This window comes from Schistocerca americana, chromosome X (assembly GCF_021461395.2).
Source record: "Schistocerca americana isolate TAMUIC-IGC-003095 chromosome X, iqSchAmer2.1, whole genome shotgun sequence".
In the NCBI taxonomy this organism is placed as follows: Eukaryota; Metazoa; Arthropoda; class Insecta; order Orthoptera; family Acrididae; genus Schistocerca; species Schistocerca americana.
The window spans coordinates 370,855,205-370,999,383 of record NC_060130.1 but is presented as its reverse complement, the minus strand read 5'-3'; the positions used below and the strand labels follow the sequence as shown (position 1 = coordinate 370,999,383).

At 42.0% G+C, this 144,179-nt stretch overlaps 1 protein-coding gene across 1 annotated transcript; it reads left to right on the top strand.

The window, feature by feature from the left end:
* The first annotated feature begins 33,768 nt into the window (after positions 1-33,768).
* On the top strand, positions 33,769-138,760 carry LOC124555374 (RNA-binding protein 12-like). The gene is made up of 5 exons (XM_047129263.1): positions 33,769-33,814; positions 97,364-97,482; positions 121,887-122,030; positions 127,568-127,790; positions 136,386-138,760. Exons 3-5 carry the CDS (start codon positions 121,898-121,900, stop codon positions 136,750-136,752), a joined length of 723 nt encoding a protein of 240 aa, XP_046985219.1. The 5' UTR covers positions 33,769-33,814; positions 97,364-97,482; positions 121,887-121,897; the 3' UTR covers positions 136,753-138,760.
* Positions 138,761-144,179: the final 5,419 nt, after the last annotated feature.

The window sequence follows — 144,179 nt, the reverse complement described above, 5'->3', positions numbered from 1 at the left end:
GTATTTTTGGAGTAAACAAACACATAATAAATGATTAAAAACTATGCTTTTATTGAAAACAATATTTGGCTATATTGCAGCTAGTATAATTTTGGTGCAGATTTGATGAAGTGCAGGGGCAAATCTTCCTTCTGAACTCTTATCTTCTCCACCACATCTGCTCAAGTACCTGTCGAAAATGTTCATACTCTGATGAAGCTCTTGCATTGATCTCCTTATGGCCAACCAATACTGATTGTATGTGCATCCGTTTTGGGATCCTTGAATGTGTGCGATTGTCATGTGTGTAAAGTTTTCATCGTTCAAGAACAAATAGGGAGTGAAGCACTCAGAAATTACATGTTTTTTGAAAAAGGAAGTTTGTTCTGTAAACGAGTCAAGCTCTGTACCTTTTGTTTGTATAGCTGTCGACAATGCAGCACCTCTGCCTTTCAGTGAGCCATCTCCTTTATTCCTAAATAATTCGTAATTCTCAACTAGAACTTTCCATACATTATTTTCTTTTGGGGGACTACACATTATTTTATCCACTGAACCTACATTTCATATCCCGACACTCAACCAATAGATAATTTCCACCCAGACTAGACCTTGGGCTAGGCTACTCGGCCACAGTTCATTCTGTTACCTGTTACTCCTCATGAGATTTAGTTTTTAACGTCAGTTGATATACTATACCAACATAAGAAATGCCTAAGTGCAATATACAGGGGTTGGGCAAAAATATGGAAACCACATGAGAAATGCATGCTTCAACATAAATTTAGATGCTAGCCGAGCCTGCAGGTTGCGCTGTTGTATTTGACCACAAAAGGCACCTGTGCCTGGCCTCAATACATCGGAAGTGGCAGTCATGGTCAGAGCAGTGTTTTGTGTAATTGTGTGTGCATTAAGTTGGAGCTAAGTGAATTCGAAGATGGGCAAATTATTGGTGCTCATATGGTGGGTGCTTCCATAACCAAGGAAGCCAAAGTGTTTGATGTTTCAAGAGACACCATAGCAGAGAGTTATACCGCATGCAGGGAAAGCACAAAAGGTCATTCACTATATCACATTATTGACAGAAGTGTGTGTGACTGATAGGACAGACTGTTATTGAAGGGGATTGTGAAGAAAAATAAAAGGACGACAGCTGCAAAAGTCACTGCAGAAATGAACATGGCACTTGCGAACCCTGTCGGCACCAAAACAAAGTGACCTCTATGAGCAAAGAATTGAGGGGCAAGGTGGAATTTCAGAACCACTCATCAGTGATGAAAGTTCTTTTAACAAGAAAATGTGGTGCTGAAGTCATAAAACCTTTACACTGGAGCAATGGAGAAAAGTAATTTGGTCAGATGACTTCTGGCCAATGTATCCGTCACTGCCAAATGTAGATGTTGAGGTGGGTCTTGGGCCCCCTATGCCGTTCAACGATTGTCCACCTCTACTAACTCCACTTCTCCATCCTCCATGCTGCTTATTTCCACCCCTTCCTCTATTTCTCGATGACTGGGTACATTGCCTCTGCACATGTCCCGTAGGACCACACTCATATCATTTTATACCCGCTGTAAACAGTTGTCACGTCTATTTCCTCACATTGGATTGCCAGCTGAATGGCCGAATACAAATCTTTCGGAGTCCCTTCATGCACTTTCTGCACCATATGCGCCGGTAACCTCCTCAAAAATACAAGTGCCTCTTGCTCGGCCTTCTGCAACAGAACACCATTTGCTTCATCGCTCTTACCCAACTCTTAAGTATACTCATTACTTTCTCTTATTCTGTCCGCAAATTTCTCTACCATCTCCCTCTGTCTCTTCGTCATTGTACTCAACCTCTCCCTAAAGTACCGAGCACTATTCTCTTTCTTGTACCTCTGTAAACGCACCTCCTTCCTTAAGGCTGAGAACACCTTACATATGTCTTCCCTTCACCCGTTAATCTAATCTTGGCTACATGTAACAACCGTTCATCAGACCAACCATTCATCACAGCTGAAGTTCCCAAGTCCTCCACAAACGAACGCACATGCTCAGATGCCTTGCCAGAAAACGGAATAATCAAACTCGCGGCAGCTGGATCAATTTCCTGCTGTGGCAGCCTAGGCTACAACGACTGATTAGATACAGTTTCCCACTCACTCCTAGATGTTAATTCACTTCTCAACTGCGTATTGTCTGCTATTAATTGTGCTACCTTTTCCAACAAATTCCGTACTGCTTCTGGCTCTGACACACCTTGCGTCTTTGACTCTGCCATTGTGTTGCTTTCGTTCCCAGTTAGTCCCATTTCAACCTATAAACTCCCACAAAAACAAAACACTCAAAAAATAAACTGACTTCCTACAGCTCAGTATCTCATCTTACGTTTTAGGAGGAGATAAATAAAAGATAGTTCTCAACCCAATACAAATGTAATTAAACACCACGAAAGGAAAAAATCTTACTGCTCCAAACACACTAACAATTACTCTGACAACACAAAGAAAGAAAACATCCAACACTCAAAAAGAAAAATTGGTCAACACTCACCACATTTTGTGACTGTAATGCAGGCGGTGGGCTCAAACGTCACACTGTACAGATGACGCCCGCTATTCTGACACCAAATGTAGCCATCACTGCCAAATGTAGATGTTGGCATGCGGTGGAGGAATGTTTGACATGGATGGAAACTGTCAGGATGTGCCGTATTCAAACTCAGCTGTGGTCTTCAAGTGTTTTATTATTCCCAGCTACAGTGCCGTGTTCCTCTCTGTCTGCGTCACAGGGTCCCGCGATGCTGAGGATGCCACTTTGCTGTCTGCAAAACAGCTTGGCGCGGAAGGGCTACCTCAGCGACCCATGCAACGTACTGCAGTGTGCCGGCCATTTACAGTGGCGTTGTTTTGACGATGTCAGGATGCGCCAGCAGCTGACTCAGTGGCTTTCGCCTTGGGATACCTCTGGTGTGTGTTGGGAGCCAACAAGATTGCTCGCAGTAGCGAGCTGTCGAGTGGCCAGTAGCTGGCTGGCTACAGAGTGTCGAACGAGCGACTCGCTGTGGACTGGAATGCTGGCGCCCCATCTGCTGCTGAATGTAGCCGGTAGTGTGACACGTCCCACTGTCCAGGAGAGCTGCCACTCTTGAATCCCCCTCGTTAGAAAAACGGCACCTATTTATACGGGGCTGTGCACCTCTGTTTTGCTAAAGCACCACTCCGAGTCATGTACTCATATCACCACTTCTGCGTGTAACTTGCGCCGTGCAGGTCAAGTGTCTTGATGTAATATTTTAGTATCTCCTTTTGTTAACTGTGAATGGTTATCTTCTCCAGACAAACACAGAGTCATGACTTTTCATGCTTTCCCAGAGTCATTAATAATCATGCCTCTGCCAAAACTCAAAGAATATTCTGCTGTACTGTACTATGGACTGTCTATGCATTGCTCTCGTTCATGGCATAAAATAGATGTTGGCAATGATTGTGCTTCTCAAGTTGGTGGCAGCCAATAATGAGCTGTTAGCTCAAAAATAAGAATTCCAATATGTGAACATCTCTTTGAAATAGCAATTTGGCTGCATGTTAACATTTTGAGATGATCTACATACATACTCCGCAAGCCACAGTATGGTGTGCGGCGGAGGGCACCCTGTACCATTACAAGTCCTTTCCTTTCCTTTTCTTTTCCACTCACAAATAGAGCAAGGTAAAAAGGACACTCTATATGCCTTATCTTATGTCCTTATCTTATCCCCATGGTCCGCACATGAAATGTGCATTGGCAGCAGTAGAATTGTTCTGCAGTCAGCCGCACTTTAAATTTCCTCAATGGTGCTCCTCGAAATGAATGTTGCCTTCCCTCCAGCAGTCCCCATTTGTGTTTCGGAAGCATCTCCATAATACTTGCATATTGTTCAAACCTACTGTTAACAAATCTAGCGGCATGCCTCTGTATTGCTTCAATGTCTCCTTTTAATCTGATATGGTGCAGATCCCAAACACTTGAATGTTACTCAACAATGGGTCACACTGGTGCGCTATATGAGGTCTCCTTTACAGATGAGCAACAGTTTCCTGAAATTCTCCCAATAAACTGAAGCATACCATTTGCTCTCTCTACTACAGTCCTTACATTATCATTCCATTTCATATTGCTTTGCAACATTATGCCAAGATATTTAATCAATGCATCTACTAACAGTGTATTTGATCATTATGGGTTTGTTTTCACTACTTATCTACATTAACTTACATTTTTCTATATTTAGATCTAGCTGCCATTCATCACACCAACTAAAAATTTTGTATCCTGCAACAGTCATTCAATGACGATACCTCCCAATACACCACAACATCATTAACAAACAGCTGAATTCTGCTGCTTACCCTGTTTGTCAGATCATTGATGTATACAGAAAATAACAGCGGCCCTATCACACATCCCTGGGGAAATCCTGACAATACCCTTGATTCTGATGGTGATTTTGTCTGGGTTTTTTGGTAGTTAAATGTCTATAGCACTTTCATAATTTTGTATTCAAACAGATATTAATGAATATGTCTAAACTACATAATATTTGTAGTGGTGACAGACTGATACAAATTAGTTTGTAGAAAATGCAGAACTTTTTTTGCATGAATTAAGTTTCGTGGATGTCCCCTTTGGCTTTTTCTATCATTACAGCATGTTGATGTTTCTATTGTTGTGTGTGTGTGTGTGTGTGTGTGTGTGTGTGTGGGGGGGGGGGGGGGGGGTGTATATGTGTGTGCTGTAACAGTTTGAGATGTCTTGACCATAATTTGCCATATTGGAATTGTATGTCTCCATGAGACATACTGGAATAAAAATTGTGGTCAAGATATATCACAGCGCTTTAACGCAAGTTATAGCTTATACTATGCCTATTCGGACCCTCAGATGTCAATGAATTATACAAGTTAAAACAAGGTATCGTGAACAACAGTAGAAGAATGTACTTCAATAAAACATGTTTATCCCATCGATTTACTCCAAAATGTGCAAGATTAAAAACCTTCAAGAGCTCCACGACAGTATCCAAGAAGGTGCATTGGTACAAAGTGAAATAAAAAATGCATATAGATTAAGAGACATTTACAGGAGAGAACTTCTCCATGTAGAAACATTTCTAAGAACAATTGCATGTATTCCAGTGTGCTATGTTTTTAAAGCTAAGTGCCTTATGAATAGCAATGTATTTCTCATAGGCATGAAAAGCAAATTTCAGAGCTGACCAAGCACTTTATGTTGGAAATAACACTGCAGCCAGCCATGTTTTGTGAATAGGGTATCTAATTTGAGTAATATTGGTTTAAATAGTGAAGAACTAAGTCTGTGGCATAATGGTTTAAAATATAACATTCCACCAAAAGCTGGTAATAAACTATCAAAACTATATACAGGGTGTTTGGAACCTTTTGAGTCAAATTGAAACAGATGATAGTGCATCCGTGACCAATTATATTGAGACAGGGAATCAATGATCAGAAATGCATATGTATAGTGTTATGGATGTATACAGTGTACACTGCATAACAACAATGTAGCTGATAGTAATTGTTCAAAGTGATGACTGCCAGTCTCTATGCATGCATGGTAACAGCGTATGAAGTTCTGCTGCACTGTTCCAAAGATCCATGATGTCTGTTGTATCAGGAGAGAGGTTGCTTGGACCCTAGCTAGCAGGTCTTAATTGTTGTCTACCGAGGTTGTAAACTAACATCTTTACGTAACCCCAGAGGAAGAAGTCCAGAGGTGTGAGATCTGGCAATTGCTCTGGTCGTGGGACAGGACCTCCCTTTCCAATATAACGTTGTTCAAGTGCTAGTGGACATTGATATCAAAGTGGGCTGATGCACTGTTGTGTTAAAACCACATGCTTTCATGGACAAGGGATAGAGTATCCAAGAACTGTGTCAACATATCTCAGATGAACACCAGGGAACATTGACCTGTCAGAGAGGCAGCAAACAAGAGTCTGTTAGGTGACCCTGGACAGTGCCCACCCATACAGTGACAGAATTGTTGCTGGTGGCCACTGATGTGGGTGGTGTCGGGATTGCCTTCACTCCAGACATGGGTATTGCAGCTGTTGAAAACACTGTCACAGGTGAATGAGATGTCATCTGTGAAGAATACAAATGGTATGATGTTTGGCACTGCACTGCAGTGGATAATCCATCGATAGAAGTGACTGTGGGGCTCAAAATCTGTTAGCCCCAAGAGCTTGCACGTGTTCTGTATGATAAGGGTGTAATGCCAGTTCCACCAGTACTCCCCACACTGTATCCTTCGAAGTATGCATTTCACAGGCAAGTTGATGGGTGCTTATTGTTGGTTTTCCAGCCACACGATCCAACACCATCTCCTCAAAGTGTTTTGGATACGTTTTTAATGGGGATCTTGGAGATAAACTTCTTCCAATTAGGAAAACACATGTTGGGAAAGCATTTTCTGTACATTTGTGCTGCTTTATGGGCATTATATCCTGCTGGCTTCTTTGCCAACTCTCATGACGAGTAATGTTCAAATGTTGACCATGTGGCATGCACTGTACACAGTAACATACCTCACCATGGACAGATCACAAGCTGTTTGATGCAATGGACAAATGACAAGAGGGATAGTGGTGTGCACACAGCACAGGTTAATGTACCAGTGCGATACATGCGACTGTAACATGGCTCACGTGCTCCGATCCAAGTAGCGTACAGTATGTCTGTCTTGTGGTCAGGGCTGTATACTGTTTATCACCTGCTGCCTGTTCCAGTGTACAACAGTGTTGCAATACACGCATTGAGACTTGTGGTTTCCGCTTTGAACAATTACTATGATCTACATTGTTGTTATCCAGTGTACACTGTGTATGTCCATAACACAACAAAAGCGCATTTCCGACCATTGGTTCCCATCTCAATGTAATCGGTCATGGACCCACTATCACCTGCTTAAATTTGACCCAGAAGGTTTGAGACACTCTGTGGAAGTCAACAGGCAGATATTGCCATTAGTCTAAACAGGGCAATAGGAAAAACCAAACAAGACCCACAAAAAATGCCATTACTCCTAAAAACTATAAAACAATCGAATAAAAACTTGTATTATAAAGTTGTGCTGAAAAAGCAGGCGAAAGAATTTTGATTCAGATTACATCAACAAAACTATGGAATTTTTTTGTAAGTAGTGGTACTACCAAAATTGAAATGTAACGCAGTGCAGAAGTTTAACGCACCTTTATAACAAAATTAAAGTCATATTTTTTTCCGTGTCCAATCTACAGAAATAGGAGAATAACAGTAATGAATATGGACACCTGTGTTCAAATCACAGATGAAGCTGCAGGAGGAGTCGCATCCGTTTCATCCAACAGTACAGAGTCGGGCTGCGCTTACGTATTAGTTGAATAGGGATCTCAATAAAGAACTTAAAGAAGCTTAGACTTTGGAAAAATCTTTTTCCTTCAGGAGCTCATACCACTTTTTAGACAAGACAAGTAATTTAATCTTACCAGACAGAACCACTGACATTAGTCCTAATTTATTAAAACATAACATGATTTGCAAGGGTGAGATCATAGAATTAGTCGACATGTTAGAGGTCCCTTTATCTTTTGACTATTTTTCCATTAATGGTGAGCTCTATCATCAGCCAGAAGGCTTAGCTATGTGAAATAATTTATTGGGCAAAATTGCTGAGCTTTTCATGAATTACTTGGAAAACAGTTTTTTACCAAATACCTAGATATTGGGAATAATTGTACATATAACAGAAACGTATATGACATTTTCATTGTAATAAAAGACAGTGATGAAATAACTGATGATGTTATTGAGAAATTTGATAGTATTAATCCTAACATTAAATTTACAGTTAAACACACTATAAAATATAACAGATTCTTTGATATTTTCAGAAAGCCAAGATTTACAGAAGCCATTATAGCAGCAGATTAATGTCATATAAAGTACACAAATGGGTTTACTTTCGGTCTATGTTACACGTGTTAGTACAGCTACCCTTAAATGAGAGCAATGACGAAAAAGAACTGAATATTTAGAACATATAGCAAGGTCCAATGAATACAACAGTAAAACAAATTAGACGCCTTTACAGTAAACTTATATATAGTAGAAATACCTAGCAACCAAAAAAGCAACAAAAAATAATGAGCCTGACACAATGAAGCTTTCATTGAATGTGAAACAAACAAATTTAGAAAACATAATATTGGTTTGGGATTAAAAAGTAATGGTAAACTGTGAAAAAATTACAGTACTGAATTGAGATGAAGCATGACAAATATGAGGACACAGGTGTTCAAACTCAAATGTGGTGACTGCCACAAATTTTATGTGGGGACAGACTGGCAGATCTCTTAACATGTTGACTGTCCCCATGCACTCTTGACCGAATTGTATATCAGGAGGCCAAGAAGAAAGAGGTTCTTTTGCATCCTGTATGGGTGGTGGTGGTGGTGATTGCTACAGCTATGAAGATGTGATGCTCTTTAGTGACACTATATGTAGGCCCTGTGACATGGCAGTGTATGGAATATAGTTTATTTAGTTGATGAATTTGTCAGGAAATTGATTGTGGTGTATGAAATATTGTTTAAACAATTTAGACAATATGTGTAATATTGTTTATTTAAACAATTTAGGAGATTCAATGCGATGTATGGAATATAATTTATTTAACGAGTTTTTCAGGAAATCGATCACCCCCCCCCTCCTGCCACTCCACACACCCCTCTCCCCCCTCTCCCCCTTCCCTCCTCCACCTGGAAATTGGCGGCTCTGTGGTGCAGAGGAAGGATCTCATGAAGGGAAATTCAAGGATATACTGGTTTTCTATAAAAAAATTTAGTTTGCGGGGGGTTGGATGTCTCTTGTTCATCATTCTCTGCTGTTTGCAAAGATGCAGGTCTTGTAGGAAGTAATTAAATCAATCACCTTTTTTTCCGATCACACAAGAATACTGTCACGAAACACACATGAGAAGTAATTACACAGTTAAAAATCTTTCGACTGCGAAGCAAGCACCTGTCTACTGGACCACACACAACACCACTGCACACGCTGCCAAGAGTTGGGGTGCACCAGAGGCCCCCACAAAATAAAGACACATCCATCAGCTGCCGAGACATGTGCAGGTGTCCATTCAGGTCCTGCAAGCATGAGGCAGCAACCTATTCATACATTACACCTGAGAAATTCCAGTTGAAATACGGGTTCACCTAGACACCACTGCTGGTGCGATGACACATAGCCTTTGTACCTGCGGTCCAGCAAGAGATGTTCGGATAGTGGCTCACCCTCAGCAACAAGTTTCCATAGTGGCTCACCCTTGCAGGCGCTGCTGAAAGGTTGTCAGTGTTACACTGACCTCACATGTCTACGTAAATAACAGCCAAGTCTCCCTCTGGACGCAGTAGAGAAATCTTTTGCAATGCTCCCATGAATAACATAGGATGCATTCTTCCTAGCAATCCTAATGGGACAGCCTGTCCATTACATATGAACCCTACCCGGAAATTGTAAAATTTCGCAGAAATAGTTAATGATTGTTGTTGTAGGAGCAGTCATGGTGTCTCATCCTGTCTGCATAGAAATTCTTGCTCTAACAGGACCTGTTTACGAATAAAGCCTGGAATAACACCGAATGCATTCTTCCTGATGGTCTTAACGGGGCATTCCTTGCTACCCTTCCTGGAAATCGCAATGTCCTGCTTTCAACATATGTCTCAGAAACGGTCAATGTTCTCACCGCTAAAAGCCTGCATCATGTATGTGCACACTTGTGAAAACACCGTTAATCATAAAAGCACACTTGTTATTTGGAAAGAGAGCTCTGTCTAAGCACAGACGTGAAAATCAGAACAATTACGCAAACGGAATTTAAAGCACTATCATGCAGAAGAGAAGAATGGCTGGAATTTTCCGTGTCCTACAGCTGCTGGTCTGGAGATGTCCTAATGCCACAATGGTGAATGAGGGACAGCATATCGCCATAGATACCTTGCCCTTATCCTGTTAGAAGCAGTCCGTAGAGGCTCCTGAATGGTCAAAATACGGTCCTGTCGCACTAACTCAGATCATTCTGTTACTACACGCATTGCAGAAGTTGGTAGATATAGCTCTCTCCATCTTCTGCTCAGTTCCAACTTAAATTGGAACGATCACCTGCATAAAGCTACAATAATGGCAGCAGTTGCAAGAGGCACAGGGACTGCCTGAAAAGCCACGTTGGAATTTTACTCTAACAAAAAAGTTCGAAAAAGATGACACGTTTCGAGATATGAGAGTGCCACGATTATGATTCACTATCTGTAATCATTAAAGGACTTCTCCATAGGATCCAACGCAGGTATGTGGTTGATTGGAAGACAACATTTCTACCGGAGAGTGGAACACCAGAGATCTGAAAAGCTAGTGTACATTTATTATTACCTCAATGAACATACCATCCACTGTTTGTGATCCATCTCAATCAACCATCACCTATAATCCAGTGGCTATTCACAGAACCTCTGACATGGCAACGAGACAGAATGTATTACAAATACTGGAGAAATATCTGGCGGTGGCACGAGGGAGTTGCAAATACTGGCTTCATATCACATTCAATAGCCAAATCACTTTCTAAATTCGGTGATTTTATCACGAGCTTAAACCCATTGGTGGCGTGTAACTGCACTGTTGGCCTGATAATACACACTCCGGCGATCACCGTCTATATTCAGTGTCGTGGTATTTGTCTGTAAAAACCATTTCATTCAGAGGTAATGCCATATCTCGATTTATAGGACTTATATAGTTTTTAACACGGATTTCATTAGCAATACTTGTGAGCACCTGTAGAAGCAAGACCAATTATGATAGTAACATGGTCGTCGCCATCGTGTTTTTATCATCTGGAGGTTTGTAAGAAGATTACGCCTCTCTTTCTAAGACACAGTAGTGTCACTCGCAGGAAAAAGTTATGAAACATGTCCACACATCGCTGATTTTCACTAAATATTGTTTCGTATAGCCAGCAATCAGTTATTGGCGAAGTATTATACTTATTAGTAGGGGATGGATGTGTGATAGGATCACCTTGAGTATATGGCTTATGAAGTATGTGTGTGTGACTCGACATGTGCAAAGAAAATGTCCATGTCCAGTGGTCAGGAACGTATGGATTTGTTGTGGAATACTGCGATATAAAAGGGAATGGAAGATTTTTTTTTTTACTTGGAAAAGTATTTCAAGTCATAAGAATGGTACAGGTATTTCTATTTCCAGAGCCACAGCCATCAGCAGAGGGTATTTCCAATACTTCATTTGTTGTCGAATGTTGTCCAATTGAGACCACAATCGTAATATTTAATTGTACTTGGAGCGATCAAATATAAATGTAACCGGTTACCTAGGACGATTTGTCTAGGGTGCTTGGTGTGCGTCACGTAGTGGCAGTGGCCTGTGACAGGAATGGTTCATGTTTCTGGCTAACAGCAGGATCTATCCAAATGTGAAGACCTGATGGAGTGCAGGAATGTAGCTGACCTAACTGTGTCGTCGTCTAGATGGCTGAATAGTGAACTAATACTAAGTATGTGTTGGACAGCTTTTGTGATCATGTGTGTTCCGTATGGAAATTTGAAAAGATACAATATGGACGTGTGTTTTTGCGCTCGACCATTATTCCCTCCCATGTAAATTGTCCGATTGACTGCTTCTGCAGATTTCCCGCCTTTATTTTGTTGAGAGAACGTCGATTGTGGTGTGTGTATCTAGCAGGTGAAAGACAGGTGGAAAAGACGTTTGCTGGTTCTCTAGACATGAGAAGCACCTTAGTGACTTTGCAAATTATAGTGATGATTTGGAATCTGTTATATCACCAACATTGGTATTCACGACTGCAAATGTGAGTTTCCTCTATTTTTTTTCGAGTTTTCACATAAAGGTCTACACAGACTGGATAAGTTTCTAGTTACACAGTGGTTTAAAGCACGCTGCACCTCGTTAAAGTTTCGGGTTTCTGGAGAAATAATTTCCAATCTATACCTTCGCAATTATACTGTGCAAGCGATACTGCTAAGCAAGATATTGCTATGTGGTTGATATTGAGAAGTATCGCGTAAATGGTATAATATTCTTGCAAACTGTGTGAAAATACATGTGTTCTTGTGATCCCAGAGTCTGGAGATGGGTGTAGAGAGCAAGCAAGGAAGCAAGCAGTTCGTGACCAGAAACAGTGACGCCTTTGTGTTGAGAGGAACTGACTCAGCCTTTGTACAACAGTCTTCGCGGTATATGAACGAGTGTCTGGTGGTCACTAGCGATATGCAGGACGCAGAAGAAATGATTCTTTGTGGCTTAGGATACGAACTGCATGTTTACTACATCGATACTGTATTTGGTGATACATAGTCGGGTTGGAGATCAGTTTCACGCTTAAATATTCAAGCTTCCATTGTCATTGGCAGAGCAGTGTAATTGAGAACGTGTCTTCCCATATTTGACGACCTGCAGACCACTTCTGCCATGTTTAACTGTCGGTTCAATAAGGCGATCAGTACAAAATAGTTTTGCCACTGAAAGTCTCGTCTGCAGAAAAAGAAAGGTGGACAGTGTTCCCACACTGGCAGCATCAGTAATTTGGCAGGAAAATTCAGTAAGAGCTCATCAGAATGCTCCATTCATTCATATGACACCCTTTGTGCTGAGGCATAGGAGCCTCTATGGACTGCTTCTAACAAGATGGAGGCAAGGTATCTATGGCGATATGCTGTCCCTCGTTGACCATTGTGGCACTGGGACATCTCCAGACCAGCAGCTGTAGGACACCGAAAATTCGAGCCATTTTTCTCTTCTGCAGGATAATGCTTTGGATTCTGTTTGCATAATTGTTCTGATTTTCCCGCCTGTGCTTGACAGTACTCTCTTTCCAAACAACAAGTGTGCTTTTATGATTAACAATGTTTTCGCAAGTATGCACATACATGTTGTAGGCTTTTAGCGGTGAGAACATTTACCATTTCTGAGACATATGTTGAAAGCAGGACGTCGCGATTTCTAGGAAGGGTAGCAAGGGATGCCTCGTTAGGGCCATCAGGAAGAATGCATTCGGTGTTATTCCAGGCTATTTTCTTAAACAGGTCCTTTTAGAGCAAGAATTTCCATGCAGAGAAGCTGAGACATCACGAATGCTCCTACAACAATAATAAAGGCAATCGTTAACTATTTCTGTGACATTTTACGATTTCCGGGAAGGGTCGACATGTAATGGATGGGCTGTCCCATTAGGATTGCTAGGAAGAATGCATCCTATGTTATTCATGGGAGCATTGCAAAATTTCTCTAATGCGTCCAGAGGGAGACTTGGCTGTTCTTTACATAGACATGTGAGGTCAGTGTACCACTGACAACTTTCAGCTGCACCTGCGAGGGAGAGACGCTATTTACATAGACATGTGAGGTCAGTGTAACACTGACAACCTTTCAGCTGCACCTGCGAGGGTGAGACGCCATGCGAACTTGTTGCTGAGGGTGAGCCACTGTGCGAACATCTCTTGCTGGACCGCAGGTACAAAGGCTATGTGTCATCGCGCCAGCAATGGTGTCTAGGTGAACCCGTGTTTCAACTGGAATTTCTCAGGTGTCAAGTATGAATAGTTTGCTGCCTGACCTGAACGGACACCTGCGCATGTCTCAGCAGCTGATGGATGTGTCTTTATTTCGTGGGGGCCACTTGTGCATCCCAACTCCTGGCAGCGTGTGCAGTAGCTTTCTGTGTGGTCCAGTGGACAGGGGCGGTGAGCGGTGCCTGTTCTGTGATCGAAAGATTTTTAACTGTGTAATTATGTGTGACGTGTGTTTCATGACTGTATTCCTTGTGTGATCGGAATAAAAAGATCGGTGATCGATTTAATTACTTCCTATAAGACCTGCATCTTTGCAAACAGCAGAAAATGATGAGCAAGATCAATCCAACCCCCACAGACTGAATTTCCCTTTGTGAGATCCTTCCTCTGCACCACAGAGCCACCAATTTCTATGTAGAGGAGGGAAGGGAAAGAGGTGGGAGAGGGATGTGTGGGGTGCAGGAGGGGTGTGATAGATTTCCTGAAAAATTCTTTAAATAAATAAATAAATTATATTCCACACATCGCCTTGAATACCCTAAATTGTTTATATAAACAATATTACACATTGTCTAAATTGTTTAAACAATATTCCATACACTGCAGTCGAATTCCCTCCACAAGACCGTTCAACTGAGTCTTTTTCCCGCCAGTTTCCGGAAGGGGGGGAGAGGAGGCCATTTACCAGAGGGTTAGAGGTTAATTAATTGATCCATTTAATTAAGTAGTCAATCAAACTGATAGGAGTGAGAGGGGCTATTCCAGTAACTTAGACCTGAAAGTGGACCTGTACCAGCGAGGGGAAGCGTGTTGGTTGGAGGTTTCCTGAGAGGTTGGGGAAGGGTGCAGGGGAACAATCGGTTAAGGACCTGTTAATCAAAAGGAAGGATCCTTTTAGTAGAAAAATGGTTTAAGATCCTGTCAATAAAAGAAGAACATTAGTTTAATGACCTGTCAATCAAAAGAGAACAATAGGTTTGCCCCTGAGTGCATATCTGCCCCTTATGTTGACAACCTGAACTAACAAATTGCGACAGCAGCGCTGGTGCCCTACTACTGCCCTCAGGTGCAGACCTCTATACCCACTCCCCTAGTGGTTTGAGGGCCCCATCCCACTGTTTCCCTTGCACTCACTTTCGGACTGCGAACTTCCCACCCCCTGGATATGTCGATCTCCAACACTCAGAGAGGCAACACCCTCTTGCAGATCCCTCACAGGAAGGGGTGCCTCGGGATGCTTCCTTCCCAGGATGCTGGTGATATGCAACCAGATACCAGTCATTGGCTGAAGGAGCCACATGTCGCTGGTTGTGAGGCTTTGCATGCCTCTTCTGTCCCTGAAACTAGGGCAGACAAGCCATCGAAACCATACAGGGAGAAGGAGGACGAGAAGATCTCATCAAAGACAGAGGCGGCTCCATTGGTCCCCATGCCACTGGACCACACATTTTGTGACTCTGTACCCGAGGCAGAATTCCTGATTGCCCCTAAGACACCACATCCCCTCACGTGACCTGCTTCTTAACTGGTGTGTATTGGTGCCATATCCTCATGACTGGTGACAGCAGGTGTCTCTGGGGCATGACCTACCTCTTTTCTCTTCATGCCACCACAGGATACCGATAATGGCATCCTCCAGTGGAACTGTAGCAGTTTTTTCCAACACCTGGCTGAGCTACATTGTACCTTATGCATTGCCTCTGCTTCCTGCATTGTCCACCAGGAAATTTGCCAACCAGCATTGCAAACCCTTACTTTTCACAGCTATCAGAGCTATTTTAAGAACTGACCTGACTGTTACAGAACGTTGGGTGGCGCTTGTACATTCTCAATCTTTTTCTAGAATGAACATGTGTCACTCGATACAAATTTAGAAGCTGTGGCTGTTTGTGTGAGGATGTCTCTGGATTTTACCATCTGTAACGTGTATCTCCTTCCTGATGATGAAGTTCCTCATAACAAGTTGTCTGCAATGATTTCTCAGCTCTCCCCACATTTCCTCATTTTGGGCGACTTCAGTGCTCACAACCCTGAGTGGGGTGGCACTATGACCATTGTAACAATTCATCATTTTCCATTTGTCCTGTCCATTCCCCCACATCACTCGTCTGGGCCTCCATGTAGATGGGCTCTCAACAACACTGATGGGGACACTTTCGCCTCTGCCGTCTACCTAAGCACCAAGCCACATGGAGGTATCAGTGCAGCTGTGAAGAGCACACTGCAGCTGTTCTACCAGCAGCAGACTTAGCTGTCCTCTATTCCTAGAGATCCCTCCATCAGAAGACAATACCTTGGTGGACTTGTGAAATCCCTGCAGATACTCTCCAATGCCAATAATGGCATCCATCGATGAAACTAGTAATTATCTTTAACGTTTCCATGCCTAGGTCTGACACTTAATGAAACAACAGAAATAAGAATGCTGGGAACATTATGTTACAAATGTTAGACTGCATACCCCTCCTTCACAGGTTGGGCGAATATTTGATGCCACTGTAGACCCCAGTCCCCCACAGGTGTACTGCTGCCTCCCTGAATGCTGTTTGCTATGTTGACCCAGATGCTGTCACCAACATTTTGCTCTGCATTATGCTCGAACCACTACATTTGAGAATTATCAGCCTGCATTTTGTGTCCTCAGACAGTGGGTGGCACCAATCCATTTAACTTCCTCTACATGTCACCTGGAGTCATACAATACTTCATTCAGTAAATGGGAATTCCTCGGTGTCCTAGCCCTTAGCCCTGACATGGCCCCGGGGCCAGACTACATCCACAGCAAAATGCTGTAACACTCATAAGTGAATTTCCAACATCACATCCTTGCCATTTTCAGCCTTATCTGGAGTGAGGGTGAGTTCCTGTCTCAGTGGCAAGAAAGTGTGATCGTCCCGATACTGAAATCCCTTTGAGATGGACTGCTGTGTTGGTATATTGAGTTTCAAGATCTTTTGGCTCCATCCGAGGGCGGTTTTCGCCAAGGCTGTTCTACTGCTGACAACTTGGTCTGCCTGGAATCTGCTATTCTGTCATCATTTCCCTTGTGTCAACATATTATCACTGTCTTCTTAGACTTGTATATGGCTTATAACACCACATGATGTCACCTCATCCTTGTTACCCTCCATGAATTGGATCACCAGGGCAAACTCCTGATATTTGTCTGAAACTTCTTGTCTCACAATACTTCCTGCATTCAAGTTGATGCTTCCTGTGGTACTCTTCACATACAGGAGAATGAGGTCCCACAGTGCTCTGTATTGAGTGTGACCCTTTTTCTAGTGTCTATCAATGGTCTTACTGCAACTGTGGGGTCTAGTGACACCTTCCCTGTATGCTGACGACATTTGCATCTACTATTACCACTCAACTGTGAGTGTTGCTGAATGCCAACTGAAGGGTGTCATACAAAAGGTACAGTCCTGGGCTCTCACCAATGGCAGTTTTCTGCCACTAAGACGTGTCACACACTTCTGTCGCCATCGTACTGTCCATCCTCAACCAGAACTCTACCCTGATGACTACATGCTCGATCTTATCGTTTTTTGAGATTGGTCTTTGATGCCTGGTTGACGTGGCTTCCCCAGCTTCCCCAAATTAAGCAAATGCGCTGGTCACACCTTAATAGTCTTTGCTGCCTCAGGACACCAGCCAGGAGCGCTGACATCTCTACCCTTTTGCAGCTCTGACTATGTCCCATTGTGATTATGGCTTGGCATTACCTTCACCTTTTCAAATACACCATTGTGGGGTCCAACTTGCAACAGGTGCATTTCGGACCAGCTCTGTGACCAGCGTACTCATAGAGGCTGGCGTTCTTCCACTACAGATGAGGCGCCAACACCTGCTGCTCAGCTATGCGATACCCATTCCCTGTTCCCCTAAGCATCCAAATTACCTTGTCCTTTTTCCGATTATGGAGATCCACCCGCCACAACAATCCCCAAGAACTGGAGTCACGATCGCAATTAGTATACAGTCTCCACTCTGATCTCCAACTTCGCCACTGTCGCCTCTTGTCAGGGAGAATTCGTGTATGCCTCCAAAGTGTGTACCCCCTCCTGGGATCTGTTTCCACCTGTTCTTTGGATTGAAAGGCTGCATTGACTCCATGATTTTTCGCTACCTGTTCCTTGTCGTCCTCGATGCAGTTCAGAAGTGGTATACATTGTTAGTTCCATGTTCGACGTACGAACCGGCTTTGCCCACTTATGTGCAAGGTGTAGTAAACTACGCTCCCTACTGAGTACTTGCAGTTGACTACAGAACTGGTGGTCACGATCGTTGTTGCTCCGGCGAGATGTTCTTTATTGACAGTAATCCAACATCTACGTTATATCATACTCGGCAAGCCACCATACGTTGCGTGGCGGAGAATACCTTGTACCGCTACTGTTCATTTGCTTTCCTCTTCCAATCGCAAATAGAGCGAGGGAAAAAAGACTATCTATATATCTCTCTATGAACCCTAATTTCCTGTATCTTACATTTGTGCTTGTGATCCAAAATGTATTTTAGCGGTAGTAGAAAGGCTCTGCAGTCAGTTTCAACCTATCGTTCTCTAAATTTTCTCAGTTGCGTTCCTCGAAAAGAACGTCGTCTTCCCTCCAGGGATTCCCATTTCAGCTCCCAAAGCATCTTTGTAACACTCGTATGTTTTTTGAATCTACCGATAACAAATCTAGCAGCCCGCCTCTGAATTGCTTCGATGCTTTCCTTTAATGTGACCCGGCACGGATCCTAAACACTTCAACAGTACTCGAGAATAGGGTTCACCAGCGTCTTATGTGAGGTCTCCTTTACAGATGAAATACACTTCCCCAAAATTATCCATATAAACTGAGGTCTACCTTTCGTCGTCCCTATCACCACCCTCACACGCTCATTCCATTTCATATCGCTTTTCAGTGTTACACCTAGATATTTAAACAATGTAACTGTGTCAAGCGGGACACTAAAAATGCTTCATTTGAACATTACGGGTTTTCATCTGCATTAACTTACATTTTTCTGCTTTCAGAGCTTGGTGCCATTCATCACATCAATTAGAAACTTTGTCTAAGTCATCTTGTATCCTCCTACAATCATTCAATGACGACACGTTCCCATACACTACAGCATCATCATCAAACAACCACAGGTTGCTGCCCTCTAAGTCTGCAAAATCATTTGCGTATATAGAAAATAATAGCGGTCCTATCACAATTCTCTGACGCACTGCTGACGATACTCTTGTCTCTGTTGACCATCCACTGTCGAGGACAGTGTACTGTGTTCTCTTAAGAAGTATTCAAGCGATTCACATAGCTGGAAACGTATTCCATATGCTCGTACCTTTGTTGTGTCTGTAGAGGAGCACAATGTCATATGATATTCGGAAATCTAGGAAATCTGTTGCCCTTCATCCATAGTTCATAGTACACCATGTGAGAAAAGGGCAAGCTAAGATTTGCATGAGCGATGCTTTCTAGGCCGGCCGAAGTGGCCGTGCGGTTAAAGGCGCTGCAGTCTGGAACCGCAAGACCGCTACGGTCGCAGGTTCGAATCCTGCCTCGGGCATGGATGTTTGTGATGTCCTTGGGTTAGTTAGGTTTAACTAGTTCTAAGTTCTAGGGGACTAATGACCTCAGCAGTTGAGTCCCATAGTGCTCAGAGCCATTTCAACCATTTTTTTTATGCTTTCTTAAATCTTCCGTCTCAAGGGAATTTATTATACTCAAACTGAGAATATGCTCAAGAATTCGGCTGCAAACTGGTGTTGAGGATATTCATCTTTAATTTCCAAGCTAGGAAGGAGGCCAATGCCGTACCAAGCATACTCTTAGTAAAACTGAACTGGATTTCCCTAGGGACGTGCCGTCTTATTTGTTTTTAACTGTTTCAGTTGTTTCTGTATTCCAGGGATGCCTCTTACTACGTCACCAATATGGGAGTCTGCTCAATGGTCAAACGACGGTATGTTTGTATGATATTCCTACAAGTATTAAATGCGAAATTTAAAACTCTGGCTTTCCTCTTGCTATCTTGTACTGCCACACCATACTGGTCACCGATTGACAGTATGGAAGCGTTAGACTTGCTTAGAGATTTTACATAGGACCAGAATTTTCTCGGTTTCTCTGCCAGATCTTTTACTGAGATATGACGGCTGTTGTCTGCTTCGCGCATAGATCTTTCTAAAGACGAACGAATCTCTACTAACCTTTGCCTGTCGCCATTTGCGCGTTCTCTGTTGAACCGAGAATGCAACACCCTTCATTCCTAAGCATTTGTCAAATTCGTTATTAAACCACAGTGGATCTTTTCTGTACTTAATCCGCTTACTTGGCACATACTTCTGCAGGGCACAAACTGAGCGAGGTGGCGCAGTGGTTAGCACGCTGGACTCGCACTCAGGGTGACGACGGTTCAAAACCCTGTCCGGCCATCCAGATATAGGTTTTCCGTGATTTTCCTGAATCGCTGCAGGCAAATGCCTTTGAAAGTGCATGGCCGATTTTCTTCCCCCTCCTTCCCTAATCCGAACTTTGGCTCCGTCTCGAATGACTTTTTTTGTCGATGGGATGTTAAACTCTAATCTCTTCCTCCTCCTTCAGAGCGTGATTTAAATATGTTTAAGCTTTGCTTTTCATTCCTCTACTCCCATCTTACTGGAACTAAATGATGTCAATTCATTCTCTAAGTGAGGTGCTAACAACTGCAGATAAGCAGTTGAGGAGTTATTATCTATACTAACCATAGTCACTATGATATCATCACCACTAATTTTCATCTCTATACTGATGTCGCCAATAAGGTGAGGCCTGTTCGTAGCTAGAAGGACTAAAATACTTCCATTGCATGTACGCTGACGAACTAACTGCTCAAGATAATTTTTGGGAAAGTCTTCGCAAGACTGTAACCCCTAGTCGCGTCTAACTAGTATTGCTTGATCTGGATACTTACGCACTACTGACCGTAGACTTTCCTTGAATGACTCTAAAACCGTCACGGCGGAATCAGGTGGCCAGTAAAAACATCCAAAATTGACTAGAATTTTACTTAGATCTATTGCAACTGACGAGACAACTTCACTGTCACACCCAATTTCGACGTCAAGTTGCAATGGACACTCCCATTCCTATGGCGTCTAATCTACCTTTTCGATATAAGTTACATGACTCGCTAAATAACTCAAAGATTTCTATTTTGGGTTTTAGCCAGCTGTTAATCCCAAGAATAATTTAAGCATGATACCTTTGCTGCAGGGTAGCAAATTCGGGAACTGTGATCGACAATTTACTGACAAAATTTTGACAGTCGTAGTGTCTTTACTTTTAACATTGCCTAATTTCGCTATCTGTGTACTGAGTGGCGAGTGTTCATCAGAGTACCTCAAACTACCACACTAGCCTAAAAAGGCCCCTTGTGCACTTCACAAGTACTCTGCTACCTAAGTAGATGCTTCCTTTGTGTTGTGCACCCTTGGCATATCAAGGGGAGTCCTACATTTCCCCACACAATAACGCAGATCCAGAAATCTGCAGCCAAGACTGTCATAGAGTCGACGAAGCATTTGGGTAAGGCCGTCCACTCAGCTCCAAACCAAAGGGCCTCGATCAACTCGTGGTACAATGCTGCAGATTGCGAGCTCTGCTTGCGTCTCACATGTGAGGCCTGCAACCTTCACCACTTCTGCCACCTGCCTATGTGAACTGGGGATGGCCTCAGAACAAATGCGACAGGTGTCGCTGGTGCGGACGTGAGGCACAACTTGCAAATGATTGCACCCTGCAGGCTCGATAGCCACAGGCAATGCCGTCTTCACGTCTTGGATGAGGCCCACTGGCAGACGTACTTTCTTCCAGCCCTTTACACCATCTCCCTCAGTGGATCCATAATGCGCCCAATGTTAGAGCTACCAGTAACTAGTAAACCCCTGCACACGTGAGCCTGCTCGGACCCTGCTGAAGGAACAGCCACTTGTTGACTCATAGGGTGAGTAGGCGAGGCCAGATGGCCAGTGTCCACACTGGCTCTCCACCGCGAGAGGACAGATCGGGTACTCTAGGAGATGCCTTGGCAGCAGAGCCTCTGGACGAAACAAACGACTCTTGAGGTGCCACAAGTGATGTACCAGATTCTCTGCCACTGCTACATTCCGAGGCAGCAGCCTGAAGACAACTGACCGTAGCCAAAACCGCATTCAGCTGTTCGCTATCTGTGACCAGCTCTTCCACCGTCTGCACACACCGTGCACACATCCCACCCTCACTAGCAAGACTAAGTGAAGAAATAAACAATAAAAGCAGACAGAAATCTGGATATAGAACTTGCTGCCCTCCTGAAATGTGACGAATGAACGCCGATTTTAAAAAGAAATGAAAACTGCTCTACAGATTTCCTGAATTTACACTTACAGTTGCAGGGTGTATACGCCCCGGGAAATCAGATAAAAACTCGAGAATTTTTTATAATTCCGGGAATTTTTCATACTCGCTCAAAGACAGTGGCACGCAAAGTGCCCTCATTTGACTTTACCCCGCTGCTGCAGAATAATACTGTGGCAATGAAACATAAAAGAGAAAATAACACCAAAATAAAACTTCAGTTGCAAGGAAAATGCGCCATTTACGACAGAAAAACAAAGGGCACACACAGCCGTCCGCAGACAGCAAAACGTGTCACAAGGTTTAGGACGAAGGCTATGCAACACTTCGTAATAAATTGCTCTCGATGCGCGTGACGTCACAACTGTTTACGTTTCTAACATGTCGTGGGAAAATATTGCGAATGGTGGTCTGCGAAGCGGTACTTTTAAAGTAAACATCCTTTCACGAAAGATGAATTATGAATTATGTTATGTGTGAGAATGTGTGATAAATTTCTTTAAATCACCGCGTGTTTGAGTCTCCTTCAAAACCTAACGCTTTGACGAACACCCAAAAAATGGTTCAAATGGTTCTGAGCACTATGGGACTTGACATCTGTGGTCATCAGTCCCCTAGAACTTAGAACTACTTAAACCTAACTAACCTAAGGACATCACACACATCCATACCCGAGGCAGGATTCGAACCTGCGACCGTAGCAGTCGCGCGGTTCCGGACTGCGCGCCTAGAACCGCTAGACCACCGCGGCCGGCTGACGAACAGCCACTTAGAAAAATTTCGGGTCCAGAAGACCAGCCATTTGTGCCACTAACACACACATTTGTGCCACTAACACACACATTTGTGCCACTAACACACACACACACACACACACACACACACACACACACACACTAATTGTAGTTATACTGTATTTATACTAATTTAAACCAACAACTTTTTGTGTTCATGTGTTTGCACTACTTAACAGTGATGTTATTATTGGCTAACATCATCACATATCTTATGCTCTGAATATCTGCATGGGGTTCACTAGCTGGAAAAATCATGTGACGTGAGCTATGACTGGCTGGTAAAAGTGCATCACAGTCTCGATTTCAGTACTTCGGAACGTACCATGCTGCATTTGGTAGAATTCGTATTCATGCTTCCGTTACTCGAAATCTGCAGTGTACATATCGCCATCCAACAAAGATATTCCCAAAATGCGTGGTTTTTTGGTGAATTTCGTTTCTGAAAGGTTTTGTTTGTCTGTGTATAAGCATAGATGCTTGTAAGACAGTGCAATCCCCGTGTACACATTTGCGTGACAGGTGTGCTGTTTACTTGTATATGCATATACACAGACATGCAGAAAACAGAGCAAAGGCTCTCCAAATGTGGAGGTGACTGGATACAGTCGAGTACAGTGCCATATTACACCTCCCGTTCGGTGCATTTAGGCTAGGTGTTGGCAGCTGTGCTACATTTACAAGCAATTTTAGAACACGGAACGCGAGGTTTTGTCATGATCGCATGGATAGATCTGACATAAAATCGATAGAACTGCGCCGGCCGGGGTGGCCAAGCGGTTCTAGGCGCTACAGTCTGGAACCGCGCGACCGCTACGGCCGCAGGTTCGAATCCTGCCTCGGGCATGGATGTGTGTGATGTCCTTACGTTAGTTAGGTTTAAGTAGTTCTAAGTTCTAGGGGACTGATGACCTCAGAAGTTAAGTCCCATAGTGCTCAGAGCCATTTTGATAAAATTGCGAAAAACGACGAGGGAATAGGTATACATTGACTGAATATACATCGAAATGTAGGGAAATTGAGAAAGTACTTGCGTATCTTCTGGTTCGCGCCGAACAACTTGTACATGAACAAGTATGCGGCAGCAAGAGGAATCCGAGAAAACGTCGACATCGAAACGAAGGGAATCAGGGAGGCAGTCAATTTTTCTCCGTCGAAGCAGCATTATACTGTATGTCCATTGAGGTACCAGTGATATCCGTGGGTTGACTACTGTATTTGATGCTTTTCAGGAAGACAGAGAACCATCCGCCTCTAAACTTACTTGCATCTGCGTTAAAGGATAACAGAAAGTGGACGGGGTGATCGATCGAGATGAAGCTGTAACGAGGTATGATTTAATGGTTGACTGATGATGCATTCTAGAGAAGGAGAAGTTGCTGGAAGTCTATTTTTCCACTGTTCTGTCAGGATGCATCAGTTGTGTGACATAGCCTGCGTTCTACTTGTATACAGCCACGTCTTCTGTATGTGGTTTAAAGCACTGTCTACTTGCGATCGTTAACGGTAAACCTGTCGGTCATCAGAGGACTTCCAACTCATGTGTGATGAAACGTGGCTCATTACTCTAAACGAACTTTGATTTATGCGATGTACTCCATCCCCCCTGTCGCATCTTGGGTGTAAAATCGAGACTTCAGCGTCATAACTAAGTTAGCGATAGATGCTTGTGAGGCAGTGCAATCCCCATGTACACATTTGCCTGACAGGTGTGCTGTTCACAGAGTTACTGACGTAATGACTTTCAATTTTCACATGTCGGACGCTGCTGCTATGCGTTTATCTGTTTCCTTGTATCAGGTATTCGCCATTACTAACGAACATTTTATATAGGGCTGATGCAGGCATAGTATAATTTCCAAACCGTGATCGGATGTGAACAGTGGGCGCTATACATCTCTGGAAAGCTGTATTGTACTCGTATCACACAGAGCCGATGTTTTAAGTAAGTAGTTTTCTTCCTTTTACGGTTCGATAACATAGTTTACCGTAGAGAAACGGGAAGAAGGATGTATGTCCTGCACATGAAATATATTTCTTACATTGGAATATTAACAGCGTTACATTCCATACGGCTGATAGGTTGGAAACGCTAGCGATCTAACATTATAGCCCGTTTTAAGCGCAGAACGTTGTAGCCTTAGGAGTGCCTGTGTTTATGTTCTCTCTTACCAATACCTTCCAGGAACCGATCCTAGACTCCAGAACAATACTTTAGAGTCGATTTACGTAAAAATGCGTTGAACTCCATCGCGCATAAAAATCGTTCGTTTCTTGTTCTTCTTAACCGTCTGCTACTACATCACGACACTTTGAAATCTGTTACTATACATCGATAAGGTGTGCTAAGCTCCTCGACATGGGCGCATCTGGAGAAATCTCGTGCACTTGGATGGGCGAGGCCTCGGAAAGCTCTATTCATTCACGAGACGTAGAGTGTAGTGGTCTACTTCTGATCGGTTGCAGATTAATTCGGTAATGGTGCTGCAAGGTGCGTTGGTCAGTGACAGTGTGACGAGGGTCTTTCACTCTCTAATTTACCCTAAGACAGCTAGAATGCTCTGTGACTCTCATACGCAGAGAGATATATCGTAAATTAAGTACTGTGCTCGAGGTGTTAGAAATACGTAGTGCGCTGTCTGGTATACTTTGATGATATATGTGTTTGAGAATTAACACTGAATGGACGTACTGCGCAATGATGCTCGCAAAGTAGAGAAGGGGCGGCTTAGCTACGATACTGAAATTGGGAAAAATGCTGTCACATCATTGGCCTGTGTTGAAATTACTGTAAAATTGCTAAAATTGTTCGCGCTATCAACTGGTGGTTGCTAGCACCGAAACAATGATCGCATACATGAGTGCAATATGAGGAATTAGTCGTAAGGGAACGTGCAGCCATCATCTATTCCATCACTGTGACAGATGAGTTTAAATGTAGAGGCTGTCAGTCACTTTCGGACATCAGTTTGGAAACTCTCCACAATGCAGCCATACTCTTCCGGTTTCCTTCTCTTGTAACTGTCTTTTATTTAAAATCGTGCAGTGTGTGGCGTGTTATGGTAGCCGGCGTAACAACATGATTTACACCGTGCTAGCCGGCCGGTGTGGCCAAGCGGTTCTAAGTGCTACGGTCTGGAAACGCGCGACCGCTGTGGTCGCAGGTTCGAATCCTGCCTCGGGCATGGATGTGTGTGATGTCCTTAGGTTAGTTAGGTTTAAGTAGTTCTAAGTTCTAGGGGACTGATGACCTCAGAAGTTAAGTCCCATAGTGCTCAGAGCTATTTGAACCATACACCGTGCGATGTCTAGTTTTCTGCGAGAGGCCGTGTATCAGAACGTCTTAAAGTCAGTTTAGAACCTGACACAGGTCTCGAAGCTGTGACAGAAAAAGAAAATGTTTGGAAGTGTACAAAAGCGTGTTAGAAAACAATGTTTCAAGCAATGACACAGGGTCACAGGGAGCGTCTCTTGTGACTTACAGTATAGTCTATGGGATACTATCATTCTCGTAGAGTGTAAATGATGAAACTTTAAAGTGGCCTCTGCAGTGGATCAATACGTGTATATTTAATAGGATCGTCACATGTGCTCGATGCCTGCACACATGCGATATTTGGTTTCGATATATGGGAGGTGAGAGATGTGTCTTGTTCTCTATCATATGAAGTTATTTGAGCTTTTATAGTTCATAATTTTTCTCTGGTGGATGGAATAGAATAACAATGATAGAATGTAAGGGTGATAGACGTGAATGGACCCTGAGGGACGCGGATCTGTAGAACCTGATTGTGGTTTGGAGAAGCACCACAATGCAGAAGCAAAATCCATGTCCTTCCCCCAGCTCCCGTACTGTCTTTTATACTACCTCGTGTTGCAGGCTTCGTTTCCGTCGAATGGTCCAAACACAGGTCTGTCACAGTAACTCAGCTTCGCCTGTTTCTACACGGATTGCTGAAGGTGGTAGATGTATCTTTCTCCAACTTCTACTCAGTTCCGACTTACATTGGAACAATTAAGTGCGCAAAGCTGTAGGGATGGTAGCGCAGTGTCTGGGGGGTAGTTGCACGATACATAGGGGCTACCTAAACCCGTGTTGGAATTTTACTGTAGCAGAAAGGTTCGAGAAAGGTGGCTCGTTTCGAGATATGGGACGGCCAGAAATATTATATGGAATCGAGACAGAACGCATTACAATTACGTTTAACGTTGTATGACGTCATTTTTTTAATACTAATGGTGGTAACTGTATACAGCGTACATTTAGCAATGTGTTGTGAGCGTACATACTCTGATTTTTCCATAGTTATTTACGAGTGTGCTATGGGCAGTTTTACAGTGACGTAGCACACTAGTAATGCGGAGATGACGTGAATTTGGTATGTAGCAAGAGTTTATTAGCTTCAGTATCATCTTATGGTATTACTTAACTTTCAAAGTCTCTGTAGAAGCGTATTTTTTGTTAAATAATGCATTTTGGAAATTGTTTAACTCATAATATGCGCATAATTTGTTAAATAATGCACAGTCGTATTTGTTTAAAATCGTATTTACGTATATCTTAGGATGGAGATTGGTTCAAATGGCTCTGAGCACTATGGGACTTAACATCTGAGGTCATTAGTCCCCTAGAACTTAGAACTACTTAAACCTAACTAACCTAAGGACATCACACACATCCATGTCCGAGACAGGATTCGAACCTGCGAACGTAGCGGTCTCCCGGTTCCAGACTCAAGTGCCTAGAACCGCTCGGCCACACGGGCCAGCTTAGGATGGAGATGTGAGTATTTGGACAATCGGTAAAAGTGCAATAAATTGCATTGGTAGTTGGTAGTGATTACAGAAAATGTCCAATACTTTGCTGAAAAGTGTATTACTCAAGATACAAAACTTGGAGGCAGCCATTTTGGATCATTAATTATGATCATACAATACGAAAAACATATTTTAAAATTAACTTTTGATGTCATGCTAAGCAACGAATACAAGAAGAAATTGACAACAACTACACAGTTAAATGTTTTATAGAGGTGATTTCATTTTAGAACCACTGCGACATGCAGTTTTCAACCACCCATCATTTCATGTGATATATTTAAAAAAAAAATTCGCATTTTTCCTAGACACAGTCCCACATCTCGAAACTGCCATGAACTCATAGTACCTAAGACAAATTATGGGACTAAATAACACCAAAAATAGGCGTAAAATGTAATAAATTTGTATTAAAAGTACCATACTGCCCCAGTGGCTTCATTTCGAAATTACTCGTAAAAGCAGTAGCAAAAACTCAAATTTACATTACAATTACTTTTGATGTACTTACTATCACTGTTGATTATTATCTCCTCAATATGAACACTACAAGAAAATCACATGTGACGATCTTCTGCAATCATGTAGCACAATCTCAACACTGACTGTAGCTTTGAACCGTGTAAATGGCTGCTGCAATGCTCTACATTCGTAGAAGTACCTTAGTGTAGCACTTGTCATTTGTCTTGCAATAGTGAAATGTACTGCTTCTTTAAAACAAAATTAATAAAATGGTAGTTTGAGCCAGAAACTCGAAGTCTTAAGTAGAATAGCACACTGTCACAATTCACCTAGAGGAGTGGATGGACTCACATTTTCTGCCGTTCTGTAGAATATGCTATGACATAATTAAATTATAGTAATTCAGTCACAATTTAATGTGAAAGTGTTTTACCTCATAACTTACAGTGCTATTAATACAATTTTTTTAAGTACGATAATTCTGCTGTTGGTAATCCTTCATATACAGTGTATATGAATGAGATACCAACAAAATAGCGCTAGTAACAAAAGAGTGGTGGGGCTTGATTCTTATTGTCTTAGAAAGAGAGAGATGTGGAGAGACGAGGATAGAGAGCGAGGGGGAAAGGGACCTTGAATAGACCACATACAATTGCCTGCGCAAGGCAGTGATTACCTGGGTGGAAGAGGGTGGACGGGGATGGGGCTGACATTGAAGATATCAAGCCCAGTTGCCTCAGATGTAACATGACACCAGAAGTGACCTTGGGATAAGATTATTATCTGTTCTCATACATGCCGTGCAACTCTACTCATGTTCATAGCTGAGAAATACGTTGCTCTTTTGAAGCAGTCTAGGGTATCTTCGATGAACGATAATGGACAGATACATTTTTTCATGATTTTGTTCAGTCGCCAGATGTCACTGCAGAAATTCCATGTGCTATCTTCACGAGGACCACAGGAGAGGACCAAGGTCTCTCTGAATGTGCAATGATGTATTGCAGCATCTTCTCCACTTTGTCTCGAATTATCCGTCATTCTGCTGGTGACATTCTATCCTTAAGACAGATTTTTCAACAAAATAGTTCTTTTCCCCACATGGAATGCCATGTGCAACGTCTCATCGCGGGATCAAATCTCCATAAAAGTTTCTCTGTTTGGCCACAATCCTGTAGAGAGTGATGTACGTGATATACAGTATAACTGGGCATGCCTTCCCACCCAAGAATGCACTATTGAAGCTAACTCTTCCCTGGATTACCGTAATGAATTAGCCCATAGGATTTCCCCTTACATGTTTTCTGTGAATGTCTCGTTGATATTGTCCCTCAAAGCAGCTCTTGCAGTGCATTGGATTACTTAGATGATGCAAGCAGGTGACCTGTATTATAAGTGGATCTGTAGATAGCTAAGTTACTTGAAATAAGTCCTAGGGTGCCATTACAGTGCATTCATTAGTGAAAACCGTGAAAGAGATAAAATTAAATAGTCTGACATGATTCATATCAAAAGTTAATGACATTCAAGAGCGTAGTAAAGGTGACTCTTGCAAAGAACAAGCTCCGAGTACATCCTATCAATGACTGGTGAGGTTGGTGTGCAGCCAAAATCTCTTGCACATTTGGTAAAACGCCAGGTATTCCTACATCATCGGTAGCGTAACACTATTCATTTGTGTACTGATGTATCTGGTTTACTTCATAGTAGTGTTGTTGTATTAAAGCGCTAACGACCAGTAGGCTACTCCTAGTTCTTACTATGTCAAAAGTGGGCTTTGATAACTAATATTTAATAAAAAATTCTGAATTTCACGCCTGAATTCCTATCCTTTGTTAATCATAGCTTGTAATTTCTAGAGTTCCTTGCAATTTTCGGTTCTCCTAGTTTTTGTGCTACTTTGTTCTCTGGAAGGAACAACGAAATTTGAAAATTCGTATATACTAACCGATCAAAAATATTTGGATACCTATTGGTGGACATTAAAATGTGGTGTGTCCACCCTTCGCCCTCATGATGGCCTAAACCCTGCCTAGGACTCAGGTGTCTGACTGTCAGTGGAGCAACGGCAGCCCATTCTTCTTCGAGGGCCAAAACCAGGGAAGGTAGTGGTGTTGGACACTTGAGTCTGGAGCGAAATCGACGGCAGAATTCAGCCCAAAGGTGTTACGTTGGGTTTAGATTGGGACTCTGGGCAGGTCAGTCCATTCCAAGAATGTTATTGTCCACAAACCATTGCCTCAATGATGCTGTTTTATGACATTGTTCATTGTCATGTTAATACAAAACAATCACCGTCTCCGAACTGTTCACAGTACACAATGCTGTAAAATGTGTTCGTATCATTCGCATTTGGATTTTCTTAAGCGCAATAGGGGACCACACACTAATCACAAAAAACGCCCGTAACCACAACTTCACCTCCTCCAAACTTCGCTCAACAGTGATGGCATTTGAGGTTCTCCAGGCATTCGCCAAACCCAAATCCTTCCATAGAAATGTCGGAGGGTATATCTCGATTCATCACTCCAAACCACTCGTTTCCAGTCATCCACTGTCCTGCAACGTTGCTCTTTGCACCACCTCAAGCATTGCTTACGTGTGGCTTATGAGGACCTGCTGAACCATTGTGCCTAATCTTCCTAACTCCCTACACACAGTCATTGTGCTGGTTGGACTGCTGGTAGCATTTTGGAACTCACGATAGATTTCTTCCATTGATTCCATGCGACTGTTTACAACCACCCTTCGCAATGCTCGACGGACCCTGTCCACCAGTGCACGAGATCTGGCTGGTCTCGGTTCAGCTGTGGTTGTTCCCTCGATTTTCACTTCACGATCATATCACATCACATCACTTGGGCAGGTTTAGAGGGGATTTGTTTCTCAGGTGACATTCAAAGTCCAGTCCGAATTCAAAGTAGCAGAGCTCTACTGACTGATCCATTCTCCTGTTACTGCTTCTCCACTGATAATACAGTACGCCCTGCCTTCATTTCTACTGGCAGGTCGGCCTTTCGTGACATCTAGTGGTCAATTTCGCATTACAGGTGTCCGAATAATTTTGATAGGTAGTAATAAATGAAAAGCACGAGTTTGCTTTTGGTCTACAATATTACTTTTATTGTAAACCGGTTTTCGGCTTACAAGGCCATCTTCAGACATTTACTGAGTACTATCACCAAAGAAGTTAAATGTTAGCAGACAATATTGGAAGAGAAGTAACATATCTAGACTGATGTAGAAATATACAGTAAGTAACATCTTTCCAATGAAAAAGTAAAAACTGAACTGTACATGAATAACAATGGAGTAGACAGGAAAACCTTTAGCACAAAATAGGAATAGCATGCCTACATAACAGTTTCTATTAATAAACAAAACTAATAAAATAAAATAAAATTAGTACTAGACAAGGCTTCATCGGGAGGTATGAAACATGGAGAGTGATACACAACAAATTAAAAGAAGAGACAGTTGTCAATGTAAATACAGAATACATAAGGAACTTAAGCAATATCAATAAGATAAACAGAAATAAATAAATGCAGGAAAATGGAGGTGTTTGAGGGAACCTACAGTCTAAGCGTGTGGTGGTACTATATTTTAACATTATCATTATAATCAAAGCAGTGGCTGTGTAACAATTTTCATTAAATAAATGAGCAAAGTAAAATATGAACAGTATTTGATGAGACAACTGCAAGGGGTGTTAAACATGGAAAGTAATACAAGTACCAGTTAAAAGAAAGTCTTAATTATTGAAACTACAGTCTATGTGGAATACAAAGACAACTTGAACAAAACAAAACCACTTAATGAATACAAGAAAATGGGAATATGTAGGAAGAGAGAGTGTAGGAAGTAATGAACAACAAAGATGATTATATGAAGTTTAGGAGAGGGGAAGTGTTGAGCTGTGTCTGGTCATTTAGGATGAGATCTGGACTGTGAGCAAGATGTTTGTTAATTTCCAGGGCTTCCAGCAGGTTGAGTTTATGGCCTTTGTTTGCTAAGTGAAGTACTCGTACATGGGACACTGGCTGGTAGTTGTGACCCTCACTCAGTACATGCTCAGCAAATGCAGAGTCTGAATTCTGCAACCTCCAGCTGCGTTCATGTTCAGCCAGCCTAGTTGATATGTGTCTGCCTGACTGACCAATGTAAAATCACCTGTTCTGATTGTGATAAATTTTACATTGGTCAGTCAGGCAGGCACATATCAACTAGGCTGGCTGAGCATGAACGCAGCTGGAGGTTGCAGAATTCAGACTGCATTTTCTGAGCATGTACTGAGTGAGGGTCACAACTACCAGCCAGTGTCCCATGTACTTCACTTAGCAAACAAAGGCGATAAAGTCATCCTGCTCGAAGCCCTGGAAATTAACAAACATCTTGCTCACAGTCCAGATCTCATTCTAAATGACCAGACACAGCTCAACACTTCCCCTCTCCTAAACTTCATATAATCATCTTTGTTGTTCATTACTTCCCACACTCTTTCTTCCTACATATTCCCATTTTGTTGTATTGATGAAGTGGTTTTGTTTTGTTGAAGCTGTCTTTGTATTCCACATAGACTGTAGTTTCAATAGTTAAGGCTTTCTTTTAACTGGTACTTGTATTTCTGTCCATGTTTAACACCCCTTGTAGTTGTCCAATCAAATACTGTTCATATTTTACTTTGCTCATTTATTTAATGAAAACTGTTACACAGCCAGTGCTTTGATTGTAATGTTAATGTTAAAACGTAGTACCACCACAGTCTTAGACTGTAGGTTCCCTCAAACACCTCCATTTTCCCGCATTTATTTATTTCTGTTTATCTTATTGATATTGCTTAAGTTCCTTATGTATTCTGTATTTACACTGATAGCTGTCTCTTTAATTGGTTGTGTATCACTCTCCATGTTTCATACCTCCTGATGAAGCCTTGTCTAGTACTAATTTTATTTTATTAGTTTCGTTTATTAATAGAAACTGTTATGTAGGCATGCTATTCCTATTTTGTGCTAAAGGTTTTCGTGTCTACTCCATTGTTATTCATGTACAGTTCAGTTTTTACTTTTTCATTGCAAAGATGTTACTTACTGTATGTTTCTACGTCAGTCTAGATGTGTTACTTCTCTTCCAATGTTGTCTGCTAACATTTAACTTCTATGGTGATAATACTCAGTAAATGTCTGAAGATGGCCTTGTAAGCCGAAAACCGGTTTACAATAAAAGTAATATTGTAGAACAAAACCAAACTCGTGCATTTCATTTATTATAATGTTGTTCTACAAAGAACCGACGGAAGATTCTGTTAATTTGATAAGTAGTGTATGTAAAAATGTAAACGTTTCCACTTTTTTTTTCGGGGAGGGTCACGACCTCCTTGCCCCTTCTTTCAATCCGCGTCTGTCTCAGCTGTGCACTAGCCCAGGGAGGTACAAGAAGGTAGCTCTGAATTACAGAAGCCCAACTGTGGGCACACTTTTTCGGGACAAGGTGGCGCGCAATGTGACCTCGTGAGTGCAACAGAGGAACAGCTTCCGCGGAAAAAAGAGAAATCAGATGGCCCGAGCGGCGTCGGATGCGAAGCGAGGCGTCGAGCGGAGAGCGAAGTGTCCGCTCTCATGCGTCGAGCGCAGGCTGGGAGCGCTGGAGGAATGTGTAGAGGGGAGGGCGGTCGCGTAACGGTGCCGCCGCCGCCGCCGCCGCCGCCGCCGCTGCCGCCGTGGCCCCAGTACAAGCCCGCCGCCACAGCAGCCGGTAAGTCGCCACTCCTACTGCCTAACTAAACCCGATAACTCTGTGTCTCCGTTCGCAGACATTTCCCCAATGACTTCTCTCCTTGCTCATTCATCCACCTACCAAACCGTGACATGTAAATATCTACGATCTCCGTGCTCGTGTTTCGGTTCTATCGAGTTTGTGTATAAAACCACACCAGCTCTACAAAATCCTATTACATCAAACGTCATTTACAAAGACATCGGACTTCTTTTTCATCTTAGATATGAAGATCTTCTTCTTCATCTTTTGCTCTCCAGTGTGGCTCTTAAATAATGAAATCTATTATTTCTGGAACCAGATACTTTGTGGTTTTGATGTGAAGGGTATCGTTGCTTATTTTTTTCGGCACTGGTCACAATTTTTTCACATTTTGCTTCTCTAATATCCCAGACAAATCCTTTATTCGGAATAAATACGGTGTTGTTACTCACTTTCATCCAAATATGCGACAGTATAGCAGTATTAGTTCCTTTTTCTCACCTGCTCGCATATCGGACTTTAGCTGTTCGTAGCTGGTAGACAGTCGAAATACTACCCATCCGTGTCTCAGAATTATAGTACTTAATGTTTTTAAAGTCTTGTAACACTTTCTACGGTCGGAAGTTTTGTCAGGTCAACCAACGTTCGGATGTGTCAGGTTTGTTTGTTTTGTTCTCCCGATATTTCCTGGAATATCCATCTTTCTTCTGAATTCTAAGCAATCGGTATCTCTCTTTCTGTTATGCTGGAATAAAAATTTTGCTGATGATGTTACGATAAAACATGTTGCGTTTAGTAATGCAAAAGCAGATCACTTCCACAATTCCTATGTTGTGCTTCCATGTCATAGGTTGTGTATAAGTGCTGAAATCAATTTGCGGCCCACTCCTCGTTGATCTTTCGTGTAGAAATTCAGAATTTCTGCTTTGTTAACCGTTACTACCACCGAATTTATGACCTTTAGTCATTCAGAACGCTTTCCAACTCAGATTAACGTAGTGGATCATTACCTCCAACAACAATACTAACAATACTTCTAAAATCTTCATATGTTCTGAACTTTTGCTATATAGGTTTGTGGCGTACTTTCTCCGTACATTAGTTCTTTGCTTAGTTAGTATCATAAATCATTTTGCACGATAAATCGTGATGACGTGCCATGAGTCGTTTTAGATTCACATCAAAAATGAATTTTGTAGATATGGTTACATGTTGGACATTTCTAAGTTTTTATGTTTTTTTTTTTAAGAAAAAAGAAAAACGATATACAAATGTGCGTTACTAGTTCCTATCAACCACCAATTACACATTACAATAATAGAAATTCTTCTACGGAATAGAAAAAGAGCTGTCAAGCAGAAACTTTCTCAGTTTGTCTTCAAATTTTACTTTGCCGTCTGTCAAGACATTTTATATCAGTGGGTAAGTGATCAAAAAGTTTTGTTGCAGCATTGTGCAACACCTTTCGTGCTATAGACAATGTTAATGTGAAATAATGAATATCATTTTTCCTGCTGGTATTGTAATTATGTACGTTATTGTTCCTTTTCAGCTGTAGTGGATTATTTATATAAAAATTCATGAGGGAATAAATATACTTTGAAGCAGTAGTCAGAATGCCCAACTCCTTAAACAGATGTCTACAAGATGATCGTGAGTGAGCACCACATTTTATACTTGCAGCACATTTTTTGAGCAATAAAGACCCTTTTTTTGAAGATGAGTTTCCCCAGAACGTTATTCCATATGACATCATTAAAGGAAAACATGCAAAATATGTCAACTTACTGATTTTTCTCTCCCAAAAAACTGCAATGGTTCTAAGTGAAAACGTAACAGAACTAAGTTGTTTTAGGAATTCCAAAGTGTGCTATTTCCAGTTTAAATTCTCACTGATATGGACATCTAAGAATTTTTAAGTTTCCACATTACTTATAAATTCCCCATCATATGTTACACTTTTCGTTGGTGTAGTACCTGTAGATCTGCAGAACTGAATATGTTGTGTCTTTTTAAAACTGAGGGTGAGACCAATTGTAGAAAACCAGTCAATGATACTTTTAAGAGCTTTGTTTACCATTCCTTCTGTTTTTGTATGAATGTTTGAATTGATTACAATAGTAGTGCCATCTGCAAAAAAACTAACTCTGCTTGTTGTATATTGGATGGAAGATTGTTTATATACATGAGGAATAATAGTGGACTTAAGATTGGGCTGTGAGTAACCTCATACATGATTTCCCCCAAGTCAAAAATATGTCCCCAGACTGTATTGGTTGAATTAATAAGTACAACTTCCTGTATTCTTTTGTTAGGTATGGCATTATCCATTGGTTGGCTATATCATCAATCCTACAAAACTTCAATTTATTAGGAGAATAGTGTGATTCACACAGTGAATAAGAAAGGCTTTTGCCCATAACTGTTTTCTAACAGTTATCTTCAATATGTTAATCAAGTCTTGAAAAAACGTTTTTGAATAGAAATTGTTAAAGTAAACAGACAAGATGTACTCATAACATTCATGTACAGAAATATTTATAGTCTAGTAAATTTCACTGTGACATTTTAAAGACATTTTATAGGGATAATGCGTTTTTGTTGATGCTATTAAGTTATTTTAGTGCCACATACAGAACGTTTCCTAGGTTTGTAGGAATTATCGAAATAGAAACACTGGCTTCTTTGACATTACTTTTAATAAACAAACATATTATTGGTAACTTAATGAACAATTTGTTCACTGATAGAAAATAGACAGCCTCACATTTACTAGGCAAGATTAATGTTGGATGTACTGGACCTAGGTTTATTCTGGACAGGTCTACAATTGCGTTTGAATTAGGCATCTTTCATGGAAATATTTATCTCTACTGTCTTGGACCATGAAAACATAGCCTTTTGCTGTTTAATAAAACATGCTATTCAAATAAAGCTTACCCAGTAACTTTACAAAAGCTGTCCATAGCAAGAAGGAAAAAAATCAAATTAATTTATTTAAAAAAGTTTGATTGTGTTTCAAATACTTCATGTGACTCGTTTAGTACATGGTCTACTAGCATTACAAAATATTTCCTGTCGTCGTTGGTATATGTGAACTGTAAGCTATTCAAATATGTAAAATACGGAATCCTCATAAGCTCAATTTGATTGGTGTTTTCCATTCTCTTTGCATATAATAGTATTCCTAGTAAGTGTGCCGTTTAAGTCACGAACTTGTATTGCACTTGTAATAGCAAATTAAGGTTGTCAATTAAATTAAGAACCGAACCAGAATCTTGCCATTCTAGACGACCACGCCTCGTAAAAAGAGATTTCACAATAGCTTCTCCCAAGGCTCAGGCATTTCGCTGCGTGGGAGGAGCGCCGTTCCTAGTTAAGTCACTGCTAGAGCCGAATGACGTAGAGTCTTTAAGACCTCAGCCATTACTGGCTGAGGTACAGGTTTGACGACGCCAACAACTTCGACTTGGACTGGCCATCGCCGCTAGGCTGCCAACACACACCGTAAGCTCTGGGCTTGTTTTACTGCCATTAGGCACTACGATAGTCACAAAGGGTAGTGTTCGATGCTTTCTTACGTGATTTACGACTAATAGCACTATAAAGCCTGTATAAAAACGCTACGTCGTCAGAGTGGTCAGGTCTGTATAGAAATCGTTGTCCAGGAGGGAAGCAGATTATCCGTTTTACATCAGAACTTCTGTATGCACTCATGTCCACGAGATTTGATGTTTACAATAAAAAAAGAGCCATTGCACTTGATGCTTGAGAAAGATCCTATATTAGCTTGTGGCTGGCACCTATCACTCGACTCGCTTGAAATGTCAAATTAAAAATGGCTATAAGCACTATGGGACTTAACATCTGAGGTCATCAGTCCCCTAGAACTTAGAACTACTTAAACCTAACTAACCTAAGGACATCACTTACATTCATTCACGAGGCAGGATTCGAACCTGCAACCGTAGCGGTCACGCGGTTCCAGACTGAAGCGCCTAGAACCGCTCGGCCACAACGGCCGGCCGTCTCGGATCGCAGTGGACTGGAGTTGTGCTCGCACAAAGGCTGTATTAAAAAAAATTGTGGTGTGAACTTGAAGGTATACTTGGACATCTTGTACAGCGAGGTGGCGCAGTGGTTAGACACTGGACTCACATTCGGGAGGACGACGGTTCAATCCCGCGTCCGGCCATCCTGATTTACGTTTTCCGTGATTTCCCTAAATCGCTCCAGGCAAATGCCGGGATGGTTCCTTTCAAAGGGCACGGCCGACTTCCTTCCCCGTCCTTCCCTAATCCGATGAGACCGATGACCTCACTGTCTGGTCGCTTTCCCCAAAACAACCAACCAGCCAACCAACCGTAGCAGCCGCGTGGTTCCGGACTGAAGCGCCTAAAACCGCTCGATCATAGCGGCCGGCCTTGAAATGTCGATAACAAAATTATTTTAATCGAAATATAGTGTATATTTTATAGATAAAAGTCCGCCGGCTGAGTGTATTTCGTTTCTTTTTTTATTTTATTTTCGATACTTTTTCGGAGCAAATATGCGGATAACTTGTAGCGCCGTAGTTTGCTTTTCATTAGCGTCCATGTGTTTCTTCCTTTCATCTAATATTGTAACATCTCTCATGTGCGACAGCTTGACGAGGTCATGACAAAAAGCCTCAAATAAAAACGAAAAAAAGGAAATACAGAGAGCCACCGGATTTTTATTCATAAAGAGTATCTTTCACTGTCTCTGTACACCTCGTGAATCCATTATGGATTCGTTAGAAAAGATACTGCGTGGGCAGAGGTCTTACGACATAGCAGTTATGACGCCGTAATATCCAAGTTGTGGGGAAGCAGGGTGACATATTTGGATGGCGTTACACGCGGTTAGAGACTTGGAACATTAGAGGCTGGCTGTAGCCAGTGCGAGGTAAGCTGGCAGTTGAACGTCGCATGTAGAGGCAGTCGAGATGATTCCAAGAGGGAGGAAAAATTAAACAGCAGTACAGGCAACCCCGAGCATATGTAACAACCCAAGGATAGGACCGTTATCTTACCTCAGTCCAGTGGTGCGCATGTCCACTGCAGTGAACAACTGTTAGTGCCGCTTCTTTGGTGTTTTCAATCAGTCCTGAGGCTACAAATGCACACAATCTACTCCAGTGGGTACTCCCTGCTTGTGCTGTGCCGTGTGCATTTGCAGCCTCAGGACTGACTGAAAACGCCAAAGAAGCGACGTTAACAGCTGTCCGCCGCAGTGGAATGTGTACCACAAGGGCCGGCCGGTGTGGCCGAGCGATTCTAGCCGCTTCAGTCCGGAACCGCGCGCCCGCTACGGTCGCAGGTTCGAATTCTGCCTCGGGATGTGTGTGATGTCCTTAGGTTAGTTAGGTTTAAGTAGTTCTAAGTTCCGGTCTCGTAAACTGACATACGGCAGGGAGAGCGGTGTGCTGACCACATGCCCCTCCATATCCGCATCCAGTGACATCTGTGGGCTGAGGATGACACGGCGGCCTGTCGGTACCGTTGGGCCTTCCAAGGCCTGTTCGGACGGAGTTGTAATTGTGTTCCCCTTGTTAAAACAGTTATTGCAACTTAGAGTGAATGTCACGCGAAGTACATGTACCATAACAGGGTCAAGAAGGCATACATCATTCCAGCTGTCTACGTCTAAAATATAAGTTTCAAAAGTGAGATGCAAACTAGTAATGCGTAGTTAAAGACTAGTACGTGCAAGTAGAGTTGGGTAAATTTCCTTTACAGTACGTCTGTCACATACAGCTTAGAAATGATGAATGCTGAAGTGACGAGTGTCAATTCTTTAGCAAGAAACAAATGTGAATCGCTATTGTATTGAAAATTTGGAGCGCAAGTTCAGTATAGAACTTTAAGCAAGTACTGCTAAACCAACAGAACATTATCAAAGTCGTAACGCATTTTAGTGATGCCTGGTGACCGCCAACTTAAAATATTGATTTTGATATCGGAGAAACCCAACGATTTTATCAGCTAGTCACCAAGTTACCACAGCCATCCGCACGTATTTTGTTGCAAACATCTTTTTCAGCACTCATTTTACCACAGGAAATCGCTGCGTCGGCCACCTGTGTAATAGAGGCAAAGATAAACCTACATCCTCTGTGCAGTTCGCTGTGTCTCCAGTCGTGAACGGGACACGGCGGCTTGTGTGCGGTGTTCAGCTTATCAACATGCCTCAAGCCTCGACTTTGGGTGCGTTCTCATTTTACGGCAAGAACAATTGTTAGCACGGGATGTTGTCCTCAGAATTATCGTAAAGCGACATTATTCCAACACTCAGCTTCTATCGTTAAACACAAGACATTGAAGACTTTCCTCGTTGTGGTCTCCCGCTCTTAAGAATACCAGCTAATGACCACTCGTAGCTACTCCAAGTAGAACGCGACATTAAGAGGCAATTGCGAGGGCTTTACAGTACGCATGAGTCACCACACGGGCAGGTGAGTCTGTGCCTTCTTATAAACAAGAGTAAAAGCCTTCCATCACCGAGATACCCAAAGAAGGTGGGCAAATGAGTGAGCACCTGGAATGGGACCTGGTGGATTATTTTCACTGACTAGTGCAGGATTTGTCTGACGCCTGGTATCATCGTACAGTGTGGGGGCACAAAGTTACCGATTTGCGTCTCGGGCATGCTGTCCCATGCGTTTATCACAGGTGGATGAGTCATACTGTAGGCTAGTTCATGTACAGAGGAAGGGCGTCTCTCATCGCTGTCGAGGGTAAGTAAGGGCTGTGCACTACCAAGATAGGATCCTCCAATTCTTGCCATCCCTACGGCCAACATAGCGGTGATGGGTTCGTCTTTCGAAAGTATCAGCGATCAATTCACCTTGCAAGATGATAATGACCGAGCACACTGCACCCATATCATGTATGCCTCCTTCCAATAGGAAGGAATGAAGCAATGAAGAAAACACAGCGGTTTGTGCTGACATTGAAGCGAAGCAACATAGTGTTGAGCGTTAGTCAGCAGCACATTTTAATTTCGCAAATGCACAAAGTTGTGCATTTTTGAAGAGGGTGGCTTCATTTTGGCTAATGTTTTTATCTCTCAGCAAAGTTTGTTTTTCACGGTCCAGTCACATTAATGTGACCACCGTCAACGTTCGACGTCATTGTGCAATAATCACTCACGGACGGCAGGTGGCAGCACTAATAGTGGAGAATATATACAGTGTGTCGGGAGGCCGGGGGGGGGGGGGGGGGGACGCGGAAAAAGCGCGGTCGTTGTTGTATATGGGGAACAAAGCGATATATTTGACGTCCAAAAAGGCATGATCATTGGCAAGGATGGAAGCATTGCCGAAACGGCTAAGTTTGTAAACTGTTTGCGTGCCACCATGGTTAAAGCGAGCCGTGAATGGCAAAATGGCACTATCCAAAATCGACGCCGAAGCAACTGTGGCGCACCACGGTCATAGATGACAGGGGCGGACGACAGCTGCGGCGACGTGTACGGGCGAATAGACGTGCAACTGTTGAGCAGCTGCCCTCCAGATGAACCAAGGGGCCACCAATAGTGTCTCCCCAACAATCGTTCAGCGAATGTTGCTGCGAATGAGCCTCTGCAGCAGACACCTGGTTCGTGCACCCATGTTGCCTGCTGTTCATTGACGACGAAACTGAAATTTGAACGCCAATACCGCAACTGAACTTTCACTGAATGGCGACAGGCGACCTTTTCAGATGAATCACGTTTTATGCCCCATCGGACAGATGGGCATTGGCGTGTACGGCCGCGCGACAATCGTCGGAATGGTCCAGGCAGGAGGAAGCATTATGGTCGGAAGAATATTTTTGTGGTGTTCCCCGGAGGATCTCATCATCCTGATAGGTACAATGGATCAGCGCAGGTACGCATCTAGCTTTGGGGACATGTCCATCCATACGTGCAGTTTGTTTTCCCTCGACGCGATTGCAACTACCAGGAGGAAAACGCAACGTGTCACATAACTCGCACTGTGCGTGCGTGGTGAGGAGAGCACCAAGATGAGTTCATGATACTCCCCTGGTCACTAAACGCACCGGATTTAAATCCAATCGACAATCTATTGGAATACTTCGATCTGGCTGTTCGCACCATCGATCCTCAGGAGTGAAGACTAACACAACTGGCCACGGCAGTGGAGTCGATACCTCCAAGAACCTCACTGTCACTCTACCAGCGCACCCAAGCTGTAAAAGGTGGTTATTCAGACTTTTGACAAGTGTTCACATTAATGTGTATTGTTTTGTAAGGCTTATTTTTTTTGTCATCTTCTACTATCCATGAATGTAAGCCCGCATGCGTTCACGGATACGCAAGTGGTATAAAACGTTTTCTGAGCAGTTCATATTGGAATCTAAAAGGGTATAGAACACGTGGAAAAACCGGATGTTTCAGTATAGCAAAGGCCTCCATGCATCTGCTAATGTGACGCATTTTAAATGCCATGGTACCCAAATGCTTAGAGGCTGCATTTGTCACTGAAAGGAAAAATTTGAAAACTTGTGGTAAGACCTTATGGGACCAAACTGCTGAGGTTTTCGGTCGCTAACCTTACACACTATTTAATCTAACTTAAACTAACTTACGCTAAAGACGACACACACATCCATGCCCGAGGGAGGACTCGAACTTCCGACGGGGGGAGCTGCGCGGACCGTGACAAGACGCCCAAGACCGCGCGACTACCCCGCGCGCCGCATTGAAAGGAATATTTCAGCGTTGTTGAACTTAAGAGCCTACCATTCCCAGTGTCAGTACGTAAGTATTTGCTGCACAATTCGCGACCTTCCCATTTTCACAACACGTTTCACTTTACCCGCCATCCCGAGTGAGGTGCCATAGTGGTCGAAGTGTTCGGTACCAGCGAGACTCAAATCCCCGCCCAGCCACCCCTGTTTAGGTTTCCCTTGGCCTTTCTACATCATTTAAGGCGGATGCCGAGTTGGATATCCCAATAAGACCACGGCCAAAATCGTCCTCTATCGTTTTAAAACTGTCAGCTATAAATCGTCATTACGGTTTTTGGTTTAAGTGATCAGTGAAACACATAATTGAGCTAATCCCTCTTCAAGAACTACTACGTTGGCAGGACGTTCGACGCAAACCTTCATCCTTTCGTCTCTCGCCACTGTCAGGTTTTTTTCGGTGGGAAACTAACAGTGCTCGACAATTTAGCAAATGCTTTCTTGTCTGGTGTAGTGTAACGACGTAAGTTTCTTATAAATGATTTCCTTTCGACATATGACCGTGTGTAGACTTCGTCACCTGCGTCAGTTACAACCCACTTCAAAATTATTTATATTCTTTTTAAATTGTATCAGAATGGTTCTTGAACGACACTGTAAAACATCGTTTGAGTCGTATGCACAGAATTACGTCACTCGGGCCAATTGGTTTGCGTAAACTTTTTCAATTTTAGATGTCGTTTGTTTCTCCTCAGAAATTATATTGATACACGTTATCTGATTTAATCGATAATAGAACCACATTGAATAAACTTTTTGAGATTCAAAGTCGCGATGAACGCTGTCAAAAATTCAATAATCTTGTCAAATATATTATTAATTCATTCACGTAATTCTTCATAAATAAATCCTCGGACACGTATTTCAACTTTAATAGCATCCACTAGTTTATTATCTTCCTACATACAGACGTGAACCTGAGCCTTGACGAGACAAAAACTAACATTTTCAATAAGATTAAACTTCCTATGATGTCATTGTTGTACAAAACATTACAATTTCTCATTTATTTGATTTTTAGAAGCACGACGCAACAATTCGGTTACAGGATCTTCTGTTGCTCTTTGGCTGTCGACCCGCGACGTATAGTGGCCAGCAATTTTCTCTCTGGTCCTGGGAGCGAAGATGCTGTCTCCGTTCGTTGCACCGCCCTCTCCGTACATGAAACATAAAAAAAATACAAAAACCTTAGACAATTCACAACCATTACAAATATTACAAAAAATACATAAACAAAACTAAATTAAACTTATATTCACCTGCAAACTGGGCTGACATTGGTGGATGGGTGACGCTTCAATTTATCCCACTACACTGGGTCCACATATTTGGGAAGGAAGACGTTGAAGGATGGCTGCCAAAATGGATTGCGAGCAAGACTGATAGGTTACTGTACAATCAGTGGTTGTCTCCATCGTAGAGATAGTCTCCAGTATGTTGTCGATCACACATGTACATCGCACGAAACACGTGAGACATTAGTTTGACAGCCCTTACAACAACTAAGAACCTAAGATGTGACAGTTCACCTACAACGGAACTTCCACTCTTTCGGAAGTAGGGGGTGCAGTGTCGTTGCTTGACCGAGAACAGAAGACCAGAATCGTTAAGAAGATTCCTGTATTCAATTCTTCGTCCCACAGGCTCCGCAAAATTAACTTTAGAAATGACATCGTGTTACAACGTAACCTGCTGATAAAAAGTGTTCTTTAATAAACGACCAGTTTCGGTATTTGACGTTTTCAAAAGAAAATGGCTCAAATGGCTCTGAGCACTGTGGGACTTAACATCTATGGTCATCAGTCCCCTATAACTTAGAACTACTTAAACCTAACTAACCTAAGGACAGCACACAACACCCAGTCATCACGAGGCAGAGAAAATCCGTGACCCCGCCGGGAATCGAACCCGGGAACCCGTGCGTGGGAAGCGAGAACGCTACCGCACGACCACGAGCTGCGGACATTTGACGTTTTCCAGCACAGCTTGGGTGAAGAGCAATACTTACACTGGAATAAAAATTCGCCTGGGAACGGCCTAGGGAGTAAACATACTTATTTAATACAGAATACTTTTAATAGCAACTTACTTTATATATGATATTAGAAGTTTGGAATATAACCAATATAAAATATTTTTCACGAAATAAATAGGTCTGTAGATTGATTTGGGTCGTGACACATTGCCAAGAAACACAGTAGTAAAGCAATGATTTTTCGTAGCAACGCCAGGCAGGGTGTAAATTTCTTCCGGCATTGTATTAGCCTACCCTGAAGAAAGACGCTAGTGAATTCAGTTTCATCTCCATTCATAGAACTCATCTCTCTACATACGCATATTTAGCATTGCCTGAGACAAGTTGCAGTACACGAAGACCCTCTTAAGGGTTGTTAGAACATCTCGTTATATTATCAGAATCAGTTCACCTGTAATACTTTCAGTGAAATGAGGTTGTTGGGAGACTTTTCTCGCTTTTGAAGAAGAATTCTCTGGAATGGAAGTACCTGGATGTTCACCTTGAGTATTCGAACGCTGAGCAGCCATACACAGCGACGTATTTCACGCGTCACTCTGTGACTAATATGCTCAGTTCTGAAGATGGCCGATAAAATCCGAAACCGCAACTGTGATCGAAGTAAATAAGCATGTATAACTATCCATTCTGTTCAACTGATCTTCAATGTTCTTTTCCATCTTTGACACAATTACCAAGTCATCGGGCAGCCTCAAAGTTAATTTTTTTCCTCTCTTATCTTCAATTTTCTTTCTTAAGTCGTCATTAGTTTTCTGTACTGTGTTACATATTCCCAGATTTAAAAACATAAGGGATAGACTACAAACCTGCCTCACTCCTCTCACAAGCACAGCCTCCTTTCCACGACCGTAGACTCTTTCGCTATCTAGTTAAAAGGGACGAATCGTCGCTTTTGTGTTAGTCTTCTATCCTTTTCATGACAATTCATTTGTTTTAGCTGACAATTGGGAGTCTATAAACTTAGGGAAGTAACATATTCTCGTCCTCTGAGAAGATTTTATGTGCTGATTTTTACTTTACAGTCCAAACTGCAGGTCAGGAACACTTTCTCAATTATTTAAGCAACTGGTGAGTTTTCAGGATTTCATATTTGGTGGTAATTAGAAATGGCTGCCACGCTAAAGTGGACTAAGAGCGAATACCTCGTAGCATTAAACATCTTACGTGATTCCATCATGTATCGTGGAGCGCATACAGAATAAATTCGCTCTAGCTCTTAAAAGGCCTTGCTTCCCTCTTCTGCGATGACATGATACACAGATCAGCAAGATCTACGCATATGAAAAAGCAAGACGCATCCACCATGCGGGGACAGCAGATCCGCCCACGGAGACATTCGGAAGTAACCTTTTACCTATCGTCTGCGCCAAGGCTCGTAAGCTGCTCGTAGTCAAATCATGGCAACTTTTTGTGATGAGGAAGGAGCATAGGTTATTGTCTGTTTCACAACCCCCAGCAGACTGATTCGCTCTTCGCCTAATGATATAACGAATTTTTATAAATCGATGGGAAACGACGAGTCTTTTTTTCGTCTGTATCAAAGCGTGACCTACTGGTATTTTGTGAGACTAAGGTTATTGTCTCCAGCCAGGACTGGATCCGATTGACGTCTTGATCTATTTGTGAGATAAAGCTTATTTTAGATCTTATAGTGTACAAGAAGGACTTATCAGAGAACGTATTTTTATACCGATACATTAACTTAATTTATACGGTTATTACAGCTAGACGGCCGTCTTCACGTGGGTGCTACCTCTACTAAGAACATTTTGTCAGAAATAAGGTCCCTAATAAATTATCCGTGTTTGATGTAATATTTAATGCGACCTTGGGCGCAATGGAGCAGATCTGGTGTTGGCTGTACTTTCTTTTATGCTCTGATTCACTAAGTGCTCTTCAGTTTGTGTGATGCCAGTAGAGAAAGTTGTTCAGAGTCCTCAAGATTCCCTATGAGGGCTACAAAAGCAGGGAACCGAGCTGTCGTGCTTTAACTAGTAGGTCACATAGACAGAAAGGAACTGCGCTGTGTTACGCTGCAGCCAAGCACAGCTGGGACTCTCTCTGTTGTTCCGCTGGCTGCTCCCAGCAGCCGAGAAACAGCCCCGTCTTAGCTGGAGAGGGGATGGCTGTAAGCGAGCAACACTACCAGGCCCGTATGTATGTGTCGTGCTTGCCGACGAGAAAAAGTAAATCAAAGCGACTTCAGCATAGGGTATTGTCTTGTGATTCAGGGATTCCTGTTGTGACAAGAAGACTTTACAGGTGCAGCGTGCTAGCGTCAATGTGCCGCGTTTTATTTGAGTGTGTTATATTTGCTACATAGAGTGCAGCCATACCACGCCTGGGGACATGGCAGTATCTTGCCTATAAAAGTCGTGGGGCTACATGCCTGGTACCAGCTTTTCAATTTGACACTGCTTCGGCAGCTAGCTGTCATTTTTGTCCCTGATTAAATCGAGCGGTTTTCCATTTGGCATTACGAACCTTTTTGGAGCCCAATCTACATCTTCCCTCTTAAGAAAAATCCGAGGTGTTCACCTGAAATCGAATCTGGGACCTCCTCGTAAGTAACCTGCGACGCTACACACTCAACTACGGTACAATTTTGTGTGGAACGAAGGAAAACAGGAAGATAAGGTTCTAACGTCCCGTCGGGGTCGTTAGAAACGGAACACAAGCTTGGAGTGAGAACACAAGCTTGGAGTGAGGACGTGTAGGGAAAAAAATCGGCGTGCGCTTCTCGAAGGAGCAGAGACAAGGTGCCCCATGGAAGTGCGATAGGACCGCCGTTGTTCTCTATATACATAAATGATTTGGCGGACAGGGTGGGCAGCAATCTGCGGTTCTTTTCTGATATTGCCGTGGTGTACGGCAAGGTGTCGAAGCTGAGTGACTGTAGGAAGATACAAGACAACTTAGACAAAATTTCTAGTTGGTGCCATGAATGAGTAGGAAGAACAAATCTGTAATGTTTGGATACAGTACTACTAGTGTCCTACTTGACATAGTCAACACGTTTAAATACCTGGGCGTAACGTTGCAAAGCAATATAAAGTGGAACGAGCATGTGGGAACTGTGGTAGGGAAGGCGAATGGTCGACCTCGGTTTATTGGGAGAATTTTAGGAAAAAGTGGTTCACCTATGAAGGAGACCGCATATAGGACGCTGGTGCGACCTATTCTTGAGTACTGCTCAAGTGTTTGGGGTCCGTACCAGGTCAGATTGAAGGAAGATATCGAAGCAATTCAGAGCCGCGCTGCTAGATTTGTTATCGGTAGGTTCGAACAACGCGTAAGTGTTATGGAGATGCTTCGGGAACTCAAATGGGAATTCCTGGAGGGAAGGTGACGTTCTTTTCGAGAAACACTATTGAGAAAATTGATAGAACCGGCGTTTGAACCCGACTGCCGAACGATTCTACTGCGCGAACGATTCTACTGCCGCCATCATACAGCGCGCGTAAGGCCCACGAAGGTAAGATACGAGAAATTCGGGCGCATACGGAGGCGTACAGCCAGTCGTTTTTCCCTCGCTTTATTTGTGACTGGAAAAGACAAGTAGTGGTATAGGGTACCCTCCGCCACGCACCATGCGGTGGCTTGTGGAGTGTCTATGTGGATGTAAAATCTCGACGTCTTCCTTAAGTAAATTATGGAAATAATGGAAAACCAGCTGCTGCAGATTATGGATTTAAGAAGACTGAACATCTAAGGTCATCAGTCACCAGGACAGAGTCCATGTACCCAATCTGTCTGCGTATAGAGTAAATTCTATGTTCAAGTGTCAGAAAGTTTTCTAAACGTTTGAGTAACATGTATGTGAGGCGGTAAATGGGTACCAGCCCAGTATTCACTTAATGGGGTGTGGAAAACCGCCTAAAAACCACACTCAGGTTGGTCGGCACGCTGGCCCTCGTCGGAAACCCGCCAGGCGGATTCGAACTGGGGCTAGCTCGTCCCATCCTGGAAGGGGACACTTTAACGTGCATAGCTATCTGGACGGGAGAAATAACGGAAAACCAATCTGGATTGTCAGATGGGTATTTGCTCTCTAATGCGGAATATCTGCGGCACCACTCTTCGTTAGAAATTTGGAAATTTGTGGTAAGGTCTTATGGGACCAAACTGCTGAGGTCATCGGTCCCTAAGCTTACCCACCATTTAATGTAATTTAAACTAACTTACGCCAAGGACATCACACACACCCACGCCCGAGGGAGGACTCGATCCTCCGACAGGGGGAGCTGCGCGGACTCTTGGTTGTCTGTATTTTATCTGACGATGAGATAATGGCGGCAAAAATTTATGTGTCGTTGAACATCTCCTTATACTATCCCGTAGTAGGACGAAGAACCGGTATTTTTCGGAAATGTAATCAACACTTTGGGGAGCGGCATGTCTGCCGGGGAAGGGGGAGGGGCGGGGGCGGCCTCGATCACCAGAGATGTGGGGAAGACCTTGCTTGAGGTTACTGAGGGTGCAAGGTGCAGTCATCTGCAGTTGTGACTCATGTCGGCATCAATGACACCTATCGTTTGGGTTATGAAGCCATTCTCAGTTCATACTGGTAGCTGGCGGATGTGATGAGGTCTACTGGCCTAGCTCGCACTGTGCAAGCAGAGCTTACAAATTACAGTATCGTACCCATAATTTATCGAGGATCTTTGGACTGGAACCGAGTGGATAGCCAGAGGCCACGTCGACTGTGCGGCGGTATTGGCTCGCTATACCTGCGTTACGGGATGAAGAATTATAGAATTCGTCTTGATAGGTCAGGGGTGCACTGCACAGAGAAAGCAGCTATTCGAGTAGTGGAAGACTCGTCGACTGGACATGGTTTGTTTTTTAAAGCTCAGCGAGAGTATGGGGTCCTCTGATAAACACTGGTCAGTCGATACGTAGAGAGCGAAATCTGATCACTTAAAAAGTTAAGACACTTCGGATGTCAAGATTTTAGCAGTAAATTGCCGATGCATTCGTAACAAAGAGAATAAATTTACCGCACTCTAGGAAAGCTGTCGCGCTCAAGTTATATTCGAAATCCGTAGTAGAAAGACGGTTCAAATGGCGCTAAGCACTATGGGACTTAACATCTGAGGTCATCAGTCCCCTAGACTTAGAACTACTTAAACCTAACTAACCTAAGGACATCACACACATCCGTGACCGAGGCAGGATTCGAACTTGCGACAGTAGCAGCATTGCGGTTCTGGACTGAAGCGCCTAGTAGTGGAAAGATCAGAAACATTTAACGAGGTATGGAAGGCATATCGAAAAGGCAGGTTAACCGTCAGAGGAGGCCTTTGGGGGGGGGGGGGGGTAGGGGGTAGGGGGTGTTCATTGCAGTCTAAAAAAATATTGTGTCCATCGACATTGAAATTCAGTCTGACTGTGAAGTTATCTGGACACGAGGAACCGGCCTAGGTGAACTCAAGTTCCAGGCCACCCAATTCCGCTTTAATAGTTACAGAACCATTCCAAGAAACCATACGCTTATTAGCGCGTAAGTACCCCATCAAGCAATATTACAATGGAGTTCAAAATTGAAGGACGAAAGTAACTGTCGTAGGATGTGTCACTAACACGTAACATAGCTCGATGAAACTTGCTCCGTACATAAAAGAACTGCTACAGTGTAGCGCAGAAGATAACCGGAAGATATACGAAATGAGACGAACAGAAATGACACTTTTATTCAAAGATAATACACTCCTGGAAATTGAAATAAGAACACCGGGAATTCATTGTCCCAGGAAGGGGAAACTTTATTGACACATTCCTGGGGTCAGATACATCACATGATCACACTGACAGAACCACAGGCACATAGACACAGGCAACAGAGCATGCACAATGTCGGCACTAGTACAGTGTATATCCACCTTTCGCAGCAATGCAGGCTGCTATTCTCCCATGGAGACGATCGTAGAGATGCTGGATGTAGTCCTGTGGAACGGCTTGCCATGCCATTTCCACCTGGCGCCTCAGTTGGACCAGCGTTCGTGCTGGACGTGCAGACCGCGTGAGACGACGCTTCAGCCAGTCCCAAACATGCTCAATGGGGGACAGATCCGGAGATCTTGCTGGCCACGGTAGTTGACTTACACCTTCTAGAGCACGTTGGGTGGCACGGGATACATGCGGACGTGCATTGTCCTGTTGGAACAGCAAGTTCCCTTGCCGGTCTAGGAATGGTAGAACGATGGGTTCGATGACGGTTTGGATGTACCGTGCACTATTCAGTGTCCCCTCGACGATCATCAGTGGTGTACGGCCAGTGTAGGAGATCGCTCCCCACACCATGATGCCGGGTGTTGGCCCTGTGTGCCTCGGTCGTATGCAGTCCTGATTGTGGCGCTCACCTGCACGGCACCAAAAACGCATACGACCATCATTGGCACCAAGGCAGAAGCGACTCTCATCGCTGAAGACGACACGTCTCCATTCGTCCCTCCATTCACGCCTGTCGCGACACCACTGGAGGAGGGCTGCACGATGTTGGGGCGTGAGCGAAAGACGGCCTAACGGCATGCGGGACCGTAGCCCAGCTTCATGGAGACGGTTGCGAATGGTCCTCGCCGATACCCCAGGAGCAACAGTGTCCCTAATTTGCTGGGAAGTGGCGGTGCGGTCCCCTACGGCACTGCGTAGGATCCTACGGTCTTGGCGTGCATCCGTGCGTCGCTGCGGTCCGGTCCCAGGTCGACGGGCACGTGCACCTTCCGCCGACCACTGGCGACAACATCGATGTACTGTGGAGACCTCACGCCCCACGTGTTGAGCAATTCGGCGGTACGTCCACCCGGCCTCCCGCATGCCCACTATACGCCCTCGCTCAAAGTCCGTCAACTGCACATACGGTTCACGTCCACGCTGTCGCGGCATGCTACCAGTGTTAAAGACTGCGATGGAGCTCCGTATGCCACGGCAAACTGGCTGACACTGACGGCGGCGGTGGACAAATGCTGCGCAGCTAGCGCCATTCGACGGCCAACACCGCGGTTCCTGGTGTGTCCGCTGTGCCGTGCGTGTGATCATTGCTTGTACAGCCCTCTCGCAGTGTCCGGAGCAAGTATGGTGGGTCTGACACACCGGTGTCAATGTGTTCTTTTTTCCATTTCCAGGAGTGTAATTACTCTTATGTCACTGCAGTTTATGATGGTCCCTTTGGCATTAAAAAAGGCCGGACAGGGTTCTTAATAGGGTGTGTGACCACCACGGACGCAATGCATGCTCCCACGCTGGCCACAAGATTGGCAAGGAGATCTTGTGGTAGGGCGTTCCATTCCTCCAACAGTGTGCTTCACAACTGCTGAATGGTAGTTGGCGCATGTGAACGTAATGCGATACGTCTCCCTAATTCATCCACACGTGCTCGACGAGATTAAAGTCTGGGAAACAGGCAGGCCAGTCCATTCGCCGAACAATCTCTCGTTCCAAGAGCTCCTGCGCCTGCGATGTTCGATGAGGCGCTGTCGCTCATTGTCATCCATAAGTCAGCGCCGAATGCACCCCTGAAAACACGCACATGGGCAAGGAGTACTGTGGCACAATTACGTTACCAGTGAGTGCACTGTCTTCATTGAGTTGGAGGCCAGTATGGCCATGCAACATTATGTCTCCCCACACCGTAACAATCGGACCAACAAGCGATCACGTTCAAATCAATGAACACGGCGCACTCATCGGTCAACGTAATTGTGCCACTGTAGTCCTTCGCCGTATGCGTGTTTTCAGGTTTTCATTCAACCCTCACTTCATTTTTATGGATGACAATGCGCGACCGCAACGAACAGCGCCGGTGGAGGAGCTCTTAGAACAATCGAGCACGTGAAGGTTGCGCTGGGGAGACATATTGAAGCACGTCCACATGCACCAACAACGAACGGTCCACTAGTAGTCGACTGCGCTGCTGGAGGAATAGAACGCCCTACCACAAAAACTTCTTACCAATCTCGGGAATAGCAGCGGATCGCATATCCCATAACGAACCATGCCCCACCTTTTGCAATGTCCAGGGGCCCATCAAATATCGTGGTGACTTCAGTGTAATTATTGTCTTTGAATATTTCTGTTCGTCTCATCGCGTATTTCTTTCAGTTGTCTTTTGTACGGGGTGTTCAAAAAGTCTCTCCGCAGTGCCGTATGATTGTTAGCCGCGAGTGCCGTATGGTTGTTCGCCTGCCTGGGTTATTTCCCTTCAGGTGGACTCTCCCAACATTCCACTGTTTCGTTTATCTCAGCCAGCGTCAGTAGTATCGCTGGTGTGTGTCGTTACGTGTTGACGTAAACGTTTAAGTTCAGTTCCTTTGTTCGTTTGTTTCAAAAAATGGCTCTGAGCACTATGGGCCTTAACATCTGAGGTCATCAGTCCCCTAGAACTTAGAACTACTTAAACGTAACTGACCTAAGGACATCACACACATCCATGCCCAAGGCAGGATTCGAACCTGCGGCCGTATCAGTCGCGCGGTTCCGGAGTGAAGCCCCTAGAACCGCTCGGCTACCACAGGCGACTTCGTTTGTTTCCTTTTTGTTCAAATGGCTCTGAGCACTATGGGACTTAACTTCTGAGGTCATCAGTTTCCTAGAACTTAGAACTACTTAAACCTAACTAACCTAAGGACATCACACACATCTATGCCCGAGGCAGGATTCGAACCTGCGACCGTAGCGGTCGCGCGGATCCAGACGGTAACGCCTAGAAGCGCTCGGCCACTCCGGCCAGCTTCGTTTTTGCTACTGTTAAAATGCTAACCATTGAAGAACGTGTGTTTTTAGTCGAACAAGTGTTCAAGGCTGGCAGTAAATACACAGTTTCAGTAAGTCAAAAAAAAAAAAAAGTTCAAATGTGTGTTAGATCTTATGGGACTTAACTGCTAAGGTCATCAGTCCCCAAGCTTACACACTACTTAACCTAAATTATCCAACGGACAAACACACACACCCATGCCCGAAGGAGGACTCGAACCTCCGCCGGGACCAGCCGCACAGTCCATCATGACTGCAACGCCTTAGACCGCTTTTTTTCCGACATAGTTCATTGCGTTTGGTCTGGGCGGACGCCACAAGACATCCGTTCAAGTTGATCGTTGAATCCTTGACTCAGGTTTTTTTCATTACAGAGAGCACGCAGCCCTCTGATCGAACACGCTGAGCTACCGTGCTGGCTAAACGTAACAACGATTCGTAACGCTACCGCCTATTTTATCTCATTTTTGTTCTGTACATTGTTCGTTCAATTTGTTCGTGGCGGACGTCCGATGACACTCGTTCAGGATGTTTGTTCATCCGTTTACTCAGTTTTTTTATTACAGAGGGTAACTAAACCCTCTGACCGAACACACTGAGCTAACCGCTCGGCTAATCCCGCGCGGCAGTTCGTCAAATATTTAATTCAGTTTTCCCACATCGCGATACTGTGCGAGATTTGATTAACAAATTTCGAAGTAACGGTTCAGTGACAGAGGCACCGAGAAGTGGTCGTCCTAGCGTTTTGTCTGACGATAAACTACTCGATATTGTCGATAAAATGTCCACGAGTCCGGACAAGTCAGTAAGAAAACTCGCCCAGGAAATCGATGTTAGTGTCGGAACGTCCCACACAGCTGTAAGGAAAAATTAGAGCTTTTCTCATACAAAGCGACAGTCGTGTAAGAACTTAAAAATACTGATCATGACAAGAGACTGCATTATTGTCAATGGTTCAAAAATGTGGAGTACTGCAAATCCATTGTGTATTCATGAGAAACCACTTCATTCTGTGAAAATAGGAGTTTGGGTTGCAATTTCCAGACGTCGGATTGTGGGTCCCATATTTTTCAACGAAACAATAAACGCACAGCGATACTACAGTGATATTCTGTACCCATTCATAGGAGAACTTGTGTTAAGTGACATACTGAACGGTTATTTTCAACAAGATGGTGCAACCGCGCATATAGCTCGCTTTTCAGTGTCACTGCTTGCTGATGTTTTTGGTGATCACGTAATTTCACAGGGACTTTGTCCTCCACAAGCGCCTGACCTAACACCACCTGACTTTTTCTTCTGGGGTGCAGCGAAAGCAACTGTCTTTAAAAACCGCCCAAAATCCATCGATAAACGGAAATCTGCAATATCCACTTTCACTGCTTCTGTTACAGAAGAAATGTTACAGCTTGTGTTTGGAAACCTGATAAGACGAATTGAATTGTGTATTCAACAACAGAGGGGGGAGGGGGAGGGGGGGGGCAATTTCAACATTTAATGTGAAAACTTGTAAGTAAACTTGAATATTCAATAAATTATTAACTTGTATTTCACTGAGTTTCATTTCAGTATATTCACTGCGGCATACGGCACGCGCGGCTAACAATCATACGGCACTGCGGAGAGACTTTTTGAACACCCCGTACTACATTGCAGTAGCTATTTCTATGTATGATCCAAGTTTCATAGAGCTATGTTACTTTGCAATGACACATCATGTGGAAGCTAATTTGGTCCTTAGTTTTGCACACCGGTGTACAGGGTCGGACAAAAATATGGAAACGCCGCGAGAGATGTACGCTTGGACATAAATGCAGATGATGGCCAATTCTGCAGGCTGCGATGTTGTATTTGATCACGAACGGCATCTGTGCAATGTCATCAATACGTTGCAAGCTGCGGTGGTGGTCAGAACAGTTTTCTGTGGAGTTGTGAGTGCATTATGTTGGAGCTAAGTGAATTCGAACGTGGGCAAATTGTTGGTGCTTGTATGGTTTTTTCCCTCCGTAACCAAGATAGCTGAAGTTTTGGTGTTTCGAGAGGCACCGTATCGAAGATTTATACCGCATACAGGGAAAGGGGAAAAACATCATCCCGTAAGTTACAACGTGGACGAAAGTGTGTGTTGAGTGATCGTGTCGGAAGGTCATTGAAGATGACTGAGATGAAAAATTGGAGGACGACAACTGCATAAGTTACTGCAGAGCTGAACGTCACTCTCGCGAACTCTGTCAGCACCAAAACAAAACGAAGTGAGCTCCAAAAACAGGGAATCACAGGGCAAGCTCTAATTCCGAAACCACTTATCAACGATGCAAATGCCTGTCACAGGAAAATGTGGTGCTGCAGCCACAATAGCTGGCCTATGGAACAGTGGAAGAAAGTAATTTGATCGGATGAGTCTTGTTTCACACTGTTTCCAACTTCTGGCCGAGTTTACGCCCAAGAGTGAAACATGACGGGGGTTCGGTGATAATTTGGGCAGCCGTATCGTGCTATAACACGGGTCTCATCGTCACTCCGCAAGTTCGCCATGGATTATTTGACCATTTTGACTGATCAAGTCCGTCCAGTGGTACAATGTTCGTTCCCAAATGCTGATACTGTATTCCCTGACGACAAGGCCCGTGTTAACACAGCTAGCGTCGCCAACATCGCATCTCCCCTTGCCACCACAGTCACCGTATCTCAATATTATTGAGCCTTTGTGGTCTTCTTTTGAGAAAAGTGTGCGTATCGGTATCCATCTCCAGCATCTTTTCAACTATTTTCCAGGAAGAGTGACAATATTCCCTTGAAAAACGTGAAGGATCTGTATTTATCCATTCCGAGACGACTGGAAATTGTTTTGAACTCCAGCTGGTTTTCTGCCCCGTTTTAGTCACGGTAATGTGTTGTGTTTTTCGGTGTTCCCATATTTTTGCCTCTCCTGTATGTTACTTGGCAGTGACACGTCACACGAAAGTTACTGTCTTCCTTAAGTTTTGCATACCAGTTTATTTCCAGTTATTCCCCTGGGACTTGAATTCTTCCATTAATCTAGGTACTACAGCAGTTACAATAACGTTTTTCCCCCCTGTGGAATCATTTTATCTGTTTGTTGCAATGCATCGTGTTCATGCAGTCTATCTCGTAGATCCTCAGCTTATTAAACAGATGAGAGAGACAAGCATTAAATCCACGCGGCTATCCACAGACAGTGGGAACACAATAACATGCAATGCAAGGTTGACATTATACGCAAATGGACGGCGAACACAGGATTCCTTCTTGGAAAGGGAAGGGCTTGTGGCCTCTGAAACAAGTGGAAGATGCACAGTTAGCAGGTACGGTTCTTGCAGTCACAATATTTCAAAGAGGCGCCTAGTCTTCACCATCAGATGCATCTCATGTCGACGAGCAGTTTCCGCGAAACCATCCAAAGTTACGCCCGAGAACGATTCAAGCAGATAGTAATTCGGAAAATCCTCAGAGTACATCAAGAACAAGTTGTGACGCCTCCTTCTGACAGTGACGTTAGTGAACGTATACGAGTTAAATCTGTGTGCCAAACCTGGGTTCGAATCCGGATCCCTATATTTCGTGGGCAGTGCATCACCCCATCCACGCACGCTCCACGGACGACGCAAAGCCTCAGATCTTCACAGCCTCCTCTCTTTTCCTTTCGAACTCTGCAGAGATTCTCCCACCGTTCTGTGAGAAGAATTCTTACCAGCCGAAGAATAAGGGGAGAAGCCTTCAGATGAAATCTTGAGTCAGTCATTGATGGATGCTCGTATGCCCGTGAAACGCAGCGATCGCGTTCGAATCGCAATCCAGCGCAGAGTTTTGAGTTGTTGCATAAGATCAGTGTAGGCTATACCCTGCAGATAATATTTAGTTTTAAATGTGACACACTACGTAATATTTGAGAGTCTTTTTACACTCAAAATCAATTTAAGACTCCAAAAAAAAGAAAAAAAAGGCTTGGCTAGACACTTCCGCAGTCGAAGAACGAGACTGCGACCTGAGTCTCTAGCACATGGTTCTTTTGATCATTGTCTTTTCATTACAAACAGTTTGGGTCGAAATCAAGCATTGATACCTTATCTCTTAAATGCTACATTTTTCCTTAACTTCAAAAAAGTTCTTTAGTTAACGTGGCATATCTGGTGACGGTGTGATTTGTGGGAGCACATGTAGAGGTCTTTTATTGGAACTTCCAATAACATGATGATCCACTTGAGACTGTACATATTTGTTATTTAGTTATCGAGTGCGCAACCGAATTAAAGGATCACTTTTTCGAAACCCTGTAATTGTCTCATATTGCGACGCCTAAGTTTGAAATTTGATTCAAACGTGCTTCCAACCTTCCTCCGTAATGATACAAAAGCCTGGAGCCCTCCGACGCCACCCTCGGGCTCGGCGACGTTTCAGACAGCAAGGAGTCGACACATGCGAGAAGGCCGCAGCTCAGAAGTTCATGCGAGCTATAAGCTGGGTTAATGACGTCACATTGGCACCAAATTTTACCACAATTCTTCCCAGCGCCACCGTGGACATGTCACACGATGAGGAGGTCGTCGATGGAAAAGGTCTCAGGGGGCGGCATAAACCGTGTCAATGAAACACCCCTTCCCGTGGGGCGTTGATTGCCCCCCATTTTACGGTTGAAAACGACAGTTCGCAGTGCGATGAGCAAAAGGAAGACAATCGTGACACCCTCGGACGTTTCAACCCTTCCTTAAGGACATAGGAGTTAATCCCCACTAAACGCGATCGCACGTCTTCGGAATGCAGCGCGACACCACTTTTTGCTCTCGAATACAGGTTGGAGCCACTAGGAAACGTTCAAAACTATTGAACGAAATTTGAGCGTCATCTGAATGAGCAACGGGTACTTATGCTTTTTCAAACCTCGCGTTTTCCGCCCTCCTACGGCTTGATCGCGCTGGAATGTAACATTAACATGTACTTGAATAAAACGGCAAAAAGTCCCTCTCAGACCACCTAGTTCGGCAATACCCTCGGTGCCACCCAGGAAACTTTGTTGCGCATGTTACAAATGTACCTGTCAGAAATTTTGACACCAGTACAGCCTGGCGTATCTCCAGCTTTTTAAAGTAGGCAAACCACACCCAAGGAGTGTTGAAGGGGTTGCTTAACCCTCAGGCGCTAGAGCAGCCGCCAGGCTGAATTGGTGTCGAAATTTGTGAAGGTACATTTCTTACGTGCTCAACGACAGTGCGTGTGTGACATCGAGGGTGTTGCCGAACTAGGAGGGGGTGGGGGGTGTGGGATCTTACAGGGACTGTTTGCTATTTTATTCACGCACATGTTTGTGTTACACTTCCGCCTGATCACGCCACAGGAGGGCGGAAAACACGAGGGTTGAAAAAGCAAAACCCTTTGCTCATTCAGATCACGCTCAAATTTCGTTGAATGGTTTTGAACGGTTCCTAGTGGTTCCAGCTTGTACACTAGCGGTCACGCCGCACTCCAAAGGGACGCGACCACGTTCAGTGGGGATTAAGCCCCACTATTACCTTAGAGAAGAATTAACCGTCCGAGGGTGTCGGCAGTGTCAAAGATTGTCAAAATCGTCTTCCTGTGAACTGTCATTGTCAACCACGAAATGTGTGGGAATCAACGCCCCAGGGAAAGAGGTGGTTTCATTGACGCTCTTTACGCCGCCCCCTGAGGCCTTTTCTTGTCGATTCTGAGCCGCGGTGTGTCTTTTTTTCGTCGGCCACCCATAAGAAAACCGAGTGATTTCAGCGTTGAGTGTCGCGGTTCTGACCTCCATCGCAGAGACGTCAAAAAGAAGTATGAAACATCTACATCTACATCCATACTCCGCAAGCCACCTGACGGTATGTGGCGGAGGGTACCTTGAGTACCTCTATCAGCTCTCCCTTCTATTCCAGTCTCGTATTGTTCGTGGAAAGAAGGATTGTCGGTATGCCTCTGTGTGGGCTCTAATCTCTCTGATTTTATCCTCGTGGTCTCTTCGTGAGATATACGTAGGAGGGAGCAATATACTGCTTGACTCCTCGGTGAAGGTATGTTCTCGAAACTTCAACAAAAGCCCGTACCGAGCTACTGAGCGTCTCTCCTGCAGAGTCTTCCACTGGAGTTTATCTATCATCTCCGTAACGCTTTCGCGATTACTAAATGATCCTGTAACGAAGCGCGCTGCTCTCCGTTGGATCTTCTCTATCTCTTCTATCAACCCTATCTGGTACGGATCCCACACTGCTGAGCAGTATTCAAGCAGTGGGCGAACAAGCGTACTGTAACCTACTGCCTTTGTTATCGGGTTGCATTTCCTTAGGATTCTTCCAATGAATCTCAGTCTGGCATCTGCCTTACCGACGATCAACTTTATGTGATCATTCCATTTTAAATCACTCCTAATGCGTACTCCCAGATAATGTATGGAATTAACTGCTTCCAGTTGCTGACCCGCTATATTGTAGCTAAATGATAAGTGATCTATCTTTCTATGTATTCGCAGCACATTACACTTGTCTACATTGAGATTCAATTGCCATTCCCTGCACCATGCGTCAATTCGCTGCGGATCCTCCTGCATTTCAGTACAATTTTCCATTGTTACAACCTCTCGATATACCACAGCATCATCCGCAAAAAGCCTCAGTAAACTTCCGATGTCATCCACAAGGTCATTTATGTATATTGTGAATAGCAACACTGCCCTGCGGCACACCTGAAATCACTCTTATTTCAGAAGACTTCTCTCCATTGAGAATGACATGCTGCGTTCTGTTATCTAGGAACTCTTCAATCCAGTCACACAATTGGTCTGATAGTCCATATGCTCTTATTTTGTTCATTAAACGACTGTGGGGAACTGTATCGAACGCGGCATCTACCTGGGAACCCGAGTCTATGGCCCTCTGAGTCTCGTGGACGAATAGCGCGATCTGGGTTTCACACGATCGTCTTTTTCGAAACTCATGCTGATTCCTACAGAGCAGATTTCTAGTCTCCAGAAAAACGTGGGTAAGAGAGACTGTGACGACCTTCTCATCGTGTGACATGTCCACGGTGGCGTTGGGGAAAATTGTGGTGAAATTTGATGCCAATGTGACATCATTAACCCACTTTACAGCTGACATGAACTTCTCGAAGCGCCGCCGAGGCTGAGGGTGATGTCGCGGGACGCCACGCCTATGCACCACTGCAGAGGAAGGCTGTAGGCACTTCTGAGCCAAATTTAAGACCTACGGGTTGCAATGGGTAGCAATTACGGGGTTCCAAAAAAGTGATCCTTTAATTTTGTTGTGCACTGTACATTCATCAATCGATAACTTTACAGTGATATTAGACAAACCAGCTTACAGCAGCAATAAAGCAGAATTAAAAGTTTAAAAATACACTCCTGGAAATGGAAAAAAGAACACATTGACACCGGTGTGTCAGACCCACCATACTTGCTCCGGACACTGCGAGAGGGCTGTACAAGCAATGATCACACGCACGGCACAGCGGACACACCAGGAACCGCGGTGTTGGCCGTCGAATGGCGCTAGCTGCGCAGCATTTGTGCACCGCCGCCGTCAGTGTCAGCCAGTTTGCCGTGGCATACGGAGCTCCATCGCAGTCTTTAACACTGGTAGCATGCCGCGACAGCGTGGACGTGAACCGTATGTGCAGTTGACGGACTTTGAGCGAGGGCGTATAGTGGGCATGCGGGAGGCCGGGTGGACGTACCGCCGAATTGCTCAACACGTGGGGCGTGAGGTCTCCACAGCACATCGATGTTGTCGCCAGTGGTCGGCGGAAGGTGCACGTGCCCGTCGACCTGGGACCGGACCGCAGCGACGCACGGATGTACGCCAAGACCGTAGGATCCTACGCAGTGCCGTAGGGGACCGCACCGCCACTTCCCAGCAAGTTAGGGACACTGTTGCTCCTGGGGTATCGGCGAGGACCATTCGCAACCGTCTCCATGAAGCTGGGCTACGGTCCCGCACACCATTAGGCCGTCTTCCGCTCACGCCCCAACATCGTGCAGCCCGCCTCCAGTGGTGTCGCGACAGGCGTGAATGGAGGGACGAATGGAGACGTGTCGTCTTCAGCGATGAGAGTCGCTTCTGCCTTGGTGCCAATGATGGTCGTATGCGTGTTTGGCGCCGTGCAGGTGAGCGCCACAATCAGGACTGCATACGACCGAGGCACACAGGGCCAACACCCGGCATCATGGTGTGGGGAGCGATCTCCTACACTGGCCGTACACCACTGGTGATCGTCGAGGGGACACTGAATAGTGCACGGTACATCCAAACCGTCATCGAACCCATCGTTCTACCATTCCTAGACCGGCAAGGGAACTTGCTGTTCCAACAGGACAATGCACGTCCGCATGTATCCCGTGCCACCCAACGTGCTCTAGAAGGTGTAAGTCAACTACCCTGGCCAGCAAGATCTCCGGATCTGTCCCCCATTGAGCATGTTTGGGACTGGATGAAGCGTCGTCTCACGCGGTCTGCACGTCCAGCACGAACGCTGGTCCAACTGAGGCGCCAGGTGGAAATGGCATGGCAAGCCGTTCCACAGGACTACATCCAGCATCTCTACGATCGTCTCCATGGGAGAATAGCAGCCTGCATTGCTGCGAAAGGTGGATATACACTGTACTAGTGCCGACATTGTGCATGCTCTGTTGCCTGTGTCTATGTGCCTGTGGTTCTGTCAGTGTGATCATGTGATGTATCTGACCCCAGGAATGTGTCAATAAAGTTTCCCCTTCCTGGGACAATGAATTCACGGTGTTCTTATTTCAATTTCCTGGAGTGTACGTGTAGAGGTTGAATTACTGGGAGCCTACTTAACACTTTATTTAGTGTTACACATGTTTATACATATATCATTGCGAATCATTGCACGCTCTGAACACGCTACGCACACATCCTTTCTGCTGACATCGGGTCAATGGTGATACCCCTACCCCTCCATAACAGTCTTTGTATGTCCCCAGCTGTATGTCTGAAAAACTGAGTCAGCATCCCTCCATAAAGAAGGAGATATTGAGCTCGGGAAGTTGAAAGGAGGTGAGCATTTTCCGTCATACGTCTTCGGCATTTAATTTTCCAATAACATGCATTATACTGTTAAAGTATATTGTAAAATGGTAGAGATGTTCCATTTTTTAAATTTTCACGAACCATTACTTTTTTATCAACTTTTTGTTGTATGGAAGTAATCCTTTACTGTATATTATGTATTTTTAAGAGACATTGTAACAATGTCGGCAATTTATCGTGCAGCGTGATTCTCTGTTACAAAATGATATTTTGTGCTTTTGTTAATTTTTTCTAGGTAAATGTAAGTTAAGTAGGGTTTTTGTTCCATAATCATGAATTGAACTGTCAATCACTTTCTTTGCCAGAAGTCTTGGTAGAGCTATCTGTTGCTGAAATACTCGAGTTTAACTCTTTATGCTTCTCAAAAAATGTAAATGAATTTAACGACAAGGATCTGTGTTAATGAGTATTATCTCACTGCACTGGCATCACTATTGGGTATTTGTAGGTGACTGTATATTTGAAACGTAGATGTTCACGAGGAAACGAGCGAGGTGTCACAGCCGCCGGTTTCGTATTCGGCGGGAGCGAGACTGAAATCTCTTTGTGTCATTCGGACTTGTGTTGTCCGCCATTGTCTGAGCGGCTCCAATTTTACATTGACGAAGGTCTGTTGACGAACGTCTTCTGTCAGAGTCTTCTCTTACTCTGCTCAAAATATCTCCTCCTTGTAGAACAATCTGGTTCATTCCTTACTGATCGATTTGTAGTTTTTCTCGTCTAAGTAATTAGCTATTAATTGTGCTTGCCGGTTGAGAACAGTTTATAAGCTTTAGAACGCACTCTTCGACAAATATTTCTCGGTTTTCTTGCTGCATCAGATCTGTTTGTAAACTCCGCTTTTCAACGGCCTTCTTTATCGTCATCGTCAGCCGTTTAACGTCGCTCTAACATACCGCGTGATACTTTCGTATGTAGTTGGCCGAATTATTTCATGGGAACGTCACAAAGTAACAGACTATAGTGTACTGCGGACGGTAACACTCACTTGAGAAAAAAAAGAAGACACTCATCCATATCTGTCACAGCGACATGAAAAACTTATTACAATACCAAACTTAAGAGAACACATTTACTGGTAAAAAACTTAAAATGCAATTTTGTAATGACGTATCGCCCTTAAGGCGACGAATTTCAATGATACTAGTACGCATGCGGGCAGAGAGACATACTAATACGCCGTACTTCCGGCAAGACCACAGGGCAATGCTCCAGGTCAAGGGCAGTCGAGAGACACCTGCCGAGTGATGGCGGCTACTGTTCCACCGAGCACGTTTCCTGCGCCACAACTTGCGAGGATCTGAAACCGCATGTGATGTCACCCCTCACCATACAAACACTCCTTCTTATGAAGAGCACGCTTTGATCCGAGCGTTACTCGTGAATTAAGATTCTACAGCCGCCCCCTGTCCTGCTTGCTGTGCCACAGGTGATCGCGCCAGCCGCTTACCACAAAGGTGCTAACTAGCCTGTCGCTGCTCAAGTCCTAATTGATAACATCGCAAGGAGTCGCTGCAGTATGACCACGTTTTCAGTCGGTGGAGAGATCTGGAGAATGTTATAACCGGGACAACAGTCGAATAGCCTCTGAATCGACGTACGAGGGGCGTTCAGTTAAGTGATGCAACACATTTTTTTTCTAGGTCAATTTTGGTTGAAGAAATGCCTAATTTACTGTCGGACATCATGGAATATTTCCGCTTCATCTTCTGTAGTTTCATGAAGTTCCTATGGCGGCGGCGCTGCAAATAGCTTTGAAAATGGCGTCTGTAACGGAGGTGCGTTCCAAGCAAAGAGCTGTCACTGAATCTCATTTGGCGCAAAACCAGAGCATCGCAGATATTTACAGGCACTTGCAGAATGTCTACTGAGACCTGGCAGTGAACAAAAGCACGGTGAGTCGTTGGGTGAGGCGTCTGTCACCATCGCAACAGAGTCACTCAAACCTCTCCTAACTCCCGCGTGCCGGCCGGCGACACACGGCTGTGATTCCTACAATATCGAAACTCCACATCTTGCGGTACCCAAAGGTGTGTGCCACTGGGTTCCTCGGCGCCTAAAACAAGACCATAAAGAACAGCGAAGGACCATCTGCGCGGAATTGCTTGCGCGTTACTAGGCTGAGATGACACTTTCGCTGTCGAACATCGTCACAGACGATGAAACATGAGCTCATCACTTCGAACCGGAAACAAAACGGCAGTCCATGGAGAGGCGCCGCACCACCTCTCCTCCGAAGCCGCACCCTCGGCAGTTAAAGTCACGGCGACGGTCTTCTGGTACTCTGAAGGGTTATTCTCTTTGATGTCTTCGCTAATGGTGCAACCATCTACTCGGAAATGTACTGTGCTACCCTTGGAAAACTGAAGGAACAACTTCAGCGTGTTCGTCGCCACAAAAATGCAAACGTACGTCTTCTTCTTCTCGACAACGCAAGGCCTCACACAAGTCTGCGCACCCGAGAGGAGCTAAAAAACCTTCATTGGACTGTTCTCCCTCATCCACACTGCAGCACCTTCCGACTTACGTCTGTTTGGTCCAATGAAGGATGCACTCCGCAGGAACCAGTACGTGGATGATGGGGAGGTTATCGATGCAGAAATAGACTTGAAAATCGTCTCAGAAAGTTCTTCCAACATCGGAAGCCGTGTATGTTCCACGGCTGTGCCTATGCCATCGAGCCCTTTGGGATCACCAGGCATTTCTTGTCCTAGGGTATCGCTCAAAACGGTTTTTGTTTCACTTACCAACCGGCTTTTTATGGTTTTAAAAGAAACTAATGGTGAGTTTGGACCGAGAATTCGAGAATCTCTTTTTGAAACCCCAAATGTGCTTGTGACAGCATCGAAATTTCGTAAATAAATGTCTGACCAGGTCAAAAGATATTTGAAAGATATTTTCTTTCGCAGTGAAGGAGAAATATCTGTGTTGTGGTTAGATTCTTTCCGTGGTCAGTGTGAAAGAACCGTTTAGAGCACCGTTCCTGAGAACAAGAAACTTGGTCACCTGATTATCCCTAAGGGCTCAACGGCTCATGTACAACCGTGGGGCCGCGCTGGATTAGCCGAGCGGTCTACGGCGCTGCAGTCATGGACTGTGGGGCTGGTCCCGGCGGAGGTTCGAGTCCTCCCTCGGGCATAGTGTGTGTTTGTCCTTAGGATAATTTAAGTTAAGTAGTGTGTAATTTAGGGACTGATGACCTTAGCAGTTAAGTCCCATAAGATTTCACACACATTTGAACAACCGTGCGACGTATACAGATTTCGATGTTGGAAGAACTTTGTGAGAAGCTGTTCTGATCTACTTCTGTTGGATGATTATGATGCCAATCTGCTCTTGAGAAACAACCTAATCAAGCTTCAGTAATTCTTACATAATCAACTCTCTTCGCCGAGGCTTATCAATCGACTGAAATATGCCTGATACAAATCAGGATATTTTGAGGATCACCCGTGACAACTTGAAATCCTGCTGAATTCTGTTTCATATTGTCTTCTCCGTCGCGTATATTATGTGAAGAAATTTCGTTCATTTTACGCGTATGGTGTAAAAAGTGTTATGTTTTAAGCATTTCTTTACAGTTTATCATTATTGTAACTATTTTCTATCATAATAATGAGTTACTTATTATTTTCAACTCATAGAATACACCAGGGGCGTAGACAACTTTTTCTTGTGTGTGTTGGGATGGGGGAATTTAGTTCTGTTGAAGGAGAAGATGTTATTCACGTAAGTATCGGTATCACAAAATATCAGCAACTGAATTTTCATAAATTGTTTCACCGTTTAGAATTGGAACACGGGCTGCATCTACTGCAAATTCTGATCCTATGGTGGTAGCTTGGGGTGGTGGTGCTAGGTTGAGAGGTGTACAACAACATTAAGGAAATATTTTTATTAATCATATAAAATCTTGACTGACAAAGCAAAATCAAGAGACGCCACTCCGCCCTGCCCCTTCCCTCACAGTTAACCATACAATACAGTACACTGATCATAGTGACCTCAAAACACGGCCATTAAAAGAAACCACAGAACAGAACAGACTTACTTACACAGAAGTCTATCAAACTGAATTCTCACACTAGTCAGATACCAATGCCAGAATTAAAATACCCTAAAAATCTCAGATCTATAGCGACATTTACATTCGCTTTTTTAAAAACAATTACGTAATGCTCGTTATTATTTCGAATCCAGTTAGATTCTTACAAAAAGAAAATTCATCCTCAAACAGTTATCAGCAGATGTTTTAAGAAACACAGTGAAATCAAAATAGGGTCACCCAAAATATTCAGTACTCAAAACATTAGGAATAAGGATGGCCACCAATTATCATCGACTGCTATTGATATAGCAACGTATGTTAACATGGAACTGATATAACGTCAATAACGAATAGAAAACGTTTGTACAATTAAAGAACATAATCATTTTTAAACTTGTCAATAGCGAAGTTTATTAGACGCGCATACACAACAAGTCCCTAGCAAGCCAAAAATACAATACACTTGAGCTCCATTGCATACCAGCCAAACTGAGACAGCAGTGACCCAAAGTAATACGATAGCGGCAGGTCTTGTTGGTAAGTAAAACTCATGGGCAGGCCTAGGCACGTGAAACGGTCAAGCCGTGGTCCATCGGTGTGATGACAGACGACATTTTCTAGCTGATTGCTCGACAGGAAAGTTCACGCTAGGAAAGCCGCGCTGCTGGAACGACGTAAGATAAGTCAGATAAATTGCTTTTCCGCATTACGGCAACAATTGCACTGTCTTTCCGCATCCTCCTCCCCCCCCGCCCCTCCCCCTTCCCCGGACAGGCTCTACACTTCCTCCGCTGCTCGCACTGCCACCTGCCTTCTGTGAATAGTTATTGATCGTTGAAGTCGAACATAGGCGGTGCTCACATTAATGTGACTGGACCATGTATATTGTTCTGCAGATAAATAAATTAAGAATTGTGGCTTAAAATCATATCCAGTTTCTTCTCTTTCTTGTCGAGATTGTCTATCACCTCCAGTGGTGTAATAGATACTGAACGATTTATAGACAAGAGGGCTAATCCGTTTAGTATCCTCCAAAACAATAAAACACAAGTACCAAATGGTTCAAATGGCTCTGAGCACTGTGGGACTCAACATCTGAGATCATCAGTCCCATAGACTTAGAACCACTTAATCCTAACTAACCTAAGTACATCACACACACCCATGTCCGAGGCAGGATTCGAACCTGCGACCGTAGCAGTAGCGCGGTTCCAGACTGAAGCACCTAGAACCGCTCGGTCACAGCACACAAGTACCAACTTAATTCAACTGGTACTAAAGCGTACATTATTTATTTTTAGAAGTTGTAAATAGTAATATATGATAATCTCATAATTGTTATACAACTAAATGTGAGGCAATAAACTTCTCTGTTGAATTTCGCAGATATGTCTTGATTCTCTTTATAGTGTAGATGACCCCTCTGCTGTGTCTGTAGTTACAGGAAGTGTGGCCAATGTCTTGAGATGATTATTGATATTTGGATACATGCCTTCGTTGCATAGGTGTTTAGGTGGCAGATTCTTCTTTCACAGATTTCCTTCTCCATAAATGTAGCTCAGCAAGAATGTCTTCAACTCCATATGACATATCTTCAATGTTGAATTCAATTAAGGTCTATAACTCTTCCCGTTCTTCGCTATTTAAAAGTATTTCACTGCTCGAAATCGGGAACAGTGAAGAAAATCCAGACAGCACTTTGTTATGTTCTCTAAACTTTGACTTTATCACTGTTATACGCGTACACTCAGGTGACAAAAGTCGTGGGACAGCGATATGCGCATGTACTGATGGCGGTAGTATCTTAGTATCGCAGTGCATTGGCGGAGCTGTCATTTGTACTCAGATGATTCGTGTGAAAAGGTTTCCGACGTGATTATGGCCAGACGAAAGGAATTAACAGACTTTGAACGCGGAATGGTAGTTGGAGCTAGGCGCAGGGGACTTTCCATTTCGGAAATCGTTAGGGAATTCAATATTCCGAGATCCACGGTGTCAAGAGTGTGCTGAGAATACCAAATTAGAGGCATTACGTCTCACCACGGACAACGCAGTGGCCGACGGCCTTCACTTAACGACCGAGAGCAGCGGGTTTGCGTAGAGCGTCAGTGTTAATAAACAAGCAACACTACGTGAAATAGCCTCAGAAATCAATGTGAGACCTAAGACAAACGTATCCATTAGGACAGCGCTGCGAAATTTGGCGTTAATCTGTTATGGCAGCAGACGACCGACGCAAGTGCCTTTGCTAACAGGACAACATCGCCTGTAGCGCCTGTCCTAGCCTCGTGAACATATCGGTTGGACCCGAGACGACTGGAAAACCGTTGCCTGATCAGGAGAGTCCCAATTTCATTTGGTAATAGCTGATGGTAGGGTTCGAGTGCGGTGCAAACCCCCGAAGGCATGGACCTAAGTTGTCGAAAAGGCGCTGTGCAAGTTGGTGGTGGCTTCATAATACTGTGGGCTGTGCTATGTGGGCTTTCAAAATAACTAAATATGTATGAAATGAAATGGCCCTCAACCACGTACCCTCACACGCAGAGTTGAAATATTAAAAGTTTTGGCTGGTTTCGTTGTCTAGGGGCTGGGATACGCAGTTGCCGCATTACAGGCCAAAAACTGCTGAGTCTACAGTATACGATAAGAATACACACATGAATCGAAGGATTCAAATGGCTCTGAGCACTATGGGACTTAACATCTATGGTCATCAGTCCCCTAGAACTTAGAACTACTTAAACCTAACTAACCTAAGGACATCACACAACACCCAGTCATCACGAGGCAGAGAAAATCCCTGGCCCCGCCGGGAATCGAACCCGGGCGCGGGAAGCAAGAACGCTACCGCACGACCACGAGCTGCGGACGAATCGAAGGATCGAAGGTTTCTATCACTCGGCAACTGCGAATTATGAATGTAAAATATAAATTTATAAATAAAAGATTGCAATTAAATAAAATTTGCAGGTACTATCTTAACGACTTTAAATGATTACTACGATAGTAGAAGTAGTTTTGAGAATGCGGTATATTTCTGCAAAACATTTATTGATGTCGATGGTCCAGCAATTAAATAAAATATAAGTTGAATCACAGGGAAACCATAGATTACTACTTCACGTAATTAGTTATGAACAACAACAAAGCTCGCGAGATATTCACTTCTAAACGCACACTACGTCTTCACTGTAGAAACCACGGAAATCTCACAAGTGCATAAGTCAGCACTACGAAATATTTCTATCTGCCGCGACCACGCGTAAACCGCTCCACACTCTCCAAGTCCCTCTCGCGACCGTACGTCGCGCCTTCACGTCCAGCACTTCCCGTGTCGTATGCCGTATTGTCCCGGACTCCCTTTCATTCACTTCGGTAGTCGCCTTCCTTAGTAACGAGCGCTGTGATTGGCTAGAGCGCTCCCTCCACGTCTCCAAGCTAATGTACACTCACAAACATAAAACACTTTCGAAATACTGGATTTACATTTAAATAACTTGAAATTAAATAACTTGAAATTAAATGCCGGCCGAAGTGGCCGTGGGGTTAAAGGCGCTGCAGTCTGGAACCGCAAGACCGCTACGGTCGCAGGTTCGAATCCTGCCTCGGGCATGGATGTTTGTGATGTCCTTAGGTTAGTTAGGTTTAACTAGTTCTAAGTTCTAGGGGACTAATGACCTCAGAAGTTGAGTCCCATAGTGCTCAGAGCCATTTGAACCATTTTTGAAATTAAATAAATATTCCTACGGTTGGACGACAAACACGCTCTAACACACATTATTAAATACGTAAACAATTAAATAAACATATATCAAAAGAAAAGAAGCTAAAGGTAGACCAGGAGTCGAATGTCTCTGTGCTTTCTAAAACACAGTAAATAATTGACCAGTTTCTTCATGAGTAGCATATAGCGGATATTAAGAAAGACATCGATGAATCAATATATTTATAAGCATGCTCCTACCGCTTTATCGTGTAACTGTGGAGTACTTATGGCCTGACGCGATCGATAGCAATCGGCCACTTTGACCTCCAATAACTCATGTACTATTCAAGTTACATGCCTGTAATTCATAGCAATTTAGGTTTACACTAATAGCTTTCTAAAGATACGGCGATCGACAACATGGGATGAAGCGTTTATATTTTGGAAATTCGTTGCTGGGTGTTACTTGTATAATTTACCGTCAGATACTAAACTTTAAACTAATAAAGATATTGAAAATCTCATTACACCATCAGAATCGTCGTGCAAATAATAGTAATGTCCATGTTTCTTTTTGAGGTATCACGATTCATCTGGCTACTATTAATTTCTATACGAAGTGTGAAATGTCTGCCATTAAGGTTTCACAAAGTTCGTCATCTTTGGCACTCCCGACATAGACATCTTCATCGACAGAAAGCACCGTCCTCGTCACAGCAGAATTCCCAGTCACGCGGCTGGACCATGCGCTGGGGCTACCCCTCTCGTCCGGCTAACGTTTGCGACCACGTGTTTGCTGCCGGGCCTTGGCTTTTACGAGCTTCCTGTGAGGCCGCCCCAATTCCGAACATATAATATTTCCAGGGAGCCACAACACGCCCGTTACCTCACAGCTTGCAGGGAATGGACTGGGTCCTCTGGACCAACTGAAACTGTCACTGATTGGAAATGGTTATGTTCGGCTACTTGGAGACCATCTGCAGTCAGACCATCTGCAGTCATTCATGAACTTCATGTTCCCAAACAACTATGTAATTTTTAGGGATGATAATGCGACATGTCATCGGGTCACAACTGTTCGTGGTTGGTTTGAAGAACTTTCTGGATAATTCGAGCGAATGGTTTGGCCACTCAGATCGTCCGACATGAATATTTAAGGTACCTCGTCGAGAGGTCAGTACGTGCACAAAATCCTGCGCTGGAAACACTTTCTAAATTATGGACGACTATATTTCTGCGGGGGACTTCCAGCGACTTGTGTCCATGCCACGTCGGGTTGCTGCACTACACCGGGCAAAAGGAGTCCCGACAGATATTAAGAGGTATCCCATAATCCCATGTCTACTGTCACGTAAGTGTAAAACTGTAGAGTCTTCAGCTACTCCCATGGCTTCTCTCAAGCACAGTGTTTTTTTCTGAAGATACATTTCCACTCATAAATTGTTTTTTTCGCCCAACGGGTCTGTCTTTTGCAACATTACCATTATTTTTAATGCATTTAAAAGGCCAGTAGAAACAGACTATTTATGGATTTCTAGCACGCAATTTATGGTCTATTTAAATGGTAACCCCCGAAGCAGTGAATGAATGATACAAAAACTACCTTTATCGCCATGTACGGTTAGTATGATTAAATTACCACAATTGTTTAATAACACTTCTCTCTTCCAAAACATAAATAAAGGAACTTACCCTCAATTATCACTTCAGGTGAACTGGACAAATAACACAACCTCAATCACTCAAAGTACAGCAACTTCCTTCTTTCTGTCAGTGTGACGAAACATTTTAAAACTTCCACAGACCCTATTCGTCGTTTAACCCCAGTGCAAACAAACACACAATGAGTTATTGGTCAGTGACCTTAAGACTCAATCACAAGGTGTTGTTATGCATTTGGGAATACTTACGTATTAGGTAAATCATTGTTACCTCACTACAAGTGAAAATCAGAGACGCTCTGAAGTCTGAAGCATTAAACCAGAAGCCAAGCTCTGTCCAGTACAGTCAAGTAAGACCATCAGGATACGTTTTATGCTGTGTTACAAGCACATAGACTGAGAGATAATGCAGGACAATAGCTTTACGGGCGCAGTAAACCTGAACAGCACTGGCCAGACAGCTGGTCCAACAAACCTGCAATGATGTGAGCTGTTGCAATTCAGACGTAAAAAGCGACGAACAAAGAAACAACATAGCTTTGAATGTCATTTAATTTTTAAAGAGAATGGAAAACTCCAGCGCTACCGCACGCATCTTAGATGACCAGATGGAAAGCATAAAATGCTCTCGTTCTCACCTATCATAGTATACTAATTGCAAACAAGAGTGATGAAACTTCCTCACTTACACAGAGTAATTTTTCTGTGCGAGATGTGTGGTGCAAAAGCATACTGCAAGGATTTCACGGTACTATTGAATACTGAAACTACTGAAGATATTAATTACAGTCACGTCTGGTAATCTCTTAGCTCCTTCCTTATCCGAATTTGACAAATACATTTCAGTTCTGGATGGAACTGTCATCTGCTACGGTGATAACGAGTCGGTGAACAACAGGACACACGAAGCCGCCCAGGTGCCGCATTTTCTCCTCTTTTATGACGTGCCGTTCTGTATCCCCGCCAGTGTTTGCCGCTCGGAGTAGGCGCCTTGTCACGGTTAGCTAGTCTCCCCCCCCCCCCCCCCCCCCCCCGTCCTTAGCGTAAGTTAGATTACGTAGTGTGTAAGCCTAGGGACCGATGACCTCAGCGGTTTGCTCCCATAGGAACTTACCACCACTATTACTGGCAGTGCTTGGCAGCGACGTATAAAAAAGCTGCGTGCGCTGGTTCCTGTACGTCTGGCAGCTTAACAGTCTCTTTATTTCTCGAGCCGAATCTCTTAACTTGGCTCCAGATCAGTTCTGCTCGGTTCATGTTCTATTGGAACAGTGGCAAATGTAAAAATGCAGCATTTCTATGGTGTGCTCGATATTGTGAAAACGATTGTTTTTCATGTTTCTACGACACTTCTCGCTCTGGTTCGTATGAGACTACATCTGTGGTATAAAACAATGGGCATAGCCCAGATAAAGAGCGTTTGGTTTTTCATTTTTGCTCAAAAACTTACAATGTTATGTTTTCTTAATTTAAGCAGTCTTTATTAACAATATTTCATAAGCTATCGATGATTAAGAATTTATATATGAAGTGGAACCAAGAATTTCGCGTGCGATATGTAATTAGAAGCAAGAAGGCGTGCATTATTCATAAAATATGATGATGAATTTTACAATTACGAGATGTAGGTATTTCAAATTGAACGAGAAAAGTGACTAATGCGAGACTTGAACCAACGATCCATGAACTGCACTAGGTTCTCGAAACGCTACCGATCCCGCTATATTTCCAACGTGTATTTGTATCTCAACTGTATCAAATACAGTCCCGCGTAAAAATTCAAAGCCGATTTTTTTCTGTAAATTTATGAAAAGCATTAAGAACAACCTATTTCGCATTGCTTTTTAACTGTGTTGCACGCGCGTGTTTCACTATCGAACAGGAAGCAGCTTCAGGCATTTTCATACTGCGTAGTAACAGCGCGACAATCGGAACACAACAGTACAGAAACTGAGACTATACATGATTTTTGAAATGAAAACTACACAGCTAAAGCGTGACTAAGAAATGCGTTGATGGCTGTTAATACATTTGGAATATCATAAAATTTCTTTTAGCGTAACTTAGTAATAGTATAGCTAATACATAAGTAGGACCTACTTCCAAGAGCGTAGCAACACCATTGTACGTGTGCTACGGCTTCTGACCAATCATCGCGTTTGTATATGGTTACATTTGATTTATTCTTATGCGTTTTTCCAGAACCATTTTGAAGTGTTTACATGACCACTCAGAAGCGGTATTGGGTTTACGAAATCAGATTTTGTAAGCCCCATGTAAACGGGGTGAGTGGAACGTGACCTGTGGAAAAAAGCGGGAAGGAGAATTTCGTCGCTATGATCAGGAGGGAAAGGGAAATGAGAGGGGGGGGTCTGTTATCTGTCTGCTATAAAATAAAGCAAAACACGGAAGTAATAAGGCTGTGTGAAGGCATGTCATAGAGTTGTTCATGCTCATGTTCAAACACGCTAGTTATACTATTTATTTTTCAGTTGACACACAACACGAGTTCGCACACAACGCGAGTTCGCTGCGTTACTGTAGTACTACAGCTGTTACATCACAGAGATTGGCAGCGATTGTAAACATAACAAGTCGTCACGAAATGTACCAGTAAATACCGATAACGAGTAGGGAGCCGAAGCACAACTTACAGGTCGTGTAAATAAAGTTTCAAGTCATTTTTTCCTGAGTAGCGGTGCGCGCGCAGATCGGTCTCACCACCTGCGCGAGGTGGTGGGGGGTGTTGGCTAAGCAAGCCAAGCATCTGCACTCGCCAGCGAAACCCTGGAGGAAAAACATTGCGAGTGCAGAGCGTGTCTGTTTCGAAACGTCGTCGAGAAATCGGAGCGTCCAAAATGCAGCGCCTCTTGGAGCAGCGGTGCTCGATCAGATTTTGTGTAAAACTGAACAAGACCGGTACGGAGACGTTCGAAATGATTCAAGAGGCCTATAAAGAATACGCCATGTCACGTGCCATGGTTTTCATGTGGCACAAGTGGTTCAAAGATGGCCGCGAAGACTTGGAGAACGATGAACGCTCTGGAAGAACTTCAACGAGCAGAACTGACGAAAATCTTGCCAAAGTGCGTCAAGTTTTAAACAGTGACCGACATCTCAGCATCAGAATGATTGCAGATGTAGTGGGTTTGGAGTCGACTGGGTGCTTTGCCATGGCAATGCGATCGTTCACACCTGCTTCGCCGTCACTGAAGTTTTGACCCTGTTCAACGAGGAAACGCTGCAGCAGCTACCCTATAGCTCATACCTCGCCCCCCAGTGACTTCTTTTTGTACGCGTGGATGAAGAGAGACCTGAAAAGGGAAGAGTCTGACAGCATCGCAGCGGTCCAAAAGGCACTCCGTTTAAGGGGTTCCAGGGAGCTTACCAGCAGTGGAAATCTCGTTGGTAGCAGTGTGTGGAATCTCAAGGCACCTATTTTGAAGAATGTTAGTCCAATGTATGAAAGTAGTCAATAAATTTTGGTTCTGACGCCAGTCTTGAAACTTTGATTACACACCCTGTAGTATGGACAACTTATACACATCATGCCATTTCTTGCTGCTGCAAAACTTTGCAATCTAAGAATCACTGTAAGAGTTCAATAGTTAAACTTTGATCCCATACACACTGCATCTAATATTTGACATACTGTTAACTTGTAACCCACATTAAAAGAAAAAAAAGAAAACAAAATTCTTGATGGCTCAGTGGGGGGAGGGAGTGTATGAACCCCCCCCCCCCCCCCCCAATATCTACGTCCCTGAAATATACGTATGTGAAACAGTAAACTGAAAAAACGTGAATGTAAAACATAAAATAGCAATTTAAAACATAAAACTATAAATAATAGTAATAGTAATAGTAATAAATATTTAGATATTACAATTAGGTACGTGGAAAATAGTCCGGCAGCACACTGTCTACAGCTAATTATCCAAAAATGATATTTCAGAAATCAGCTTTATTACACAGGGGTGTATGCGGATTGAAAACTTCTTTAATTTATGTTGTAACAAAAGTTGTCATTTTTCAAAATTAATTAATGGTGGTGGGGAATTTCGCAAAATTTCAAATTATTACAAAATTTAATTATACAGTTTTTGAGAACATTAATTACATATCAACTTTTGTATGAAAAACATTATTTATGTATCATCGTTTCGAAGATATGTCATCTAAACCCAAAGTGCCAAATTACCTTTCGGGGTGTGTTTTACCCCTTAAAAGTGAAACTGGGCAGAAACAAAAAATACGGATTGCACTATTTTTCCCCTCTACACACCCGCCAAGTTTTATGAATATAATTTATTGAGATTTGAAAGCATTCTCTTTCTGAACTTGCTCGCCTAGTAACAGCAGTTTATCATAGGTAGCTGGAGCAAAGAAGGATACCTAGTGGCAGGAAAAAAGCGCAGGGTTGCAGGGCAGATGCACATAATTATAGGCATATATCGCTGACGTCAGTTTGTTGTAGGAGTATGGAACATGTTTTATGCTCACGTGTTATGACATTTTTGGAAAACTAAAATCTCCTCCATAACAATTGACGTGGATTCCGCAAACAGAAATCTTGCGAAACTCAGCCTGCTCTCTTCCACAGCGCTGTAGACATCGTCGCTCTGGTTGACGTCGTGTTCCTTGACTTCAGGAAGGCATTTGACACTGTCGTACACGACCGTTTAATGAAAAAAAATACGAGCTTATCGAGGATCGGACCAGAGCTGCGACTGTGTTGAGGACTTCCTTGCAGATAGAAGTCAACGCGTCCCTCTTAACGGAACAAAGTCAACAGATGCAAAGGTAATTTGGTGGGTCCCCAAGGAAGCTTGATAGGAACGTTACTGTTTACAAAGTATATAAATGATCTAGTAGAATGCACCAGGAAAGGGACTTACATAGGATTGATGAATGATGCAGGGACTGGCAGTTGACCGTGAACCTAAATTAATGTATCATACTGCGCGTCCATAGGAGAAGAAATCCACCGCTATACAACTACATCATTGATGACAAATTCATGGAAACTGTGGTGTCACCGCCAGACACCACACTTGCTAGGTGGTAGCCTTTAAATCGGCCGCGGTCCGTTAGTATACGTCGGACCCGCGTGTCGCCACTATCAGTGATTGCAGACCGAGCGCCGCCACACGGCAGGTCTAGAGAGACTTCCTAGCACTCGCCCCAGTTGTACAGCCGACTTTGCTAGCGATGGTTCACTGACAAATTACGCTCTCATTTGCCGAGACGATAGTTAGCATAGCCTTCAGCTACGTATTTGCTACGACCTAGCAAGGCGCCATTACCAGTTACTGTTGATGCTGTAAAACATGTACCTTCAAGAGCGATGTTCACCATTTATGGATTAAAGTTAAGTATTCCCCAGCTACGTCCTTTTTTTGCTAGTTTAATTTCCTTGACCTGTTCCAGACCTCACGCCAGCCTGCGTGAGCTAAAACGCGTGCCTTTCGGCTTCCTTGCATAGTGGGTTGCCTCTCTTGCCAATCCACAACAGAAACAGTATCTACCGTAAAATATCTGAGAGTAACCACCTGGAGCGACATTCAATGGAATGACCACAAAAACCACATGGTAGGAAAAGGAGATGAGAGAATTAGATTCATAGCAAGAATCTTAAGGAAATGCAACACATTCAGGAAAAAAGCGACTTAAAAAACACTTGTTCGGCCAGTTTTTGGCTATTGTTCATCACTCTGGAACCCATACCAGGCTTACTTCCCCCTACATACGTCTCGAAAAATGACCACAACAAGAACATTCGAGAAACTGCAGCTAATACAGTTTACCGACAGTCATCCTTCCCACGTGCCATTTGCGAATGGAACAGGGAATGGACTCAGTTAGCGGGCTTGCGGAGCATTGATGTTGACGTAGGTGAGCCGTAGCTTCAATAGGCCACAATCCTGCCATTGTAAAACCATAAAGCAACAAAATTAGTGCTGTTTTTGTAAAAATCGTATCTATTTGAAAACAGAACAAATAAAGTTTTTTGTTCTGTGGCTTACTCCAACACATTCAATGTGTACCCACAAATTACACTGCTTACACCGGGTTTCGAATGCGAGTATGGTTCGAGGCAGTACGAACAGAGACAATTGCTTTTCATGTAGCTGAAAGTAGGTCATTAGATTGGGTACTACTAGTAGGATGAAAAACATCTTCAGTCTTAGACCAGTATCGTTCTTCTAACAGGCACGCATGGACCCGCAGGGGAAACAAACATCCTTCGTCTCAGGGGAAAAACCAGGAAATCTGGCAACAATGCAGGCAGTGACCATAGCTTCCATCATGGTCATTAAGCCTCCCACACATAAATATTTTTGTGGTGAGTTTTACAAGCATAGTACCCAAGCAGACTTTTTCGGCTTCAGAACCATCTCCGAGAGGTCAGCCATCTTGAATACCAACATAACAATGCGCCATTTTGGATGTTTGAATTTCCCACCAATTTATACTTAGGACGACGCCCTACTTCCACAATGATGTCCTAGGAATGGGGGAAAACCTGTAGCACAATTGTGATTTTTTTAATTTCCTGCCAAAATTTTAATTTCCCACGATTTTATACATTGGGCAGTTGGCCTTTGTCAGGTATCTGGCAGCAGTACATGGCAAAACAGGAGTTGTGATCGGGGATGATGGGGAGGAAATCTAGCAACAATACACTCTGTGCTCGAACCTTCTGAGAATCGTGTTAGATGCGTGTATGGAGTTTCAGATCTTCATTAATAGTCCGAAGAATACTGTTAACACTTACAGCTACAGAGATGAGAGCTGAAACGACATCTACAACTTTTCAGTGGAGCGCTTGTTCCAGACTACTTCTTCATGCCAATCCGCACTGAACAGCGCTAGTGGATAATTTATCACAGGAGAAGATATCCAATGTATAGGCTGGCCAGCAAGATCTCAGGGTCTAAATCCTACAGAGCATGTCTTGGATGCCTTGAGAAGACGTTCAAGTCTTCCTCGGGAACGAGACATATTCTCATTACAGCACTTGAACTACTTCATAGAGAGGATGGCAATCACGTGGAGCAGCTACACTCTCAATTGTTTTCCTAATCCAGAATTACAAAAACCTCAAAGTTAGTATGTATTTTCCGTGAACTATAATTCCCTTTCCAAATTTCTCCTTGGTTTCCTTCATAGCTTGCTAAATGTACATATTGAATAATATAGGGGATAGGCTACAACTCTCTCTCATCCCAGTCATAACTACTTCTTCCTTGCCATGTTCTCCGATTCTTCTAACTACAGTCTGGTTCCTGTACGAGTTGTAGATAGCCTTTCGCTCCCCGTATGAAATTGAGGGTGCGGTAATACGCACACCTATCATCGCCTGCCTTATTTGGAAATGGAATTAATACATTATTTGTGAAATCTGGGGGCATTTCACTTATCCTAAGTGACTTGCGTATCAGGTGGAATAGTTCTGTAATGACTGGCTCTCCTAAGGATCTTCAAAACTGTGATGGAATGTCTTCTACTCTAGGACCCATGTTTGGACTTTTAAGTGCTCCGTAAAATTCTTCTCGCAGTGTCATATTTCCCTTCTTATGTACATCTACTTCCTCTTCCCTTTCTAGAATATTGGCTTCGTTTCCTTTGTACACCTCTTCCAAGCATTCCTTTCAGCTTTCCCTTCTTTGCTTAGTATTGGCTTGCCATCTGAGTTCTTAATATTCATACAGGTGTTTGTATTTTCTCCAAAAGTCTCTTCAATTTTCCTGTAGAAGACGTCTTTCTTTCCCATAGTCATACATGCTTCAACAGCTTTCCATTTTCAAAATGGTAAAGAGAAGCAATCAGTCGTCGTTTCTGTTCTAGCTTTATTAGAGCAGATCCAGATTTCGGTCAGTAATTCGCCAAGCGCGGTTTAAGTAGTCTCTTTAGTAGACCTGTTGCACCTTTTAAGTGTTCTGCCAATGAATCGCAGTATTTTGGAATTGTTATATATGCCCTAGTACGTCTACACCTGTTGTTCAGACTCTTGTCACAGTTCATGTACATCTACATCTACATCTACATTGATACTCCGCAAGCCACCCAACGGTGTGTGGCGGAGGGCACTTTACGTGCCACTGTCATTACCTCCCTTTCCTGTTCCAGTCGCGTATGGTTCGCGGGAAGAACGACTGTCTGAAAGCCTCCGTGCGCGCTCTAATCTCTCTAATTTTACATTCGTGATCTCCTCGGGAGGTATAAGTAGGGGGAAGCAATATATTCGATACCTCATCCAGAAACGCACCCTCTCGAAACCTGGCGAGCAAGCTACACCGCGATGCAGAGCGCCTCTCTTGCAGAGTCTGCCACTTGAGTTTATTAAACATCTCCGTAACGCTATCACGGTTACCAAATAACCCAGTGACGAAACGCGCCGCTCTTCTTTGGATCTTCTCTATCTCCTCCGTCAACCCGACCTGGTACGGATCCCACACTGATGAGCAATACTCAAGTATAGGTCGAACGAGTGTTTTGTAAGCCACCTCCTTTGTTGATGGACTACATTTTCTAAGCACTCTCCCAATGAATCTCAACCTGGTACCCGCCTTACCAACAATTAGTTTTATATGATCATTCCACTTCAAATCGTTCCGTACGCATACTCCCAGATATTTTACAGAAGTAACTGCTACCAGTGTTTGTTCCGCTATCATATAATCATACAATAAAGGATCCTTCTTTCTATGTATTCGCAATACATTACATTTGTCTATGTTAAGGGTCAGTTGCCACTCCCTGCACCAAGTGCCTATCCGCTGCAGATCTTCCTGTATTTCGCTACAATTTTCTAATGCAGCAACTTCTCTGTATACTACAGCATCATCCGCGAAAAGCCGCATGGAACTTCCGACACTATCTACTAAGTCATTTATATATATTGTGAAAAGCAATGGTCCCATAACACTCCCCTGTGGCACGCCAGAGGTTACTTTAACGTCTGTAGACGTCTCTCCATTGATAACAACATGCTGTGTTCTGTTTGCTAAAAACTCTTCAATCCAGCCACACAGCTGGTCTGATATTCCGTAGGCTCTTACTTTTTTTATCAGGCGACAGTGCGGAACTGTATCGAACGCCTTCCGGAAGTCAAGAAAAATAGCATCTACCTGGGAGCCTGTATCTAATATTTTCTGGGTCTCATGAACAAATAAAGCGAGTTGGGTCTCACACGATCGCTGTTTCCGGAATCCATGTTGATTCCCACATAGTAGATTCTGGGTTTCCAGAAATGACATGATACGCGAGCAAAAAACATGTTCTAAAATTCTACAAGAGATCGACGTAAGAGATATAGCTCTATAGTTTTGCGCATCTGCCCGATGACCCTTCTTGAAGACTGGGACTATCTGTGCTCTTTTCCAATCATTTGGAACCCTCCGTTCCTCTAGAGACTTGCGGTACACGGCTGTTAGAAGGGGGGCAAGTTCTTTCGCGTACTCTGTGTAGAATCGAATTGGTATCCCGTCAGGTCCAGTGGACTTTCCTCTATTGAGTGATTCCAGTTGCTTTTCTATTCCTTGGACACTTATTTCGATGTCAGCCATTTTTTCGATTGTGCGAGGATTTAGAGAAGGAACTGCAGTGCGGTCTTCCTCTGTGAAACAGCTTTGGAAAAAGGTGTTTAGTATTTCAGCTTTACGCGTGTCATCCTCTGTTTCAATGCCATCATCATCCCGTAGTGTCTGGATATGCTGTTTCGAGCCACTTACTGATTTAACGTAAGACCAGAACTTCCTAGGATTTTCTGTCAAGTCGGTACATAGAATTTTACTTTCGAATTCAATGAACGCTTCACGCATAGCCCTCCTTACGCTAACTTTGACATCGTTTAGCTTCTGTTTGTCTGAGAGGTTTTGGCTGCGTTTAAACTTGGAGTGGAGCTCTCTTTGCTTTCGCAGTAGTTTTCTAACTTTGTTGTTGTACCACGGTGGGTTTTTCCCGTCCCTCACAGTTTTACTCGGCACGTACCTGTCTAAAACGCATTTTACGATTGCCTTGAACTTTCTCCATAAACACTCAACATTGTCAGTGTCGGAACAGAAATTTTCGTTTTGATCTGTTAGGTAGTCTGAAATCTGCCTTCTATTACTCTTGCTAAACAGATAAACCTTCCTCCCTTTTTTTATATTCCTATTAACTTCCATATTCAGGGATGCTGCAACGGCCTTATGATCACTGATTCCCTGTTCTGTACATACAGATTCGAAAAGTTCGGGTCTGTTTGTTATCAGTAGGTCCAATATGTTATCTCCACGAGTCGGTTCTCTGTTTAATTGCTCGAGGTAATTTTCGGATAGTGCACTCAGTATAATATCACTCGATGCTCTGTCCCTACCACCCGTCCTAAACATCTGAGTGTCCCAGTATATATCTGGTAAATTGAAATCTCCACCTAAGACTATAACATGCTGAGAAAATTTATGTGAAATGTATTCCAAATTTTCTCTCAGTTGTTCTGCCACTAATGCTGCTGAGTCGGGAGGTCGGTAAAAGGAGCCAATTATTAACCTAGTTCGGTTGTTTAGTGTAACCTCCACCCATAATAATTCACAGGAACTATCCACTTCTACTTCACTACAGGATAAACTACTACTAACAGCGATGAACACTCCACCACCGGTTGCATGCAATCTATCCTTTCTAAACACCGTCTGTACCTTTGTAAAAATTTCGGCAGAATTTATCTCTGGCTTAAGCCAGCTTTCTGTACCTATAACGATTTCAGCTTCGGTGCTTTCTATCAGCGCTTGAAGTTCCGGTACTTTACCAACGCAGCTTCGACAGTTGACAATTCATCTAAAGAAGCTAGAACGGAAACAACGATTGATTGCTGCTCTTTACCATTTTGAAAGTTATCACAGTCGTGGAGCGCATTTCACTTTCCTAATGGAAGGTAATGTGATGAAGCTTTCCATTTCTTCTGTACCCATTCCTGATTTTCAGCGTCTGTGAATCTCATGTTTTATACATCTGTGTCCCCTTTTGCCGGCTCCATTTGATGTTTGTTACGAAGGCTAAATGTGCGGTCCTGTTCTGGGTGATAACACCCGTACTACCAGATTATTGAGGCGAAGTGCGGTGACTGCTCCTATACGTAAGCATTTTGACTCTTCCTTCGCATCGGCAGATAGATGAGGGATTCATCTACATCTACGTGATTACTCTGCGATTCACAACAAAGTGTCTGGCACAGGGTTCAAAGAACCACATTCAAGTGTCTCTCTACCGTTCCACACTCGAACGGCGCGCAAGGTAACGATCACTTAAATTTTTCTGTGCGAGTCCTGATTTCTCTTATTTTATGGTGATGATCATTTCTCCCTATGTAGGTGGGTGCCAACAGAATGTTTTCGCAATCGGAGGAGGAAACTGATTATTGAAATTTCATGAGAAGATCCCGTCGCAACGAAAAACGCCTTTGTTTTAATGATTGCTACTCCAAGTCACGTATCATGTCTGTGGCACTATCTCCCCTATTTCGCGATAATACAAAACGAGCTGCCCTTCTTTGAACTTTTTCGATGTCATCCGTCAGTCCCACCTGATGCGGATCCCACACCGCACAGCAATACTCCAGAATAGGGGGGGCCGAGCGCGGTGTAAGCAGTCTCTTTAGTAGACCTGTTGCACCTTTTAACTGTTCTGCCAATGAATCGCAGTCTTTGGTTTGCTCCACCCACGACATTATCTATGTGATCGTTCCAATTTAGGTTATTTGTAATCGTAATCCCTAAGTATTTAATTGAATGTTCAGCCTTCAGGTTTGTGTGCCTTATGGCGTAATCGAAATTTAGCGGATTTCTTTTAGTACTCATGTGAACAACTCCACACTTTTCTTTATTCAAGGTCAATTGCCACTTTTCGCACCATGCAAATATCTTATCTAAATCATTTTGAAATTCGTTTTGGTCATTGGATGACTTTACAAGACGATAAATGACAGCATCATCTGAAAAAAAATCTAAGACGGCTACTCAGAATGTAATATAGGTCAGGAACAATGGGGGGGGGGGGCTATAACACTTCCTTTGGGGAGGGATTTCTCTGGATGTTTCGTGTTCTCTTATTGGTGATTAGAGTGTCTTGTTGCGAAGTGCCTGTCACGTCTCTGAGTGACGATCTGCAGAAGTGGCTCGCGGTGCATCGTGTTCTACATCTACATCTACATCTACATTTATACTCCGCAAGCCACCCAACGGTGTGTGGCGGAGGGCACTTTACGTGCCACTGTCATTACCTCCCTTTCCTGTTCCTGTCGCGTATGGTTCGCGGGAAGAACGACTGTCTGAAAGCCTCTGTGCGCGCTCTAATCTCTCTAATTTTACATTCGTGATCTCCTCGGGAGGTATAAGTAGGGGGAAGCAATATATTCGATACCTCATCCAGAAACGCACCCTCTCGAAACCTGGCGAGCAAGCTACACCGCGATGCAGAGCGCCTCTCTTGCAGAGTCTGCCACTTGAGTTTGCTAAACATCTCCGTAACGCTATCACGGTTACCAAATAACCCTGTGACGAAACGCGCCGCTCTTCTTTGGATCTTCTCTATCTCCTCCGTCAGACCGATCTGGTACGGATCCCACACTGATGAGCAATACTCAAGTATAGGTCGAACGAGTGTTTTTTAAGCCACCTCCTTTGTTGACGGACTACATTTTCTAAACACTCTCCCAATGAATCTCAACCTGGTACCCGCCTTACCAACAATTAATTTTATATGATCATTCCACTTCAAATCGTTCCGCACGCATACTCCCAGATATTTTACAGAAGTAACTGCTACCAGTGTTTGTTCCGCTATCATATAATCATACAATAAAGGATCCTTCTTTCTATGTATTCGCAATACATTACATTTGTCTATGTTAAGGGTCAGTTGCCACTCCCTGCAGCAAGTGCCTATCCGCTGCAGATCTTCCTGCATTTCGCTACAATTTTCTAATGCTGCAACTTCTCTGTATACTACAGCATCATCCGCGAAAAGCCGCATGGAACTTCCGACACTTCTGTCCTTGGGTGTCGTGACCTCGCGATATCGCGAAGGTCTTGGGTAGCGAAGTCGCGAGCCAAGTGCTGGATGAGCTTGTGGAATGACTGTTGGTTGTTCCAGACGATGCTAAGATATGTACTCAAACTGAAGAGCGAGTAGGCCAATACCCACTCTCTCCAGGCAGCTACGTGACAAGAAGCATCTACAGGCTGTTTCAGAAAGTTATACCGGCCTTCCACAGGGCGCCTTTAGGATCAATGGCGACGCAGTGCGTAGAACCGCTCGTTACGGTTTAATTTCCACCAAATGCGTTGACATTACGAACAGAATCAACGTAAATCACCGCACTGTATTCTGCTGTGCCAGTCTGGAAACTGATTTTCAATTGTCTTGTGTGGCAGTCGTAGCGTTCTTTCGGTAAAGAACACTTTTCCATCACAAGCGGTGCTCGCTTTTCAGCAGAGAAGATTATACGTGGCTCTCGGTGGCGATACCGTGGTCTGCAGGCGGCGATGTCCCCCAGAGCCTTACGTCACGAATATGCTGTTTCCGCGAGAGGCAGCGAACGAGTCCCTCCTCGACAGGGACGGTCCTGGTGCATGGAATGTGGCCCCCCATCTTGTAGGTCAGCACGCGTCCTCCTTAGGGCCAGGCTCTCGACTCTTTCCCGGTCATTCATAAGGTAGTGTAGCGGTTAAGTCACTGGCTGGTGAACTACTGCTCAGCGGTGTCATTCCCACCTTCTACTATCATTTATCATTTGAAATTTGTGACTTACAGAACATGCTGGGAATTATTTGCAGGATATGTTAATTCATTAGAAAATTCTGTATACGCGAACGGAAAGAAATCCCAGGACCAAGAATTAGTTGTGCGAGATAAATGAAAGTTGGTAGGCGTGTTGAAACATCCCCTTAGAAAAATTAATGAATTACTGTACTGGTTAACCGCTTACGTTATTTGATTTTCAAACAGATGAGCAAAACTGAACGTACTCAGACATTTCTCTGTTTATTTATTCTGATCAACACTAAACTGACACACAATATTTTTAGCGCAACGCAATCTGCCTTTCTATAATCCCTACAAAAGAATGGCCCTGACTAATAATAACCTATACCTTTCATGAATCACTTACCTCAAAAAAATCTTCGTTACTCGAACTACTGCAATACAGCGAGCGCCAATACTCCCAGCTAAATAAAGGATTCTAACTACTGAAGGCACTAACTACTGATAGGCATAGTTAGCAAATGAAAGATTTTGATAGAGAACAAGCAATGTATTTACCTTAATAATGTTCAAAAGTCATCATATATATCAGTTCATATATCCAGTATTACAAATTTACTCTTTCTGATGGACACACGTCCAGATCGTCCGCTCTCAAAATTCTGCCATCTCTCTCCCCACATCCACCACTGCTGGCGATTCACCTCCAACTGCGCAACGCTACGCGCTGTTCACATCCAATTGCCCAACACTCTAATAGCGAATATTCCAACAATGCCAACCAGCCACATACTGAACACAGCACAGCCAGTGATTTTCATACAGAGCGCTACGTGTCGTTACCAACATAAAAACCTAAGCAGCCCACTTACAGTGTTTCTACATCTCAAAGACGATATCTATTCAAATTTCGCGCCAGTCCCACAAGAGTGGCGCTAGAAGTTTGCTTTAAATACGTGCTGTAACGACCGTGAGAATTAGTTACATTTGAGATTGGACGTAGTACGTTGATGTTAGTGAAGAAATACTTTAAGAAGAAGACACTGTTATCAACAGCTCACTGAATTTGAACGGGGTCGTATGATAGGATCACGAGAACTGGATGTTCCTTCCGCGATATTGCTGAAAGACAAGGCAGAAATGCACCCACTATACATGATTGCTGATAGTGATGGTCATAGGAGGGTATGGTCGCAAGAAGACCGGGATCCGGACGACCATGATTTCCCTAAAAATCGCTCCAGGCAAATGCCGGGATAGTTCCTTTGAAAGGGCACGGCCGTTTTCCTTACCCCTCCTTCCCTAATCCTATGAGACCTATGACCTCGCTGTTTGGTCTCCCCCCGTAAACAACCCAACACCCCTCCCCCCCCCCTACCCCCCAACTGCCGGCCGGTATGGCCGTGCGGTTCTAGGCGCTTCAGTCTGGAACCGCATGAGCGCTACGGTCGCAGGTTCGAATCCTGCCTCGGGCATGGATGTGTGTGATGTCCTTAGGTTAGTTAGGTTTAAGTAGTTCTAAGTTCTGGGGGACTGATGACCACAGATGTGAAGTCCCATAGTGCTCAAAGCCATTTGAACCATTTGAACCCCCCCCCCCCCCCCCCCCCCAACTCCAGGACGGCCGCGTGGTACTACCGAGAGAGAAGACCGTCGTGTTCAGCGTATGGCTATGGCGCATCGATCTGCGTCTGCAGCAGCAATTTGAGCAGCAGTTGAAGCCGCAGTGACACAACGAACAGTTACAAATCGGTTACTTCAAGGACAACTCCGAGCCAAACGCCCCGTAGCGTGCATTCCAGTAATCCCAAACCACCGCCGTTTGCGACTTCAGTGGTATCAAGCGAGAGTTCATCGGAGCGTGGGTGGAGGTCTGTTGTGTTTTCTGATTGAAAGCCAGTTCTACCCCAGTGCCAGTGATGGCCGTGTGTTGGATAGAAGGAGGCCAGGTGAGCGCCCACAACCAACCTGTATGTGTCCTAACACACTGGACCTACACTTGGAGTTACGGTCTGTGGTGCGATTATGTATGACAGCAGGAGCACTCTCGTGGTTATCCCACGCACCCTGGCGGCAAATTTGTACGTCAGTCTGGTGACTGGACCTGTTGTGCTGCCATTCGTGAGCAGCATTCCAGCGAGTGTTTTCCAACAGGATAACGCTCGCTCACATACCTCTGTTGTAACCCAACATGTACTACGGAGTGTCGACATGTTGCCTTGTCCTGCTCGATCAGTGGCTCTGTCTCCAGTCGAGCATATATGGGGCATCATCGCATGACAACTGCAGCGCCATCCACAACCAGCATTAACCATCCCTGTATTGAGCGACCAAACGCAACAGACATGGAACTCAATCCCACAAACTGACATCCTGCGCCTGTACGACACTATACATGCACGTTTGCATACTTGCATTCAACATTCTAGAGGTTTCACCGGTTATTAATGTACCAGTATTTCACATTTGCAATGCCTTATCTCTTGCTTACATTAATCTGTGAGTTTGAAACGTCAATCACTTAAATATGGTACGTAGAAAAATGTATTCCAAAAATTATTATTTAATTATTTCTTTCCGTCATTGTATAAGAGGTAGTCAAATGGAAACGAGGCAGATGGAAAAAAATAAGTAAATTGTTTATTGTTTCAATAGTAGCCGCCATAACTCTTAATACATTATCCCACTGCGAGACAAGATGGTCAATGTATTCGTGGAAAAATGCGCACGTTTGCCTGGTGAAACATGATTGTACCCAAGCAGGCACCTCTGCGTCAGAAGAAAATCGACAACCACGAATGCCTTTTTTCAGGACGCCAAAAATATGGAAATCGCACGGAGAGAGATTGTCACTGTATGGAGGATGAGTAAGGGCTTCCCAGTGAAATTTATGCAGCGTATTCGAAACAACCTTGGCTTCATGTTGTTGGGCATTTTGTTGGCAGCCTGTTTTGACTGCGCAGCAGAAGTTTCGATGGGAAACCCTTACACATCCTTCATACAGTCTCGATTTCTTCCCATTCGATTTCCATAATTTTGGAGCTCTGAACAAAAACATTCGTGGCCGTCGATTTGCATCGGATGAAGAGATGCGCGCCTAGGCGCAATCATAATTCCGTAGGCAACCGCAAACATTTTCCATGACGGTGTGGACTGTCTTGTCTCGCAATGGAATAAATGTATTAACGGTTATGGCGATTACTTTTGAAATAACAAAATTTACTTACTTTTTTTCTACCTGCCTCGTTTTTATTTGATTGTCCCTGAGGTGGTATTTGCAGTGTGAAGCGTTACTTCTCGTTGACGACTGCTCTCGTAACTGGTACTTGGGTTCGGATTCTACATGACAATAACGATCATAATTGCATAGAATGACCAAAAAAGGGCATGCGTATCCAGAGACATATGACCATTCTATGCAAGCAATCGCCATTGAAGTGTAATTAGCGTCTGAACTACCTTCGGTGATGTGGTTGAAAAATCACCCAGCCAGTTGCAAATAAAGGTTTACTGCCCCTTGAACTAGTTTTCGATATTTGTAAAAATATCTTCTTCAGAAGTAATGGGCCCTAAAAATGTATACAACAAGTTACAAAATTATTTTTACAAACATAAAAAAATATCAATAGAAAAGTATTTGTGAAGTAAGCGTACTCACTTGCTATATCATTTGATGGTACATTAGATTAGACGAAGCCGAGCGGCTCTTTTCATAAACAAACCTGACGAAACAAGAATTATCACAGGCCATCAGCCAGATTACATACACTATGTGATCAAAAGTATCCGGACACCCCCAAAAACATATATTTTTCATATTATGTGCATTGTACTGCCAGGTACTCCATATCAGCGACCTCAGTAGTCATTAGACATCGTGAGAGAGCAGAACGGAGCGCTCCGAGGAACTCACGGGCTTTGAACGTGGTCAGGTGATTGGGTGTCACTTGTGTCATACATTTGTACGCGACATTTCCACACTCCTAAACATCCCTAGGTCCACTGTTCCCGATGTGATAGTGAAGTGGAAACGTGAAGGGACACGTACACCACAAAAGCGTACAGGCCGACCTCGTCTGTTGACTGTCAGAGACTGCCGACAGTTGCAGAGGCTCATAATGTGCAATAGACAGACATCTATCCAGTCCATAACACAGGAATTCCAAACTGTATCAGGATCCACTGCAAGTACTATGACAGTTAGGCGGGAGGTGAGATAACTTGGATTTCATGGTCGAGCGGCTGCTCATAAGCCACACATCACGCCAGTAAATGCCAAACGACGCCTCGCTTGGTGTAAGTAGAGTAAACATTGGATGATTGAACAGTGGAAAAACGTGTTGTAGAGTGACGAATCACGGTACACAATATGGCGATCCGATGGCAGGGTGTGGGTACGGCGAAAGCCCAGTGAACGTCCTCTGCCAGCGTGTGTAGTGCCAACAGTAAAATTCGGGAGCGTTGGTGTTATGGCGTGGTCGTGTTTGTTTCATGGAGGGGGCTTGCACTCCTTGTTGCTTTGCGTGGCAAAAAAGTTTTGCATCACCTCGGTTCCGAGAGTTCCGGAACCTGTACAGAAAATTGGAATAGAGATCAACGTAAACATCATTTCCGCCCTTTTTATTGCTCATGAAAACCACATATTGCATGTTGTACCACCATGCAGCAAGACCTTCAGAGGTGGCGGTCCAGATTGCTGTACACACCGGTACATCTAATACCCTGTAGCACGTCCTCTTGCATTGATGCATGCCTGTATTTGTCGTTACGGCGCCTTCCATGACCGCCTGAGGCGTACGTCGGCCCTACATAATGCCACCCCAAAACGTCAGGGAACGTGCACCTTGCTGCACTCACTGGACAGTGTGTCTAAGGCGTTCAGCCTGACTGGATTGCGTCCAAACACGTGTCCGACAATTGTCTGGTTGAAGGCATATGCGACACTCATCGGTGAAGAGAGCGTGATGCCAATCCTGAGTGGTCCATTCGGCATGTTGTTGGGCCCATTTGTACTGCGCTGTATGGTGTCGTGGTTGCAAAGATGGACCTCGCCATCGAAGTTGGGAGTGAAGTTGCGCATCAGGCAGCCTATTTGCGCACAGTTTGAGTCGTAACACGACGTCTTGTGGCTGCACGAAAAGCATTATTCAACATGGTAGCGTTGCTGTCAGGGTTCCTCCGAGCCATAATCCCTAGGTAGCGGTCATCCACTGCAGTAGTAGCCCTTGGGCGGCCTGAGTGAGGCATGCCATCAACAATTCCTGTCTCTCTGTATCTCCTCCATGTACATGTCCATAATGCAAAAATTCTCATTGAATATAGTTCTCAGAATTTGCGCGAACAAAGTCATATCCCGTTAAGATGGACTGGATAACGTTTTCTATGCGCATGCCTGAATATTTCTCCGCTCCCGAAAATCGCATTCGCTAGCTGTCATACAGTATATGAGGATGTGTAATGAGAGGTCCAGCAACGCACTGGATAGCAAACCATGTTTAATATTTTTTTTTGTGTGGAATCTAAAATTTAAAAACCTCTCTCACACCGGCCTGATTTAGCTTCACTGATCAGGATAGTAAAAACATGCGTATGTTAAGGGAATTTTCATTCACAAAGCAGGCTTATCACATTCACACAGTTCAATACTGTTCTATCCTGATTAAATTGAGCTTAACTTAAATTCCATAAGGCAGTGAAGCAATTTCGAAGTCTCGGTGCGACGAAAATTGTCAGTCGATCTCCTGGAAACATTTGTAATAATTATTAACTTTCGGTGATCACATGGGGAAGACCGGAGATCTGCTGGTAAGACCGTGTTAGCCTATTTATTTGAAGTAACTGGATATCTTGAGCATACAAAACGGCAGGTTCGTCCAGTGTAAATCAGACGTTCCCCACTGATCACGTGCAACACAGCGTAGTAAGCAGACACTATCAATAATAATCAGTTAAATAATAAGCGAACACACTTACTTTAGTTCATGTATTAAATTCCTTCTCATACAGAATCTCATCAAGATGGCGACTAGCTCAACAATACATACATATACATCCTCCTTCTTTCACCACTAATCGGCAAGATGTCCCTCATTCTTTTCATAAGAGAAAACATAGATAGCAGAGAAGCTATTCCATGGAGTAAATGGACGCTCCAAAGAATAATTGGGCTTGAAACTACTTTGCATTGATAATCGGTAAGATAAGAAGAGATATTTCGAGATATGTACTGAGTTACATAATTTATAAAATTTCTGAAAATATCGCGTAGAGACCGCTGCAAGAGACATTACACATGCTCGGAGAGCCTACATGGCAAAGTAATTGACCAAGTGCAGACTTTATTGCTACGTGACAGTCATAACCGAGTCTAAGAAATTCTATTCTTAGTGGGACGAGAACTTAGTTGGTATTTTCACTTTTGACAGAAAACATTTGTCTTAAGGATCCCTCACAAATGTTTTGTCAGTACTAAAAATGTGTACGAGTAGTGTTGATGGCTTTCAAAATATTCTCAGTATTGGCAGTACATACTGAACGTGTGCGGTCAAGTATTGACAGTTTCACAATATTCCCCATTCAGATGATGTCAGCTTCCACCATCAGCCACACGACTTTAGTGTGTACTGTTTGTTTTCAATTCGCCTTTGTTCATGTCATATGTCAGATTCAATTTTTCAAGTGGTCTTTTAACATATCACACTTTTAATAGACTTATGCGAGGGTATTCATTGCATATACCATTTAAGGTGGTCAAAGGAGGATTCTCTATGACACTGCGTACTTTAGGATAGTACAGGTTGGTGCATTACATAACAGTTTGGAAAAACGCTTCCGCTTAGAAAAACACATCGTATATATGTATTGACGTGTAAGAGGTTTGCGAAATACTTGTAAATTTCACCAAAACGTAAAAAAAAGTCTTATGTCAGTTGGCTGGACGTATCCTTGCTAGGCGGACTTAATTGCTTCACAGATTTCCATAGAATTTTAATAATTGTGTTTGCTGATATTACAGAAATAGACTTCGAGTATTCGAATGACCTGCATGTCGCCAGAAATGTCAAAGTTACTCTTAATCTCTCGTTGACTGCGATTGCCTTCCTCATCAGCGTGACAGCTTCCCTGTTTTATCTCGTTTCAACATTAATAACTTGTTGTACCGGTACTGTACAGTACTCATCGGAAAATGTATGAAATCTTTCGGGTGCATGATTCTGATTATCAGTAAATTAACGTGTGGCCAACCGCTCCTTGTTTTCAATCATTCTCGGACCCATTTCCACTTTTTCGCTGTTTTCTGTTGCTTGCCAACTATAGCCAATATAATTGCAACACACGCTTTCTTTTGGGCATTCCGACATTTTAGCGTTTCTAAGACCACGTTGTCAACTGACGATTTCAGCCAATGTTATTGATGGTGTGAGGTCGCTACAGTATATTGAAGATTTGACAAACTAGTATTATCAATAAATCCTGAACGTGTGCAGGCACCTTTAGGAGGGTATAAGGAAAATATCTGGCGACGTTACTAATAATGAAGCAAAAGCAGTTCTTCCTGGAAATTAGCAAGGGGCATAGACAAACACATTAGACTGCTCAATCGCCAAATTAAAAAAAATTACACAGATCTAGCTCCAAAGTGCGCACTTGTCACCCGGTGAAGTCCCAGATAGAGCCAGTAAGGTTGAGGTTAGATGCTGTGGGTGATCACAAAAGCTCTTAATGCCCATGGAGTTCTACTCAAACAATTTGAACTCATCGTGGGAGAGATGGGATAGTGTACTGGCTTGCTGAAGGAATTGATCACCTGCGAGATGCTGCAGGTGAACAAAGGGGATGCGCATGAGCAGAAAGTATGTTTCTTTATCATTTGTTGATGAGAGGCTATAGCAGGCATATCAGGCACCTCATTTCACAATATGCAAACATCCCCACCACAAAAATACCCCAGAAATAAATTTCAAAATCTTATTCCAGTGCTAATTATTAAAAGAAAACAGTAATTGCAATTTGAGGTAATTCCTGATATCTTTTAATGAAAACAGAAAGAACTAGACCAACAACATTGTTCTGTCTGTTAAAATGAATGAAAAAAACGAAAATTTAAAATTTCTGCCTTGTTACTTCAATAATGGAACTTTTTAATTTCGTTAAATTATTCTGCTGTCCACTGGAAAGTGTGGAAAAGAAATTTTTAAAAAATCACGTAATTTTATGTTCACATGTTAAATATAAGATGTTTAACTGCAAAGGTATATGTTACATTTGAAGAGAACTCAACGCTAAGTACCTAATTAAATTTTATAAAATTTCCATGAAAATAACGCAAAATTGATAAACATTGCCATTATTTTATGTACAGTATACAACTGAAAAGAAAACACAAATACCGGTATGTGTGTGATTCTATTAATAAAATCATGTGTAATTCTTGCAGTTGTTTAGTATATGTGCTGACAGCTTTTCTCTGGGATATATTTCCTAACCTGCAACATAGCAAAATCTTTCAAAATAGAATCTGAATTGATTGACTTCAAGGTATAGTTTTCAATGGCTAAAGTTGACAGTTTATACAATCATTCTTGAGAACGGCTTGACCTAAGGTATGTTTTGAGTTTTGAAAATCTTCTTTCACCACTAGCTACAGATGTAGGTAAAGTCAGAGAAAAGGTATTGGGAAAATGGGAATAAAATTGCCTTTTATAATACAAGATAATGAACTTTGTGGAGAACTTTCAGCAGGAAAAATGAGTGCTAAGATCAAAACTTCATTGTTTACTTCCTGCCCATTGATCTCACATATGTCATCATCACTTAACACAGTCTCAAGAACCATCCATGTGGCTTTTAGTTTTCCACCATCCCACATCTGCAGATTGCAAATATAGTGTAGAAAGTTGAAGTTCTTGCTATATTGAACAGTGCTTAGTTGGTGAGAGATTTGCTTTACTCTGGACTGTCTGTCCCCTGTTACATTCTGGGATAGTCAATGCCCAATTGCAATTCCCATCATCAAAATGTTGTTGCGCACAGCAGTAGTCAGTGGTTTGCAATAATAAAGATACTTCTTGTACATCATTGACACAGTGGCTCATGAAAAGCTCAGTTCATGCCAAATTACAGAGATGATTACCCACGTATCATATTCATCCACAATATTCCCATAATTAAAGACACTGATATTGTGTGTGTTTTACATCATGCCAGTTCAGGGTCTGATGACATTCCAGTCATGAATCATGCTGAACTGTTCCACTCGCAGTGGTTATGGGAATGCTGCCTTTCAAACATACCCTATGTATCAGTATTCAAGTGCTTATGAGTGTAAGTGACAGATCTCACTCCTTCAGTTAATCTGATATGGCTTTAGCAGCTTGATTATGTAGAAAAATGTGACATTTTGAACACAGTGCTTATTGTCGACAATATAAGCTAACGTACTGCACTATAATTTAATGGTACCTGTATTTCTGTTTCACTAAATGCAACACTATATAATTACCAGAATGAGATTTTCACTCTGCAGCAGAGTGTGTGCTGATATAAAACTTCCTGGCAGACTGTGTGCCAGACTGAGACTCGAACTCAGGACCTTTGCCTTTTGTGAGCAAATGCGTTACCATCTGAGCTACCTAAGCACTACTCACACTCTGTCCTCACTGCTTTACTTCTACCAATACCTTCCATACTTCACAGAAGCTCGCCTGCGAACCTTGTAGAACTATCATGCCTGGAAGAAAGGATACTGTGGAGACATGTCTTAGCCACAGCCTGGGAGATGTTTCCAGAATGAGATTTTCACTCTGCAGCAGAGTGTGCACTGATATGAAACTTCCTGGCAGATTAAAACTGTGTGCCAGACTGAGACTCGAACTCAGGACCTTTGCCTTTCACGGCAAGTGCTCTTGGAAGGTAGGAGATGAGGTACTGGCAGAAGTAAAGCTGTGAGGAGAGCGTGTGAGTAGTGTGTGGGTAACTCAGATGGTGGAGCACTTGCCCGCGATAGGCAAAGGTCCTGAGTTCAAGTCTCAGTTCGGTACACAGTTTTAATCTGCCAGGGAGTTTCACTGTATAGTTATTTTTTTAAGACACACCAATTATGTCTGACCAATTATTACCTCACCATTGAAACACAAAACAACACAAAATAACAATAAGAAATAATATGGCTTTAAAATTGCTAATTTTTGAAAAATGTATTTACAGACTCATCTCTGATATTTGTAACACCTCAGATAATGCATACAAATGTAAGCAATCAGCAATTTATATTACTGAGGGCTGGGAAAAACTGCAAAAATGATTGAGATGTTGTCTTACAATAGTTGTTATAGTCATCATCTGCAAATGACACAATCAGTAATAGGAAAGCAAAGTTCTTCCTAATATTCCACTGAGTAGTGTTATACCGACTATAGCACTCCTCGTTTACTTCAATGCACCCTGTCTTTAATCAACAGAAATCAGAAGACTCAGGACTAGCATGTATCTGTGTCAATGACCACCAGCCAGCCTATGATGCCAAATAATACTTCAAGTTAAAAAAAGTACCAACCACAGTGTCATTCTTGAAAACCTGTAACTTTAATGGTGATTACTGACCTTTATTTTAGAGTTAATATTTCAAAGTTTTATCCACCTTAGCCCCACCTGTTCTGATTAACACACTAGCTTCCAAAAGTTAAACATAATCAAAAAATGATAGCATATTTCTTCAATAGAATGTCATGACACTTACAGAATAAGTGAAAGCATAACCATGAGACAAATGGCTTACATCAGTGTCAAAAACATAGTAAAAACCTGAACCAGGAGATACACTTTTATAAAAGAGAATAATAAAATTTGTAAATCTCTTCCCTAATAAGAAAACAGTTGATAGATGATATGATTACCACATATCATTAGCAGTAATCAGACATGCTCTTTCTCTGATATTTCTAGAGCTCTACGAGCAGCTAATTACATTACTGAAAAAAAGTATGGCTGAGATATGGCAGACTGGAGTATCAATCATACACAAAGTTTTTCAGTTTCCAAGAGTCTTTGTAACAGTGCTGCAGGGCGACAAAGAAATATTAGGAAATAATTTTTTAGTTCAGAAATCCCCGTCTAGAAAATCTTGATCAATTCGCTGTGTGATGTCTTTACTCCCCATTGCCTTCCATCCTTAGCCACATTCATCACGCAAATCAATAAGGATGGATCTAAATTTCCTGCACCCCTTTCTCATCGTACCCTTACTCAAGAAGCTGTGACTAAATTATGGACCTATCCTATGTAAATCTCTCTATTTGTAAATCTCTTCCACAGCAACAAAACAGTTGATAGATGATATGACTACCTCTCATGATAGGCAGTAATCAGCCATCCTCTTTCTATGATCCTTCTAAAGTCCTATGAGCAGCTGTTTCTATTCCTGAAAAAAAAAAAGTTGACCTATGGTGAATTTCTGTTGAAATATATTCCTTTGCTTGCAAAAACCAAACAACAATGTTACTCACATTTCTAGAAAAGTCAATAGTAGATGTAATGCAGAATGCGCAGCCACTCTTCAACTGAATAGTTGACCATAGCGGAAGAAACAGTCATGGCAAATGGGATACCTAATGCATTACATAAGTCTCCTCCTTCTTTGATATGTGTACTACTGATTGCTTTTCACATCTTGATGACGCATGCAAGTAGTGAGTAGTGCTTGTAGTATGAAATGTGTTCTGTCACTTCTTACAGGAATATGTCAAAAGTTGATGGATGGGTAGCAACTCCAAAGGAACAATGCTGGCGCGTGTACCATCCAAAGGAAGAAATGGTTGCCATAAACTGCCTTGTCTCCTCATCTAATTGAATCTGTAAGTATGCCTGTGACAGATCACCTAGGAAAAAATGTGCTAGCTAGCTCCCTGGACATGGAATGTGTATGTGACTCTGTACTGAGCCTTTAATATCACAATGCAATGGGAGTTTCATACGTGATTTCACTATCTAAACTATTGTAGTTCACTGACAGTAAGATTTAAGACACATAAATGCTGTAGCCTGTTTAATCCCATTTTGATTTAATATTTGACTGTACAAGATATATTGTGTGGTCTATAACACATAACTTGATTACCTCTATGTAAGGCACTGAACACTCTGAACCGTATTTAACTTTCGGAATGAAATTATGTTGTACCTCAGGTTGATCGCATGTTGTGTAAAACTGACAACGGACAAATCTATTCCAGAAATGTTTGCATTTTAGGGCTTATTGATGGTTCTTATATTTAGTTTTTGTCAAAATGTTGTAGAGGTAGCACAAAATAAATTGGCCCCTATGTAGAAACACATTCTCGTCCTGAGTGCTGGGCAGTTCCATCCTGTTGTTCCAGAGGGGTGGCCTTCTCAGTTGACTGTCACCTAACAGCCAGTGCACTTCAAGCATTCTTGTTGCTATCTTTACACACCATAGATGAAAGGAAAGTTTTTCATAATCAGGCATGTGACATGACTGAATGCAGTACCAATAAATTTTTATCAGATGAGTCAAACAAGGAAGCAAAAACTCATTAAAACTATGCTTGAGAGGCCTGAAAGAACCACTAGCTATTCCTATTACACAGTGAAGAGATTAAAGAAGGAGTGGAAAAACATTACAAGTATCTCTCAAGGCTTGAGTAGTTCAGGAAGATGTGGAAAAGGAGAAGAAAATTTTACATTTAGGTAATATATATCTAAAAACAAAGATGATGTGACTTACCAAATGAAAGTGCTGGCAGGTCGACAGACACACAAACAAACACAAACATACACACAAAATTCAAGCTTTCGCAACAAACTGTTGCCTCATCAGGAAAGAGGGAAGGAGAGGGAAAGACGAAAGGATGTGGGTTTTAAGGGAGAGGGTAAGGAGTCATTCCAATCCCGGGAGCGGAAAGACTTACCTTAGGGGGAAAAAAGGACGGGTATACACTCGCACACACACACACACACACACACACACACACACACACACACACACACACACACACACACACACACACACACATATCCATCCACACATATACAGACACAAGCAGACATATTTAAAGACCATTTAGGTAAAATTGACAAATGGATTGTCAGGGGACTGACACACAATTTTCACATGGCACATATTCTTAATTTTACATTTTCAGTACTGCTGTAAGTGAGGTTGCTGCACTACATTTTTACTATCCTTTTTTGTTTTACAGAATTTTCTTCTGGGAGTGTGATGTCAGACTTGTTTTTCTTTGGTTGATCCTTGTTTCTGCAACTATTTCTTTTTCAGTACTCCATTGAGAAACTACTGGCTTTGAACATCTATGTTTGTCGAATTACTGATTGTACTGACATAACCTGTCAATAGGATCATTTGCAGATGTGTTATCTGTAGCTTACAAGTTATGTGAGATATTCATAGGCTTCAGTTGTCAGACTGCACCTCCCCTACCAAGCTGTGGCTTTCACAATGGAACCCCCACCACTACCATTATCCACTTGCTTACTGCACTGTCTGCGCATGTACAGGCCTAGCTATTTAGCGCACACCCTACGCTGATGTACCAGAACATTATGACAATTGCCTACTACAAGTATGAGAATGAACTCACCTGTGGCACATGGAGCACACATGGAATTTTACAGAGGAAGTTAATTGAGAAAGTTGCTGATATGTTCCATTTTGGAATAGGGAAGAATGCAATGGCACAGCAGCATTTGGGGCACGTGTCAGTGAAACTGCATGAAGTAAGATGACATTGTGGTTAAAACATTGGACTTCCATTTGGTTGAAATAGGATTCAAATACCTGCCTATCCATCTAAATTTAGGTTTTCTATGATTTCCGTAAACTGATTGAGGCAAAGGCCTGTACAGTTCCTTTGAAAAGGACACTGCAAATTCCATTTCCCATCCTTGTCTCCAGTCCAAGTTTATGCTCAGCACATGTAGAAAGAGGGTGGCTGGTCACCACTCGTGCATCACAACTGAACAGTGCAGGGATGTTCACACTTAATTTCAGTGGCACTACACTTGAATGCATTTCTGCATCTTAAGCACCGTTTCACTTCACTGGATCATATACAAATGAAGTAGTGTGGCTTTCATCAGGGATTTGTCCCAAGCATAAACAGCACTGCATGCATGATAAATAGTTAAACTTTTTTCCGTTTTGTAGCACATGGGACAAGATGGACTAGCTGTCACTCACTGGCACAACAGCAGTTGTTGAAGTACGGATGTTAAGTCATGCTCTAAGGAAAACAAACAATTTAATTGATTGAATATGTGCAAAACAGTGCATGTGACTGAGGTACCAGTAATATTATCCTAATGTACAGTGATCATTGGTACGTTTCTTCTTTTTGTTTTAAATAAAAAATAAAAACAGCAGAACCAGTCAATGGTTGATGTAAGCAGAGGGCACGGACAATCAGCAGATCCCCACAAAAAATTTTTAAAGATGGGGATCCATATGCAGCATATGCACTTGAAGAAGTTCCTGACTTACTGCGTGAAAGCTGGAAGTGATAATAATGTGGCTAGGTACTTAAGACATTTCAAAAAGTATTATGATTCAAATAGAAGGGCAGACAAGTCTGACCTTTGGTGTGGTACTGCATTGGTATTATTAATTTGGTGGAATATTTTGAGTGAAAAACTAAAGGTGGTGGCCTTGAAGTCCACCCATCTCTGTTATAAAATCTCATAGAACTTTGATGTTGCATCTGTTGTTAGAACAGTGAATCCTAATATTCAGTTCACATAAGTTTACAAACAATTAAATGAATTTTCTTTTCTCTGGTGTGACTAGGGAAATATAACTGCTTGTAGGATTTCTATTCTTCCCCTTGGCAAAAGTTTTCTTCTGGATGCATCACTGGAGCCCTAGGGAGCTGCTTCATTGCATTTTACATCTCATTTAATGCAGTGTGTGTGTGTGTCTTCGTCTGTGTTAGACAACAAATCTAAAGCTTGGAGGTTCCATCTGTGATTTTTTCTAGGGTTTTTTTCTGTCACTTATTGTTTATTTCACCTCTGGCAGTTATTTGTATATAAGAAATATGCTAAGTTTCACTATTGCTTAAAACCCACAGTAAAGATTAGGCCAAACTATACATGATATTTGTAAAGAATAAGTTAGTTCAAAAGTTAGATGAAGGCATGGGTGTACCACTGCCAATAGGACCGTGTCTAGTAAAGCACTGTGATCTTCAAACCAACTTTTGCATTAAGGACAGTATTAGTCATGAAAATACAGCACTAAAATGCTGTCACAGATTTTACAGTTTTCTAATGAAAATATATAATAAAAAAAACTCTGACACCATCTATAACATTTTATTCAACTTCAGTTATGCCAGTTGACACTGTTGTTGTGGTCTTCAGTTCAAAGACTGGTTTGATGCAGCTCCCCATGCTCCTCTATCCTGTGAAAGCCTTGCCATCTCTGAATAACTACTGCAACTTACATTCCTTTTGAATCTGCCTACTGTATTCATCTCTTACTAAGCAAGGTGGTGCAGTGGCTAGCACACTGGACTCACATCCAGGAGGACAATGGTTCAAGCCCTGTCTGGCCACCCAGATGTATTCCAGGTAGATGCCAGGATGGTTCCTTTGAAAGAGCACGGCCTATTTCCTTCCCCATCTTTGACACAGCCTGAGCTTGTGCTCAGTCTCTAATGACCTCAGTGTTGACAGGACATAAAATCCTATCGCTCTTCCTTTGTATTCATCTCTTGGTCTCCCTCCATGATTTTTACCCTCCAGACTTCTCTCCAACACTAAGTTGGTGATCCTTTGATGTCTCAGAATGTTTCCTATCAACTGATGCCCTCTCCTGGTCAGGTTGTGCCACAAGTTTCTTTTCTCCCCAATTCTTTTCAGTACCTCCTCATTAGTTATGTGATCTACCCATCTTATCTTCAGCATTCTTCTGTGTCACCACATTTCAAAAGCTTCTATTCTCTTCTTATCTAAACTGTGCATTGTCAGTTTTCACTTCCATACATGGCTACACTCCGCACAAATACTTGCAGAAAAGACTTCCTAACACTTAAATCTGTATTCAATGTTAGCAAATTTCTCTTCTTCAGAAATACTTTTCTTGTCATTGCCAGTCTACCTTTTATATCTTCTCTGCTTTGGCCATCACCTGTTATTTTACCGCTCAAATAGCAAAACTCATCTACTACTTTACGTGTCTCGTTTCGTAATCTAATTCCCTCTGCTTCACCTAAGTTAATTTGACTACATTCCATTCTCCATGTTTTGCTTTTGCTGGTGTTCATCTTATATCCACGTTTCAAGACACTGTCCATTCTGTTTAGCTGGTCTTCCAATTCCTTTGCTGTCTCTGACAGAATTATAATGTCATCGGCAAACCTCAAAGTTTTTATTTCTTCTCCCTGTTATTAATCTCCTTCTTCAAATTTTTCTTTGGTTTCCTTTAATGCTTGCTCACTCTACAAGTTGACATTAAAAAATGTAAATCTTGAAAGTAACGCAAAAATACATTAATGTGAACACACGTGAAAAAGACTCTTTTATATGGCATCAGATATGAAAAAGCCTTTTTTAATGTTTATTTCCTGTTTCTTCACTTTGAGGATCATTAATTAGACATTTCTGTTGACATACAATAGGATTTCCTCAGTCATTCTGAGATTTTTCCCTATTTCAGATTTTTTATTTTCAGTTTCGTCCAAACATGATGATAATGTGAATAAATTATTTTTGGGAATATTTTCTAGCTTTATTTCATAACTCACTAAATTTAATCATATGAGGACGCAATTTCAGATCATTGAATTATACAGGTGGCATCTATATTCATGTTTTCAAATTCAGTTCTTGGGACACAACACCTTTTCAAACTCACTGAATCAGTTGTATCAAAAAACTGGCAATCTGGGAAACTTGACCCTCCTGGAAAAATTTCACACACACACACACACACACACATTTTTTCCACCGTGTGCAAACTCTAGGAATTGATCGATGAGAGTATATGGAACAAATATGGTTTAATGAACTTACGTACCAAAATGCATGGTTTCCATGCTAGGGATCATTTAATCAATCATACATTGTTACAGAGACTTTGGTCTAATATGCTCTGTACCATATTGTCACAGTTACAGTATGCGCTGAAAGTGGTTTCATTGTGTCTCAAAGTATGTATGCATGCATGCATGCACCGTAGCATGTTCTGTCTCACACATTAACATCCGCCCAACTGCACCTTAACAGTGTCAAAGATAGCATGAATATGCTGCTCGAGTGTCTCCACATCTGCAATGGGCTCTCCATACATGATACTTTTGAGATGACCCCATAACTAGAAATTGCACAGATTAAGCTCCAGTGAACGAGCAGGCCGTACCACTGGATCCTCTCGTCCGAGCACCATCATTTAGCAGCCACATAATTCTTTGAATAATCAATGGCACTTCTTCCAGCAGGGGACACAAAGTCACCCGCGAGAAATGCTGATAGTTCTGGCCTGTTAGGCACGTGCAAGGAAGACTGGTCCCAAAATACAGTCGCCATTTATCACAGTCCACGCATTTTAATTGCACTGATGCTGATAATTTGCTTCACCACAGCATGAGGGTTTTGCATACTATCCCACAGATGACTGTTATAAAAGTTGAAGATACTACTCCATGTAAAGGTGGCCTCATTTGTGAATAGGATTGATGACACAAATCCTGGAACCATGGTTGCCTGGCGAAGAAACCAGTGACAAAACTGCTCCCGATCTGAAAAAATTTGTCTCTAGTAAGCCCTGCACACTCTGTAAGTGATAAGGGTAGGAACAATTGTTGTGGAGAATGTCCCACACAATTGTCTGGCTTACCCTGTACTGCTGGGTCAACTGCATGGTACTGATGCAGCAGTCACCTTCCACAGTGTCAATCATATTTTCCTCCAACTCTGATGTCCAAACATTTCAGGTACGTCCTTCATGATTTCCTGCTTTCTGAAATGACCCTGTCTCCGGCAAATGGTGAAACACTGTTGCAAATGTTGAATGCTATGGTTGTTGTTGGTGGGGATAGGTCTCCTGATACAACTTCGCTGTCTGCTGCCCATTGCCATTTGTCTTTCCAAAAGCAAACACCATGTCAGCAAGCCCTTGATTCGAATATGGAACCATTGTGTACAACACTGTATCACAACCACCACAAGGTAAGTCAGCAAGAGAAGTAATCGGACACAACATTACCAATTAATATGGCAGGAGAGGGCATTAGGGCATGACGTATGAGGAACAGTACCACCCTCTAGGAGGAAACCAAGCTGAATGTACAGCATATATTAGACCATAGTCTTTGTAATTAAGTAAGAGTAAATAAATGTCTCTAGCATGGAAACCACCATGCATTTCCGGACATGAGTCTTTTGCCAGTGGGGAACCAGAGCCTGCATGCCGTGCTTGTAAAAATTGGAACCAGCTGAGGCTAACCACTTCCTTACATCTTCGACAACAGCACCTGAGTCTTGAAAATGTTCAGCATGTAGTCCATCTTTCAAAGGCCCAAAGAGATGGAAGTATGAAGATGCAAAATCAGGTCTGTACGGTGGATGTAATAAGACAGTCCATCTGAATTTTGCATGGTCACAAAACTGGTGTGGGACCTGGCATTATCTTGTTGCAGGTGAAAGTTGATCCTCTTCTCTGGCCTTAGCCTGGAAATTCAGGCTTTCACCTTAGTCAGTGTCATCTTGTACGAGGGCAGTTCAATAAGTAATGCAACACATCTTTTTCTCGGCCAATTTTGGTTGAAAAAACCGGAAATTTCTTGTGGAATATTTTCAAACATTCCCGCTTCATCTCGTATAGTTTCATTGACTTCCGACAGGTGGCAGCGCTGTACGGAGCTGTTAAAATGGCGTCTGTAACGGATGTGCGTTGCAAACAACGGGCAGTGATCGAGTTTCTTTTGGCGGAAAACCAGGGCATCTCAGATATTCATAGGTGCTTGCAGAATGTCTACGGTGATCTGGCAGCGGACAAAAGCATGGTGAGTCGTTGGGCAAAATGTGTGTCATCATCACCGCAAGGTCAAGCAAGACTGTCTGATCTCCCGCGTGCGGGCCGGCCGTGCACAGCTGTGACTCCTGCAATGGCGGAGCGTGCGAACACACTCGTTCGAGATGATCGACGGATCACCATCAAACAACTCAGTGCTCAACTTGACATCTCTGTTGGTAGTGCTGTCACAATTGTTCACCAGTTGGGATATTCAAAGGTTTGTTCCTGCTGGGTCCCTCGTTGTCTAACCGAACACCATAAAGAGCAAAGGAGAACCATCTGTGCGGAATTGCTTGCTCGTCATGTGGCTGAGGGTGACAATTTCTTGTCAAAGATTGTTACAGGCGATGAAACATGGGTTCATCACTTCGAACCGGAAACAAAACGGCAATCAATGGAGTGGCGCCACACCCACTCCCCTACCAAGAAAAAGTTTAAAGCCATACCCTCAGCCGGTAAAGTCATGGTTACAGTCTTCTGGGACGCTGAAGGGGTTATGCTGTTCGATGTCCTTCCCCATGGTCAAACGATCAACTCTGAAGTGTATTGTGCTACTCTTCAGAAATTGAAGAAACGACTTCAGCGTGTTCGTAGGCACAAAAATCTGAACGAACTTCTCCTTCTTCATGACAACGCAAGACCTCACACAAGTCTTCGCACCCGAGAGGAGCTCACAAAACTTCAGTGGACTGTTCTTCCTCATGCACCCTACAGCACCGATCTCACACTGTCGGATTTCCATATGTTTGGCCCAATGAAGGACGCAATCCGTGGGAGACACTACGCGGATGATGAAGAAGTTATTGATGCAGTACGACGTTGGCTCCGACATCGACCAGTGGAATGGTACCGTGCAGGCATACAGGCCCTCATTTCAAGGTGGCGTAAGGCCGTAGCATTGAATGGAGATTACGTTGAAAAATAGTGTTGTGTAGCTAAAAGATTGGGGAATAACCTGGTGTATTTCAATGCTGAATAAAACAACCCCTGTTTCAGAAAAAAAATGTGTTGCATTACTTATTGAACTGCCCTCGTAGCATGCTGAATTAACAGTTTCTCCAGGCTCCAGGACATCCAAAAGAACAACACCCTGGCTATCCCTGAAGATTGTGCACATCACTTCACCTGTAGATGGTCATGTCTTGAATTTCTCCTTTGACAGATAATTCACATGTCACCATTCCATCAACTGTCATTTGGATTCTGGCTCATAGTGGTGATACCATGTCTCATCTTTGATGATGATCCTTTTCAGAAAATTGTCACTTTCATCTTCTTATTGGTCCAACAGGTCCCGACAAATTTCCATTCAATGAGTTTTTTGTTCTTCTGTAAGCATCTGTGGGACTCATCTCTCACAGACTGTGCAATAACCAAGACGTTCCAACATTGTTTCCATGGCATTACAGCCGACATTCAGTTTTGCACACAATTCTCTGGTTGTTATCTGCCGATCAGCACAGATGAGTTGATCAAGATGCTGTGAGGGATGACAGCTATGCAGGGTCAATCGGGCCATGGCTTATCATCCAAATGCATTTCACCACCTTGAAAATGCCATACCCATCACTTCACATTGCTGACGTCTATTGTATCATCTCCATATGCCTTTCGCAAGTGTTGATGTATCTTAGTGAGTGCAATTTTTTCAGCAGTGAGGAATTCAATCACACATCACCATTTTACACCTATGTCCATATCATTCCTCTGCTGGTGCCAACTACAGCAGAACAATGGAACCACCTGCAAATGAAAGAGGGAAGTTCAAACATTTGCACTACACCGACGACATCTGATGTGGGCATCCAAAGCTACCACAAAGAAATAAGAGGCAAAGAATGTGAGTGTGAGTGAGTGTGTGTGTGTGTGTGTGTGTGTGTGTGTGTGTGGGCGTGCGTGCATGCGCGATCATGCACACGCACACGCATGCGTGCACTACTATCATACTGTTAAACATTCAGAAATTTTTCTTAAGCTATCAAGCTAATATGATTTCAGTTAGTGTTAGAAATTAATCTCATTATTTATTACATTCTTCATACCACTGGGTAAGAAGCCCATTTTTATCGCTGGATACCTCACTCATTTCTGTTCCACACTAAGACTGAGTTATAGCATAAGTCATTTCCCCTTGAATGTTACTGTTGTTTTCTAACTGTGATTGACTGTTTACAAAAAAAACTTCATAAGGTAGGAAATGTAATATGAGGCTGTTGACAGTATGCACAACTGTTAAAATAGCTGTGTACTAGAGGTTCTAGTAAGGACACTACAGTTATTCTTGTTGTTCTTGTGGTCCTTAGTCCAAGGAGTGGTCTGATCAAGTCTTCACATCAGTCTATCCTGTGCAAACTTCTTCATCTCTGAATAACTACTGCATCATACTTCCATTTGAATCTGTTTACTGCAGGTATGTCTTAGTTTTCCTCTATAATTATTGCACCCACATCTTGCTCCAACACCAAACTGATGATTCTCTGATGCCGCAGGATGTGTTCTATCAACCGATCCCTTCTTTTATTCATGTTGTGCATAAAATTTCTTTTCTACTCCACTCAGTTCAGTACCACTTCATTAGTTATTCAATCTAACCATCTAATCTTCAGCATCCTCTGTAGCACCACATTAAAAAATATTCTGTTATCTTATTTTCTGAACTGTCTACTGTCTATATTTTGCTTTGATACAAACCCACACTTGAGACAATTATCTTCAACAAGAGTTCTCAGCGCACAAATTTATATTCAATACTGGCAAATTTGTCTTTACCAGAAACCTTTTTTATTGACAATCTATTTTTATAGCTTTTCTGCTTTGGCCATCATCAGTTATTTTGCTGTCTGATTAGCAAACTTCATCTACTACATATAGTGTCTCTCTTCTTAGTATAATACCCTCAGCATCACCTGATATAGTTTCAATACATTCCATTACTCTTGTTTTACTTACGTTAATGTTCACCTTATAATCTCTTTTCAAGAAATTATCCATTCCATTCAACTGTATCTGATAGAATTGGAATGTCATTGGCAAAACTTGAAAGTCTGTACATTGTCTGACAAAAAAGTGAAGCACCCAGAAGAGGAGGAGGAAGCGAAATGAAACTTTATGGGTGGAGAGGGTATGTGATGTTATTGTAATGATTACAAAATTGAGTCAAATTTACAAACAACTTGACAGTATGACCCCACTCATCAGTATGACATTGCATGCATTCTGATCTGGATGTATGCCCTGTTTGGGCAATTTCGTCCTGACATTTTAGGGAACAATTGGACATTTCACAAAATCTTAAAAGTCATTGCATATTCATTTGATTTTCAGTTAAATTAGAGGGCAAATCTGTCAGTAAAATAGCTGCTGCTCTCTTGTCTGAATGTGGAAAATAGTCTACTAAAATGTGGTGCACTGTGATCCATACACTACAAGCACCACATATTGGAGGGTTATTCTGCTGGAGTAAGAAACCATGTGTCACAGTGCTATGTGCTATGGGAAGATGAGTGAGAGAAGGACCTCATCCCATCTGCGTGGCTGGGAGGAGGTACACCATGGCCAAACTGTTGCCTTTACTAGCTGTAGCTTATTGTCTGTCTCTTCCAGCCCCTCTTCTTCCCATCTATACATGGCTCTTTCTCTCAACAGTGAGGGATAGCATGTAGGGGGATGACAAGCTGAACTTCCTGGATATTGCGGCATGCTTCCTTGGTTGCTATATCCATTATTTTGTTTCCCTAATACCCACGTGACCTGGTACCAAGCAAATAGACACCTCCTCCACGGCCTTTGCAAGTGGAGAAGGGTGCTCTGGATATTCTGGACTTATTTATTTGCTGGGTACAAGTGTTGTACTGAGTTAAGAGTACTCAAGGAGTTAGAACAGATGGGGAATTTATCAGGCGCAACACATCTCATCTGCTCCATTCCCCACAGAATTGCATGTAATTCAGCATCAAACAGTGAATTATTGAAGCAATTGGATCTTCAGGACATGATCAGGGAAACAAAGAGCAACTAACGGAGTCCCCCTATTTAGACCCATCTGTGAATACAGCTATATAATTGTGGTGCTCATTTGAAATGTCATAAAATACTGTATTAAAAGCAGATGCAAGAGTGCACCTTCTCCCATACCACACTATATCTAAATTTAGTTTGGACCTCAGCAGCAATCAGAGTGGCAGTCAGTTCCAAATCTGCATTTGGGGTTTGTGCTTGCCCCATACCAAGTGTCTCCAGCACCTGCTTCACATGGATGCCAAATGGCCTTGTTGCTCATGGATGATTGGAGAAAAGATGTTCCAAATGTGGATGAGAAACAGTATGGAATACTGATGAACTGGGGCAAGGATCTTGTGTGCTTGATGCACCGTCAGAAGTTGCCATTAGATGGTGAGTGATGGTTCCCCGGCCTCACTGTAGAAACTTGGTATGGGGCTGGTCCTGTAAGACTCATGGCCAGCTTGATCCCCTTACACACACACACACACACACACACACACACACACACGCACACACACTCACTAATCTGCAGAAAATGCAAATCCTGTCTTTGCAGCCCACTACCCCAACCTCTTCACTGTAAGTTGTAACTGATAAGTTGCTGTTGCAGTGTTTGAAGAGGAGCAGGAAACTGCAAAGTCACCCACAAATGAAGAACACTGCACAAAACTCCTTGCCATAGATGTTGTATTGTTTATGGCTGTGGCAAAGATGGTAATACATAAAACACTTCCTTGGGGGAATATCATTGTACTGCTCAAAACTGACAGCACATCACCAACTAGGTGCCTAAAAAGGCATTTTGATAAGAAGGATTACATGAAAAATGCAGTGGTGGACACAGAAGCCCCACTGGTGGAGCTGTCATAGAATTTTGTGCCTCCACATAGTGTCATAAATCATATTGATGTCAAAAATTATCCCTATACAGTACTTTTAAATAGGAAAGCCTGCTGGATAGCTGCTCCCAACAGGTTCAGGTTGCCAACAGTGGATCAACATCTCTTGAATCCACACTTAGAGAAGGTATGCATCTGCCTGGTCTCTAATATCCAGGCCAGATGATATTTGACCATTCATTCCAATGTCTTTCCTACACAATTCATTAAGGTAATGCTCCAGTAACTATTGGAATACATTCGGTTGTTTCACTATTTGAGGATAGGTATCAAAATTGCCTGCCTCCATAAGTTAAGAAAATGTTTTTTCTGCCATACTGAATTAAAACATTCCTTTGATTCTATTTGCAAGTTTTTCAGCATGCTGTATTGGATTTGGTCATGACTGGGTAGAGAAACATGAGCTGCAGGCAGTGCTGAATCCAACTCCCAAATAGAGAAAGGGCAGTTGCTTGACAGAATATTTGGATCTGAAGTCCAATTCATCCCTTTCCATGGTCAGACAGTAGTGGTGGAACACAGGATCCTGGCTGGCAGTGGCACTAGTCATTGCAGACTGCTCTGCCATTGTCTAGGCAATGTCTCCAAGGATTGTTTGGAGATACCCCTGTTTTAGTGCTGCTGCTATAGGTAATTGACTGTATTTACCTGATGGCTTCCCGTAGTTTCAGAGAACAAGTGGAGTATTTGACAAAGTCCAGGGACATATCCCATGACTTCTTCTTGGTCTCCTTGATTGGTCAAATTTCGGCTCCTGCTACTCAAAAGGCTGTGAGGTTTTTTGTTGTTGAGCGGCACTTAAACCATCAAAGAGCCACATGCCTGACCCGGATTGCTGACTAGCATGCATCAGTCCACCAAGGTACAAGATGCCTTCTAAGATGACCAAAAGACTTTGGGATGGATAAGTCAGTTGCATGGTGTGTTACTTGTGTGATACTGTCCACCCATTCCTGGATGCTGCCTCAGTGTTCGAACACAGGTCAGCTGTGTGAACAGTATCTAGTTAGCTCTGCTGGTCATCAGTTTTGGTCGCTTCCAACACTATGTGATCAAAAGTATCCATACACCCCCAAAACATATGTTTTTCATATTAGGTGCATTTTGCTACCACCTGCTGGCAGGTACTCCATATCAGTGACCTCAGTAGTCATTAGACATCATGAGAGAGCAGAATGGGGCACTCCGCGGAACTCACGGACTTCGAACGTGGTCAGGTATTTGGGTGTCACTTGTGTCATACATCTGTAGGCGAGATTTCCACATTCCTAAACATCCCTAGGTCCATTGTTTTCAATGTGGTAGTGAAGTGGAAATGAGAAGGGTCACATACAACACAAAAGCATACAGGCTGACCTTGTCTGTTGATTGACAGACACCACCGACAGTTGAAGAGGCGTAGTGTGTAATAGGCAGACATCTATCCAGACCATCAAACAGGAATTCCAAACTGTATCAGAATCCACTGCAATTACTATGACAGTTAGGCGGGAGGTTTGAAAATTTGGATTTCATGGTTGAGTAGCTGCTAATAAGCCACACATCATGCCGGTAAATGCCTCACTTTGTGTAAGGAGAATAAACATTGGACGATCGAACAGTGGAAAAACTTTGTCTGGAGTGATGATACACAATGTGGCGATCTGGTGGCAAGGTGTGGGTATGGCAAATGCCTGGTGAATGTCATCTGCCAGCATGTGTAGTGCCGACACTAAAATTCAGAGGCGGTGGTGTTATGGTGTGGTTGTGTTTTTCATGAAGGAGGCTTGCACCCCTTGTTATTTTGCATGGCACTATCAGAGCACAAGCCTACATTGAAGTTTTAAGCACCTTCTTGCTTCCCACTGTTGAAGAGGAATTCAGGGATGGTGATTGCATCTTTCAACATGATCGAGCACCTGTCCATAACGCATGGGCTGTGGCGGAGTGGTTACACGACAATAACATCCCTGTAATAGACTAGCCTGCACAGAGTCCTGATCTGAATCCTATAGAACATGTTTGGGATGTTTTGGAATGCTGATTTCATGCCAGGCCACACCGACCAACATCAATACCTCTCCTCAGTGCAGCACTCCGTGAAGAATGGGCTGCCATTTCCCAAAAATGCTTCCAGCACGTGATTGAATGTATGTCTGCGAGAGTGGAAGCTGTCATCAAAGCTAAGGGTGGGCCAACACCATATTGAATTCCAGTATTACTGGTAGAGGGCACCATGAACTTGTAAGTCATTTTCAACCAGGTGTCCGTATACTTTTGATCACATAGTGTATCAAGGAATACTACATCTGGGATATGAATCCAGAGAGGGAAGTGGTCACTGGAATGAAGATAATCAGTAACTTCCCACTGAGCTTTATGTGTGTGGGCTGGATCATCCTTGTGGTGGAAGATATAGCCATGTTGCAGAGGCACAGGGGCATAAGTAAGTTTAAAATGTGTTCCTTATGAATACAAGCTCAGGGGATACTCCAGCACTAGTAGTCTGAGTTTCATAAGTTTTTCTACATGTGCCCTGAACCCATTGATGTTCCACTGTAGTATGGGAGTCATTTTATCAGTGAATCACTTGTGTTGGGATCCAATAACAGTTGGAGACTTAATCTGGGGGCTAGATGGTTGCAGGCAGACTTCATATTTCATTGTCTCCAAAGCTGAATCATTAGAACTGTCAGATGGAATGAGATCTACATGGTCTGAAAGTTTATGGCCTGTCTTCTTCTGTGATTAGCACTTCCCATTTGGTTTGTTTGCCAGAAGAGCATTCATAGAAATGTTTGTGGCACTAGTAGTGCCAGTGCTGGCCCATTTACTGGAGCCTGCCAGTTGTGGTACCAGAAGCTCTAAAATGTTGGCAACTGTGGCCGTTTCTAATGCTCTGGGGGGAGCTGTGGTCTTCATAATAACAGCATCTTTACAACTGCACTGACAAATGCAGGTAATAGTGTTCACACTAACAACCTACAGTTGTGGGAGGCATCACCTTCCTGAGTGAGCTTTTTAAGAGTGGATGGAAATGAAGTAGTGAAAGTAAGAAGATAAACACTGCAGTCTCTACTTTAGACAGGGTGATTCCTAGTACAATTTACACACTTCAGAGGAAGTGAACAAGTCACTCCATTGTGGACCACTTTACCACATTTGCCACATTAAAAAAAAATCTTTATTACCGATGGACCCAAGAACTCCCACTTTCAGAGACATAGTAAAGTTACACAAACCATAGATTTGTTTAGGACTGATTATTGACACCATTAATTCCCTGTATTATTTGTTGGCCAAGGAACTGCAAAGTTTCTTCAGTAAACATTATAATTTTCATGCAGATTATACAAACAAGAAAAGTCAATTTAATTACACACCTTAATCAGGTAAACATAACCAACAATACAAATCTAGCAAGTCTGGATGTCATAGGTATGAATAAAATGTTCTCGGTTCTCAAGCAATGTCAGTTCAAATAAAATCCTCGAGGTTTTGATGACCATCTCCACCATCGTTGTCGGGAGTTCACTGACTGCCAGGGCTGCTATGGTTTCTCACTTATATAGGCATGATGACATCAGCAGCAGCCAGTCAGATAGACCCAATGTGGCACATGCACATCAGTCGACCCGGGCAGCTAGCAGAGCTATTGCCCGTGGCAGCACTGATGACATCAGGTGGCACCAGGGGCAGGCACCACATTTGAAAATGCTGCTCCCACATCCCGCATCTGTCTTTGGCTCCTCAAAGTGCTCCATGAAGAAATTTGCGACTGCTGGAGACAGAGGTGATCCCATGGCTGTGCTGTCCGTCATCTCATAATATTCATTGCAGTACAAAAAGTACGTTGTCGTTAGGATGTGACGGAACAACTTAATGATTCCAGATGGAAAATGTTGTGCCAAAAGATCCAGCGTATCTTATATTAGCACCCTCATAAAAAGTGACACAATGTCCAGACTAACCATTAGGTTGTTTGGGTTTGTCTTCATTCTCTGTAGTGCCTCAACAAATTTCTGCGAGTTGACAACGTGGTGTTCACAATGTCCCAATTTTGGTGCTAATAATCCTGCCAGATGTTTAGCAAGTCTGTAGGTGGTCGAACTGATAGCACTAACAATGGGCCTCAGAGGAACACTTTCCTTGTGCATCTTTGGTAATCCATAAAGCCTCGGAGGTCTGGCAGCGCGAGGCGTTAATTTCTTCACCATTTCATCTGGTAAACCAGAATCCTATAATAACTTCGCTGTCTTTCTCACAATTGCCTGTGTGGGGTCATGACTAAGCTTGTGGTACATGGCGTCTTCTAATAAATGTAGCATCTTCAGGTGGTAGGCTGCAAAGTTCAGAACAACGATGGCATTCCCTTTGTCAGCTGGCAAGACAACCAAGACTTCATTCTCACATAATAACCGTAAGCAACATCATTCCTACTGTCTAATATTAGATTTTGGTGGCTTAGCTTTCGCTAGGATGTGGCTGGTAGTTAGCCTGACTTCCTCAGCTGCATTGTGCTCTATTTCACTAATTATATCCAATATGGGCAGATGTCGTGGAGCTGGAGAAAAGTTGGGGCCTTTACTCAGTGCTGATATAGAGCCATCATCCAGTTTTTTGTTGGAAAGATTTCACAACTTGCTACATTGCTTTGACATTGCCTTGGATAAACTTGCATGTTGTTTTGCTGCCATGGCTACATCCACCAACTCCCAATCTAATGGTGGCAATGTTGATGACAAAGACAGATGACACTCATGTAGGTTCCTGGCATTATGAACAAGCTTGTACCTTGTCTGTTGTATCCGCTGTCTCACTATGGCGAGTCTGGTCCTCTTCAAAAAGCTGCCCACTGCAGCAGTTTGAATGTGGTGCTGACTACTGCAAAGTGAGACATTACCTCCTTGTCCCGGCGGTATTGTAAAAATGCCAAAGAACTCAATAGATATGATCTCTTTTTCCGCAGTTTTTCTAACAGTCTCACGCTACACATTATGTTCTCACCCAAGCCTATGTAAGCAAGAAACCGTAGCAGCCCCGGCAGTCAGTGAACTCCTGATGACAATGGTGGAGATGGTCACCAAAAGCTTGAGGATTTTATTCGAACTGACGTGGCTTGAGAACCAAGAACGTTTTATTCAAGTATGCCATCGCGAAAGACTCCGAGGAGTCATAAGTATGTACACAAGTATCTCCATTAAAGAATCCAACTTACAGCAGCACTTCACTTAGATTCACAAACAATTAATGAATTCCTCATCTTGATCAGTCATTCTGGATCATAATTACTTTGTCTGTAAAAACATCATATACAGACAAACTGATGGGTTAGCCATGGGATCTCCCAACACCAGCATAATAGCTAATATTTACATTAATCACACTGAACATCTTTTCCTCTCAACCTATTCCCAACACCTTCAAAGAATAGTCTGTTACAGAAAAAACATCAATGACATTTTACTTCTTTATAATGGGATCAATGCTCAGTTGCAACTTTTTCAATGTGTTTTTCAGTGAAATACACCCAAAAATCCAGTGTATATTAGAACATCACTCTGGCTTCACTCTCCCATTCCTGGACCTGGAAATAACTTTAGAAACTAGTAAAGTTTCTTTTAATGTATTCAGGAAATAAACAATGATTAGTTCTATTATTCATTGCTCTTCAAATCAACCAAAGCAGCATAAAATGGCTGCCCTCCATGCAGTGCTTCATCAAGCTATTTGAATCCCATTCTCACAACAAAATTACCAGCGTGAAGTGAATATAATTAAATTCATAGCTCATGTTAGTGGTTATCAGCCAAATGTTGTTGGTGTACTCAATCAGCAGATGTGATCGAAAGCCTCACCTAACAACAATTACTAGATTAGCCTCTCACTCAAGAAGAAAGATAGCTTTGAAAAAAGCTATTGTAGGTTCCTGTATGCAGATATTATATCAGATAAGATTGGTAAATGGCTTATGAAAGCAGGAATTCTACCTGCCTTCTGTGTCTCCACTAAAGTTGGATACCAATTGAAACATCATGAAACTAGAGAAAACAACTGCTACACCGGATTGACTGTAGTGATTGCCCATCAGTCTCTATAGGCTAAAACAGCTGATCCTTTAATATACGTTTCAGAGAACACCAAGACCTGATCACTTGAAAAATAATAGTCATTCTATCTCAGCTATACACAGATTGCAGTATTTTACATCTTCAGCCTGGAGGTCACATTTTAAATATTCTAGAGAAAATTTAACTTCTCCACAGCATTCACCATGATTGTTTGCTCACTTTGAATGAACAAACGTTTCTGAAACACACAGCCCTATTGAGAATGAGATTTTCACTCTGCAGTGGAGTGTGCGCTGATATGAAACTTCCTGACAGATTAAAACTGTGTGCCGGACCGAGACTCAAACTCGGGACCTTTGCCTTTCACGGGCAAGAGCAAAGGTCCCGAGTTCGAGTCTCAGTCCAGCACACAGTTTTAATCTGCCAGTAAGTTTCACACAGCCCTATTGATTAATGTTTCTTTCTGAAGCAGCATCCAACTTCACCCTTCCTCTTTCTAGTTCCTGATAATTATGTGCTGCATATGTACTTTTAATGGAATGCTTTCTGGCCCAAGTTGTCAGAGATGGCAGTCGTGCGTGCGTGTGTGTGTGTGTGTGTGTGTGTGTGTGTGTGTGTGCACGTGCAGTCTGTTCTTTCCTTATGTTGTTGATATTCCAACATTGAGTTTCCAGTGTTTAATTCCTGATTATGGCACATTACTTCAATTTTACGAAATGTATAGCCACTCAATGGCATGCATTTATCACTTACAGCGAGAACTTTATGCGTCAGTTAGTTTTTATTCTGCACATTTTAATGGTTTTATGAACTTCTGATTATGGCATACTACTGGAGCCCTACCAAATAGCATGTGCCTCTCACTTGCGGCAAGAACTTTTTTTTTCATTTAGGTTTTATTCTGGACAGGTCTCTCTAAGCTACTAGCTTTTTATTTAGTGGTTTTTATCACCTACCAGTATTTCTTTTGTTTCCTCATTTTAATGTGTTCATTAATCCTGTCATCTTAACAGATAGACATACTATTGTCTCACCAAAGTTTACAAACTCAGCTTCCTCCTTCGTGTGCGCCATGCTGTGGTCTGCACTTGCTTGTGGTGGTCACCTCCACCCTATCCAATCTCGTGACACTCGGGGTCGAAGTATACAACATAAGTGTCCTGGTTCTTATCTGATACCATGCCTCTTCACCTAGCTGGTTTCTCTGTTTTATTATTAGTTGTCGCCATGGCATTGCAACATATTCCTTTCTCACTTTTCACTGTATTTACCCTAACTGCTGTTGGGCATACAAGTGTATGTAAAGATCATTTTTAGCACACTTCTCGTGTTTGTTCTCAGTAATTGCAGCTGATGATGGGCATTTCTTAACATGAAACCAGTCGTGAATTTAAAAGTAAAAGCCTCACAACTGAAGCGGTGATTTCCATGTCTATGCACAAGTGGCTTCTGTCTTACATGCTAGAGTAGTGTACCAAAACACTTGCATTTGTATCAGTGCATTGGGTTGGGGATATAAAGCCTCATGTTTCAGCAAATGAAACCTGCCTTGATACGCTCTGCAAGTGTTGTATTACTTAATGTATGAATAAAGGTATGTGATTTTACTAGTTGCCCTCTACCCATTTCATATTTTGGATGTTATTGACACCATATTGAGCCCAGTGATATTTAAGTGTCTCTTTGGAAATATCTATAATATCCCTGCACAACACAACACCTTTGTTGCAGTTCAAAGTGTTGTATAGCTTTGTTTTCATGGTATATTCCTTGATGTATTTAACTGCCTGTAGATACTATCAGTGACAGATATGGGGATCTTGCTGGCCATGGAAGTACCTCGACATCATTCAGACAGTTCATAGAAACACATGCAATATGTGGACAAGCATTGTCCTGTTGAAAATTGGCTAATGTCAAATTAGAGGTAATATATAAGGAAACAGGATGTCTATGATGTAGTGTTGTGTCTCAGAGGTTCATCCATCACTACTAGCCATGAGCTGGACTCATACCTGAATGCTCCCACACAATGACCCCATAAGTAACACTGCTATGCCTGTCCAAAACACCAGAATAATGGAACCTCTCCCCAAAGTGCCACCATACTTACCGAAGATGGTCATCCAGCATAGTGTGAAACCGCAATTCATTGCTGAACACAAGACAGCATCATTCATCAGCTGTCCACATTTCCTGGTCACGGCACCAATTGAAACGCAGCTGTTTGTGTTGTGGTGTCATTGGCAGCTTACACATGGAATGATAGTTCCCTAATCCATCTGCTGTTAGTCTCTGATCAATGGTGTGGGATGATACAGAATGCTGCAGGGAATCCATTACTTGCTATGTGGCAGGCATAGATGTGAGGCAGTTATGATGTGCTCGGTGTACAATATGGCAATCCTCCCTTGTGGCGATCAGACGTGGTCAACTGGAACCTAAATGACAAATATACTTGCCCTCACTTCTCACATGCAGTCCAACATAGGACCACAGTCACATCTTAATGCCCCACATATCTGAATATTGCTTAATTTGACCAGCTGGTCAAATTGAGACACGTAATGAGGCAACTTTCAATCTCTGTCTGGTGCTGATAATGCTGTCCTACATGAGTATGCAGTATCTCTGTGTCGTTCACAGTGATCACTCAATATCTGATGTTGTTCATGCCTCTTACATACCCTACCATGCCTAGTAACAGCACTAAACACAGACAATACTAAGGCACTCTAGAAGTTGTTCTAACTGTCACAGAGAATTGCAGCTATGATCATGGTTCTGAAGTATGTGAGCCAGTACAAAATGCGGCAAATAATTTTCTTCTAGAAAGAAGAGTGTTGGAAAATGGTAATTAGCAGTCACAACATCCATTATGGCAGAAGAGTTACAGGTAGAATAACAACTCACATATCCATCAGTGGTGTATGTGCACAAAGTTACATTGACATCCAACCATGTCTCATGGGTGTTTCACTTTTTTTGTCAGATAATGTGTATATCCAGAACAAGAGTGCACCCTGTATTAATCACTGTGGCACATCAATAATGATTATTCTATATTCTGAAGATGCTATTTTGTTGTGTATGCTCCCTCCATTTCAAAACATGACACTGCATTCTTTTAGTTAGATAGGATGGAAACAAGTTACAAGCAAGATTTATGATGATTGATTGGTAGTGTTAATGTTCATATCACATGGCGTACCATTCCAGAATTACAACAACATTGTAGCAGTGTAGGTTATTAAAGAAAACAGACAAAATGCTTGAGGTATACATACAAGGTGTGATAAAAATGTAATGGGATTTTTTTTCTTGAAGAAGCTTTGTTTGTTCATCAATATCAACTTTGTCCCCTTCAAAGTAATCCCCCTGAGATATAATACACTTGTACCAGAGCTTTTTCCAAACTTGTAAACACTTCTAGAACTCACTTTTCATTATGGTTTCTAGCTCCATTAGCAATTCTATTTTTATGTCATCAAAGGTGGCAAAATGACGTCCTTTAATGTGTCTCTTCATTCTCAGGAATAGAAATAAGTCATAGGGAGCCATGTCCTGTGAATATGGTGGCTGAGGCAACATACAGGTTTTGTTTTTTGCCAAAAAATCATGAGCAAGCATTGTGGTGTAAGCAGGAGCATTATCGTGATGCAATTTCCACAAGTGCTTTTGCCACAATTCTGGTCTTTTTATTCGAACTGCTTCACACAGATGGCACATAACGTCCATATAGTATTTCTTATTGAGTGTACAACCATAAGGCAGGAATTCATGATGCACCATCCCATTGTAACCAAAGAAAACTGTGAGATAAACAACCACAATTGATTGAACTTGAATTTCTTTCAGTTTTAGTTCTTCAGGCAGTTTCCGTTGGGACAACTGGGCCTTGGTTTCAACATTGTATCCATATACCCATGTTTTGTCACCTGTCATAACCTTCTTTAAAAGTTCTGAATAATTGTTGACTTCATTCAGCAATTCCTGACTGATGTCTTCGCAATGTCATTTCTGGTCAGAATTAAACAATTTCAGAACATACTTTGCTGCTACATGTTTTATGCCCAAAACATCTGAAAAAATTGCTTGGCATGAGCCAAAAGATATACCAACATAATTAGCAACCTCTTTGATGGTGATTCAGTGATTTTTTAGAAAAATTCTCTATACTTCTTCCACATTGTTGTCAGTAATTGATGAGCTAGGGCATCCAGGGTGGTTGTGGTCTTCAGCATCTTCTCGACTCTCTTTGAAACATTTATACCACTCATAAACTCTTGTCTTACTCATAGTAGGTTCACCAAAAGCCACAGTCAACATTTTGAATGTGGTGCTGCACTTTATTCCATTTTTAAAACAAAATTTAATGCGGATTCTTTGATCAATCTTTTTCAAAAGTACAAATTCATTGAGCACTAAAAAAAATTTATATCTTTTTGACTGTGAACAATAAACTAAATATTCAAAACAGCTGACAAAGCAAACATACTTCAGGAATATGTGTACCAACAAGATAAAACAGTTTGAAAAGAAGATGTATAAAGCCTGCAAAATTAAAAAAAAAAAACTTTTATTAGTTTACAGAATGCAGACAGAAGCACTAATATTATAAGGGCTTGTAATCTGAGCTGTGATGTTGAATTACGTTGTGAAATGTAACGTAGTCAATCATCCAATGTTTTCCAGAATGGCAGCTCAGCTGACCATAAGCAGTACAGGATAACACAGAAGTTGCTCAAAAATGAACATACATTTCTTTATCAAATACTAGCTGAATACACTGTGTTGCTCAGGTATCTGTTTGCTCCAGTGTTCTCTTCTCCTCTCTCTGCCCACTTCCTCATCCCCACCCTCTCTGTCCATTTCCTCCTTCCCCTGTGATTGTCTGTCTCCTCCTCCCACTCTCTCTGTCTGTCACCTCCTCCTCCCCCTCCTCCTCCTCTCTGTCCATCTCCTCCCCCACCCTCTCTCTGCCCATCTCCTCCTCCTCCCCCCCTCTGTCTATCTGATCCTCTCCCCTCTGTGCCCACCTCCTACTCACCCTCTCTCTGTCCATATCCTCCTTTTCCCCCTCTCTCTATCCATCTCCAACTCCCCCATCTCTCTGCCCAACTCCTCCTCTCCTCCTCCTCTGTCTATCTCCTGCTCTCACTCTCTGTTCATCTCCTCCTCACCCCTTTCTCTCCTGATCTCTACCTCCCATCTCCTCCCCCCCCCCCCCCCCCATATCTCCCTCTGTCTCCTGCTCTCCCCTCACCCTGTCCATCTCATCCTCTGCTCTCTCTGTCCCCATCTCTGTCCATATCCTCTTGCCCCCCTCTCTGTCCATCTGCTCCTCTGCTCTCTGTCCATACATCTCCTCCTCTTTCCTTTATTTCTCCCTTTCACCCCTCTCTATCCATCACCTCATTTCCCCTTTCTGTCCCATTTCCCCCTCCCCATACCTCTGTCCATCTGCTCTTCCTCGTGCTCTTTCCATCTCCTCCTCCCACTTCTCTCTCCATGTTATCACCCCCATGCCGATAGGTGGTTGCTGGCTCTTACCTCCACAGTATTTCTTTTAGGTAGTAAGTATACTAAGTTTGGATCAAATCAATTCAGGAGTTTAGGAGGGGCTTTTACCCATGACTTTGCCCATGTTCACACATGTCACATATGTTTAAAATATATTTAACATGTTGCACACATATTTGTACACATATTTCACTTGTATCTCTAGCGAATTTTACCTTGCAGTTTCGTTTTCATGCAGCTCAATGTTTATGACCCCATATCTCTTGAACTATGTGTCATACAGTGCATGCAGTGGTATATGAGAATACTGTCTGCAAAATACATTGCAAATAGAGTTAGTAGTAAAGAAGTAATAAATTAAAAGGTCATGCCTGATGCTTCAGTTTTACTGTCTGAACAGTGAAAATGTAGGAAGCAATAAACATTTTCCTTCGACCTTTTTTTTTTGGGGGGGGGGGGGGGGAGTGTCAGCAAAAAATAATCTCATAAAAGTTTGAAATTATGTGTAAAGTTGGCTGCAAGTCACTAAATGCTCTCATTTTCAAATATTGGATGAATATACTCTGGCTATTTGTGCATCATGGGCTTCACTACTTTTTCACTTCAACCCCAATCCCTTTGAGAGGTAGATGGTTTTTACACCCACAGTGGTTCTTTCCAGACAGTAACTGATATGTATACCAAGTTTAGCTGAAACTGATCCCATCATTTTCCCTTACTAAATTCTGTTTCAGGACCTATTACAATGGTGAGGCAGGGAAGAACAAGTACGAGACCAAGGCCTCTTGACTTTGGTGACCCAAGAACTCCAATGGCTTGGCAGCACAGGAATCTCAACTACCAACACCAGAATGTATATTCAGATAACTCAGGGGCAGGTTTGTACCACTTGCCCTCCAGATAAACAGTTTTCCAATTTTTTATTACATGTGTTATGTGTAGGTTAATGAAAATTATGGAGAAGGAACTTTATGATGGAGACTGGGAGAACGGAATAGACAGGCATATTACTTTGTATGTATTCTGAACCTTTTCATTTTGAAAAAAAGAAAAAAAGAAATCTTGCATCATTCACACCAGAAAGGAGTCTGTAAATCACAGAGTAGGTGCACCATGTCACACTCTTTCATTATGTTTCATGAATTAAAACCACATGCACAAGTCACCTGCTTTCTATAATTTTGCATGTCTCAGAGCTGAAGTGGGTATAACTATCAGTATATTAAGTAATGATAGTACAACTTTCCCCAGTTTCTCATGCTTAAGGTAAGTATTATGAAGGATTTTAAGGAAAGATATGATGAAGTGTTCCTGGTAGGTTGGTAGATGTCTTCCAAAATGTAAAGTGATACCCTACCAAAAAAAAGAGTGACATGTGTTGTATAGAGGTGAACTGGATGCAAAAAAAATTGAAAAAACTGATGCTTTATCAGAAAAGGTAATACAAAGATGAACTTTTTTTAAATGAGAAGAGTGCAGTTCACGTTAAAACTCAGATTCAAAAGTAACAACAAAATTAAAAAAAAAAAACTTCCTGCAAATTAAAACTAAGTGCCAGACCAAGAGACACACTCGGGACCTTCACTTCTCATAGACAAGTGTTCATTCAGTTAAAGTCTCAGTCTGGCACACAGTTTTAATCAGCTGGGAAGTTTCATATCAGGACACACTCCACTACAGAGGGAAAAGTTTGTTCTGGAAATATCCCACAGGCTGTGGCTAAACCATGTCTCCACGACATCCTTTCTTCCAGGAGTACTCATCCTGCAAGTTTTGCAAGAGAACTTCTGTGAAGTTTGGAAGGCTGGAGATCAGGTATTGGTGGAAATATAGCTGTGAAAGGCCAAGGTCATAAGTTTCATATCAGTGCTCAGTGTACTGCAGAGTGAAAAAGTCATTCTAGAAAATTAAAAATGCACATGGACCTAGAGCATATAGAACAAACTCTAAAAAACGTAAATATTCGCCAGAAATGAAGAATCTCACCCAATATAAGATAGGGTCTGAAGGCTCTAATCTGATTATGCTAAATAAATAAATAGAGAAATATAAGAAGACTTTAAAAATAATCTGTAATAAAATTCTAAATGGCAAAATACTACTATGTTTAGCAAAACCATTAAAACTGGGTTACATATAAAAATAATATTGGTATCATTGGAAGTGAAATGAGCTAATCAAAAAGAAAGAAAGCTACCAGCAACATGGAAAAGGTGTAAATCATACACAGTGTAAATTTTGGATCACTGAAATGTTGTACATGTTTCAAGTATGGTGGGTAAGCTGTTGTATTGCAGCATTTAGATGCTTTTCACTTCTAAAATTTTTTTTGAGTATTTTGTCATGTACAAATTATGGAAACTAAAGATTTAACAAGTTAACTAATTCCATCATTCAGTATTCCAACCAAGGCTTATAATAATAATAATAATAATAATAATAATAATACTGTATTATTATTATTATTTCTTTACTTTCTCAGACGTTAAGTCTGGTTAAAAATGGAAAGTGACGCGGACCTTGATCAAGCGTCACTTCTTTTTAACTGTATGGTATGTGTTATATTGCATTTAGGAACTTTTGGGTAATTGAACATGTATCAATAATTACAGATTTCTGTAGTTGTATATATAAGTTTGGATGTAGCTGTATTGCATTGATGTACTGGTGGATATTGTGTGGTATGACTCCTGTAGTTGATAATATAATTGGTATAATGTCAACTTTATCCTGATGCCACATGTCCTTGACTTCCTCAGCCAGTTGGATGTATTTTTCTATTTTTTCTCCTGTTTTCTTTTGTATATTTGTTGTATTGGGTATGGATATTTCAATTAGTTGTGTTAATTTCTTCTTTTTATTGGTGAGTATGATGTCAGGTTTGTTATGTGTTGTTGTTTTATCTGTTATAATGGTTCTGTTCCAGTATAATTTGAATTCATCATTCTCCAGTACACTTTGTGGTGCATACTTGTATGTGGGAACATGTTGTTTTATAAGTTTATGTTGTAAGGCAAGCTGTTGATGTATTATTTTTGCTACAGTGTCATGTCTTCTGGGGTATTCTGTATTTGCTAGTATTGTACATCCGCTTGTGATATGATCTACTGTTTCTATTTGTTGTTTGCAAAGTCTGCATTTATCTGTTGTGGTATTGGGATCTTTAATAATATGCTTGCTGTAATATCTGGTGTTTATTGTTTGATCCTGTATTGCAATCATGAATCCTTCCATCTCACTGTATATATTGCCTTTTCTTAGCCATGTGTTGGATGCGTCTTGATCGATGTGTGGCTGTGTTAGATGATACGGGTGCTTGCCATGTAGTGTTTTCTTTTTCCAATTTACTTTCTTCGTATCTGTTGATGTTATGTGATCTAAAGGGTTGTAGAAGTGGTTATGAAATTGCAGTGGTGTAGCTGATGTATTTATATGAGTGGTTGCTTTGTGTATTTTGCTAGTTTCTGCTCGTTCTATAAATAATTTTCTTAAATTGTCTACCTGTCCATAATGTAGGTTTTTTATGTCAATAAATCCCCTTCCTCCTTCCTTTCTGCTTAATGTGAATCTTTCAGTTGCTGAATGTATGTGATGTATTCTATATTTGTGGCATTGTGATCGTGTAAGTGTATCGAGTGCTTCTAGGTCTGTGTTACTCCATTTCACTTCTCCAAATGAGTAGGTCAATATTGGTATAGCATAAGTATTTATAGCTTTTGTCTTGTTTCTTGCTGTCAATTCTGTTTTCAGTATTTTTGTTAGTCTTTGTCTATATTTTTCTTTTAGTTCTTCTTTAATATTTGTATTATCTATTCCTATTTTTTGTCTGTATCCTAGATATTTATAGGCATCTGTTTTTTTCCATCGCTTCTATGCAGTCGCTGTGGTTATCCAATATGAAATCTTCTTGTTTAGTGTGTTTTCCCTTGACTATGCTATTTTTCTTACATTTGTCTGTTCCAAAACCCATATTTATATCATTGCTGAATACTTCTGTTATCTTTAGTAATTGGTTGAGTTGTTGATTTGTTGCTGCCAGTAGTTTTAGATCATCCATGTATAGCAGATGTGTGATTTTGTGTGGGTATGTTCCAGCAATATTGTATCCATAATTTGTATTATTTAGCATGTTGGATAGTGGGTTCAGAGCAAGGCAGAACCAGAAAGGACTTAATGAGTCTCCTTGATATATTCCACGCTTAATCTGTATTGGCTGTGATGTGATATTATTTGAATTTGTTTGGATATTAAGTGTGGTTTTCCAATTTTTCATTACTATGTTTAGGAACTGTATCAATTTAGGATCTACTTTGTATATTTCCAATATTTGTAGTAACCATGAGTGGGGTACACTATGAAAAGCTTTTTGGTAATCAATGTATGCACAGTGTAGCGACCTTTGTTTAGTTTTAGCTTGATATGTCACCTCCGCATCTATTATCAGTTGCTCTTTACATCCTCGTGCTTCTTTGCAACAGCCTTTTTGTTCTTCATTTATAATTTTGTTCTGTGTTGTATGTGTCATTAATTTCTGTGTAATGACTGAAGTTAATATTTTTTATATTGTTGGTAGGCATGTTATGGGGCGATATGTAGCTGGGTTTGCTGTGTCTGCTTGATCTTTAGGTTTCAGATAAGTTATTCCATGTGTAAGTGTATCAGGGAATGTGTATGGGTCTGCAACGTAACTGTTAAATAATTTAGTTAGATGTGAATGTGTTGAGGTGAATTTCTTTAGCCAGAAATTTGCTATTTTATCTTTTCCAGGGGCTTTCCAATTGTGAGTAGAATTAATTGCTTGGATGACTTCATGTTGCAAAATTATCACTTCAGGCATTTGTGGTATCATCTTGTACGTATCTGTTTCTGCTTGTATCCACCATGCATGCCTGTTATGTTGTACCGGGTTTGACCATATGTTGCTCCAGAAGTGTTCCATGTCTGTTATGTTTGGTGGATTGTCTATTTTAATGTGTGTGTTATCTATTGTCTGGTAAAATTTCTTTTGGTTTGTGTTGAATGTTTGGTTTTGTTTCCTTCTATTTTCACTTTTTTTGTATCTTCTAAGTCATTTGGCCAATGCTTGTAATTTCTGCTTCTTTTTGTCTAATTGCTCTATCACTTCTTGTTGTGAGATTTTACCTAACCTTTTTCGTTTTTTTCTGACATTTCATTTCTTATAAATTGTGTTAGCTGTCCGATGTCGTTTCTCAGTTTTTCTATTCTGATCTGTAGCCTGTGTTGCCATGCTGGTTTTGTGGGTTTCTTCTGTGTGTTGGTTGGTTCTGATCTCTGCCTAGTGTGTATATTTAGTGTAGTGAGTGCTCCTATATAAACCGGTAGTTGTAACTCTTCCATAATTGTGTTTTCATTTATTTTGTTGTGTATGATTGTGTTGATAGTTTTTATTGTTGTTTCGACTTGTGGGTTATTTGGCGGTCTATGCAAGAATGGTCTAATGTCTGTATTTGTGTCTTTGTATTCTATATATGTCAGCTGAAATTTTTCTTCTATATCTAACATGTGTGTCACTTCGTGTTCTATTTGTGCTTGTTCTGGTGGCTGTCTTAAGATTTCGTTTTCCTCTGACTGTTTAATTGATGCGTGTTGTTCTTTGTTTGTTTGCTCTGGGATGCTTGAGTCCATTACTGTATTATCTTCTTCTTCTGATTGCACATTATTTTGTTCCAGTATTTGTTGTACTTGTTGTTTGATGTTTTCTAATTCTGACTGGGGTATGCTGTTATTTTTGATTATAACATGGATCTGATCAGCTAGTTGTTGTTCTGTTAAAAATTTTAATTCTGGGTATCTGGTAATAAATGTTGTGTATACTTGTGATCTGTATCCAGTTGTGTTGGTTCCTAGGTTTGTTGCTTGGTAATAACAGAACATGAGGTGTCGATTAACTTCATCTGACCATCTCATCCTCTGTCTTTGTTTTCCTTCTAGGGTGGTTGCAGGAAGCATATCCTGCAAAACACCTCTATTTGGATTTGAATCATTTTCCAGTTGGCTAGCAGTGTCGTTACCATTGTGGGCGGGCATAGGGTTCAAGCGTCGTCCCCGACCATGACGGCGCTTGTCCGAGGCTTCTTTAGTTCTGTCCTGAACCAACTAATCACACTAAAAGGGGGGTTAACCCTATTAGTGGTTTGTTCTTTTTGTCGCCTTTTACGACTCGCAGAACATACCGGAGGCCTATTCTTTTCCCGGGCCTCCACGGGAATTATTATTATTATTATTATTATTATTATTATTACTGTTCTTATTATTTTACTGTTATTATTCAAATTAGTAAGGTAATATGATCTTGTTACAGTGGTAATATGAAATAAAAAATAAAATAAATGAAATAAGTAAATAAATAAACTTCCTGCTGTGATGTATCATGCTTGCTCTGTTATTATTGCAGTTCATTCAGCGAAAGAGGTAGCAGGAATTTACCGTGAACCCAGTTTAGATCCTTACACTCAAACTGCCGCAACACACAGTGCATCAAAGGACTTACACTACATGGTCCAGCCACAAATGCAGTCAAAATCTGTTCCTCCAAGCACAGATATAAGCTCATCCAGCTCTTGCAGTGATGAACCAGACACAGAATCATGCCAAAAGTACAATGGAACTGTACCAGTGTAAGTAGGTTTCCTTGATGGACTATATCATCGTCTCTGTGTTGTAATTTTGAGTAACAACATTAGTAAGAAATAATTAAAATTCAAGTCAGAATTTCTCAAGTGATTATACCATAAAAAATAAATTCATACAATAAGAGATTTATCTATTTGTTAGTGCAGAAAGATATTGCAATATGTAAGTTGTTGAATACAGAATGGAAAATAATCAGATTGCTTAAACTGAATAAAACCTGATGAAAATTAATTAAATCAAATGAGTAGTGCTATGTGGACAATATTGATCAAATATCAGTTAAGATTTCATGTTAGATTCACTTATGTTCATTAAGGTAATGTCTGGTATGAGGCAAACATGAAATCTACCATAATAAACAAATATTGATTCATACACCTAAATTCATATTCTGCAAACCACTGTAAACTCCACATCAGAGAGTACTTCCCACAGTACCACACATTAGAATTTCTTTCCATTTCATTCATATATGGAGTGTGGCAAGAATGACTGCTTAAATGCCACTGTGCAGTTTCTGTGGGAGTCCCTGTAGGGACAGCGAGCCAGTTCTTGAAATTTGGAAGCTGGCTTCCACAGAAAATTGATGTCTTTTTTCCAAGTGTCCAACAGATCACTTTTTCCAGCATTTCTCTGATGCTCTCTTGTGGGTCAAACGAACCAATGACCATTTGTGCTCCCCTTTTTTGTATACATTCAGTGTCTCCTGTTAGTGTTAGTTGGTACTGATCACACACACTTAAGCAATATTCTAAGATGGTACACACAAATATTTTGTAAGCTTTTTCCCAGTAGCCAGCTAGTGAACTGATGTCTGCCATCTGCTTTACTTATGACTGAGCTTATGTGCTCATTCCCCTTCATATCTCCACAAATTGTTACACCCAGATGTTTGTGCTGGTGGACAGTTAGTGACACATTGATAATGTAGTCATCTTTGCATCTTGTGAAATACACATATTTAGATTTCTGAACATGTGAAGCAAGTTCCTACTCTTTGCACCATTTTGATGGTGTATCAAAATGCGACTGAATATTTGTGCAGCCTTTCCCCCCCCCCCCCCCCCCCCCCCCCCCCAGATAGTGCTTCATTGTAGACAACTGAGACATCTGCAGAAAAGTATGAAGTTCCTATTAATATTGTCTGCTAGGTCATTAATATACAACATGAACAGCAAGGGTCACAACACACTGCCTTGGGGGATGCCAGAAGGTACTTCTACATCTGCCAAGGCATCCCCATCCAAGAAAAAGTGCTGTGTTCTTTAGTCCAGTTACAAATTTCATTTTATACTCCATAAAACTGTGATTTTTGTTAAGGAACATTGGTGTGGTACTGGGTCAAATGTTTTTTGGAAGTCAAAAAATACTGCATCTACATTATTACCTAGCTTCATAGCTTTTAGGATCTCATATATTCATTTTTTTAAAATGAGGACTGTTGGGTTCTCCTCATTTGTGTATAAACTAGTGTTGCAAAACAGGAGTACCTAAACCTGGCAGGTAAACCTATGTCACACCTGTAGCACATTATGTTCTGTGTGAATCTTACAGTGCTTGTTTCCAGAAGATAATGGAATCTATATTTCTATTCCACAAACCACCTTACTATGAGTAGCAGATGGTACATTACATATTACTATCTTCCCACCCTCTCCCAAACCAGACCACCAACTTCTATTCCTTTCACAAATGACGATGGGAAAAACTGATGTTAGCAGCTGAAGTGACTCTTCGTCTGTATGAAGCCATGCTTTTGTGTCATTATTTTCTTGATAAGACATCCACAGCTGTTGTATATATTATCAGTCATGAATATATATGTGCACCATTGATGAACCCTTCCATTGACTTTATCAGTGATCACAGTTGACGGCCTCCCAATACACTGTTTGTATTTAATGTCAGTTCCCCTTTATGCAGACTTCTTAATGAGCTTGTGCACTTTGCGGTTTTTAATTGTGCAATTTATGTACACCTTCTGTAACTTTTCGTTCAGGGCCTCCTTCACCAAGAATTCAGTAACAGTATGTGTGGGTCCCCAGAATATCTTGAATCTTTGTGGATTTCAAAACTTTAGGACCACTCAGAATTTAGAAGAGCCTGAAAAGATAATGACTTCAGTGTGTTGCGCAACATCATCCAAAAGGGAATGGGAGTTAATGCAATCTTTCTCAAAATGCACACATAAACAGTGAATTCTTTACTGAGATATGATATTTTTGTGACTGTGCCCAAAGAAACAGCCCAGGTGATCAAGAGCATGTCTCCAACTTTGCAAGCGCAGCCAGTCTGAATCCCAGATTCCATTCATATTTCATATAAAATCTTAAAAGTGTGAGGGTGAGCTTCAATTTTGACAAAAGCTTACAACCACACCTTTTTCCAGATGGAACCAAAATTGGCTGTGTCAGTACCAAAGAATACAGCTGTAAGAGTGCATCTGTTTCAATATTATAACATGATGAAGCAATAGTACCTCCAGTCAAAGGACATCTTCATATAACTGCTTAAGAAGATAGTCTTGAAGTTTATAGCTAGATTATTCTGCTCCATTATCAGAGAAAAGTCAGATCTCATGAAATGGGTGTTACACTATGTCACTAAGTAGCTATGAAGGAATAACGCTAGGAATGATGATCAGCTACCCACCTACATGTATAATGGTAATGCAGATTCTCATTAATTGCATTCAGACTGGATTCAAATTGTGCCATGCCCATCATAATTTTAAACCAAGTAGAGGCATCAGTCCAGGAGGCTATCCCATGCAAGTAATGCCCAACACCTTATTGGAATATTTTTGACCTGAAAAGAGGCTATGTTACCTCTCCTAAGAACAGCATCATTGCTATCTATATGAAAGTGGTTTACAACAGTCCTCCCCAATTCGTTTTACTGATTATTCTTCACTGAAAGATATTTTCACTGGGAAAATAGAGAAACTTTCTCAGGTCACTTGAACTGGGAAAGTAGTGTGCCATGTTCATTATTTGTGTACTGATTTTATTCCCAGCCCCACAACTGTTGAATATCAGTAGCAACTAATGATCAAGAAGCTGGAAGAGTTGGCATGGGCTAAAGATTTCAGTTGATCATAAGAGAAACCTGTGCATGCACTTTTAATATTCATAACTGTTTTCATTTTCCTAAAATAGGGCAGTAAGACACTTTCTTAATTTAAGAAAAAGTATGTGGAATGCCTAGAAATGAGTGTCTCAGATGCCATGAATATTTTACTGACAGGATCTGGGCTGGAAACTAGTCCTGCTTCACACAGTTTTCATGTTATTTGTGAATCACTTACAGCTGCTCTATGAGTGATGAGCACTTTTTTTTTAAGTTCCTTGGTGCTGTCAACAACAATGTCATTAAACTGGGCATGGGAGCATACAAAACAAGTCCTGTATCTAGCCTACAATGGTTGTTCAATAAGTAATGCAACACATTTTTCATCTCAAAGCAGGATGGTTTTATTCATGATATAAGTACACCATATTGTTCTCCAGTTCTCTGGCTACAAAACCCTTTGGTAAAAATAATCTCTGTTCAGTTATACGGCCTTATGCCATCTTGATGTGAGAGCCTATATGTGTCATGGTACCACTCTACTGGTCTGTGTCTTAGCTAAGTTATTGCTACAGTGATAATTTCCCCATCATTGCTTTAGTGCTTTCCACAGATCAATTTTTTATGGACCAGTGAGATGGAAATCAGTAGGAGCAAAATCTGGGCTGTAGGGCAGATGAGGAAGAACAGTCCATCAAAAGTTTTCTCAAAATAGACTTCCGAATCATTTCATCATGAGAGATGCCATGACTTTATCAGCTGAGGGTACTGTTTGGAACTTCTTCATCAGAGGAAATGTTGTATGGTGCCACTCCATGGATTGCTGTTTAGTTTCAGGCTACAAGTGGTGAACCCATGTTTCAATCACCTGTGACAGTGTTTGGCAAGATATTGTCACTGTTAGGCTCATAACAAGCAAGAAAAATGGCACAGATGTTCCTTCTTTTCTCTGTATGCTATGGCACAGATGCTCCTTCTTTTCTCTTTATGCTCTTCAGTTAGGTGTTGAGGAACCGAGCAAGTGCAAATTTTAAATACACAAACAAGTGTGTCACTACTACCAACAGAGATGTCAACATGTGCATTGATTTACTTGATTGTTATTTATCAGTCACCTGGTATAAGAGTGTTCATACTTAGGAAACATTGCAGGAATTACAGCTGTGTGCGAGTGGTCTGTGTGTGGATCATACTGACTTCTTTTCCTGGTTATGTTGACAATATATGCTTCACTGTGCTTTTATCCACTGTGCAGTGACTGCAGACATTCTGTAAATGCCTGTAATTATTAATGATGGTCTGGTTTTCTGTGAAAAGAAATTCAGTGCCTGCTCTTTGCTTGGACTGGTTATTGTGCTGCCATCTACCAGGAGTTTCTGGAAATATATGAGATGAAATAGAAATGTTTAAAGTTACAATTTTTTAACTAAAACAGGCCTAGAAAAGAAGTGTTGCATTACTTATTGAATGCCCCTATATTTTGATGCTGTCAAGTGCCCTTTTGTCACCCAAATACAGCTTTTCATGGTGTGAGAAGCATACAGAATCTGGTAACTCTCACCATCTGCTACTAACCCTTAGGGAAATGGCAGCAAGGGATATGAAAGGACACCAGGTGCTCTCAGTATGTATACCTGGGGGCTCATTCAACTTGCTGAAGAGGCTATTCCAGCAGCCATTGAGGGTACAGGGTGCAAGCAGTTGCAGATTGTGGCACATGTTGGATCACATCAGAGGCTGCTACCCAAGTAGCTCACTGTGTGTGGGGAGCTCACAAAGGTTTTTTAGATTAGGTGACTCTCCATGCAATCCACATAGTGATAGCTGTAAGCAACCCATGAATATCAGTGTAAGATTGAAAGAAATGCCTCCACAGGCCAGTGTATTACAATCCTACTGGTTGACTGCTGAAGCATTTGTAACAGAGTACCAGAGTTTGAAGTGCTCCTGAAAAGTGGTGAAACCTTAAAAAATACTACATGCAGAAAGCTGATTGAAAACTAAACTTGATACCAATGAGATTTTTGGGGAAAATTTGAGTGTATATGGAAAGGATAGGCTAGTTGGAAATGAAGGTGGTGTATTTGTCGCAGTAGACATGTGAGATTTTCTGGGCAAGACTCAGTATCAGGGGAGATCATAAAATGGTAACTGGATCCTTCTATCACCCACCAGACTCATCTCCTGATGTAACCAAAAACTTCAGAGAAAACCTCAGTTCACTTGTACGTAAGTTCCTGTAATCATTGGTGGAAACTTTAATAATCCAACAATCACCTGGGAAAATTAAAGTTTTGTTAGTAGTGGGTGTGATAAGATAACCTGCGAAACATTACTAAACACCTTCTTTGAAAACTGCTTAGAAAAGATAGTTCAGAATACCACTCATGATGGAAATATATTGGATCTAATGGCAACAAATAGACCTGATCTCTTTGAGGATGTCCACATTGAAACTGGTACCACTGACCACGATGTGATTGTGGTACCACTGAATACCAATGTACAAAGGGCAACTAAAACAAGCAGAAAGATATATATGTTCAGTAAAATAGATAAAAAAATCAGTAGTTTCAAATGTCAGTGAGGAACTTGAAACTTTCAGCATGGGGCAGGAGCATGTAGAGGAACTATGGCCCAGTTTTAAAAGAATAGTTGACCATGCACTGGACATATATGTATTCAGTAGAATGGTTCATAATTGGAGCGACCCTCCATAGAATACAGCCTCTGTAAAGAAACTTCTAAAAAAACAGAGACTACTGCATAATAGGTTTAAAACAAAGCATAGAACTATGGATAGAGAGTGCTGAATGAAATGGATTTAGCTATCAAGTCAGCAGTGCATGAAGCCTTCAGCGAATACCATAACAGAATACTTTCAAATGATCTTTCACAAACACTAAAGTAATTCTGGTCATATGTAATGGCTTTTAGTGGTGCAAAAGTTGGTGTACAGTCCCTCGCGAATGAAATGGGAACAGAAGTTGAGGGTAGCAAAGCAACAGCTGAAATGCTTTACTCAGTTTTCAGATGTTTCTTTACAAAGGAACCCAGGAGTATTGCCCCAATTGAACACTCGTACCACTGAAAAAATGAGTGAAATCAGTACTAGGGTCAGTGGTGTTCAGAAACAACTGAAATCATTAAAACTGAACAAAGCTCCAGCACCTAATGAAATCCCTATCAGGTTCTATATTGAATTTTTGGCTAAGTTAGCCTCTCTTTTAACTATAATCTAATGTAGAACCCCAAACAAAAAACCATGTCCAGTAGTTATCAGAAAGCACAGGTAACATCTGTGTACAAGAAGGGTAGTAGAAGTGATCCACAAAACTACTGTCCAGTATCTTTGACACTGATTTGTTGTAGAATCTAAGAACATATTCTAAGTTCAAGAATAATGAGATATCTTGAACAAAATGACGTCCTCCATGCTAACCAGCATGGAGTCTGAAAACATCAATCACATGAAACTCGACTCTCACTTTTCTCACATGACATACTGAAAGTTTTGGATCAAGGCAGTCAGATAGATGCAGTATTTCTTGATTTCCAAAAAGCATTTGACTCAGTAACACATCTACTTTTATTGTCAAAAGTTTGATCATATGGGGTATCAAGTGACATTTCTGACTGGATTGAGGACTTTTTGGTAGGGAGGACACAGCATGTTATCTTGGAAGGAGAGTCATCGTCATATGTAGAAGTAACTTTGGACGTGCCCCACAGAAGTGTATTTGGACCATTGCTGTTCATGTTGTGTATTAATGACCTTGCAGACAATATTAATAGTAACATCAGGCTTTTTGCAGATGGTGCAGTTATCTGTAATGAAGTACCGTGTGAAAGAAGCTGCATAAATATTCAGTCAGATCTTGATCAGATTTCAGAGTGATGCAAAGATTGGCAATTTGCTTTAAATGTTCAGAAATGTAAAACAATGTAAGTCACAAAATGAAAAAAAGTTGTATCCTATGACTATAATATCAGTGAGTCACAGTTAGAATCTGCCAACTCATACAAATACCTGGGTGTAACACTTCACAGGCACATGAAATGGAATGATCACAAAGGCTCCGTTGTGGGTAAAGCAGGTGTTAGACTTCAGTTTATTGGTAAAATATTGGGGAAGTGCAATCAGTATGCAAAGGAAATTGCTTACAGATGACTCATGTGCCCATTCTAGAATATTGTTCAAGTGTGTGGGACCTGTACCAAATAGGCCTAAAAGGAGATACTGAATGTATATGGAAAAGGGTGGCAAAAACATTCACAGGGTTTTTTTTACCTGTGGGTGAGTGTTACAGTGATTCTGAAGTAACTGGAGTATCGGACTCTTGAATATAAATGTAAACTCTCTTGAGAAAGTCTACTAACAAAGTGTCAAGAACCAGCTTTAAATGATGTCTCTAGGAACATACTACAAGCCCCTACATATCACTCACATAGGGATCGTGAGGACAAGACTTGAATAATTACAGAGTGCACAGAAGCATTCACACAATTGCCCTTCCCACACTCCATATGTGAATTGAACAGAAAGAAACCCTAATAACTAGTGCAATGGGACAGATCATCTGCCATATACTTTAGGGTGGTTTGCAGAGTATGGATGTAGGTGAATAAATTGTTGCTTATCTGCAGACCAAGTGTACCACTGCCGTTCATGATCCAAAAGATCTAGTGCTGGAGAAAGTCATTTGATACTTAATGTGGCCCAGGCTAATCCCAGACATGGTGGAGTTCAGCAAGCTGTGCACTGCACAAAGCTTTTCCTAGAATACATTTTTTACTGTCTGACCAGTGCACATCTCCTCCTAGCCTCATAGGAATGATGTAGTAGTCTTCATACAACTCCATTTTGCATGTATCCATTAGGCATGTATGTACAACCCTAATAAATAGACTGATTGGAATACAGTATCTGTTATATACCATTCTTTATGCAGCAATTTTTAACACTCTGAATTTCACATATGAACACTCCCCCATACCCCACTTCACTTATTGTCAAATGACCTGTTAGTTTTGGGTAATAATGGTATGAGTGTAAAACCTCTTCTGAAATGTTGTCTTATTTCAAGGCTCCTCCCTACTTTGATTCGTGAGGATTTAAATTTGTCTCAGGGTGGTTGGCTTATTTTATAGTTTACATGATCAACAAGCCAGATGTGTTATTATTGTAACACATATTGAGCCTTCTTAATATCTTTTAAACTTATTAACATGTAAATATCTAGTGTATGTAGTTCACACGCAAGTAAAAGTGGAAAGTTTTAATAACTGTGCTGGGTACAATTAGTGCAGGCTAAGATTCTGAAATGCTTTAAACTTTATTATTTATGTGACAGGGCACTAATGAACTCCCTGTTGAATGTCTGGATCTGTAACCATCACCATTGCCATGATCTGTAGTTAAATTCATAAATAGTCCTGAATATATGTGTTTTTTGTCTTTTATGTAAAACTGAATAATGGAGAGCTTTATGACATCCTTGCTCTAATAGGCAGCCAATGGCAACATGGGATGGTGAACCATGTCCCGTTCATCACTGTCTGGGAGTGATGTCTCCACTGCCAATTGCTATGCCTGTGCCTGTGCCAGTGCCACTGCCACCTCCAGCAGTGCTGGTGCCCGCTCCACATGGGCCACATCCCTTGATGCTGCAAGCAGCCTCACCTGCACCATCCCCTGCTCCCCTGCTTCCGCTGCCCGTACGAGAACATTTGCCGGCGGTTCAATTAGCACCTACAAATAAAGCAGCTGTGAATTCACATAAGTGTGCAGGAAAAGCTATTGTACTGTGGATTGTGTTTGCTGTTGTGGTTGTTGGAATAATCTTAGCCATTATCTTGAAATTTGTAAGGATTTAGCAGGGGAACAAAACTGTTTGTTTCGAAGATCTCAGAATAGCAGGGAATAAGTAGTTGAACTTCACATCATAGATGGCTACTGGTTTACCTGATAAAAAGATAAGGTTAAGTATTGACACATACATAAGAGTGATTAATACCGAGAGCTTTTAGGCAGAAGTGAAAAAGTGATACTCGAGAAAGTATGTTACATTATAGAGAATGAGATTAATCAAAGCAAGTAGATATTTAAAAAGTATAAGATTTAATTTTCTCATTGGAATGCATATGTGACAGGAAGCTGTGGAAGACATTAGACTTGATTTCTATGCAATGTGGCAGGAAAACAAACTCCCAGGATTTCTGTGTTTATTATCAGAAGATGAACTCTTAATTTATTTGAAAATAAACTGTTTGTATGATAAGAAAATGTAGGAAACAAGTCACATTTTAGAGAACTTTTGTTTATTACATTGTGGACATATTCTTTTAAAACATGAAGATAAATTGTAGTGATAACTTTGTGCAACAAAACAAGATAATTGTTTATGAAGTTAGACTTTAATTCCAGTGTTATACGTAATTTCTTGTGTAATTAAAAGTATTTCTGTTTTAAATTGCAGTTTTGGTATTAACTAATAAAGAGACTGAGAAGAGAATTTTTATAAGGATGTTCCATATCATGTTTGTATATTTTGTTGGTAGTAAATTAACAAATGTAGCATGTCCATAAGAAGAAAGGCAATGGGAAATAAATTATGGTATGAGGAGTCATTACTGGATACACCACATTTGCCACACTGCTTTGTATATAAATAACATCCTGGTGTCTGTATGTGTGTAAGATCTTAGCAGTAGAGTCAGTTATTTTACCTCTAGTACTGTAACACCATTGCAGTCTTTAAAATGGACAATATTTATCTCAGGTGATGTGAAAGAGTAAAAGAACTAAACAGTTAACTCCACTGATATAGAAGTTTGTAGTATTTTAGGAGTTCTAAGTAAAATTGTGAATTAACATTATCACACTTCGGTCCAACTTGATTAATTACAGTTTATATTCTTATTACAAAATTAGTGCCAGAAAGCTGTGGATATCACTGTGTTTGAATTTCTGTTGTCCAGGTGATGATAAGTAACATGCATATTTATGTGCTGTTATCTGCAGACATACAAAATGTAGAAGAGTGGTAGTGTTACTATTTGTGGCAGTTATTCTCCATTGCAAATTAAATGCATTTTCTTGCTGATAAAAATCTTCACTCATATTTTGCAGCTGACTTTTGCTTGATAATCAAACTTTTTCTTATTTTGTTTTTGGTATTATCAATGGTTGAGAGAGAGAAAATTTTTTCATTTTTAATTTAATGGTTATTCTGTATTTCACAGCTTTAAAATATGTAGTTGTTTCCATTGACTGTGGAAAACAATAACTAGAAGTGAGATCATCTGTAAGATTGGTGTTTATAAGTACAATAAGAAAATAAAAGTCATCTTTGGTGACAGTGATTTTCTGGGAACTAGTTCATGGTCTAAAACATGTGCCCTTACTCATCTTCTGCAACTGCCTTTTTTAATTGCACAGTGCAGGTTTCCACAGCTGGTATTTATATCTTTAGTGATATTGGTTTTCTAGGAATCAGGCCAACAAAGATATAAACACCAGCTGTGAATACCTGCATTGTGTGATCAAGTAAGTCAGTTGTCAAAGATGAGTGAAGAATTTTCATCTGTAGCAAAATTGTTGAAGATACATGAAGACAGGAATTTGATTTATTAAATTATGATTTATATATTTTAATAAAGACCCAATGAAGCAGTCACAAAATGTACTTTATTTCTTGAACCCTTTTATTCTGTCAATAAAATACAGGTAGTTTACCCTGATAACTGCTAGAGAGTATGTAGGCAAGCAGTTTTATTGGTGATCTGTTTTCTGTGCTCTTGCAGTACTTGTCAGCATAATAAAGAAATTAATTGTTTGTTACCTGCAACATGTTACATGTAACTTACAAATCATTGTACTGTGTGTTTATGATGTCAAGATTAAAGTTAAATTCAGACTGATAGTTTCATGAGAAAGTTATTTCAGAAGTAACACATTTATTTGCATATAAATTCAAACCAATGTGCTTTAGGTTTTAATGTACCTAGGAATTTCATTAAAAAAAAGTGACAGACAATGTGTTTAATTGTGGCCCAGATACCATGGATTGAAGAGAATAAAAAATGGAATTTATGGCCATTCAATAAATCAGTACGTAATACTGTAGTTACAATGTTACTTATAATGTGTCTTGATTGCAAAAATGTTTATTCACATGACAGGTTTCAGTTCCTGTAGAACCATCTTCACATCTGCAATTTCGGTTACAGGAGTAACCTGTCCACACATAGCAACCTTCACATGCTACGTCACACATTTTTTTATGTGACGCAGCATGTGAGGATTGCTGTGTGTGGACAGGTTACTCCCATAACCGAAATTGCAGATCTGAAGATGGTTCTAGGGGAACCGAAAGTGGTCATGTGAATAAACATTTCTGCAATCAAGACAGATTATAAGTAACATTGTATAGCCAGTGATTGTGGTATCCCATCAGACATTATGTCTGTCTTAGAAAAATACTGTAGTTAGGATATTAGTAAAATAAATTGCTTTGGCATTTACATCTACAAGGAGTATAACAGAAGATGTCTGTACCACAGTTTACAGTAACAGGAACTTAGCCACCGTAAATTCCAGAACCAAACAGGAAAATCATGCCCAAGGATAAGTTTATAATTTAGACCTGAATATATGAAAGACGAGAATACAAACATTAGGATTTAATGTCATGCTGACATTGAGATCATTAAAGATTCTGATTGGGGAAAGAAATCAGCCATGCCTTTTGAAACAAACTATCCTGCCATTCACATTAAGAGATTTACATAAATCATAAAAAACTTAAATCTGAATTGCCGGATGAGGATTTGAACCACTGCTCTGCCAAATAAGAGGCAACTGCCTTGCCAATCAATCATCTTGTCTGGTCTGCGTATATAAGGGCAGCCAGTAACCCTTTCCACTACTGTTAAATCTGTCAATAATAATTGCTGTTGTATAATGCCTTTTTTCATTTAGATTTAAGGTGTGTAGTTTGAGTCTGGAGTGAGTGACTGCAATTTTTTAACTGAGTGGATACTCAGCACATTTGTGAGAGAGTCTTCTTTGTACACAGTGGGCTGTTTGTGTTTAAACAAGAGTTCACATGAAAAAGATGTTCACTGGTTTTGAGATCCATCTTATATTGGGTGTCTCTTCTAAGATTCATCATGTGCATTTTCTCTGGTGTTTCAGCAGATATTTGCAATTTCGTTTTTTGCAGTGTGTGGCTGGAGTGAGACCAAACAAATATTGCTCATCACATCTTTCATAGGACACCCAGCATCAATGGAAAGTGTTGGTTTGTTTCCCATTAGAAACAAAATGATTCATCAGGTTACCTTCCATTCAAAAGGCTGTTGCACGCAGCGACTGTTATATTGAATTGTAAATAATAGATTTCAGCTATCACTTGTCCTTTTTAAATTTTTATTGGCAGATCTAGATTTCAGCTAGAAACTAGCCATTCTCAATGCACTATTGTTTTTTATCAATGCATGTAATGCCTGTTGGTTGGGCTTCATCTGCAGTTCATTGGATACTACAGAATCATAATGCATTACATGCATTGATCAAAAACAATAGTGCATTGAGAATGGCTAGTTTTTAGCTGAAATCTAGAGCTGCCAATAAAATTTAAAAAAGATGATTGATAGCTGAAATCTATTATTTACAAAAGAAAATGATTTTTAAAACAGAATTTTACACACCCCTTTGATAGAGCAGTCCCAGATTAGTCCAGTGCAGAATTCATTTTATCAATATTAAAGCAACAAATAAACAGTATTCCCGCAGTGACTTGCGTGCTGCCGTGTCTCACACTGATTGCTACTACCATGTAGCAGTGCTGCTCAGTCATTGCAGGAGTACCTGTTATTCATTGTGTTTTAATGTTCTTGTTAATACACACTGATAAAACAAATGTCACACTAAACCAATTTGGGGCTTACCCTAGTGAATACACATGTAAAATTCTGCTTTAAAAATAATTTTGTTTGGAACAGGCAACAGACTGATGCTTTCTGTTGACACTGGACATCACATGAAAGACATGATGAGTGGAATGTGTTTCGACTGACTCCAGTTACACACTGCAAAAATGAAATTGCAAATATCTTCTGAAACACTAAACAAAACGTGGCTGACTACTCTTAGGAGGGACAACCAGCATACAGTCACAAGAAAAATAAAAAAATCGACTCATAAACCTCATTTTTCTTCATATGTAAGTTGAAAGGCTTCCTTCCCACACAATCCTTTTACTCTCTGCAGGGCCTCCCCCCCCCCTCCCCCCCCCCCCCCCCCAGAGTGGTCTAGAGGTTTTGTAGAGTAAAGCAGTCATGAATCCAAAGATTGTTTTGAACACCATAGTGCTTCCCTAGGCACGATCCTGTTGGAGGTGGTATGCCATTGCCTTCCTTCGACCTTTGAACTGACTTACCTGGCCAGTTATTGGGGCACCTACAATGTAGCGTAGATTCCAGACCACAGTGTAACGTGGCATATTTAGCATCAATAAACATTCACCATCGAGTCACACTGATGGAACATAATATACATATCTATACAGTATGTTGTGACAAATCTTTCTCTCACCCTTCCAGCATTCTGCAAACTATATATTTATTGGCTAATAACATGACCAAATAGCTTTGGTTGAACAATCCTAGGGTCTCTATAGAGAGAGGAAAAAAATGGGAAGCAAAGTTTGCAAATGTATCCCACACTTGTCTGATCACGCTTTTCTGAGAAAGCTTTATACAGATGAGGTGCATACAAAAGACTGAAAATGTTGCTAAGTTTTTGGACAATGTTCTTCCTTAGAACTAACTGACTAACAAAAGCACACACATACATATGCATGGCTATGTTGTCCTGCATGTCTACACTGTCTTGGTGCTGCAGTGCGACTAGGATGAGGAAGTGGAATGTGGAATGTGGGAGGAGACAGCGAGTAGACAGAGGGATAAAGGGAAGAGAGGCTGATGGCTGTGAGGGAGAGGGAGCAAGTGAACAGACAATGATAAAGTGTTGTTTGGCCACACATCAGAAAGGTCTTTAGTGCCCTTACAAAAATTTAATGAGACGAGTGTTGGTAAAACATTACACATGTATTCAGAGGTAAAACGTGTAATAAGAAACTGAAATTCTTTGGAAAGGATTAAAATAATGCAACATATAGCTTTGGCTGGATGATCACTGGAATAAAAAGGATGAGCCAGTCACTCTCCAATACAACGAACTCTCCAGCTTAAAGTTTAGGCTGGATTCCAGATACTTCATAGAAGTTTAGAAGCTTTACTCCATTTGTCTCGTCATTGGCTAAAACAGGTGGCTGACCCCACCTAAATTTGTTTTTGCATTTTATCACAATATAAAACGCACAAGCATCACAGAGTGGGGGAGTTCTCATGACAGTGTATTAAGCCATGTGTCGGGGGACAATGTCCTATTCAGAGGCAGGTCAGGCTCACTACATCCCATTGGAGTGACTAGATAAGGTACAGCGCAGCCAGATATTTGGCTTCATGGACAATAGTTTATTGTTCATCACTGCCAGCCACTCCTTCTCTCATAGTTGGCTGGGTGTCTGACTCAATGGTGAAAACACAGCCTGCAGGGGCATCATGTCACTTTAAGTTCCCTACAGGCCTCCTGGACTGTTCTGTTTGCTTGCACATTTCCCCAGATCCCCTAGTGCTCTCGTACCCAGTAGAATGATATCTGGTTCCCATATTCTTTATGGAGGGGTAGGTTGTCAGATATATTTTGTGTCATTTTTTCTGCCGGGTACATTTACTGCAGTGCAACACTAAGATAACATGAGAAATGTCTTGCTCTGAAGAGGCCCCTACTGCTCTAGCGTCTTTAGGATTGCATGGAGCTCTGCAGGAAATATGGTATATTCATTAGGAAGACAAATACTGAAGACATAGTTGGGTAATATGAATGAGCAGCCTAAGGAGAACCCTCGTTTTGAGTCATCAGTGCACTCAACTTCAAGACCATGATACCTATCTAAAATGTTATAGAACAAAGATGTACAGGTTAAATCTGGAGTGCAACCTTTCTTAAAATTTGCCATATCTAAAATAATTCTGGGCTTCTTTAAGATCCAGGTGGAAATCTGCTTCAGCCTTGCTGTAAAACTTTAAAATTGCCCACACTCATTTCCTAGAGACAGCCCTTCATGTAAATGCCATAGGACCTCATTGCTCACTATTGATTAGAAAAAAGCCTTTCCATTGGTGGGTGAGCAACAGTATTGTTTGCAGATGTTTGTGGAATGTAGGTCTACATCTACATCTACATGATTACTCTGCTATTCACAATAAAGTGCCTGGCAGAGGGTTCAATGAACCACCTTCAAGCTGTCTCTCTACCTTTCCACTCTAGTACGGCACGTGGGAAAAATGAGCACTTGAATTTTTCTGTGCGAGCCCTGATTTCTCTTATTTTATCATGATGATCATTTCTTCCTATGTGGGTGGGTACCAACAGAATGTTCTTGCAACCAAAGGAGAAAACTGGTGATTGAAATTTCATGACAAGATCCCGTCTCAGTGAAAAATGCCTTTGTTTTAATAATTGCCACTCCAATTCATATATCATATCTGTGGCACAATCTCCCCTATTTCGCAATAATACAAAATGAGCTGCCCTTCTTTGAACTTTTTCGATGTCATCCGTCAGTCCCACCCATAGCAATACTCCAGAATAGGGCTAGGACAAGTGTGATGTAAGCCATCTCTTTAGCAGAGCTATTGCACATTCTAAGTTTTTTGCAAATGAATTGCAGTCTTTGGTTTGCTCTACCCACAGCATTATCTATGTGATCATTCCAATTTAGTCAAAACTAGACATGATTGTCTTAATGGGATTTCCACAATCGTTCATTAAATAAAAATATGGCATTTCAGTCTTTTGATTGCTATTTTTTATTTTTAATGACCGGTTTCAGGCTAGCTGCCCATCTTCAGAATATATATTGCAGTTACAGGGTAACTTGTCACTACAGAACTATCGGTTCTATGTCGTAACTAACTATCTGAAAATGGGCAGCTAGCCTGAAACCGGTCATTGAAAAAAAAAAAAAAAATAATAGCTATCAAAAGACTGAAATGCCATATTTTTATTCCAATTTAGAATATTTGTAATTGTAATCCCTAAGTATTTAGTTGAATTTAAACCTTCAGATTTGTGTGACTTATGATGTAATAGAAATTTAGCAGATTTCTTTTAGTACTCATGTGAATAACTTCACACTTTTCTTTATTCAAGGTCAATTGCCATTATTCGA

Coding starts and splice junctions, on each gene's coding strand:
- LOC124555374 (XM_047129263.1), top strand. CDS start 121,898: ATGGTGAGGCAGGGAAGAACAAGTACGAGACCAAGGCCTCTTGACTTT. Junction 122,031..127,567: donor TTCAGATAACTCAGGGGCAG/GTTTGTACCACT, acceptor TTATTATTGCAG/TTCATTCAGCGAAAGAGGTA. Junction 127,791..136,385: donor TACAATGGAACTGTACCAGT/GTAAGTAGGTTT, acceptor TTGCTCTAATAG/GCAGCCAATGGCAACATGGG.